This window comes from Dama dama, chromosome 4, assembly GCF_033118175.1.
Source record: "Dama dama isolate Ldn47 chromosome 4, ASM3311817v1, whole genome shotgun sequence".
Lineage (NCBI taxonomy): Eukaryota > Metazoa > Chordata > Mammalia > Artiodactyla > Cervidae > Dama > Dama dama.
The window spans coordinates 65,971,314-66,115,492 of NC_083684.1; the positions used below are offsets into that span (position 1 = coordinate 65,971,314).

Consider the following 144,179-nt stretch of genomic DNA (forward strand, 5'->3'; position numbering starts at 1 on the left):
TCTTTTATTTTCCCATTTCTCAAAGAAATGCCTTTAATTTCACAAGATCTAATGTCATACCTCCGTTATTCTCTGGTAAAGAGCTGAGACCAGAAATATCCATTTGTGTGTGCACAGTAAACACATACACACAATCCATGTCTTTGGTAAAACCACAGTTGAAAATATGTCTATTTTATTACACGATGTCCCATACATAAAACCCTCCAAGATGTATTTCTCTTTGAATTCAGAGAAAGGGAGGGGAGGTGATCTTTGCTAATTAACTTTATTTTTACAGTTTCCTCATTTTTATTTTTTAATTATTTTAATTGGAGGATAATTACTTTATAACATTGTGATGGTTTTTGCCATACATCTAGATGAATTCGACATGTGTCCCCCCAGCCTGAGCCCCCTTCCACCTCTCTTCTCACCCGATCTCTCTGGGTTGTTCCAGAGCACTGGCTTTGGGTGCCCTGCTTCGTGCATCGAACTTGCACTGATCATTCTATTTTAATATGGTCGTATACATGTTTCAATGCTATTTTCTCAATTCATCCCACCCTCGCCTTCTCCCACCAAGTCCAAAAGTCTGCTCTTTACATCTGTGTCCCCCTTTGTTGCCTTGCATGTAGGATCGTTGGTACCATCTTTCCAAGTTCCATATATATGCATTAATATACAGTATTTGTCTTTCTCTTCTGACTTATTTCACTCTGTATAATAGGCACTACGTTCATCTACCTCATTAGAACTGATAAACAAGGTGACATTTTTGCTATGCATGGCAGAAAATAGTCTAAGATGATTTACTACTTACCAAAGAAAATTTCAAATGTACGAGATGAAGGGAAGAAAGCACTCAGGCAAGGAATGAATCTGAAAAAAATTAGAAAAAAAAGAATTGTGAATTATTTTTAATTTAAAAATCTGGTGTCAAAGTTTAAAAAAACAGAGAATAATCGTATTTACAAAAGGGTGATTAAGACTCGAATACTGGAAACTAAAAACGCTTAATTCTGAAGTTAAAAATGATTACAGACACTGAATGAATTAAGACCTATTCCAAGCTACAAAAAGCACTATACATAAAGAACGGAGAAAATGTGAATCCATTTAAAAAAAAAAAAAGTGTTCCTTTAAAAAATGCTACCCACCCGGGCAGGTTGGGGCTGCGAGGCGACGGCTCGGGATCCGGAGCCGGGAGGCGAGGACGTAGAGGAAGACTCGGGGGCTGAGCCAGGAGAGAGCGGCCGGCCGCTAGGGGCGGCGGGGCCCGGGGCCCGGGCGCGCCGGGCCGGCGGACGGGCGCAGCAGGCCGGCACGGCCCGGCGGCTTGGCCGGGGGCGCCCGCTGAGACCCCGGCCCCTCACGGAGAGTCACCAGATTGACTGAGGAGCACTTCCGGCTTCACTCACCCTGGTCTGGGAATCCTTCATCTCTGAGATTAGAACCAAAAACACCCTCCTCGGTGGTCACATCTGAAGGTTATGAAGATACTGAGAAGCATAAAGGAAAGAGCCATCACCTAGAATCCCACCACCCAGAGGCCAACTTTGGGAAGTTTTCATTTTGTAACAATAGCTAACATAGTAAAAAGCTTTCCTTGATTTTTCTTTGAAATTCTAGTATATAAATTATATCCATTGAGAGTGTAGACATTCTAATATCCTTAATACAAGTGGTTTTAAACACATGCTCAGATCTAAATTAGTATTTATAACTTGGCTTAAACTTATAATTGCTATAAAATAAGTTAATATCTAACTTTTTAGTAGGTGCCACTGGATTTAGTCTTCTTCCTTCCTCCTTCCTCTTGACCTTGAAACTCAGATGAAATATCATAGACAGCCTGATTTCCTCCTTCATGTTGGAGGAAACTGGAAGGAAACTATCTTTGAGATAGTCTGCCCCAAGGATACAAAATTAGAGCTTTCCTCTGGGTTTGCATCCTCCCTCTTCTGTTTCCAACACCCACAATATTCAGAGTTCTTCGTGCTTAAGAGAAAAACTAGGAAGACCCCTTCATGATCCAAACAGTTCTTCTAAGAGGCTTGTTCTTCTCTCAGGTGTTGCATTTCATTACAGATGGTGCACTTGTTATGAACATGCTAGGTAAGAAAGAGAAGCAAAAGAACATTTGAACACATTCTTCCCATCTTCTTCCCTCTGTGCCCTTCTCTGATCCCTTCCGCACTCCTTCCAAGCTTTTTGTTGGCTTGTCATGTTTCCAAATATTAGTAAGATGAGGTCTTGTTCACCTGTCAGAAGTCTTGCCCATGGTTGGGATGATTTTTTACATTATTTTAAGTATGAGAGCTAGAAACATTCATTCATGGCACTGCATGCCTAGCACTGCATTTTTTCCCCCTTAATAATCGGTTTACGGAAGTTTGAGATCTGGTGGCTTCTGCTATTGAGTTGGTAAGTAGGTAAGTAGGATGGAATAGAATCATTTTGAACTGCAAAATTTTAGATCATTATATTCTGTTTCATTTCAAGATGTTAAGGAAGGAAGAGGTTGTTGAAAGAGGTCTGTTGATATAGACAGTGCAACCCTACCATTCCTTTTTTTTTTTTTTTCTGTTTAACAAAACTGAAGGTGAGGGCCATTCTTTAATTCATCACTTGATCACTGTTTGTGGGATGCCCTAAGTTTGCCTCTCTCGGAGCTGCTGCTGGGTGTGGGGATTGAGGAAGTGAAATGATTTGCTCAGTGACACAGATGGAGTTTCGGCAGCACCAGAATTTCAAAACAGTCCTCCATTTCTTTGAGGTGTTACTTTATAACAAATTTCCAGTCTTGATTTTTTTTTTTTAAATTGGTGTTTCCTGTAATGGAGTAAGATGATAGTCCATAGATGTTTATATAAGATTTATGAGTTTTAGAAGAATTGACTATATGTATGTTGTCAAAGTTAGAAAATTTGACTTATTATCTAATAGCCATTTGGTTGATAGGTTCAACTCTTAATTTCTCAAAGTTGTTATATATGTATAACTAAAATTCTTATATATGTATAACTGAATCACTTAGCTGTATGTCAGAAATTAACACAACATTGTAAATCAACTACACCTCAATAAAATAAATTATAAAATTAAAAAAAAATAAATAAATAAAAAATGCTACTCAATAGTGATACAGTGGATAAGAATCTGCCTGACAATGCAGGGGACATGGGTTCTATCTCTGGTTCAGGAAGATCCCACAAGTACAAACAACTAAGCCTGTGCACAACTACTGAGCCTGTGCTTTAGAACCTGGGAGCCACAACTCCTGAGCCCACCGCACAGAACCGAAGACAGCACAGCCAAAAAAAATTAATTAAAAAAAAAAAAAGCTACCACAGAGTGACAGAGTCAGTCATTTCTTGCTCCAGGTCTATTCTTCCTCGACATCTATAGGAAAAGAGAAGGAAAAGCTAGGAAAAGAGAAGAGGGTCACTCAGAAGTCAGTGAATCAAGCCACTGCCCCAGGCTCAACGGTTTGCAAATGAAAGCCATCTTCTGCCACAAGTATTAAAAAAAGACACAAGCCTTGTAGACAGGAGTTTTGAAATTCTCATCCTCCTCTGTAGAACTAAAATCGTCTGTATCCAAACAACTGGCCACCCCTGGATCGAGCTTACCCCTCTGTTCACCTATCTCTCTTATTTCATCTGGGTCTCTGGGTCTCTTTTTCTCCCCCTCTGCCCTCCTGTTCCTGTCCTACTTCCTCCCTCACACGTGTCCTGTCCCAGGCTGCTGCAATTCGTTCCCCCTCTCTCCAACCTTCCTGAGTCTTTCAAAAATCCATACCTGTGTCTGCCTCCTCCCCCATTTCAGCTCCCTCTTTGCGCTCCAGATTACTCCCCTTCTCAAACCGGGTGAAAACACAACTCGGGACTCTAACCCAAGAGGCCTGGACTCAAACCCAGCCAAAACCCAGTTAAGGACTCTCCACCTCTGACGTCCCTCATCACCCGTCGCCTCCCTGCTCCCATCACTGATACAGGGCAGCTCTCCCTATGCTGTTCTCCAATCCCTGGAGATCTGGCTTTCTAATTTATTAATACTTCTCTATTTTACCCACTTGGCTATTTTCAAGGCTTAACCTCTTTGAGTTGACTATCCCTTTGCAATCCCTCAGCCATTCTCAGAGTTCGCGTTGGTTCTCCCTGACGCTTTTCTCCTCAGCTTCAGTTATTTCTCTCAGTCGTCCTGACTCTGCTTCTCCTGATCCTCCCGCCTCCTGTCTTTACTGAGTGGGCGACAGAAGGACACGCCCCCGGAGCGGAAGAGCACCTTTTCTGACCCAGTTGAATTGGACATGGAACAGCACTGGCTGTCACAGGGCTGGCCCAGGTCACCTACCTACGCGGGGTGAGGGGACGGGCTGACAGGAAAGGGGGGCCCTGCGGGGCACAAGGAGCGGCCTAGGAGACGCGAGGACAGAGGGGCTGGGAGGGAAGGGGTCTCAGGAGCGGGGCGGGCTCTCCCGAATCCCGGGACCGGGGAGAGGGCGCGGCCTCTCCGGGAGCGGCGGCGACGGGTCTGCCTCCAGCGGTCGGGAAGGCGACGCGGCGGAGCGCGACTCTAACTCGCGAGAGAGGGCTGTACTTGGTGAGGCCAGAGGTAAAAAAGGGTTTTAAGCAGGAAAATGTCGCCAGAGGCGGTGGCTACGCGGACCGAGGACCGAAACCGCCCCAGAAACTCTCAAAACCCAAACGAAAAGATAACTGGGCCGCAATGGCAGCGGCAGCGTTTATTCGGGGCCGAGCACCGGGCGCCAGGCTTTTCAGGTCGCTGACAATTGTCACACCCTGAGGACGAGTGAGCCGGAGGGGTAGTACCCTAGAAGGAACCTTAGGCGCCGCTCGGGGACCTCGGCTCCGCGCTCTCCAACTTCCGGGTCCGTGGGAAAGGGCTTTTGGTATTAGAGCCGCGGCTTCCGACGAGGGGCGGGGCGAGCATCGCCGTGCCCGCTGCTCGTGGGAGGGGCGGGGCGCGGACGGGGGCGGGGCCTGTTACCTTGACAGGATTAAGTTACATCTGTAACACTGCTCAGGTAAAAGCTTCAAGTTATGTCGGAACCAAGATCCTTCCTCTTAAGACTAAAAGGGTTTATTCGCAATAAAAAGCTCTTTTTCACAGCATGTTGTGCTCAGATCCTGCTAGTGAGGCTGAAGCAATTCAGGGATCTGGGAACTTGGGCAGTTTAAGAAACAAGAATGGGACTAGTCTCTACATTACAAATAACAAAACTCTCCCTGGGTAGAAATGGGCTATTCCCTACTGACACCCGACAAAACAGCAAAGTCAGCATAGTGCTGAGTTTAACAATCTCAGGGTCAGTACCTGGGTGTCTGAGATGGAGGACTTAAGGGATGTGATCATTTGGGTCACTAACCACAGCCTTTAAAAGAGCAAGACACTTTAAATGACTATAGAGTGCGTTACTATTTCTTTTATCCAACGTGTTTTAATTATTTCCCTATCTAAACCCAACTCTCTAAACAGTGACATAAAGGGGGTTGTACAAGCAACTCTTAAAATGACAAATATCATTGTGTAAATTTAAGCTACAGAGAAAAATTAACTGATATGTACACTGTGAAATGATTAGCACAAGTTTACCTAGCATCCATAATTTTGTATCGATAACCTAAAAGGAGAAAGCAAAATAGGAGAAAAAAAACATTTCTTTTTCTTTTGATGAGAAGTGCATTATTCTTTACAATGCTCTATCCTATACTTTGGAGGAAGTGCTTAGTCACTCAGCTGTGTCGGATTCTTTGTGACGCCATGGACCCCATGGACCCCATGGACTATTTGTGACTCCATGGACCCCATGGACTGCCAGGCTCCTCTGTCCGTGGGACTCTCCAGGCCAGAATACTTGAGTGGGTTGCCATGCCCTCCTCCAGGGGATCTTCCCAACCCAGGGATCGAACCCAGGTCTTGTGCATTGCAGGCGAATTCTGTACTGTCTGAGCCACCAGGGAAGCCTGACTGTTAAGTATCTTTCCCAAAAACTTGTTTAGCAAATTACACTAAACTAAATAATATCCATAATGTAATTTCAAATTGATTATATGTTCAGTATGAACAGAATTAGAATTGTTCACTTTCTATTTGCAAGTTGTAATATATTTTAGGTCTTTAGTTTCTAAAGCGATGACAAATCTAGACAGCATATTAAAAAGGAGAGACATTACTTTGCCCACAAAGGTCTGTATAGTAAAGCGATGGTTTTTCCAGTAGTCAGTCATGTATGGATATGAGAGCTGGACCATAAAGAAGGCTGAATGGTAAAGAACTGATGCTTTTGAACTGTGGTGTTGGAGAAGACTCTGGAGAGTCCCTTGGACTGCAAGATCAAACCAGTCAATCCTAAAGGAGATCAACCCTGAATATTCACTGGAAGGGTTGATGTTGAAGCTGAAGCTCCAATACTTTGGTCACCTGATGTGAAGAGCTGACTCATTAGAAGAGACCCTGATGCTGGGAAAGATTGAAAGTGGGAGAAGAAGGGGACGACAGAGAATGAGTTGGTTGACTGGCATCATCAACTCAATGGACATGAGTTTGAGCAAGCTCTGGGAGATGGTGAAGGACAGGGAAGCCTGGCATGCTGCCGTCCATGTGGTGGAAAAGAGTCGGACATGACTGTCCAATTGAACGACAACAACGTTCTCTCAAATGTGGGTATCAAAAAGCCTGAAAAAATACAGTCTTCGGAAGATTTGGGATTTATGGATGAACTCCATACCCCCATCAAACCATGGGATCTAATAATTTTCAGAACATTCAAAAACTGCAGATTATATGCTATTTTCAAAAACACATGTCAAAACATATCTATCTTAGCAATATCTTCTTAGATTCACTTCTAGTAGCCAACTCCCACACTTAGGTTTGTTTCAGAGCAGGCTGTTTGATACGAAATCTCATAGGCATTCTTTTTCTTATAGCTGAGTCAAAATCCTCAGCATGATCAGAAGCTCCCATCACTAGGACTTGGCACCTGGGATCCGTATCCAGTCCATCCCAAAGACTCATAAACCGGGCTTTCATCATGGCTAGGCTCCATGGTCAGAAACTGAACATTCTCATGATCAGATTGCTCAAGTCCTAATACCTGAACTCAACGTAAAGGTTTTCCCACACTCATTGCATTTGGGAGGTGTAGCTCCAATATGTTCCCCAACTTGTGATCTTTGGGTAAAAGCCTTGCCACATACTTTACATCTGTGTGCTTTCTCTTCACGATAAATATTCTGCCATCTAGTGATAAATGAACAATAACATGAAGACTCAGCATATTCACTGCAATTTAACTCATGAAGTATTTGGTAAGTCTATTGCACAACCTAAAAGTTTCAAAATTCAGTACATTAGTACTGCTTGGTGCAGTACAAACAACTGGATTACTGGTGCAAGGGGGACCAATGAGAAAACGTTGCTCACATTCCTGGCACTGGTGATGAACTTTTTTAGAATAAGTAGATTTTCAACGGCCTGACCACATTCAATATCATTTGTTCTCAGTCCAGTGTGAATATTCTCATGAAGCATAAGACATGAACCACTGCCAAAAGCACTGAAACCTCAATTATATTTTCAAGGGCTCTCCCCTCTGTACATCATCTGATGGCAAGTTAGGCTTGAAAGTACACTGAAGAATTTACCACATTCATTACATTTCTAACGATACTTTTCATTGGAAAAGACCCTGATGCTGGGAAAGATGGAAGGCAGGCGGAAAAGAGGATGAGATGGTTGGATGTCATCACGGACTCAATGGACAGGAGTTTGAGCAGGTCCTGGTGATGGTGAAGGGCAGGAATCCTGCCTCCTTCAGTCCATAGGGTTGCTCAGAGTCCGAGAGGACTGAGTGACTTAACGACAGCCCACTCCAGTATTCTTGCCTGGGTAATCCCCCGGACACAGAAGCCTGGCAGGCTACATTCCATGGGGTCTCAAAGAGTTGGAAATGTCTGAGCATAGAGACCATTTTATGTTTTTCTCTGATTCTAGAGCTCATACATGTAACCAGCATCACTAAAAATAATCTAAAATGAAGAGTCTCTGTAGTCAATTTATGACCCTGGTCATATAAACCAGAAAAGGACAGTAATACAACTCCCTAACACTCGAGAAAGAACTCCAGCTCCACCACCAGTTGCAAAGATGAAAGTCTAAGCTAGTTCCTGAACAAGTGTTTTGGTATATTTACAAAATTATTCAGTGCCAGTTCTCAATTATAATGACTTTCTCTCTAGTAACAAATTACTATATGTTTCGTGCACGATATATGTTACCTCAGGATTTTCCACTGAAAGGAAATTGGACCACGAGCCTCTCACGGTAACAACAGAGTTTTCTGAGGGAGGAAAGGTTGGTGGATTAGGAAGGTTCCAAGTGACCCGAGACCACAGATATGGAGTATAGGAGACCCTATGGGCGTAGCTTAACAAGACTAAAAAGCAAAAAACAGTACCTTAAACTAATGAGCAATCAATGGTGCAACACAAGCCGGGGAGACCACACCTACCAAGTCTCGGCTTCAGTAATTTCTGTAAACTCACGTCCTTCGAGTGGAGATACCAGATATTCCCAAGCTGTAGGTTCCAGAGGAAAGGGACAATGAGGGGCGGAGGAGCCTAGGACACCCGCCTGCGTCGGGAGGTGTGAGGAGCGGGGCCGAGCGGGGCCGAGCGGGGCCGAGCGGGGCAGAGCGTACTTGAGGGTCTCTCACGTCTTGTGTTCCGCCATTGACGCTCATTACTTTAAGTAAATGTAATAGTTTTAATAAAACCCTAAAATTCTTTGGGATAATCACAATGGAAAGAAAAAAGCTGTAGGCATAACATTTGCAGTCATGCATGTCCGACGACAGAGGATGAAATCGTTGGATGGCATCACCCACACAATGAGTTTGAGTAAACTCTGGGAGTTGGTGATGGACAGGGAGTCCTAGCGTGCTGCAGTCCATGGGGTCCCAAAGAGTCAAACATGACTGAGCGACTGAACCAAACTGTACTTGGAGTCCTGCTGATGAAGCTGAAGTGATTCAGAGGCCTGGGAACTGAAACCTGGTGTGGTGGCCAGGTTGGGGTTGGGTGGCGGTTGATGTGGGGTGCTCCTGGGGTGGGGCTGGATGTGGGGTGCTAGCTGAACCCAGGAATATTCCTGCAATTAGAATTTAAGCAGTTTAAGTAAACAAGAACTGGCTTTGTGTAGTGATGACAAGCTAGAATATGAAACACACAACTCTTAGAAAGGGCTACTTCATACTAACACTTCTAAGGAGAAAAATGTCTTGACATTCCACTTCTTCAAGGATCAAGCTTATTAGTCACTGCAGTGGCCCAGTGGTACACCTTGACGGGAATGCAGGATTGAGAAAAGCAGGCACCAAACTGTGCTTTGGACATTCTAGCCTTTGTGTTTCTGGACCGGCCTCTTGGGTCCATCCACCTCTTCAGCAAGTCCAGATAAGTTTGGGGGAGTCTCTCCTGGTTTTTAGATCTCCCAGTTATTGGTTGATGACCCCAGTTTTGTTTGGAAGTGTATTATACATAGCGCCCAGTTAAAAGACACCGAGTAGAACCTCCCTGGTGGTGCAGTGGTAAATAATCTACCTGCCAATGCACAGGACCGGGTTTGATCCCTGGTGTGGGAGGATGCCACGCGCCTCGAAGCAACTAAGCCCGAGCAACACAAGTACTGAGCCTGTGCCCCAAAGCCTGTGCTCTGCAACAGCAGCAGCCCCAGCACTGAGAAGCCTGCACGCAAGTAACCAGGAAGTCTCCTCTGCTTGCTGAAACCACAGAAATCACACATTCAGCAAAAAGAGGCTCAACAGAGTCAAAGAAACAAAAAGACATTGACTCCTCTGGACTGACAAAAAGAAGCACCAAAACGCCAGTTTCCAACCATACCCCAGCCAAGTTTCTCTGGAGAATTCATAGCCCAATTGCTGCAAAAAGACAAAGAAGCCAGAACAATGAAGACTTAGCAGAGACAAAAATAAATTTTAAAGATTAAATTTTAATAAGAAATGCATTCTTCTAAAAAAAAAAAAAAACAGAAATGCATTCTTCTTTATGTAATATTTAATCCAATACTTCAATGCAATGGAATGTCAAATTGCTATATGATCACTTGACGGTGTTTAGGCAATTTACTTCTTGTTGAAAAATTGTAATATATTTTCTCTCATGTCTTTGTTGTCTCTTTCTGAAAGATCTCTCAGTTGACGACAACAAAGCACATTGTAAAATATAAAGTCTTAAGAAGACACAAGAATTTATTTTCATCAAAATTATCAACTTGGCACTATTTATAAATATTTCTATGTTTATTATTGACTGAACTCAAGTCCTAAAGAAAATGTCTTTCTTTACACTTACAGGGCACCTACTATGTTCCCTGTCATTGTCTACGTGCATTTTAATATTACAAGTCTCAAAATAACCCACAGACTTATGTATTAGTGTAAGGCAGGAAAGAAATGTAAATTAAACCTTAGATATGGGTCATAACATGTGGATAGAAAAAGTAACGCTAAGGAAAAACTATTGAAAAAAACACAAAAGAAATAGGAAGGCAGGATTTAAGACATTGGCACTGAAACATATGTATTACCATATGTAAAAAATCCAGTGTGATTTTGATATATGAGCGAGTGCTCTGGGACAATCTGGAGGGATACAGTGTCGAAAGAGGTGGATTCTGGAGGGAAGGGATATATGTATGCTTATTTATGTTGATGTACAGCAAAGACCATCACAATATTGTAAGAAAAGAAAAAAACAAAAACAAAAACAAATTAACTGCTGGTGAGTTAGGCCTGAACACACAATCAGAGCTTTCCCAAACCTAGCATATCTGTGTAGTTTTCCTAAGTTTGAATTTTCTGAGGGTCAAAAAGTTGATATATTTTACTGCACTCTTTACATTGCTAAGTTTTCACTGCAGTATGGATTCTCAGATGATCTGCAACGTCATTCCTTGTGACTGAAGGGTTTACCACAAAAATAACATGCATGTGCTTTCTCTCCTGTATGAATTGCCTAATGGGTGGTTAATGATGAACATGCACTAGAAACTCTGCCACATTCATTTCACTTGTATGTTTTCTATACAGTATGAATTCTCTGAATTATAAGGCCTGAACACTAACTAAAGGCTTTGTCACACTCACGACTTTTGCACTATAATGTTTCTCACAACTGTCACATTCTAATGTTTCTCTCTAGTATGAATTCACCGATGGTTTCTAAGTTCGTCATTTCAAGTAAAGCATCAGCCATATACATCACATTTATATGGTTTCTGTCCTGTCTGACCTGCCTGATGATGAGTTATGGATGACTGTCCCTAAATGGTTTGTCACAATTTTTATATTTCTAAGGTTCTCTCCTCTATGAATTATCTGATGAACTGCAAAGTTTGCATTCACACTGAAAGCCCTGCCACATATACCTCATTTATATGGTTTCTCTCCAGTATGAACTCTCTGATGAATAGCAAGCTTACCACTACAAACAAATGCCTTGACACATACATCATATTTATATGTTTTCTCTCCAGTATGAATTCTCTGATGAAGTCCAAGTTTTGTATAGTCTGATTAAAGGCCTTGCCACACACATCACATTTACACAGTTTCTCCGCAGTATGAATTTTCCGATGAACTGCAAGGCTTGAAGTTTCACTAAAGCGTTTGTGACATACATCACATTTTTATGGTTTTACTCCAGTATGAACTCTCTAATGAACACTCACGTTTGCAGCTTGACTAAAGGCTCTGCCACATATATCACATTTATATGATTTCTCTCCTGTATGGAACCTCCGATGAACTGCAACCTTTATCGCATCATTAAAGGCCTTGCCACATACGTCACATTTATATTGTTTTTCTCCAGTATGTACTCTCAAATGAACAGCAAGGTATGAACTTACTCTGAACGTTTTGCCACACGTATCACATTTGTATGGTTTCACTCCAGGAAGAAGTCGCCAATGAACAGTAAGGTTTGCAGTATGACTAAACGCCTTGTCACATACATTGCATTTGTATGGCTTCTCTCCAGTATGAATTCTCTGATGAGGTGCAAGTCTTGTAGTTTGATTAAAGGCCTTGCCACATACATCATATTTATAAGGTTTCTCTCCAGTATGAATTCTCCAATGAACTGTAAGGCTTGAAGTTTCACTACATTTATATGGTTTCCGTCCAGTATGAACTCCCTGATGAACAGCAAGGCCTGAACTTACACTGAAAGCCTTGCCACATATACCACAATTATATGGCTTCTCTTCACTATGAACTCTCTGATGAACAGCAGGGTGTCCACTACGACTAAATGCCTTGCCACACACATCACATTTTTAAGATTTCTGTCTAGTATGAATTCTCTGATGAACTGCAAGGTTTGAAGTTTGACTAAAGGCCTTGCCACATGCATCACATTTATATGGTGTCTCTCCAGTATGAACTCTCTGATGAAAAGCAAGGCTTGAACGTCCCCTGAAAGCCTTGCTGCATATACCACAATTATATGGTTTCTCTCCAGTATGAACTCTCTGATGAACAGCAAGCTGTCCAGTACGACTAAATGCCTTGCCACACACATCACATTTATATGGCTTCTCTCCAGTATGAATTCTCTGATGAACTGCAAGGTTTGAGGTTTGACTAAAGGCCTTGCCACATATATCACATTTATATGGTTTCTCTCCAGTATGAACTCTCTGATGAGAAGCAAGGCTTGAACGTACCCTGAAAGCCTTGCCGCATATACCACAATTATATGGTTTCTCTCCAGTATGAACTCTCCGATGAACAGCAAGGTGTCCACTACGAGTAAATGCCTTGTCACACACATCACATTTATATGGCTTCTCTCCAGTATGAATTCTCCGATGACCTGCAAGGCCTGAGGTTTCACTAAAGCATTTGCCACATTCATCACATTTATATGGTTTCTCGCCAGTATGAATTCTCTGATGAACTGCACGTCTTGCATTTTTACGAAAGGCCTTCCCACATACACCACATTTATATGGTTTCACTCCAGTATGAAGTCTCTGATGAACAGTAAGATCTGCAGTATGACTAAACGACTTGTCACATACATTGCATTTGTATGGCTTCTCTCCAGTATGAATCCTCTGATGAAGTATAAGTCTTCTAGGTTGACCAAAGGCTTTGCCACATACATCACTTGTATATGGTTTCTCGCCACTATGAATTCTCCGATGAGGTCCAAGATTTGCATCTTGATTAAAGGCCTTGCCACATACATCACATTTATATGGCTTCTCTCCAGTATGAATTCTCTGATGAACTACAAGGCTTGCAGTTTGACTAAAGGTCTTGCCACATACATCACATTTATACGGTTTATTTTCAGTATGAAGTCTCTGATGAACTGCATGGCTTGCATTTTGACTAAAGGCCTTTCCAGAAACATCACATTTATATGGTTGCTCTCCGATATGAGTTCTCTGATGATTTTCAAGGTGTGTACTTTGTTGAAAGCACTGACCACACACATCACATTTATATGGTTTCTCTGCAGTATGAATATTCTGATGAACTGCAAGGTTTCCAGTTTGAACAAAAGCCTTGCCACATACATCACAGTTGTGTGGTTCCTCTCCAGTATGAATAGTCCAATGAATTGCAAGTTTTCTAGTTTGATTAAAAGCCTTTCCACACACGTTGCATTTATATGGTTTTCCTCCAGTATGGATTCTTTGATGTCCAGAGTTCTGAGTCCTGAAGAAAGGTTATGTCACACTCAGTACATTTGTAAGGTCTTTTCTTTTGTGTTTCATGGTCTGGTAACAGTTCTGAAGGATGCATAACAGCATCCTCATGTTTATGAGAAAAGCCTTTGCAGACATTACCAGTTCTCTCAGGTGATAAACCTGTGGCACTGACGTTTGTCACAACTTGACTACATTTAAATATTATCCCTTCAGATTGTACCATGTGCAATTCAACCTGAAAGCTTGCTCTGTGCCTTTCAAAAGGTCTATTTCCTGCATCACTTCTACTAGGATGATCTCTTCCATCAGTGAGGTTTTTGTTATGGGATGTAGACATTCCTTTGTCATTTCTTTCATCATCTGTCCACAGACAATCAAACTCATGTATATTTTCCTGGATCTTCCTGAGGCGAAAACCTTTGACTTCAAGGCTTTCAGTTCTTCCAAATATCACTCTTTGAAAAATTTCCCCTTTACCACTGTTTGCTTTTGCGTGTAATTTCTTGACCATATGTATATGAGACATATCTACAAGACATAAAGAATCGCAGGTATTCTATTATTCACAATACTGAAATAAATTATTTCCTGTTGAGTACATGATATTATACCAATAGTCCTATCAATCCGGAACAGAATTATGAATCTTCACAATGATCTTAAAACTATAGAACACTAAAGAAATAGAACTCTTTAAAAAGGAGTGATCATATGCAATTCAAATTAATTTTAGGGTAGTGTCGTTTCAAACACAATCAGAAAACATTCATTTTAAGCAAACTCATGTCAGTTTGAAAAGAAAACGTCTTTTCCCACCATGACCTCAAGGCTCATCCTACTTTGTACTAAACACACTGCTGTCTCATAATTGAGGAGAAACTAATGTTATACTGTGTACACTTTATGAATACTTATACATGTTTAAATGGTGAGGAACATACAGGACTATAGAGGTGACTCAGTGGTAAAGAAACTGCCTGCCAATGCAGAAGACGCGGCACAGGGGGATACAGTCCCTGGGTCGGAAAGATCCCCTGGAGCAGGAAATCACAACCCAGTGCACACTCTTGCCTGAAAAAACTTCCATGGATAGGAAAGCTTGGTGGGCCACAGTCCATGAGATCACAAAGAGTCAGACAGGACTGAGCAACTGAGCAAACAACCATCAAAGAGGCAATACACTGGAATGGTAAACAATGCAAAAGAAGCATTCTAATGAATAATGTAAAAAATAAATGGCAGTTAGAAACTGTTCAACAAATACTGCATTGAGAAAATATAGAATTCTGTAAACTATATATATATATATATATATTTTTTTTTTTTTTTCTTTTTGCTAGACCATGTGACTTACAAAATCTTGGTTCCCTGACCATGGATTAAATCCAGGCTCGCTGCAGTGAAACTACTGAATCCTATCCACTGGACTGTCAGGGAATTTTCTAAAATAATTTAAAAAATAAAAAAATAAATACTTTTTAAAATACCTGTTAAAAATCTATCAGTAGATAGACATAAAATATATCAGTAGATAGACATATAGTCGTTTTATGACATTAATGAGTGGATCATGTTAGTTATATAGTGTACTACAAAAAGACTCATTTTTAAAAAACAAAAAATATGAGAAACAGTCTCTACTTGTACAATAATCATTATACATCAACTCCCTATCTACACAGTAACCTAAAATCACCCAGTTCATTAGCTCAAGATATAGGTAAAGGAACAAGCTTCGGGGCTTCCCTTGTGGCTTAGAGGTAAAGAATCCATCACCGAGAATAAGTTGATGAACAACAGATACTGAGCCTGTATGGCAGAACTGTTCACGCCCGTGTGCCCAGGGCCCGTGCTTCACAACTAAAGAAACCACCACAATGAGAAACCGTGTTCCCCGCAACTACAGAGTAGCCCTCAGTCGTCTCCAGCAGACAGAAGTCCGCACAGCACAAAAGACCCAGGACAGGCCAAAAACAAAGACCTCGCCTTCATCTCTGTGGGCGCTACAGCTTCACTGGGGGATGCTGTACATTTCACATGACGAAGAACAGAGCCGTCAGTTAGGGAGAAGAAAAACCTCCTGTGAGATTCACAAACATTAAACATCTGTTTTCTCACAGAACTCTCCCCCTTGGAGAGTTTCCCAAACCCCATGAGTGGTGAGGCTTCCTCTCCACTGTGACAGCTGACCTGTGATCACAGTGTTGATACTTTCCCACTCATCTGGATTTTTGCTATTAGCACCTCATTCTCCACAATCCAGGGGTCTTCCTCCTCGTAACACAAGTATGGAGATAATGTTCAGATCAGAAACAGAAATTCCTACTCACAAGTAATGCCACATACTGTGGCTTCATCTAGAATCCAACCTCTCTTTCTTTTAATAAATGTATCTATTATTTTTAATAGATATTAATTTAATATTTTAATTTTTAATGTATTCATATCTGTTGGCTCAGGGGAGTGTTCATTCCTGTTTGGTCTTTTCTCCAAGTTCAGTAAGTAGGGGCTACGCTCCAGATACAGTGCTCGTGTTCCTCACTTGCTGCGGCTTCTCCTGGGTGCACGGGCTTCAGTGGTTGTCCCATGTAGGCTCAGTAGTTGCAGCTTCCAGGCTCTAGAGTGCTGGCTTGTAGTTGAGGCACACAGGCGTAGCTGCTCTGTGACATGTGGCATCTTCCCAGAGCAAGGATCAAACCTGTGTCTCCTGCATTGGCAGGTGTAGAATCCAGCTCTTTTGTCAGCCAAGGGGTGAGGACATTATAAACCGACAGAAAAATACTTCTCTAATGAATTTACTATCTGTATCCTTCTGAATGCACAGGGAACAGTATAACATACAGTACAAAATGCAGCAGGTATCTAGTTCCTCTCTAAGAACTACTGAACCAAGAACACATGGCTAGAAAACAGGCAACTTGATATTTCAAAGTTTGAAATCACCTTCATAAATGCTCTAGTTCTGAAAAAACTCCTTCTGTATCACACATTGGCAGGTCACCAGAAGGAAAGACAAGTTTAAACTCCTGACACCAATCACAAAGCTTTACATGTGTCAGTCAACAGGGTTTTGAGCTTAGTCAGGAAAAACAGGCGCTCTCAAAAGGTACAGAGGGAACATGCAGAGGTACCCCAGGGCAGATCCCCACTTCAGGGGGAAGTGATCCTCACCCACAGACAGCAGGTTCCTGAGAGTCTCCACCATCACATCCTTGTACAAGGTCCTCTGGGCAGGGTCCGGGCATTCCCATTCCTCGGGAGTGAAATCTATGAACACATCCTTGAAGGTCAACTGTGCCTGAAATGAAAACACATTTCACCAATGGGCCGTATGGAAGGTTCTTAGTTTCATACAAAATGAGAAGAGGTGAGAGGGGTAAAGCTCACTTCAGTTGAAGTAATATTCTGATAGATCCATTAAAAGCTGCTTGAAGCAAACTGTTGGTCTCTAATTGAATTTCTAATTTACTTTTTTTAAGATTATGATATCCTGCAATCAACATGAATTTGTCACGTATGTGGAGAATACATGAAAAATACACAAAACCAACACTGGGTTGTGTATGCAGAAGTGTTACATTCAACACACGGAGTGACATAGTGTCACTATGTAGTTGAGTTACAGCAAGACTGGTGTCTTCAGAGACCACAAAGTCCACAGTGACTTTAAAAGTACACACACATTGTGATGATGATGACATCATCACATTGATGACAGGTGTTTCAGCACCTGTCCTACACACTAAGCATTACTCTAAAGACTTCACATGGATGAACTTGTCATCAACATAACAGCACATTAGAGAAAGATCTGAGTCCACCTTACTGGGGAGTAAATCCTGTCACTCTAAGAAATCGCTCAGATCAAACAGTTAAGAAATGAGGCAACAAAAAATAAAAAAAAAAAAAAAAAAGAAATGAGGCAACAGCACCTGAGCTCAGGTGGTTGGGAGAAACAAATGAACCTAAAGAAATCAACGATTTAACTACCAGAAAACGAAAGAGCATCCACAGAGAGTTCCTTGAGAATACCGGAACAGAAAAGGAAAGAGCATCCACAGAGAGTTCCTTGAGAATACCGTAAAGAAGTTCAAGGAAGCTGAATTACAATAGAAGAGCATAAATTGTGATGATACAGGGTCACACCCTCTCCCATCGCAACCCACACAATGTCAGTAATCTTGCTACAATTTACATCATTCATGTGACGATGCAAAAAAATACATGATATACACTTAAGATACAACTGAAACTGCTACAGAGCATACACCATTATTTATGAGATGATGTTTTTGTAATAAAACCATGGAGCTACATATCTATGCACTCATGCATGCACCTGGAAACACACAATTGATTAAAACAATAAGAGTTTTCTTTGTTTCTCTCATTCTATCAAAATTTATTCAGCGTCAGCTTTGCACATCAAACTTGAAATACAGCAGTGAACATGACGAAGCTTACTATCTAGCAGCCAGTCAGCCAATTTCATCCACAATTTTCACGTTACTATTGAAATAAGTGCTCTGACAGAGGCCCGGTGCTAAGACAAGATTAAACAGAAAGTCTTAACCTACATTGAGAAATCAGACAAGGAATCTGTGAGGAAGAAACACTTAGGATTGGCAAGGTGGGAACTGGAAGAGTGTTGCAAGCAGAGAGAACAGCCTGAGTGCTGGTCTGAGGCAGGAAGATATTTACTGAGCTGCAAGTCAGCCAGTGTGACTGGGACACAGGGAATGTAGATGGGGTGATGCCAGGTAGAAGCTAATTTATGCAAGACCTATGAACTGAGGACTTTTTTTTTTTTTTTTGGATTGAGGACTTTAATCCAAAAGCTACTGGAAGTCTCTGAATAATCTGCAAGAGGAAAGTTAGAAGCTTAGATTTGTTTTTCAGAGCTCAATCTGCTGTGTGTGGAAGTTGTCTTTACCTGCATACTCATGCTAGACTCTTTGCAACCCCGCTGACGGCAGCCCACCAGCTCCTCTATCCATGGAACTCTCCAGGCAAGAATACTGGAGTGGGTTCCCATTCACTTCTTTCATGTTACTTCTTCATTCAGTAACTTTGTCAACATTCTATTTCTTTTTTTAAAGCTTATTTATTTTGCTTATGTTGGGTCTTCGTTGCTGTGAGTGGGCTTTCTCTAGTTGCAGCTGCAGTGCCCACGCTTCTCACTACAGTGGCTTCTCTTGTTTTGAAGCACAGGCTCTAGAGAGTGCGAGCTTCTGTACTTATTCCTCGCGGGCTCTAGAGCACAGGCTCAGTAGCTGTGGCCCATGGGCTTAGTTGCTCTGAGGCATCTTCCCGGACCTGGAATTGAACCCGTGCACCCTACATTGGCAGGCACATTCTTAGCCACTGTACCACCAGGGAAGTCCTCAACATTATCTTATTCTAGTTCAAAAAAACTTAAAACTAATACAAGCAGTAAATAACATACAGAAGATTTCTTCCAATCTTTATAAAATACCTGTATTTAAAAATATATGGGCCTCCCTACGGTAAGTGGTAAAGAATCTACTGGGCAATACAAGAGATGTGGGTTATTGCCTGCTCTGAGATCCCACATGCTGAGGGCCAACTATGCCGTGAGTCTCAATTCCTGAGACAGAGCTCTGGAGCCCAGGAGATGAAACTACTGAAGCCGGCGCGCTCTAGAGCCTGGGCTGCAAGACAAGAGAAGCCACCACAATGAGAGGCGTGCGCACTGCAACCAGAAAGTGGCCACCACTCGCCGGAACCAGGGAAAAGACACTGAAGCAATGAAGATACAGTACAGGAATAAGTATATTTTAAAATAATAATGGGATTTTTATCCTTAATTTTAGGTATGTACTTGGTAACAGGGTCATTATTTTAATCCATTAAGAAAATACTGACTCAAGATCAGTAAAGTTGGAAAATTCCCTCATGGTCCAGTGGTTAAGATCCCTCATTTCCACCTCAGGGTTTCAGGTTCGATGCCTACTTAGTGAACTAAGACCCTGGAAGCTGCAGCATGTGGTCAAAAAAAAAAAGAAAAAAAAATGAGTAAGCCTATTTTACAGTTTAAGTTCGATGGTGTAACGAAACACTCCCTAGCCCTGACATCTCTTTCTGAACACTCCATTCCATCCCCAAACACAAGTTTTCAAGGAGGTACTCATTTAGTTTTAAAAGTACTATAAAAAGTCAGAACTGATTTCTACTCACTGGCCTCTTTGGCAGATTTTACCATGTACTGTACATGTTAATACCTGAGGTCCACGTACCGCTTCTTTACCCTGGTTGACAAAGAGCAGACAGCGCATCCAGATGGACCCTAAACAGTCCCTGCTGCCCAACAGCACTGAGACCCCATCTCCAACTCATGGGTGAGAAGCCCTGGCCAGGACGGTGCCCAGGGGAGCCTCCTCACAAGGGCCAGGTCACCAGGTCATGGGGAGACGGGATCTAAGTGGAGAAATCAGGCCCTGAGGGAAGGCCCCGGGTGAGTGTGCGTGTACAGGTCAGACAGGAGAGTGTGGAGTCAAGTCACGTTGGGGAGTCCAGAGAAGGGCATTTCAGGAAACCAGCGTGAGAATCCACTGAGAATATGACCTTACCTGAGAAAGAGCCATGCCTGACTCCGGTTGTGTCCTCTTCTGGGCTTCTTCGTCCACGAGTCTTCACAGTTTTTTCATGAAAGTAGAAAACATGCTGTTTAATGCTTAGGGTCAACACACCCCCTCCTCAGCCACAACCACACACACAGGGACGCCCTCACCATGAGGAACAGACAGTCCCCTGTGCCCACTGTCTCAGGAGGGAATCAGCATGGGCAACTCCCGCACAGAGACCAACACGGGACTTTCCCACACTTTCTCTTGGATCACACTCCCTTCCTGGTGAGGCCTCATGCACACAGCAGCATGGGGCACCTCCACTGACCCCATGATGCCCATCAGGTCACACAGTAGGCCCTGGTCCAGCCCCACTCAGAGCTGAGCACCCTCCCCTCTCCCAGGGCCTGATCTCAGTCTCAGAAGTGGAGGCTAAGAGCCCTGGTGCTCAATGCAAGATCACGATCGGAATCATTTGCTACTCTTTGCACATTCCTGGGGCGAGGCCCCACACGAGATCCTGAAGAACGTGTCTGATGGGGGAGAACTGACTAACCAAAGGAGTATGTGTATACTTACCATACACCCTGTGACCATGCAACACATGTGTACACTGTGAAATATTTATCACAAACCACTAACCAACACATCCATCACTGCCAGATTCCCATGTTCTGTGTGTGGTGAAAACACTGAGGACGTACTCTCCTGACAAATTCCCAGCAAGCAGGAACAGAGTAGGTTTAACTACGGTCAGTATGCTGCGCATACCTCCCCAGGACGCGCTCACATCACAACTCAAAGTCTGTAGCTTATGACCAACATCTCCCTATCTTCCTGACCTTCCATCCTACCCTCTGGTGCTAGTGAGTTTCATTTTTTTTTACATTCCATATAATAGAAGGACATATAATATCAGTCTTTCCCTGTCTGTCTTAATTCACTTACCATAATATTCTCTACATTCTTCCAAGTTGTCCCAAGTGAGACAAATCTCCAGAATTGTTTACAAGAAAGTCGCTATTGTACAAACAAATCTTTATCCCAAGCTACAATAATAATTAAATGTAAAGAAAGCAGAAAGCCAAAAGTAAAACCATCACAAAGAACATGTTTAAAGTTGCTTGAAAAGGCATCATGTAGAAAGAGTCAGTCAGTTCTTGCCCCATTCCTTCTCTCACATACCTCTACTCCTCACCAGGATCAGGGAAGGGCATGATCCACACCTGAGAGAAACAAGTCACTACCCCAGTCCTCACCTCAACAGGCTCTACACATGCATGCTCTTTTAATACAAATAATTACGAAATACACATGCCTCACAGACAGAAGCTTTGATATTCTCATTCTTATCTGTCGAATTTAAAGAAGCAAGATCTGCATTAGATTTCACAGCCAAAAATCAATGCATGACGACTTAGTAATTCTTACCCAACTGCTTCAGCACTCTCTGGATCTAGTCCCCACCACCACCTGCACACTAGCTGTTTCCACTTCATTTGGTTGATCTGTTTCCCTACTTCTTTCTACATCTCCCTTTCTCTGCTCTCATCTCTGCTCTCCTGCTGTGCCTGTCCTCCTCTCTACTTCTTCCCTGCCTCCCATCCCTCCTCTCTCTGCCATCTGTACGCCTTCAAGTTGCTTTCTCTCCAACCTCCCTGGTTAGGCTCAATCTCCCTGCATTTCTGCCTTTCTTCCTCCATCTCTGCCCTCGCTTCCTCCCATCTCTCTGGCACTCCCAAGTGGCTATGCTTCCTTTCAGCTCGCTTTTTTTCTCAGCTCCTCCAATCACTAGGAGTCCCCTTCCTCTCGCAGCAGGATATTCTTGCTCTGGGCCCAACTCTCGTATCGCCTTCGCGGGCTATCTATGCGAAGTGCGTCTGCACTGTTGCCTTCTTTGGGACCCTGATTTACAGCCCCTCTCCCTTGAAGGCTACAGAAGGGGGCGGCAGAGGATGAGATGGTGAGATACCATCCCTGGACTCAACAGACATGGATTTGAGAAAACTCTGGGAGATACAGGGCTCGCAAAGTGTCGGAATGAACAACCACACCTCCCTATGTTGCTCACCTTTAACTCTCCGGAGATCCTGCTTTTCTCTGAATTTCTCTCCTTTCCCCACTCGCTCCCTACAAGGCTCATTCTCTTCCATGAAGCTGTCTCTTCCAAGTTCTTCACAATCCTCTTCACTGCCATCGCTTGTCCCACGTGCTTTTCTCAGCAGTCGCTGTCTGCTTCTCCTGATCCCGCCTTCCGCCCACTATTTACAGGGTAGACAATAAGAAAGACCATCCCGCAAAAGCCAAATTCCAGCGTCTGGTATTTGGCGCCGAAGAACCATGGGTGTCACGTGGTTGGCTCAGGTCACCTCTCGCGACCACGGATCAGGGGAAGGTCTGAGGAGACGTGAGGACAGAGGGGCTGGGAGGGAATTGGTGTCTCAGGAGCGGGGTGGGATCTCCAGAATCCCAAGATCGGGGAGAGAACGCGGCCTCTCCGGGAACGGGGCGGCCGGCGAGGCCTCCAGGGCCCGAGAAGGAGAGGCTGAAGAACGTGGAGCGAATACACCACCTCGCTTAATAGAATTGTATGTGGTGCAGAAAGGGTAGAGGGGTCAGTGAGGTCAATAAACGGTTTTAAACCGGAAAAAGGTGCGAAACGCAGCGTTCCAGTGTTTCAAAAGCACGAACCGGCTTCAGTGCGGACTTGAAAGCAAAAGGCAGGCGCCCCTTCGCCGCTTACGGAGACGTCTGAATTTGCTGGGGGTGGTGGGGCGGGAGCGGGGATTTAGAGTCAGTAGCGACTCTCAGACCCGGGGTACAAAGAAAAGGAGACTGCGAGAGGCAGGTCTGACTCCGAAGAAACAAACTCACGCTGCGCTGGAACCTCCACTCGCCGCTCTCGGCTTCCACGTGAGTCACGGTGCGCGCACGCGCAGACATATAGATGAACGGCTGGAGGCGGGGCCAGGCCGTCAGGGGAGAGAAGCCGGACCAGGATAAAGCCTTGGAAAAGTGTGGCGGAAACTCACTGCGCGACGAGCGGGAAGTATAGGCGCGTCGGGAGGGTCCGGGCGGAGCGTCGGGAGGGTCCGGGCGGAGCGTCGGGGCGGAGCGTACTGGCGCGGCGGGGCGGGGCGACTCGGCGCGGGGGGAGGCCCGGGGAGAGGTGGGGTGGGGCGGGGCGGGGCTGAGCGTCCCAGCGCGGTGGGGCGAGGCCACTCAGCGCGGAGGTAGGGGCGGGGCGGGGTGGGTCGACTCCGCGCGGTGGGACGGGCGGTGCGGAGCGTCGCCACGCGGGAAGGCGGAGCGTCGCGGCCCCAGGGGGGCGGAGCGTCGCGGCGCGGGGGGCGGGGGGCGGGGCGTCGCGGCGCTGTGGGCGGAGGAAACAGTTCAGTACTGTAATCGCTGCTAAAGGGGACTGAAGCCAGTAAATTAAAAAACAGCTGCTCCTTGGAAGGAAAGTTATGATAGAACTACATGGTGTATTGAAAAGCTAAGGAATCACGTTGCCAACAAAGGTCCCTATAGGCAAACTGTGGTTTTTCAAGTAGTCAGCTCAGGATGTGATTAAAGAAGTGATGTCAGTTCGTCCATAAAGAAGGCTGAGCATAGGAAAATCGATGCTTTTGGATTGTGGTGCTGGAGATCAGTCTTGAGAGTCCCTTGGAGAGCGAGGAGATCAAACCAGTAAATCCGAAAGGAGACCAACCATGAATATTCATTGGAAGGACTGATGCTGAAACTGAGGCTCCAATACTTTGGCCACATGATGCAAATATCGGACTCATTGGTAAAGAACTCGAGGCTGGGAAAGATTGAAGGCAGGAGGAGAATGGAATGATAGAGGACGAGACGGTTAGATGGCATCACCAACTCAATGGACATGAGTTTGAGCAAACTCCAGGAGATGGTGAAAGACAGGGAAGCCTGGCATGCTGCAGCCCACGAGGCTGCAATGAGTCAGTCATGACTGAGCGACTAAACAACAGTAACAACACATCACTGATAGGGCATAGACTGGGAATTCGTGGAGGGTGTGTCTGGTTTTTTCCCGGGGAAACAGGGGGCCTAGTGGGGGGTCTTAAGTTAGTGATAATGGGGAAGGGTGGCTCTTGGCAGTAAGCCTTTTCCTGGAAGTGAAGTGGGAGAATTTTTTAATCTTTGCTCTTTTCCATAATTACAGGATCTGAAGTAAGCTTCAACTCTGTCATCATAAGCTATAATACCAAGAAAAGTCACAGAAGATAAATACAGATGTAATAGTTAAAAATGGAACCTTAGGAATATTAACCCAATAATAATAAAAATAACAAGGAAAGCCTGAGAACCTCGATGTATGTACCTTAGAACGTCGGTGAGAAGCCCTGCGTGTTCCTTTGGGCTGTGTTGTGTCTGGTCCTGTCACATCTTAGAGACATGAGTACATGTTGAAAGACGTTCCTCTGAATTAACAAGTCAGAGGTCTGGGTTGAACCAGAACCCAGAGGTTATATTGATGCCAAAATCTTGGCTCTCTGTGCACAAATGCCAAACCGAAATATTTGAAATACAAACACAGAGTTATGGAGGATGAAGAGTGGCTTTATATATGTGCGAGGCTAAAAGGGAACACTTTAGGCCCCCTCCCTGGTGAGTAGGGAGATGTTATATTGTCCACTAGGGATATATGCTAAGGATCAAGGCAGTAACAGTCTTGTATTCTTGTTTCCTCTGCAAAGTTCTAAAAGGATGAGGTTGTGACAAGATCCACTTTTGTGCAGGACCTTAGGTGGTCTCCTCATCAGTGCAGCGGTAAAGAATCCATCTGCCATTACATGAGACTTGGGTTCCATTCCTGGGTCGGGAAGGTCCCCTGGAAGATGAAATGGCAACCTATTTTGTGTCCATTGGGTCACAAAAGATTTGGACACGATTGTCCCGGGGTGAGCATCCTTCTTTGATTACCAACTGTTCTACCCTTTGGTCATGGCGGTCATGGAGTTGCAGTCCTGTCTATAAGAAATGGGACCCAAAAAGGCCTCTGTGCCTGGGAGCCCCACAGAGCCCTGCCCTGCAGCCTCAATACTAGGAAAAATATTTTCCATTTTGCCATTTCTTTGGTGATCACCGGAAAAAAAGTCTTTGCACAGCATCCTGGATATTATGTGTATGGTTAGACAGTAATGAAATATCACACTGATGTAACTAAATTATCCCCTCATCTCCTCTTTTACCAGCTGTGCTCTGGTGAAGAAATAGCTGGTGAGAATAAGCCTTTCTTCATTAACAAAGTGCAAAAGCAGGCAGTTGTTTTCTGTGCGCTGAGAAAGAAAGCTGCATGTGAATTGTCCACATTCCACATGCAGACAGTACATGCGGATGTGGACAGATGTGGTGTTACCTTAAAATGGTTTGGCCCAGACACCTGGGGTAAAGTCTTCATGAAATTCCAAGAGTAGATATACTGAGGATTTAGCACATATGAAGTAGTAAACACAAACTGAACTGAATTACCCAAGAAATACTCAACATTGTTGGGAAAACAAAATGAAACACCAAAGTGATTGGGCCCAGAAATTATCATACTGAGAGGGTAGCGAGCAGGAAGGTCAGGGGTCTCCAAATGGAGGATATAGGCTGCAAGTGTCAATGTTTTTTATCTTTCTCTTAATCGGCAGGAGGAGGAAACAAACTACATGTGTCAGATATTTTCCCCTTCTCTATTCAAAAGTTTAAATTTGTATGGGTTTGTCTTAAATTCTGTGTTACTATGACGACACCTGGTTCCACCTGAACTTAACTTTTCTCAAACCTTGAGCAAACCAATGCATTTTTCTTATGGAAATATTTTTATTAAGCTATGTTAACGAACTATGTATTTACCCGAGACTCTTTCTTCAAATCGGTTCTCTTAAGAGACTCAGAACCGATAATGGCTCAACAAACCAGTATGTTTTCCTCATACAATTGTTGTCCTAATCTTTGTTAATGAAACTATTTGTTTCCTTAGGAACCTGCCTTTCTTCAAGATTCATGTCAATCGTTTTATGGCCCGGGACAACTCGCCTTGTGCCAATGTTATCTCAAAATGCATGATGTGGGTGAGGGGCCTGATGCCAATCTCTGAGTTTTGAGACATTTCCTTTCTCCAATTAACAGCCTGCTAGTAGCTATATAACATTCACCTAAAGACTAGCAGTGGGGCACTCTTTCTGTCCCCTTCTGATGTCTATGTCAGAAACTTTCTCTATCTCTTTTATACTTCAATAAAACTTTATTACACAAAAGCTCAGAGCAATCAAACCTCATCATTGGCCCCAGATTGAATTCCTCTCTTCTGGACGCCAAGAATCCTGGAGCATTTCACGGCTCAGCAATAGCCTTTCAATACTAAGTGAATAAGCCAGAGAAAGACAAACATTAGACATCACTTATATTTGGAATATGAAAAAAGATACCAATGAACTCATTTACAAAACAGCAACATCTGATTGTGTAGTACAGGGAGCTCTGCTCAATGTTTTGTGGCAGCCTGGATGGGACAGGAGTTTGGGGGAGAATGGATACATGCATATGTGTGGCTGAGTCCCTCGATTGTCATTTATCCTGACCCCTTAAAAGATCTGAATCTGTGCTCGCTTCGGCAGCACATATACTAAAATTGGAATGATACAGAGAAGATTAGCATGGCCTCTGTGCCAGGATGACACGCAAATTCATGAAGCGTTCCATATTTTTCACAGATGTACGGAACAGACTTTTGGACTCTGTGGGAGAAGGCAAGGGTGGGATGTTTTGAGAGAACAGCATCGAAACATGTATATTATTTAGGGTGAAACAGATCACCAGCCCAGGCTGGATGCATGAGACAAGTGCTCGGGCCTGGTGCAGTGGGAAGACCCAGAGGAATAGGGTGGAGAGGGAGCTGGGAGGGGGGATCGGGATGGGGAATACATGTAAATCCATGGCTGATTCATGTCAATGTATGAAAAAAACCACTACAATATTGTGAAGTAATTATTGTGAAGAATAAATAAAGTAATTTATTGTGAAATAAAATAAAATTTTTAAAAAATTAAAAAAAAAACTTCTGAATCCTCTTGGGACCCAGCAGTACCCTACACCCATACCCACCTCACCCCCCAGCATAAATCCACCTCACCCCACCTTGTCTTTGCTCTTTTATTAAAATTTGAAAGGAGTAGAGTAGGTTCATAATGTCATGTTAGTATCAGGCATAGAGCGAATTGAATGAGTTATATTTAAAAATTATTAGAGAGGAAAAAAGTCTCCTTTAATGAGAACTACATTCTTCTTTGTAAAAAGTGTTTCTGTTTCATGCTTGTGATGACATAGCTTCAAATACTTGAGAAAAACTTGTATAATAATACATATAATTATTATATATTATATAATAATTTATAAAATATATATTTTATATATTACTATATAGAATAATTATATATAATTATTTATATAATAACTATATAATGATATATAGTTGTCAATATTTCCTGAATGTACCAGTGCCAGTGAAGTTGCTCAGTCATATCTGACTTTTTAGGACCCCATGGACTGTAGCCTACCAGGTTCCTCCATCTATGGAAGTTTCCAGGCAAGAGTACTAGAGTCGGTTGCCATTTCCTTCTCCAGGGGATCTTTCTGACTCAGGAATCGAACCCAGGCCTCCCACATTGCTGGCAAACGCTTTACTGTCTGAGCTACCAGGGAAGGGCAATGTAATGGAACGTCAAATTACTTTATTTGAGGGTAATTAGGCAATTTACTTAAAAAAAAAATTGTTATCTATTTTTCTCTTTTCTTTGTTGTCTGTTTGGAAGCACTGTCACAAGTGAACAACAAAGCAGAGTATACAATATAATGTTTTCAGAGGACATTAGAATTTATTTTCACCAAAATTATCAACTATGCACTACTTGTAAATATTTCTGTGTATTAACTGTAAATATTTCTGTGTATTATCTCAAGACCTAAAGAAATTGTCTGTCTTCATAGTTATAGAGTACCTACTATGTCCCATCATTCTTATGTATCTGCATTTTCATGTTCTAAAAGTCTCAAAACAACCCACTGATGTGGATTTGTCAGAGTAAGGCAGGGAAAAAATGTAAACCAAACATTAGTAATGTAAATGTAAACCAAACATTAAATCTGTGTCACAATAGGCGGTCAGAAAAAATTAGGCTAAGGAAAAACTATTGATAAAACAAATAGGGTGGTGTGATTTGAAACAATAGCATTGAAGCATATATTGCCATATGTAAAACAGATAGCTGGTGGAAGTTTGATGTATGAAGCAGGTAACCCAGAGCCAGTGCTCTGTGAAGACCTGGACAGATAGGGTCGGGAGGGAGATGGGTTCGGTAAGGAGGTGACATATGTATGCCTATGGCCAATTCATGTTGATGGAAAGCAAAAACCATCACAGTATTGTAAAAAAAAAAAAAAATTTTTTTAATACATCTAAGAATAAACAATGGAGCATATTACTTAATTCTATAATGTGACATGAAGACTTTAATGTCCTCTGGATTTCTATTTATTACCTAATAAATATTGCCAAACATTAATGTTCCTAATGTTCTTAGGCTAGTGTAAAAATGTCATAGGCAATAGACAGTAAATAGCAATTTATTTGTCTAGTAAAATAGATTAATAGTAATTTATACCATCTTCAACACCATATAGAACAATGGAAAATATGTGTAGAACATGAAAAGGAATGTAATAAATTCAAAGCACGAGTGAACATTCAGTGTTTTGTTAAACAGTCTCACAGTGTTCTTCTGATGTTTGACTACTGATGTCTTTAGACTTTACCTGGTGCCATCTTGTTCCAGTGGGTGACTGCAAAGTACCAAGAACCAAAACGCTGGGGAGTGAATATATGAAATTTCTAGTTTATTAACCAAAAATGTTCCCATCATATAGTGTGCCTTCTAAATTATTTCCAGGGCTTCCCTGGTGGCTCAGCAGTAAGGAATTTGCCTGCCAATGCAGTAGACAAGGGACTGATAATTCCTGGTCTAGGAAATTCCATATGCTGTAGAGCTCCTGACAGCATGAGTCATAATTATTCAGCCAACAATAAATAAGCAAAAAAAAAATTTTTTTCAGAATGCTCCAAGCTTCAAAAGACACTTCACTTTTACCTTTATTTCGAAAGTTTTTTATTTTCTAATTTTTGCATATTTATGATTCCTATTTTCACTTCAGGTAAATCAGGCACATACTTTTAGTTTTATTTGGGCACAAAAGATAACATTGGGAAATATCATATAGTGCACATATAAACGGAGGGTAGGTTTTACAGGGCCAGAATCTATAATTGCTCTGCTATGGACAAAGTGTGGAGAGAATAACTCAAGTGAGTATTGTTAGTATATAATCCCAAAATTGTATATTTGATTTCACCATGCAAAGAAACTCTTGAAGATACTTTCAACCTTGAGAGTCTTTGGGGCATTGCTAGTTTCTGTTACGAAGGACTGAGGTGGATTAAAACTGTGTTGTTGGAAGAAACATGATCATTCCAAGTTATGGAAACAATGACACAAACTTTATTAGCGCACAAGATTTATGATACATTCTGAGTAACACAGAGGCACACTGTAAATGGCAGCAGGTAATGATGAAGCAGATACACCCACATCCTCTTTCTGGTTTTTCTGATTGACATTTCTCAAGAAAACTGCTCTCTTCAATGTCCAAGAATAAGTTTCCATTAATCATTTACATACAACAGCAATTGCCAGTTAAGGGAGAAAAGGACCACCATTTCCCTGGTACTATTCTCCCACACAGTCAGTCCCAGTAACCTGTCAACCCCCCTGCCATGAAAACCCCAAGCCCCTCAATGTCCAGCCTGCTCTGGGCATGGTCAGATGATAGAGCATTCAGTCCTTTAACCACGGTGAGCTGTGTACAGAAGGGCGCCCTGAACATAAAGAGCATGCTGAGTCATGTCACGGTTTTACATGGTTCTCTGTCCCTCGCTGATCCTAATTCACACACCACTGATTATATCTCAGTGTCCCTGTTTTACCAGGACAGATATAAATGAACCACACCTAATGAAGTCAGCCCCTTCATCTTACTGATTTCTTTGCAGAGACCATCATGAAAGTCTCTAAGAAAGCTATAAGAATTTAAAACTTTCAGGAAATAAAGAACAATAATGTGACGTTCCCAAGAAAATTCAAGTGATTAAACACACACTGAAGATAACGGGCCATTTCCACACATGTGATTAAGTTTCAACATATTTAATTACTCTGCAGTAATAGCGTAGGTTAGTGCTGGAGAACTGAAGATTTATTTATTCCTCAAATGAATTATCTCTTCCGTGATCTGCTGTAAGAACGGTCACAAAAGATGGCCAAATTCATTACAATTGTAAGAATTCTCTCCAATATGAATTTGGGGAGGGGGAGAATCTTGAGGAAATATTGTTTTCTTAAACATGTTTCCAAATTCCTTATAGTGTACAGTTTCTGACACACATGAATCACTTCATTATGCCCATGGTGTGAATATTTCATGGAGCAGACTACACAACATTCATTATCTGTCCAAGTCTGCTCTCCATATATATCCTCTCACGTTCCACAGTTTTGATCTTTGAGTTAAAGCTTCAGTGTGCACATTACTTTTGTGTGGTTTCTTGGAAAGACATATATTCTGAAGTCTAGTGTACTCTGAACCCTCCAGAAACCCTTGCCCGTCCATTTCCAAGACTCCCCTTCACTATGGAGTCCTGTCTAACACTTCAACTCAAGGTGAAAATTTTCCCTCTCCCATTGCATTTGAGCATTGCTCCAGAATGTTCCCGAACGTGGATGTTTGGTAAAATCCTTCCCATACATATCACATTTCTGTGGTTTAACTCCAGGATATGTATTCTTACACACCTAAAGAGTGAGCAGTAACTGTGAAAACATCCATAAAGCATAAAGTAAAGTATAACACTGCCAAAGTATAAAGTATTTTGTGAATCCTGAGTTTAAGGCAGTACCTAAAGGTCTTGCCATATTCTGCACACTGGTAAGGTGCTCTCTAGTACGGATCATCTGACGACTAGTGCAATGTGAGCCCCAAGTAAAGGTTTTACACACTCATGTCATTTGTAAGCTTTCTCTCCAGAATGACTTCTTTACTGAATCCTGACAGGATTGTTGCCTAAAAGCCCTGACACACTCATTACACTGACATAATTTCTATCCAGTGTGAATATTCTCAAGAAGCCTAAGGTGTAAACACCTGACAAAAGCCTGGACATACTGACTACATTCGGATGGTCTCTCCAGTCCATCACCTGATGTCTTTTGAGGCCTGAATGCCACCTGAAGGATTTGCCACACTCTGACATTTGTGTCTCTGCATTATGAATTCTCTGCTGATGGGAAAGACGAGACCTGTTATTGAAGCCCAGGCCACACACAGTCTATTTACATGATTTCCTCCAATCTTAATGTTAAGATTGGAGAGAGAGACTGTGCTCTAAATGTATGGATTCTCACCAGTATGAATTTTCTCATGTTTTGTAAATAACTGAATACCTTCCAAAAGACTCAACACACGCACTATGTGGGTAAGATTTCCATTCAGAATTCGTTCTGTGATGGTTAGTTACATCTGACGACAGAACCAAAGCTTTGCCCACCTACCACATTCATGTGGTTTCCTCTAGTTTGACTTTTCTGAGGGTCAAAAAGTTGATATACTTTATGACTGAAGGGTTTGTCATATAAATTCCACTTATGTGGTTTCCCTCCTGTATGAGCTGCCCAACGGTCAGTTGAGGCTGAACATGCACTAGAAGCTTTACCAGATTTCTTTCATTGGTATGGTTTCTACAGTACGAATTCTTTGATTAATTATAAGGCCTGAACTCTGACTAAAGGCTTTGCTACACTCATTACATCTGCACTAAAATGTTTCTCGTGATTGTTGTCTTTGTAACATTTTTCTCCACTATGAATTATCTGATTTCTTAGATGGTCATTTCGAGCACTGCCCACATACATTTCTATGCTGTCTATCCTGTATGAACTGCATGATGGTGAGGCTAGCTGTGCAGTAAAACGTTTGTCAGAATGGTTACGTTTGTAAGGTTTCTCTCCAGTATGAATTCTCCAACAAACTGCAAGGTTTGCATTTAAAGGCCTTGCCACTGAGATCACATTTACATGGTTTCCCTCCTGTATGAATTCTCTGATGAAACGCAAGGTTTGCAATCTGACTAAAGGCCTTGCCAGATAGCTCATTATCTATATGGTTTCTCTCCAATATGTTTCCATGAACTGCAAAGACCTGGAACTGAAGACTTTGCCACATAAATTACCTTTCTACACTTTTCCTCCTGTATGAACTACCTGATGCCAATCTAAGGATGACTGTGCATTAAAATGTTTGTCCCAATTGTCATATTTGTAAGGTTTCTCTCCAGTATGAATTCTCTGATGAATTACAAGGATTGAATTTCGACTAAAGGCCTTTCCACACATATCACATTTATATGGTTTCTCTCCAGTATGAACTCTCCGATGAACTACAAGCCTTGCATTTACACTAAAGGCCTTGCCACACATCACATTTATATGGCTTATCTCCGGTATGAACTCGCTGATGTTGTTGAAGCTGTGTATGCTGTTTAAAGCAGTGGCCACAGACATAAGATTTATATGGTTTCTCTCCAGTATGATTTCTCCGATGAACTACAAGGGTCAATTTATCACTAAAAGCCTTACAACATATGTTACATTTATATGCTTTTCTTCCTGTACGGACTCTTTGATGTCTAGTGAGTTCTGAGTCCTGAAGAAAAGTCATCTTACACTCATTACAACTGTAAGTTTTTTTCTTGTGTGTTTTCTGGTCTGGTCCCAGTTCTGAGGGATGCATAACAGCAATCTTACGTTTATGAGAACTGCCTTTACGGACACTACGAGTTCTCAGAGGTGGCAAACCTGAGGCGCTACTGTTGATATTCGCCACGACCTGACTACATTCAGAACCTGTCCCTTCAGATTCCAGCATCTGCAACTGATCTTGAAAGCTTGATCCATGCCTTTCAACAGGCTTATTTCCTGCATCACTTCTACTATCATGATCTTGTCTATCGGTGAGATTTTTGTTATGGGATATAGAGGTCCCTCTGTCATTTGTTTCATCATCTGTCCACAGACACTCAAAATCATGCATATTTTCCTGTATCTTTCTGAAGAAAAAATCTTCAATTTCATGGCTTTCAGCTCTTCCAAACACCACTCTTTGAAAAATTTCTTCTTTACCACTGTTTCCTTTTGCCTGTAATTTCTTGATCATGCATATTTGAGACACATCTACAAATATAAAAACCATATGCAGTCTATCAATTAAAATTCATAAATAAATTGTTTCATGCTGAATACATGGTATTATACCAAACGGCATATTCATGCTGAACAGAATTATGCATTTTCCCAATCATAATCTTAAAAATATTTCAAATGCAAATCAAATAGAACTCTTTAAATATGAAAGAGCAATCACATGTAATCCAAATTAATTTCAGGGTAGCCTAGCTTCAAAGATACAGTCAGAACATATTCATTTCTTCAAAACTCATGTCAGTTCTCAAAGAAAAGTGTATTCTTGCACCATGACTTCTGAACTCATTCTACTTGGTAGTAAACACACTGCTATCTCATAATTGAGGAGCAAATATAGCATATTGTACACACTTTATGCATACTTATACATAAGTAAATGGTAAAGAACAGACAGGGTTACGTAGGTGACATGGTAGTAAAGGATTAGCCTGCCAATGCAGGAGACGTAGGATAGGGAGCTTCACCCTAGGTGGGGAAGATCCCTTGGAGGAGGAAATGCCACCCACGGAACTATTCTTGCCTGAAAAAAATTCCATGTAAGCAGAGAGAACAGCCTGAGTGCCAGCTCTGAGGCAGGAAGATATTTACTGAAGAGAAAACCAGCCAGTGTGACTGCAACGGAGGGAAAGAAGATGGGGTGATGCCAGGTAGAGGCTGATTTCTGCAAGGCCTATAAACTGAGGATGTTATTTCAAAAGCAACTGGACATCACTTAAGAATCTGTAGGAGGAAAGTTAGAGATTTAGGGTTGTTTTTCAGCACTCACTCTGCTATGTGAGGAGGTTGTTGTTCAGTTGGCTCCGTCATGTCAGACTCTTTGGGACCCCATGGACTGTAGCCTGCCAGGCTCCTCTGTCCATGGGATTCTCCAGGCAAGAAAACTGGAGTGGGTGGCCATTCCCTTCTCCTATTCATGTGTATTTTGGCATCTTTGGGACATTAAAAATGAATCAAATGTATTTCAGTAAGTTTGTTAATATGCGATTTCCTTTTCACAGCTTCTTTGATTTGTTTATGCTGGGCCTTCGTTGCTGTGACCAGCTCTCTCTACTTGTGGCTGCACTGCATGGAGGTGAGTCTGCAGTGCCCAGGCTTCTCATTGCAGTGGCGTTTCTTTGTCTCCGAAGTCAAGCTCAAGCACTGAGTGACTTGTGAAGGGTGGGGCCAGGCAGGCCCCAGCTGGGCAGGGTCGGGCTGAGCATATACCTACCTGCTTCTTCCTCCCCTTGGTTCCAGAGGTGTCTTGTCAGGGTTAAGGAGTACTTGGTCTCTCAAGTCTTGTGTTGCACCACTGATTGCTCATTAGTTTAAGTAACTGTAAACACTTTTAATAAAACTTTAAAATTCTGTGGGATAATCACAATGGAAAGAAACTTTCGGCATAACATTTGGAGTCCTGCATGTCCGATGACAGAGGATGAGATGGTTGGATGGCATCACCGACACAATGAGTTTGCGTAAATTCTGGGAGTTGGTGATGGACAGGGAGGCCTGGCGTGCTGCAGTCCATGGGGTCACAAAGAGTCGGACATGACTGAGAGACAGAACCAAACTGTACTTGGAGTCCTGCTGATGAGGCTGAAGCAATTCAGAGGCCTGGGAACTGAAACCTGGTGTGGTGGCCAGGTTGGGGTTGGGTAGGGGTTGATGTGGGCTGCTGCTGGGGTGGGGCTGGATGTGGGGTGCTAGCTGAACCCAGGAATATTCCTGCAATTAGAATTAATCTAAGCAGTTTAAGTAAACAAGAACTGACTTTGTGTAGTGATGATAAGCTACAATGTGAAACACACAACTCTTAGAAAGGGCTACTTCATACTAACACTTCTAAGGAGAAAAATGTCTTGACGTTCCACTTCTTCAAGGATCAAGCTTATTAGTCACTGCAGTGGCCCAGCGAAAGTGCACCCTGAGGGGAATGCAGGATTGAGAAAAGCAGGCACCATACTGTGCTTTGGACATTCTGGCCTTGGGATTTCAGGAAGGGTCTCTTGGGTCCATCCACCTCTTCAGCAAGTCCAGATAAGTTTGGGGGACTCTCTCCTGGTTTTCAGGTCTCCCAGTTATTGGTTGATGACCCCAGTTTTGTTTGGCAGTGTATTAACATGCATAGCGCCCAGTTTAAAGACACCGAGTAGAACCTCCCTGGTGGTGCACTGCTACATAATCTACCTGCCAATGCACAGGACCGGGTTTGATCCCTGGTGTGGGAGGATGCCACGTGGCTCGCAGCAACTAAGCCGAGCAACACAAGTACTGAGCCTGTGCCCCAAAGCCTGTGCTCTGCAACCGCAGCAGCCCCAGCACTGAGAAGCCTGCACACAAGTAACCAGAAAGGCGCTTCTGCTGCTGCAGCTAGAGAAAGCCCACGTGCAGCAAAGAGGCTCAGCTCAGCCCATAGAACAGACAGACACTGAGTCCTCTGGACCGACCAAAAGAACCTTCAAAACGCCAGTCTCCAACCATACCCCAGCCAAGGTTACGTGGAGAATTCACAGCCCGATTGCTGCAAAAGAGAAAGCCGCCAACACAATGAAGACTCAGCAGAGCCAAAAATAAATTTTAAAGTTTATTAAAGAGAGAAAAAAACTTTTAATGAGAAATGCATTCTTCTTTATAAAAGTTTCTGTTCCATGCTTATGATAACCAAGCTTTAAAAACTTATATGAGAAAAATTTGTTTCCATCGTAATATATAATACTTACACCAATACTTCAATGTAATGGAATGACAAATTACTATATGATCACTTCACAGTGATTAGGCAATTTACTTCTTGTTGAAAAATTGTAATATATTTTCTCTCATGTTTTTGTTGTCTGTTTCTGAAAGATCTGTCACTTGTGGACAACAAAGCACATTGTCAAAAGTCTTAAGAAGACACTAGAATTTATTTCCACCAAAATTATCAATGTGGCACTATTCATAAATATTTCTATGTGTATTATCTGACTGAACTCAAGTCCTGAAGGAACTGTTTTTCTTTACATTTACAGGGCACCTACTATGTTTCCTGTCATTGTCTACGTGCATTTTAATGTAAAAAGTTCTCAAAATAACCCACAGACTTATGTATTTGTTAGTGTAAGGCAGGAAAGAAATGTAAATTAAACGTTAAATCTGGGTCATAACATGTATATACAAAAAGTAACGCTAAGGAAAAACTATTGAAAAAAACAAAAGAAATAGGAAGGCAGAATTTAAGAGATTAGCACTGAAACATATATATTACCTTATGCAAAAGAGCCAGTGGGAGTTTAATGCATGAGGAAGTGCTCTGGGACAATCTGGAGGGATACCATGGCGATAGGGGTGGGTTCAGGGGGGAGGGGACATATGTATGCCTATGGCCTATTCAAGATGTACAGCAAAAACCATCACAATATTGTAAAGCAAATAAATAAATAACTGCTGGTGCGTTAGGTCTGAACACAGCATCAACGCTTTCCCAAACCTAGCACATCTGTGTAGTTTTCCTACCTTTGAATTTTCTGAGGGTCAAAAAGTTGGTATATTTTACTGCATTCTCTACATGTGTAACTTTTCACTGCAGTATGGATTCTCAGGTGATCTGCAACATCTCTCCTTGTGACTGAAGGGTTTGCCACAGAAATAACATTTATGTACTTTCTTTCCTGAATGAACTGCCTAATGGGCAGTTCATGCTGAACATGCACTAGAAATTCTGTCACATTCATTTCACTTGTATGTTTTCTATACAGTTTGAATTCTCTGAATTATAAGGCCTGAACACTGACTAAAGGCTTTGTCACACTCACAACTTTTGCGCTAAAATGTTTCTCACAACTATCACATTTCTAATGTTTCTCTCTAGTGTGAATTCTCTGATAGGTTCTAAGTTCGTCATTTCAAGTAAAGCACCAGCCATATACATCATATTTATATGGTTTCTCTCCTGTCTGACCTGCCTGATGATGAGTTATGGATGACGACTGTGTCTAAATGGTTTGTCACAATTTTTATATTTCTAAGGTTCTCTCCAGTATGAATTCTCTGATGAACTGCAAGGTTTGTAGTTTTACTAAAGGCCTTGCCACACACATCATATTTATATGGTTTCTCTCCCATGTAAGCTCTCTGATGGACTTCAAGTTGTGAGTTTTGAGTAAAGTTTTGGCCACATACATCACATTTATATGGTTTCTCTCCAGTATGAATTTTCTCATGAATTGTAAGGTTTGCAGTTTGACTGAAAGTCTTGTCACAGACATCACATTTACATGGTTTCTTTCCAGTATGAAGTCTCTGATGAACTGCATGGCTTGTAGTTTGACTAAAGGCCTTTCCAGAAACATCACATTTATATGGTTTCACTTTGGTATGAGTTCTCTGATGATTTTCAAGGTGTGTCCTTTGCTGAAAGCACTGACCACACACATCACATTTATATGGTTTCTCTGCAGTATGAATATTCTGATGAAATGCAAGGTTTCCAATTTGAATAAAAGTCTTGCCACATACATCACATTTATGTGGTTTCTCTCCAGTATGAATTCTCCAATGAATTGCAAGTTGTCTAGTTTGATTAAAAGCCTTGCCACACACGTCACATTTGTATGCTTTTCCTCCTGTATGGATTCTTTGATGTCCAGTGAGTTCTGAGTCTTGAAGAAAGGTTATGTCACACTCATTACATTTGTAAGGTCTTTTCTTTTGTGTTTCATGGTCTGGTAACAGTTCTGAAGGATGCATAACACCATTCTCATGTTTATGAGAAAAGCATTTGCAGACATTACCAGTTCTCTCAGGTGATAAACCTGAGGCGCTGACATTTGTCACAACTTGACTACATTCAAAAATTATCCCTTCAAATTGCACCATCTGCAATTTATCCTGAAAGCTTGATCCATGCCTTTCAAAAGGTCTATTTCCTGCATCACTTCTACTAGGATGATCTCTTCCATCAGTGAGGTTTTTGTTATGGGTTGGAGACATTCTTTTGTCATTTCTTTCATCATCTGTCCACAGACATCAAACTCATGTATATTTTCCAGGATCTTCCTGAGGCAAAAATCTTTGATGTCAAGGTTTTCAGCTTTTCCAAACATCACTCTTTGAAAAATTTCCCCTTTACCACTGTTTGCTTTTGCCTGTAATTTCTTGATCATATGTATATGAGATGTATCTACGAGACATAAACAACTGCAGGTATTCTATTAGTTACAATGCATAAATAAATTATTTTCTGTTGAGCACATGATGTTATACCAAAAGTCATAACCATCCTGAACAGAATTACGAATCTTCGCAATGATGATCTTAAAACTATAGAACACTAAAGGAATAGAACTCTTTAAAAAGGAGTGATCATATGCAATTCAAATTAATTTTAGGGTAGTGTAGTTTCAAACACAATCAGAAAACATTCATTTAATGCAAAGTCATGTCAGTTTGCAAAGAAAATGTATTCACCCACCATGACCTCAAAGCTCATCCTACTTTGTACTAAACACACTGCTGTCTCATAATTGAGGAAAAAATAATGGTATATTGTACACACTTTATGCATCCTTATACGTGTGTAAATCGTAAAGAACATACAGGACTAGAGAGGTGACTCAGTGGTAAAGAAACTGCCTGCCAATGCAGAAGGCACGGCAAGGGGGATACAATCCCCGGGTCGGAAAGATCCCCTGGAGCAGGAAATCACAACCCACTGCACTGTTCTTGCCTGAAAAAGCTTCCATGGATAGGAAAGCTTGGTGGGCTACAGTCCATGAGATCACAAAGAGTCAGACAGGACTGAGCAACTGAGCAAACAAGCATCAAAGAGGCAATACACTGGAATGGTAAACAATGCCAAAGAAGCATTCTAATGAATAATGTAAAAAATAAATGGCAGTTAGAAACTGTTCAACAAATACTGCATTGAGAAAACAAAGACTTCCATAAACTATATGTGTGTGTGTGTGTGTGTGTGTGTGTGTGTGTGTGTATTTGCTGGACCATCTGGCTTATGAGATGTTGGTTCCCTGACCATGGATTAAATCCAGGCTCACAGCAGTGAAACTACTGAATCCTATACTGGACTTTAGGAAATTCCCTAAAATAATTTTAAAAATTAAAAAATAAACACTTTTCTAAATATCTCTTAGAAATCTATCAGTAGATAGACATATAGGCATTTTATGACATGAACAAGTGGTTCCTGTGAGTTATATTGTGTAATACAAGAAGACCGTCATTTTTAAAAAACAAAAAATATGAGAAACATTCTCTACTTACACAATAATCATACAATACACCAACTCCCTATCTACACAGTAACCTAAACTCACCCAGTTCATTGGTTCCAAGATATATGCAAAGGAACAAGCTTCCCTTATGGCTCAGAGGTAAAGAATCCATCTGCAAGTGCAGGGCACACAGGTTTGATCTCTGATCAGGGAAATTCCCACATGCCTGAGAACAATTACGCCTGTAGGCTACAAGTGGTGATTCTGTGCTCTAGAGCTGGGGAGTCACAACTACTGAGCAAACACACAGAGACCACGCATTGCAACAAGAGAATCCACTAGAATTAGAAGTTCATGCACTGTAACTAGAGTGTAGCCCTTGCTCGCTGCAAGTAGAGAAAATCCCCTGAAGCAACAAAGACCCGGTGCAGATAAAAACAAATAAATTGTAAATAAATTTTTAACGTACTGTTATGAAGATAAAGGAATGTGATTGGAAAACTTTGTGAACTAGAGTCAGAGACAATTCTCTTGGGAACGAAATGTAAAATAACAACATACACGATGTAATGTAGACAAAGAGACATGTCACAATAAGCATGACAGGAAGTTAATATATCTTTGAAGCAAAAGTAACCTTGAGGCAAACTCCCTGTGGTCCAGTAGTTAGGACCATGTGCTTCCACTGTAGGGGGCACAGATTCCATCCATGAATGGGGAACTAAGAACCAGACTGCCATGTGGCCCAGCAAAAAAAAAAAAAGTAATTTCTGATTTTTTCTATAAAACACACAACAGTCTGTGCCACCTAACAGCACGAATTACCACAGGAGGGGGACAAAGGGAAGTAAATCCCTCTGAAACACCTCATCACATGCTACGCAAAGTCAAGCAACAAAAATGACAGGAGTCAAAGGACAGATTGTTGCAGAACATATAAAGACCTTGCCTTTTGGGACCTCTGTTCTTGGAGTCCACTTTCCATGAAACCTCTCTCTTTTCTTAAAAACATCACTTCGTTCATTTAGAAACAGCCATCTGGAAGGCAGAAGTACTTTCCACTGTCCTTAATAAAATGTAATTTTGAGGTAGGAGTTGGATGGGCTGCAGGTTGGACATCTACAATCAGCTACCCTCCTCTTTGCATGCCCTGAGATAAGAGATAGGTGGGCTCAGGTTGAGGGATTTACAGTCAACAAAAACAGGGTAAACAGCCAGTTTGTCTCTTAATTCAAGGGACTAATCATTGCAAGGACAAAGAAAGGAAAAACCCTGTCTGATAAAGGAGACAGTACACAAGTGCAGAAAGGCTCCTTGGAGGTAAAAGTCAGAGGAGCATTCCAGGAAAAATGCTTTATGCTCCTCTGAGAAGCCTTTAATTCAAGATCCAGGGTGTGCCTGTGTAGCCAAGGGGAAGGTCCTGAGACAAACTAACCAGGGGGGGACAAAGCAAGGTGACTGGCCCACATTTCTCATCCCTTACTAAAAACACACGTCTTACTGTCCTTAGGCAACCATGAGCTGTCCGTTATACTAGCATTTTGTAGACTGGTGAACATAAATACCAGTGCTCATGTTTAAGAATATCTGCTTTCTTATAGAGAACATCTCAGGGTGGCACCAAGTGTATTCATTAAAAGTCCAAATTCTCTTCAGTTTGCTGTAAGAGGAAATGAGTTTTCAGTAATCTGTGTCTCAGAATCTTATTTTATTTGGAAATGACCTAGATATTCAATGAAATTTCCTCACTTAGCTTAGCACAACCCTAGAAATTCAGGTTATTCAAATCTGGAGAGACTATTTTAGACAGAAATTTCTAAAGTATAATCATTCCTAACAGAGTTTATCTAAAAGCTCCAACTGCATTTGCATTCTTTCGTTAAAAGTTTCTTCACTCAGGTTACTTTAAGTGTTGACAAACTTACTTAACATTAAACCTAGGTACAATAAAAGTATTAGACAATGTTGAAGACTCAAGAAATGTCTTAATTAGGTTAGCAAACAAACCTTAATACTAGATATTTAATGTTGAATATTTCCCAGGTCACATGAACCTGAAATTCATTTAGGTTAATTTCTCTTGCAATAGTTTGATTTTCAAGTGCTTTTTTTTTCTTTTAACAAACAATTGAATTAGAGCTCATTTACAAATTAATCTGAGCAATATTATCCAAAAACAAACACACACACTGAGACAAACATAAGTGCAAATTGACAGACATGAGAGCTCTCATACTTTCCTGCTTGAGATTTAAAATGTCTCTTTCACACTTTTCATCCCACCACCCACCCCTCCCCCTGTGGTTCAGAATTCTAATTTGGCCAAGATTGAAATCTCTGGAAAAATGGGTTACATGTTTCAAGGACATGGCAAAGGTTGCATGCTATGCAAGGTCGCTTCAGTCCTGTCAAACTCCCTGCAACCCCATGAAGTCTAGTCCACTAGGCTCCTCTGTCCATGATGGGACTCTCCAGGCAAGAATACTGGAGTGGGTTCCATTCACTTCTCCAGGGGATCTTCCCTACCCAGGGATCAAATCCACATCTCCTGTGTCTCCCCCAGGGGCTGGCAGGTTCTTTACCACTAGAGTAATCTGGGAAGCCCTGGCAAAGGTTAACTTGAAGTTTTTTGGGGGGCAGGCCTTTTTAACAAGCTTGCTGCTTTTAATTCCACATGTAAAAAGAACCGGTTTTGCACTTTCAAAGAAAAAAAAATTCATCTTAACCAGTTTTCTCCAGAGTCTTAAACAATATCATGGCCATCCTGTATCAAACAAGTTATCTTTCCTTTCTACAGTCATACCTTTATGGCTAAAATACAAATCGAACAGTGCTCAAATTAACTGTGATAACAGGGCCAAAAGGACTGATAAAACTCTTGGAACGTCCCTCCAGGGAGATGGGGGTCTTTGATCAGAAGACTCTAAATGGGTAAACAAACTTGCTAGAGTTGGGGAACCTGGGCTTCCCCTCCCTCTTGAGAGACAGGGGCTGTTAGAAGGGGACCAGCTGATGGAGAGGGAGAAGGAGGGGTTGGCAGGGGTGAAAGGCCACAACAGGACAGAGAATGGAGAGAGAAAGGGCAGTGGGGGACACTATTGGAGCTGTGGGCCGGCTAAAGAGAGTCAACTTAACAAGTGAAGATTTGATCAGCCAAAATATAATGTGACATTGTAATATGGATAATCATCCTCACAAATCGCGTAATTCTTCCAGTTGGAACTTCCCTTTAGACAGTTTTAAGTTACCTTTATTTACCTCACGGTAGGCAGGAGGATCCAGGAGCCAACTTGGATGGCGCTAATTCTGGGGCTAGGTTGGCAAGGGCCCCTGCAAAGGCTGAACAATCTCAAGATTTGTGCCCTATCTTATCTATGCTGCTGCAAGCCTTGCACTCACAGGAGACAGTCAGGACATTCACACTCAAGGCAGTTTCCAGGCAGGTTAGAAGCCAGGTCAGAGGAACGCACTGCTTTGTCTTGAAGCCTAAGCAAGACTATTTATTTAATTTCCCTAACACCCAGGTGGCTCCATGGTAAGAATCTGCTTAGTAATGCGGGAGACATGGGTTCGATTCTTGTTCTGGGAAGATCTCACATGTCACGGAGAATAAGTTGATGAATTACAGATAGTGAGCTTGTATGGCAGAACTGCTCACACCCGTGTGCCCACGGCCTATGCTTCACAACTAAAGAAACCACCACAAAGAGAAACCGTGCTCCCCGCAACTACAGAGTAGCCCTCACTCGTCTCCAGCAGACAGAAGTCCGCACAGCACAAAAGACCCAGGACAGGCCAAAAACAAAGACCTCGCCTTCATCTCTGTGGGCGCTACAGCTCCACTGGAGGGTGCTGTACATTTCACATGACGAAGAGCAGAGCCGTCAGTTAGGGAGAAGAAAACCCTCTTGTGAGATTCACAAACATTAAACATCTGTTTTCTCACAGAACTCTCCCCCTTGGAGAGTTTCCCAAACCCCATGGATGGTGCGGCTTCCTCTCTGTCCTTGTGACAGGTGACCTGTGATCACACTGTTGATACTTTCCCACTCATCTGGATTTTCGCTATTAGCACCTCATTGTCCACAATCCAGGGGTCTTCCTCCTTGTGCCACAAGAGTGGAGATAACGTTCAGATCAGAAACAGAACTTCCTACTCACAAGTAATGCCACATATTGTTGATTTTTCCAGAGTCCAACCTCTCCTTTTTTAATAAACGTATCTGTTATTTTTAATACATTGGTGAATTCATTTCCGTCGTCTCGGGGGAGTGTTCGTTGCAGCTTGGTTTCTCTCCAAGTTCAGCAAGTAGGCTATGTTCCAGTTGCAGTGCTTGTGCTCCTCACTTGCTGTGGCTTCTCCTGGGAGCATGGGCTTCAGTGGTCGTCCCATGTGGGCTCAGCAGTTGCAGCTTCCAGGCTCTAGAGTGCTGGCTCGTAGTTGAGGCATACAGGCGTAGACGCTCTGTGACATGTGGGATCTTCTCAGACCAATGATCGAACCCCGGTCTCCTGCACTGGCAGGTGTAGAATCCAGCTCTTTTTTCAGCCAAGGAGTGAGGACATTATAAACCGACAGAAAAATACTTCTCAAAAGAATTTACTATTTGCCTAGTAGATAGGCAGGGCTACAAAACAGGCAACTGGATATTTCAAAGTTTGAAATCAGCTTTATAAATACTCAAGTTCTGAAAAAACTCCTTGTGTATCACACATTGGCAGGTCACCAGAAGGAAAGACAAGTTTAAACTCCTGATGCCAATCACGAAGCTTTACACGTGTGAGTCACCAAGGTTTTGAGCTTAGTCAAGAAAAACAGGCGCTCAAAAGGTACAGAAGGAACATGCAGAGGTACCCCAGGGCAGATCCCCACTTCAGGGGGAAGTGATCCTCACCCACAGACAGCAGGTTCCTGAGGGTCTCCACCATCACGTCCTTGTACAAGGATCTCTGGGCAGGGTCCAGGCATTCCCACTCCTCGGGAGTGAAGTTTATGAACACATCCTTGAAGGTCAGCAGTGCCTGAAATGAAAACACATTTCACCAATGGGCCCTGAGGAGTGTTCTTTGTTTTACACAAAATGAGAAGAGGTGAGAGGGGTAAAGCTCAATTCAGTTGAAGTAATATTCTGATAGACCCATCACAAGCTGCTTTAAGCAAACTGTTGGTCTCTAATGTAATTTCTAATTTCCTCTTTTTTCTAAGATTGTGATCTCCTGCAATCAACATGAATTTGTCATGTATGTGGACAATACATGAAAAATACACAAAACCAACACTGGGTTGTGTATGCAGAAGTGTTACATTCAACACACGGAGTGACACAGTCTCACTATCTAGATGAGTTACAGCAAGACTGGTCTCTTCACAGACGACAAAGTCCACAGTCACTTTTTTTTTTTTTTTTCTCACAGTCACTTTAAAAGAACACAGACATTGTGATGATGACAACAGGTGTGTCAGCACATCCTGCTCACTAAGCGTTAAAGACGTCACACGGATGAACTTGTCATCAACACACAGCACGTTAGAGAAAGATCTGTGTCCAGCTTACTGGGGAGAAAACTCTGTCACTCTAAGAAATCACTCAGATCAAACAGTTAAGAAATGAGGCAACAGCACCTGAGCTGAGGTGGTTGGGAGAGACAACTGAACCTAAAGAATCAACCAGTTAACAACCAGAGAAGGCAAGAGCATCCACAGAGCCTTCCCTGAGAATACCTGAAACAAGTTCAAGGAAGCTGAAATACAATAGAACAGCATAATTGGGCACGATACAGGGTCACATCCTCTCCCATCACAACCCACACAATGTCAATAATCTTACTACAATTTACATCATTCATGTGATGATGCACAAAAAACTTAACGCCATGAAATACACTTAAGATAACAACTGAAACTGCTACAAAGCATACACCATTATTTATGAGATGATGTTTTTGTAATAAAACCATGGAGCTACATATCCATGCACTCATGCATGCATGTGTAAACACACAATCGCTTGAAACAAGAGGAGTTATCTTTTTTTCTTTCACTCTATCAAAATTCATTCAGCGTCAGTTTTGCACCTCAAACTTGAATACAGTAGTGAACATGACGGAGGTTACAATCTAGCAGCCAGCCAGCCAATTTCATCCACAACTTTAACATTACTATCGAAGTAAGTGCTCTGACACAGGCCCGGTGCGAAAACAAGATTAAACAGAAAGTCTTAACCTACACTGAGAAATCAGGCAAGGTTTCTGTGAGGAAGAAACACTTAGGATTGGCAAGGTGGGAAATGGAAGAGTGTCTCAAGGACAAACGACAGCCTGAGTGCTGGTCTGAGGCAGGAAGATATTTACTGAACAGAAAATCTGACTGCGACATGGAATATAGATGGGGTGATGCCAGGTAGAGGCTTATTTATGCAAGATCTATGGATTTAGGACTTTAATGCAAAAGATACTGGAAGTCTCTGAAGAATCTGCAAGAGGAAAGTTAAGACGCTTAGATTTGTTTTCCAGAGCTCAATCTGCTGTGTGTGGAAGTTGTTGTTTACCTGTTTACTCATACTAGACTCTTTTCAAACCTGCTGATGGCAGCCCACCAACTCCTCTATCCATGGAATTCTCCAGGCAAGAATCCTGGAGTGGGTTCTCATTCTCTTCTTTCATGCTAGTTCTTCATTCATTAACTTTGTCAACATTCTATTTCATTTTTAAAGTTATTTATTTTGGTTATGATGGGTCTTCATTGTTGTGAGTGGGCTTTCTCTACTTGCAGCTGCAGTGCTGGGGCTCCTCACTGCAGTGGCTTCTCTTGTTTTGGAGCACAGGCTCTAGAGAGTGCGGGCTTCCGTAGTTATGGCTCCTGGGCTCTAGGGCACAGGCTCAGTAGTTGTGGCCCATGGGCTTAGTTGCTCTGAGGCATCTTCCCGGACCCGGGATGGAACCCATGCACCCTACATTGGCAGGCACATTCTCAGCTGCCGGAACCTGCTGGCAAACGAACAGGTCGAGGACAGAATCACCAGAGCACCTGAGAAACAAAAGACTCGGAAAGATGGGGTTGAGAGGGACGGAGTCAGCTTGTGACTGATTCCGACAACTTTATTGAGGGGTAACATACATATATATGCTAACAGGACTCACTAAATTTAGATCAGAGACATGCATACGTGCAGAACTACAGACATTAGTTTTCGCTCAGGAATTTTATCTCAACTCTTAAGACTAGCAGAGCATGGCACTGGCGTCTTAGTGTGAATTACAATCAGTTAAAGATTACCTAGACATAGACCAGACACAGGAGCCTGACAATCTCATCAGAGTCAGGAGAATGGGTAAAAGGTCGCTGCAGCAATTTCCTTGAGGGAGGTAAGAAAGGCCAACCTGCACTTTAATAAATCAGGGGTGGCGGGACAGAGAGGGACCTCTTGATCTCTCTCAGGGCCAAGAAGGAGCCTGAGCAGTCAGGCCGGCTTCCCGCATCTCCCCCTTTTCTTTTGACTAACGGCCATTATATCTCCCTCAAAGGAAATGGCCGCGTTTGCAAATGGGAAAACATCAGCAATCTTCTATTTATCATCTCAGATATACATTGACAAATGCAAGGGCCAACACACAGCAATAATAATATGCATATAATAATAAAAATTATAGATTTCCACCAACCACCATGAAACCAGGCAGATATCTGACTCCAAATGCTGGAGTCAGAAAAATCCATAGCGGCTACTTGTTGTTTCATATGTTCTAAAGCATCAGAAACATTTGAGGAATAATCAGGAATATATACACAACACTCCATTTTTATTAAGGCACATGTTCCCCCTTGAGAGGCTGTTAGAATATCCAGAGCCATACGATTTTGTAGAATGGCTTTTCTCATCTGTTTTTGTTCTTCATTAAGAGCCTCTAAAGCTCTTCTAGTATCTGTCAAAGCTTGTTTTGTAAAATTGTTCAAAGCTTTTACTCTGAGCATAATATCAGTGGCTCCTAAAGAGGGCACAAAAATTGAGGCTAAATAATCATACCAATGAAAAACAGAGTGTGACCACCGGGCTTTAACATAAGGCAAATTAACAGGATGACTAATTTTTTGCTTATGAATTCTCCCAGGGGCAAACACAAACCCTAGGGTACATCTCCCCACCCATCCTACAGGGAGCCAGGGCCAAAGGTTGTATCCACAAATCCATCGAGTGTTATTTGGGGCTACCCATCTTATACCAGGGCTATTTTCCCAATCTGTCCCTGGCCAAATAACAGACTTGTTGACAATAAACGTTACATCCATTACAGTCTTACATTTGTGGGTAGGCAATAGTCCCATATGTTTCATGTGATATCCTGGAAATTCTCGGCTTCCAAATGTTGGTACATGAGTCTTTTGCTCCCAGCAAATGTCAGCAGGGGTCAGTAGCTGTCCTTTTTCAGGGGTCATCCAGAAATATTCATCCCAAACTTGGTAATAATCACCCTCAAATCGATTAAAATCATTAGGAGAAGAAACGGATCTATTTTCGTAATATAAGTACGCATTAACAATTTCCTGATAACTTTGTGTTACATTAAAATAAAAAGAAGAAGCGTGTAAAGGATCAGAGCATCGAGAATCTATATCAAAATTGACTGTAATTAAGCTTCGATGCTTCTTCTGATATTCTTTTAAAAAATCACATAAAGCCGAAGTTTCATTTTTTGGAAAGGGAATCACCCACCAAGGCAATCCTTCGGTAACCGATAATGGCATGCTTGTGCAGACCCAACAGGCTGTTTCATTGTAAAAATCAGCATAAGAATGAGCCCAGGACACAAAAGCATTGGCTTCAGCCTGAGGGAAGGCTTGATTCATTACCGCACATGCCAAAGCGAGAGCAATGTAAGCCAGCGCGTATCGAGGTTGAGTAGTGTCGGCAGCCATCCTTCGTGCTTGTAAGATGAACTCATGCATCTGCTGTGCCGTTGGTAATGTATTTCTCTGCTGTAAAGTCAGCCGACCTAATTGCTGGTTCAGTGATCTCCTCCGTCTGGCGTACCAGCCTTTCCGGGAGCCAGCGCGGTGCTTCGGCATCCTGTGGAAAAACACATACATGATCCCTCCCCCAAATTAACACGGGATCTGGGCCATGCCAGTTATTATCTAGCGGGTCCTTCTACAAGACCGTCAGCCTTTTGCTGGAAATCTGAGGGTCCCAAAATCTCTGCCCAGCTGAATGTCCTTCTTTATCTAAAATTAAAAAATTTAAAATATATAAAGCGTGATTAAGGTAATTTCTGGGTAGAAGGGGGTAGAGCTCTCTCCTCTGTATTTTTTGAAGCTGTAGTTTCAAAGTTTGATTGGCACGTTCCACGATGTCTTGACCCTGTGGATTATAAGGAATGCCTGTTTTTAGGGTGATAGAAAAAGAGGAACAAAAATTTTTGAAGGCAGAGGAAACATAGCCGGGGCCATTATCAGTTTTTATAATCTTTGGCATGTCTAAAATGGAAAAAGCATAAAGACAATGCGAGATAGAATGTTCCGCGGCTTTACCAGTCTATAAGGATGCCACAATATATCTTGAAAAGGTGTCATTAGATACATGAACGTACTTTAAATGACCAAAGGAAGGGACATGAGTGACATCTATTTGCCAAAGATGATTCGGTAGAAGCCCGCGAGGATTAATGCCAAGGTGTGGAACTGGGAGAAACTTAGGGCAAACAGAACAAGATTTAACAATCTGTCGTGCAGTTTCTCGAGGGATTTGAAATTGCAAACGAAGAGTATTACTATTTTGGTGATGTAGCGCATGTGATTGTTGTGTTGCTTCCACCTGTGAAAGAAAAACTCTAGTGTGAGAATCAGCTATTGGATTTCTCATAGATAAAGGTCCAGGAAGTCCAGTGTGGGCACGTAAATGTCCAAAGAAGCAGGGTAAGGTGCGCTGTTGCAGCAGAGCCTGAATTGAACATAACAAATGTTGAATGTTAGAATTTACAGTAGAAATAAAGGGAACAGTTTCTATATATTGCAAAGCATGAGCAATGTATTTGCTATCAGTAAACAAATTAAAAGTCTGTGAGGGATATCGTGAGCATACTTTATGAACGGCTGAAAGCTCTACTTCTTGAGCCGATGTATAGTTTGTCTGTCAGGAAAAAGGGGTATCATTAACCACAAAGGCAGCGGTTCTGTTGGAGGATCTGTCAGTAAAGATCGTAAGGGCATCTTGAATAGGAACATTAGAAACATTCTTTGGAAAAATAAATGAATGCTGGCTGGCAAAATGCAAAAGTTTATCAGAAGGTAAACGATTAATAATTTGACCTGTAAAGGAGGAAAAGGCCAAAGCCCACGAGTCATTAAACTGGAAAAGCCATTCCTGTTGTTCTTTGGTATAGGGCACATAAATGTAAGCAGGATCGGCTCCCAACATTTCTCTGGAAAGACGCCTTCCTTTCGCAACGAGGAGGCTAATGAAATCAAAAAAAGGAGTAAGAACTTTTGAAGGCGATACAGGTAAATGGATCCACTGTAAGGGAGCATTTTGATATAACACTGTCGTCGGGGTATGTTTAGAGGGAAACACATATAGTCCCCACGGTTGAGAAAAATCACAGTAAGTAACAAAATGCTGAGAGAGGACCCGTTCAACCAAGGCCAGAGCAGCTCGCCCCTCATCGTTTAGTATTCTAGGGGAAGAAGGGTCAGTGGATCCTTTTAAAATATCAAACAGAGGCTTCAGTTCTCCAGTAGCCAATTTTAGATAGGGACAGATCCAACTTATGTCCCCTAATAATTTCTGAAAGTCATTTAAAGTCTTCAGATTATCTTTTTGAATCTGAAGTTTCTGCGCTCGAAAGGTTTTTCTCTCTAGCCTAAACCCCAAATAAGAAAATGGCGGGGATCGTTGTATTTTTTCAGAAGCAATTTGCAATCTAAATTTAGTTAATTGAAGCAATAGCAGGTCATACGCTTGCAAAAGAATATCCTCTATACAATGAGCAAGTAAAATGTCGTCCATATAATGAACCAAATAAACTTCAGGATAAGCCTTTCGAATGGGGCCAATCGCCTGATCAACAAATTTTTGACAAAGTGTGGGGCTGTTAGCCATACCCTGCGGAAGAACTTTCCAATGATATCTTCGTGCGGGCTGTTTAAAATTTGTGGAGGGGATGCTAAAAGCAAAGCGATGACAGTCATTAGGGTGCAGAGGTATCGTGTAAAAACAATCTTTTAAATCTATAATTATTTTATAGGTTGCACGTGGTATCCCAGCAGGTGAGGGCAAACCGGGCTGGAGTGGTCCCATAACCACCATGGTCTCATTAACTTTTCAAAGATCTTGAAGCAATCTCCATCTGCCAGATTTCTTTTTAATAACAAATATGGGGGAATTCCAAGGTGAATTAGAAGGCTCAATGTGTCCTAAATGCAATTGCTCCTGTACCAACTCCTCGGCTGCAGCAATCTTTTCTTTGGTCAGGGCCCACTGATCAACCCCGACAGGCTCGTCAGTTTTCCAACTGATTGGGTCTGCATGGATTACAGGAGAATCAGTAGCCCCCATTAAAAACACCCCAGTCCAGATCTGAACGGTTTTGAGTCGGGCAATATGGGTTGAGTAATTCCTTGATTATCTTTTCCTAGCCCCTGTTGAGGGAGTAGTCCTTGGTTTAACATCATGTTAGAAACAGTTTTATTTGGGGCAAACATATAAACTCCCATTTGTTGCATAACATCTCTTCCCCATAAATTGACCAGGAGATGAGGGAGAATAAAGGGCTGAAAATCTCCTTCATGTCCCTCAGAGTCCCTCCAATGCAGGATGCGGCTACTCTGTTGTGGACTTTGAGACTGTCCTATTCCCCTCAAGGTGGAATAAGCTTTTTGTTTGAGCCAATGTTGGGGCCAATGCTCCTCAGCTATAACTGATACATCTGCACCAGTATCTAAAATTCTTGAAAATTTTTTATTCTCAATAAAAAGGTCTAATTTAGGCCGTTCAGCAGAAATAGACTGTGCCCAATATATATCAGATGAACCAAAACCATCAGTTTTGCGCTCTCCTTTAGAGGCAACTTTCCCCTCCATGTGAAGAGGCAACAGAACTAACTGGGCTATTCGTTGATTTGTGGGAATACTGATTATATTTAAAGGTGCATGGGCCATAATTTTGAGTTCTCCCGTATAATCTGCATCAATTACTCCAGGGGATACCGATAAGCCTTTCATAGTCCAACTACTTCTGCCAATAATTAAGCCTACAGTTCCTTTTGGTAAAGGCCCGAAAACTCCAGTGGGAATGGCTTGCATCCCCATATCAGGTGTTAGTACTGTGTAGGCGGCGGCACACAAGTCCAATCTTGCGCTGCCTGGGGTAGCTCGGAGGAGGCTCTTAATATCGGGCCAGTTGGGTTGGGCTGAAGTTCGTTCTGAAGCGCCCCATAACACTGTTTCGGGGCCTGGGGCTGGCCCCTCACCTAGTTTCCCAACTGCGGCGGAAGAGGTTTGCCATCCACATCTGTCTTAGATCTGCAGTCTCTAGCCCAGTGTTTTCCTTTCTTACATCTAGGGCATACATTAGGATTTTTGGTGCTATCTACGTTGTTTTTCTTAGGGCACTGTGCCATGCGGTGTCCCAATTGTCCGCATGAGAAACAACTGCCAGGAGGCCCTCCCTTCTTTACACTACCCTTGTTCTTAGTTTGTTGATATAAAACTTCCTTGATAGTTTTTCCCTGGATAGCAGCAGCCATAGACAATCCCTGAAGATAGGAAGGGCCGATGTCAGAACAAATTTTTACATAATCCGCCAAACCTCCCTTTTTCCTATAAGGTCTTAAAGCAGCCTGGCAAGCAGTATTAGCATTCTCATATGCCATCTGTTTAGTTACAACAGTGCCAGATGAAGAAGCCTATAATTTTTGACACTGCCTCGAGAAGTCGAGCGACAAAGTCCTGATAAGGCTCGTCAGGCCCCTGTCGAATTTTTGATAAGTCCTCAGCCTTTCTATTCGAGGCAGGGAGCCTTTTCCATGCTTTTAAGGCTGCCTCATTAATTTGTGGATAAGCTTGTTCAGGGTAGGTCAGTTGTCCATTAAGGTCTCGAAATTCTCCTTCTCCCATTAGCATGTCAAAAGTAACCTGCAGCCCATTACAGCGGTTACGATCTTCAATGATGCCACAGACCTCGCCGTATTCTGAGCGCCACAAGAGATAATCATCCCCTCAGAGACAGGCTACGGCAACACCCTTCCAATCATTAGGAGGCAGGTATTAAGATGAAAGACTTTCAATTACGGCTAGAGTAAAAGGCGCAGTAGGCCCATACTGGGCGCAAGCCTGTTTTAGCTCTTTCAGCTGTTTAAAAGGCAGGGCCTCATGATACCTGCGATGATTAGCATCTTGAAAGACAGGGAAAATCATAGAATATCCCTCAAGATTTTCACCCCGTTCTCGGGCTGTTTTCACAGCCATTTGTAGTGTGAAAGGATTGGCTTTTTTAGGCTAGATGGGACGTATACAGGTGCTGTTGGAATCAAAGGCGCTTCTGCGAGAGGAGGGGGAAGGAGCGGGATGGGTGGCGTGAGCGGCGGCAGCGGGTCAGGATCTAAACCGGCTACAACAGATGGCGTTTTGGAATGCAACGGCTTAGTTGTACTCATGGGCAATAAGTCTAGTTGTTTCATTCTCTGAGATACGGATGTTAGCATCTCTTTAAGTTCAGAAAAAGGGGAGCCTTGGTCTTTATTCTTTTGTTGAGTTACTATAAAGGCATCCCATCCTTCTTTGTTATGCTCAAAAGCCTGTTCTTCTAAATTGTCCTCCTCATCAGGAGAAAGTTCCGAATCTGAGTCTTGTTCGAGAGCAGTAGTCTCATTATCATTTTTTCTGGAACCTGGAACCATTGGGGAGTCATATATGTGCTCCGCTACCCACTGGGGGGCACCTGAACACTTGGGTGTTATAAGTTTCAAGCCTGTTTCAAGTTTCCTACTCTCGTGTTCTGGGTTTAAACAATCCCTTATTAGAGTCCATAGAGAATAAGCATCAAGAGGAACTTTGTCCGGTCCACGGAGGGTATAGACAGTTTGAATTTGTTCTCCCACCTTTGCCCAAGTTTCAAGGCTAACAGTTCCTTCCTCCGGGAACCAGGGACAAGTTTCCTCCACAAAGGCAAGAAATCTTTCTAGTTTCTGTTTAGACACAGAAATTCCTCTAGCTTTCAACATAGTTTTTAACATAGAAACAAAGAACTGCATACTGTTACCTTGCCCCATAATTTTTACTCTCAACTATACCCTCTCCACCCACAGTTTTCCAACGATACCTGAATAGGTGAGGTTTTTTCCCGGGATCACTTTCAGTATTTCGGGTGGCTGTGCGCTGGGACCTGCTCACGTTCCTGTTCGGGCGCCACCTGCCGGAACCTGCCGGAACCTGCCAGCAAACGAACAGGTCGAGGACAGAATCACCAGAGCACCTGAGAAACAAAAGACTCGGAAAGATGGGGTTGAGAGGGACGGAGTCAGCTTGTGACTGATTCCGACAACTTTATTGAGGGGTGACATACATATATATGCTAACAGGACTCACTAAATTTAGATCAGAGACATGCATACGTGCAGAACTACAGACATTAGTTTTCGCTCAGGAATTTTATCTCAACTCTTAAGACTAGCAGAGCATGGCACTGGCGTCTTAGTGTGAATTACAATCAGTTAAAGATTACCTAGACATAGACCAGACACAGGAGCCTGACAATCTCATCAGAGTCAGGAGAATGGGTAAAAGGTCGCTGCAGCAATTTCCTTGAGGGAGGTAAGAAAGGCCAACCTGCACTTTAATAAATCAGGGGTGGCGGGACAGAGAGGGACCTCTTGATCTCTCTCAGGGCCAAGAAGGAGCCTGAGCAGTCAGGCCGGCTTCCCGCACTCAGCCACTGTATCACCAGGGGAGTCCTCATCATTATCTTATTCTATTTCAAAAAAAAAATAAAACTAATACAAGCAGAAAATAACATACAGAACATTTCTTCCCATCTTTATAAAATACATGTATTTAAAAATATGTGAGCCTCTCTACGGGTAAGTGGTAAAGAATCCACGGGGCAATGCAAGAGATGTGGGTTGTTGCCTGGTCTGATATTCCACACGCTGAGGGGCAATTAAGTCCGTGAGTATCAATTCCTGAGCCAGAGCTCTAGAACCCAGGAGGTGAAACTACTGAAGCCAGCGCGCTCTAGACCCCATGCTGCAAGACAAGAGAAGCCACTGCAATGAGAAGCGTGCGCACTGCAACTAGAATGTGGCCACCACTGGTCAGAACGAGGCAAAAGACACTGAAGCAATGAAGATACAGTACAGGAAATAAATATATTTTAAACATAATAATGTGATTTTTATCCTTAATTTTAGGTATGTACTTATTAACAAAATCCAAAATTTATTATTTTATTCCATTAAGAAAATATTGAATCAAGATCAGTAAACTTGGACAATTGCCTCATGGTCCAGTGGTTAACATTCCTCACTTCCACTGCAGGGTTTCAGGTTTGATCCCTATTGAGCGAACTAAGACCCTGGAAGCTGCATCGTGTGGTCAAAAAAGAAAGAAAAAAAATTAGTAAGCTTGATTTTATAGTTTAAATTAGATGGTGTAACGAAACACCCCCTAGCCCTGACATCTCTTTCTGAACTCTCCATTCCATCCCCAAACACTTAAGTTTTCAGAGAGCTGCTCATTTAGTTTTAAATGTACTATAAAAAGTCAGAACTGATTTCCACTCACTGGCCTCTTTTGCAGATTTAACCGTGTACTGTACATGTTAATACCTGAGGTCCACATACAGGTTACCCTGGTTGACAGAGAGCAGACAGCACATCCAGATGGCCCCTAAACAGTCCCTGCTGCCCAACAGCACTGAGACCACGTCTCCAACTCATGGGTGAGAAGCCCTGTCCAAGACAGTGTCCAGGGGAGCCTGCTCACAAGGGCCAGGTCACCAGGTCATGGGGAGACGGGATCTAAGTGGAGATACAGGCCCTGAGGGAAGGCCCCGGATGAGTGTGCACGTACAGGAGTCAGACAGGACACACCAGAGTCAGACACAATTGGCGAGTCCAGAGAAGGGCATTTCAGGAAGGACAGACTGAGAATCCACTGAGAATATGACCTTACCTGAGAAACAGCCAGGCCCGACTCCTGTTCTTTCCTCTTCTGCGCTTCTTCGTCCATGAGTCTTCACAGTTCTATCATGAAAGTTGAAAACATGCTGTTTAAAGCTTAGAGTCAACACATCCCTTTCCTGAGCCCCAACCACACACCCAGGGAAGCCCTCACCAGGAGGAACACAGTCCTCTGTGCCCACTGTCTCAGGAGGGACTCAGGACAATCAACTCCCACACACAGTCCAACACGGGACTTTCCCACACTTTCCTTGGATCACACTCCTCTCCTGGCGAGGCCTCATGCACACAGCAGCAGGGGGCACCTCCACTCACCCCAAGATCCCCTTCAGGTCACACAGCAGGTCGGGTTCAGCCCCACTCAGAACAGAGTGCCCTCCCTGCCCCCAGGGCCTGATCTCAGTCTCAAAAGTGGCGGCTAAGAGCCCTGGTGCTCAGTGCAGGAACCAGACGGAATCATGTGCGGCTCTGTGTACATTCCTGGGGCGAGGCCCCACACGAGATCCTGAGGAGCGGGTCTGATGGGGGAGAACCGACAAACCAAAGGAGTATGTGTATAGATACCATACACCCTGTGACCATGTGACACATGTGAACACTGTGAAATATTTATCACAAACCACTAATGGACACATCCATCACCAAATTCCCATGTTCTGTGTGTGGTGACAACACTGACGACCTACTCTCCTGACAAATTCCCAGCATGCAGTAACAGAACAGGATTAACTATGGTCAGCATGCTGCGCATACCTCCCCAGGACGCGCTCATTTAACAACTCAAAGCCAGTAGCTTTTGACCAACATCTCCCCATCTTCCCGACCTTACAGCCCCAGATGAACACCATGCTACCCTCTGGTACTAGTGAGTTTCATTTTTTTTACATTCCATATAATAGAAAGACATATAATATCAGTCTTTCCCTGTCTGCTTAACTCACTTACCATAATATTCTCTTCATTCATCCAAGTTGTCCCAAGTGAGACAAATCTCCATTAATTCTTTACAAGAAAGTCGCTATTGAACCAACAAATCTTTATCCCAAGCTACAAAACTAATAAATTCAAAGAAAGCAGAAAACCAAAAGTAAAACCATCACAAAGAACATGGTTAAAGTTCCTTGAAAAGGCATCATGTAGTAAGAGTCAGTCAGTTCTTGCCCCATTTCTTCTCTCACATAACCTCTACTCCTCACCAGGAACAGGGAAGGGGGTGACCCACACCTGAGAGAATCAAGTCCCTGCCCCAGTCCCCACCTCAACAGGCTCTTCAGATGCATGCTCTTTTAATATAAATAATTACAAAATACACATGCCTCACAGACAGAAGTTTTGCAATTCTCATTCTTATTTGTAGAATTTAAAGTAGCAAGATCTCCATTAGATTTTAAAGCCCAAAATCAATGTATGATGACTTAATAATTCTTACCCAACTGCTTCAGCACTCTTCTGGATCTAGTCCCCACCATCACCTGCACACTAGCTGTTTCCACTTCATTTGGTTGATCTGTTTCCCTACTTCTTTCTACATCTCCCTTTCTCTGCTATCATCTCTGCTCCCCTGCTGTGTCCTTCCTCCTCTCTACTTCTTCCCTGCCTCCCATCCCTCCTCTCTCTGCCATCTGTTCGCCTTCAAGTTGCTTTCGCTCCAACCTCCCAGGTGAGCCTCAATCTCCCTGTATTTCTGCCTTTCTTCCTCCATCTCTGCCCTCCCTTCCTCCCAACTCTCTGGCACTGCCAAGTGGCTATGCTTCCTTTCAGCTCGCTTTTTTTTTTTCTCAGCTCCTCCAATCACTAGGAGTCCCCTTTCTCTCCCAGCAGGATATTCTTGCTCTGGGCCCAACTCTTGTGTTGCCTTCCCGGGCTGTCTCTGTGAACTGCTGCTCCACTGTCGCCCTCTTTGGGACCCCTGATTTACAGCCCCTCTCCCTTGAAGGCTACAGAAGGGGGCGGCAGAGGACGAGATGGGGAAATACCATCCCTGGACTCAACGGACATGGATTTGAGAAAACTGTGGGAGATACAGAGTTCGTAAAGTGTCGGAATGAACAACCACACCTCCCTATGTTGCTCACCGTTAACTCTCCGGAGATCCTGCTTTTCTCTGAATTTCTCTCCTTTCCCCACCCGCTCCCTACAAGCCTCATTCTCTTTAATGAAGTTGTGTCTTCTAAGTACTTCACAATCCTCTTCACTGCCATCGCTTGTCCCACATGCTTTTCTCAATTTTCCATTTCTCTAGGAGTCGCTGTCTCTGCTTCTCCTGATCCCGCCTTCCGCCCACTATTTGCACGGTAGGAGACTGAATAAGAAAGGCCGTCCCGCAAGAGCCAAATTCCGGCGGCTGGTATGTGGGGCCGAAGAACCATGGGTGTGACGTGGCTGGCTCAGGTCACCTCCCGCCACCAGGGATCAGGGGAAAAGTCACTCTGAACGGCAGAAGGACCGGCCTGCGGAGACTTAAGGACAAAGGGTTGGGAGGGACTGGGGTCTAAGGAGCGGGGCGGGCTCTCCAGAACCCCAGGACCGGGGAGAGAACGCGGCGTCTGTGGGAGCGGGCCGGCCGGCGAGGCCTCCAGGGCCCGAGAAGGAGAGGCTGAAGAACGTGGAGCGAATAAACCACCTCGCCTAATAGAATTGTATGTGGTACAGAAAAGGTAGAGGAATCAGTGAGGTCAGTGAAAGGTTTTAAGTCGGAAAAAGGTGCGAAACGCAACGTTTCAGCGTTCCAAAAGCTGGAACCGGCTTCAGTGCGGACTTCAAAGCAAAAGGCAGGCGCCCCTTCGCCGCTTACGGAGACGTCTGAATTTACTGGGGGTGGTGGGGCAGGAGCGGGGATTTAGAGTCAGTAGCGACCTTCAGACCCGGGGTACAAAGAAAAGGAGACTGCGAGAGGCAGGTCCGACTCCAAAGTCAGAAACTCACGCTAAGCTGGGAGTTCCACTCGCCGCTCTCGGCTTCCACGTGAGTCACGGTGCGCGCACGCGCAGACATATAGCTGAACGGCTGGAGGCGGGGGCAGGCCGTCAGAGGGTGGGTGGTGGAGAGAAGCCCGACCAGCAGAGGGCCTTTGAAAGGTGAGGCGGAACCTCGCTGCGCGCCTGGCGGGTCTTCTCGGCGCGGCGAGAGGGGCGGGGCGGAGCGGAGCGACGTTCTGCGGCGGGGCGGGGCGACTCGGCGCGGGGGGAGGGGCGGGGCGGAGCGGCGCGGCGAGAGGGGCGGGGCGGAGCGGCGCAGCGGGCAGAGGAAGCACTTCAATACTGTCAGTTCAGTTCAGTTCATTTCAGTCACTCAGTCGTGTCCGACTCTTTACGACCCCATTAATCGCAGCACTCCAGGCCTCCCTGTCCATCACCAATTCCCGGAGTTTACGGGACTGCAGCCCGGAAATAAAAAAACAACTGCTCCTTGGAAGGAAAGTTATGATAGAACTACATGGTGTATTAAGAAGCAAAGGAATCACGTTGCCAACAAAGCTCCCTATAGGCAAACTATGGATTTTCCAGTAGTCAGCTCGGGATGTGATTAAAGAAGTGATGTCAGTTCGTCCATAAAGAAGGCTGAGCATAGGAAAATCGATGCTTTTGGATTGTGGTGCTGGAGATCAGTCTTGAGAGTCCCTTAGAGAGCGAGGAGATCAAACCAGTCAATCCGAAAAGAGACCAACCGTGAATATTCATTGGAAGGACTGATGCTGAAACTGAGGCTCCAATACTTTGGCCACATGATGCAAATATCGGACTCATTGGTAAAGAACTCGAGGCTGGGAAAGATTGAAGGCAGGAGGAGAATGGAATGATAGAGGACGAGACGGTTAGATGGCATCACCAACTCAATGGACATGAGTTTGAGCAAACTCCAGGAGATGGTGAAAGACAGGGAAGCCTGGCATGCTGCAGCCCACGAGGCTGCAATGAGTCAGTCATGGCTGAGCTACTAAATAACAGTAACAACAACACATCACTGATAGGGCATAGACTGGGAATTTGTGGAGTGTGTGTCTGGTTTTTTCCCGGGGAAACAGGGGGCCTAGTGGGGTCTTAAGTCAGTGATAATGGGGAGGGGTGGCTCTTGGCAATAAGCCTTTTCCTGGAAGTGAAGTGGGAGAATTCTTTCATCTTTGCTCTTGTCCATAATTACAGGATCTGAAGTAAGCTTCAACTCTGTCATCATAAGCGATAATTCCAAGAAAAGTCAAAGAAGATAAATACAGATGTAATAGTTAAAAATGGAACCTTAAGAATATAACCCAATAATAATAAAAACAACAAGGAAAGCCTGAGAACCTCGATGTATGTACCTTAGAACGTCGGTGAGGAGCCCTGCGTGTTCCTTTGGGCTGTGTTGTGTCTGGTCCTGTCACATCTTAGAGACATGAGTACATGTTGAAAGATGTTCCTCTGAATCAACAAGTCAGAGGTCTGGGTTGAACCAGAACCCAGAGGTTATATTGATGCCAAAATCTTGGCTCTCCGTGCACAAATGCCAAACTGAAATGTTTGAAATACAAACACAGAGACAGAGTTATGGAGGATGAAGAGTGGCTTTATATATGTGCGAGGCTAAAAGGGAACACTTTAGGCCCCCTCCCTGGTGCATAGGGAGATGTTATATTGTCCACTAGGGATATATGCTAAGGATCAAGGCAGTAACAGTCTTGTATTCTTGTTTCCTCTGCAAAGTTCTAAAAGGATGGGGTTGGTGACAAGATTAAGTTTTGTGCACGGTCTTAGGTGGTCTCCTCATCAGTGCAGTGGTAAAGAATCCACCTGCCAGTACAGGAGACGTGGGTTCCATTCCTGGGTCGGGAAGGTCCCCTGGAAGATGAAATGCCAACCTATTTTGTGTCCATTGGGTCACAAAAGAGTTGGACATGATTGTCACAGCGTGAGCATCCTTCTTTGCTTAGCAACTGTTCTGCCCTTTGGAACTCACAGAAGGTCATGGAGGTTGCAGTCCTGTCTATAGGAAACGGGACCCAAAAAGGCCTCTGTGCCTGGGAGACGCACAGGGCCCAGCTCTGCAGCCTCAACACTAGTAAAAATATTTTCCATTTTGCCATTTGTCTGGTGGTCACAGAAAAAAAAGTCTTTGCACAGTATCCTGGATATTATGTGTATCATTAGACAGTAATGAAATATACTGATGTAACTAAATTATCCCCTCATCTCCTCTTTTACGATCTGTGCTCTGGTGAAGAAATAGCTGGTGAGAATAAGCCTTTCTTCATTAATAAAGTGAAAAAGCAGTCAGTTGTTTTCTGTGCCCTGAGAAAGAAAGCTGCATGTGAATTGTCCACGTTCCGCATGCAGACAGTACACACGGATGTGGACAGATGTGGTGTTACCTTAAAACAGTTTGGCCAAGAACCCTGGGGGAAAGTCTTCACAAAATTCCAAGAGTAGATATACTGAGGATTTAGCACATATGAAGTAGTAAACACAAAGTGAATTGAATTATCCGAGAAATACTCAACATTGTTGGGAAAACAAAATTAAATACCAAAGTGATTGGGCCTGGAAATTATACTGAGAGGATAACAGGCTGGAAGGTCAGGGGTCTCCAAATGCAGGATATAGGCTGCAAGTGTCAACGTTTTTTCTCTTAATATCCTCTGAACTTCTATTTATTACCTAATAAATGTTGCCAAACATTAATATTCCTAATGTTCTTATGCTAGTATAAAACTGTCATAAGGAATAGACAGTAAATAGCAATTTATCTGTCTAGTAAAATAGATTAATAGTAATTTATACATCTTCAACACCATATAGAACAATGGAAAATATGTGTACAGCACGAAAAGGAATGTAATAAATTCAAAGCACGAGTGAACATTCAGTGTTTTGTTAAACAGTCTCACAGTGTTCTGATGTTTGACTACTGATGTCTTTAGACTTTACCTGGTGCCATCTTGTTCCAGTGGGTGACTGCAAAGTAACAAGAACCAAAATGCTGGGGAGTGAATATATGAAATTTCTAGTTTAGTGAACAAAAAAAGTTCCCATCATATAGTGTGCCTTCTAAATAATTTCCAGGGCTTCCCCGGTGGCTCAGCAGTAAGGAATTTGCCTGCCAATGCAGTAGACGAGGGACTGATAATTCCTGGTCTGGGAAATTCCATATGCTGTAGAGCTCCTGAACCCATGAGCCACAATTATTCAGCCAACAATAAATAAGCACACAAAAAAATTTTTTTTCAGAATGTTCCAAGCTCCAAAAGACACGTCACTTTTACCCTTATTTCCAAAGTTTTTTATTTCCTAATTTTTGCATATTTATGATTCCTATTTTCACTTCAGGTAAATCAGGCACATACTTTTAGTTTTATTTGGGCACAAAAGATAACATTGGGAAATATCATATAGTGCACATATAAACGGGGGGTAGGTTTTACAGGGCCAGAATCTATAATTGCTCCGCTATGGACAAAGTGTGGAGAGAATAACTCAAGTGAGTATTGTTAGTATATAATCCCAAAATTGTCTATTTGATTTCACCATGCAAAGAAACTGTTAGAGATTCTTTCAACCTTGAGAGTCTTTGGGGCATTGCTGGTTTCTGCTACGAAGCACTGAGGTGGATTAAAGCTGTGTTGTTGGAAGAAACATGATCCATTCTGAGTTATGGAAACAATGATACAAACTTTATTAGCGCACAAGACTTATGATACATTCTGAGTAACACAGAGGCACACTGTAAATGGCAGCAGGTAATGATGAAGCAGATACACCCACATCCTCTTTCTGGTTCTTCTGATTGACATTTCTCAAGAAAACTGCTCTCTTCAATGTCCAAGAATAAGTTTCCATTAATCATTTACACACAACAGCAATTGCTAGTTAAGGGAGAAAAGGACCACCATTTCCCTGGTACTATTCTCCCACACAGTCAGTCCCAGTAACCTGTCAACCCCCCTCCCATGAAAACCCCAAGGCCCTCAATGTCCAGCCTGCTCTTGGCATGGTCAGATGGTAGAGCATTCAGCCCTTTAACCACGGTGAGCTGTGTACAGAAGGGCGCCCTGAACATAAAGAGCATGCTGAGTCATGTCACGGTTTTACATGGTTCTCTGTCCCTCGCTGATCCTAATTCACACACCACTGATTATATCTCAGTGTCCCTGTTTTACCAGGACAGATATAAATGAACCACACCTAATGAAGTCAGCCCCTTCATCTTACTGATTTCTTTGCAGAGACCATCATGAAAGTCTCTAAGAAAGCTATCAGAATTTAAAACTTTCAGGAAATAAAGAACAATAATGTGACGTTCCCAAGAAAATTCAAGTGATTAAACACACACTGAAGATAACAGGCCATTTCCACACATGTGATTAAGTTTTAAGATATTTAATTATTCTGCAGTAATAGCATAGATTAGTAGTGGAGAACTGAAGATTTATTTATTCCTCAAATGAATTATCTCTTCTGTGATCTGCTGTAAGAACTGTCACAAAAGATGGCCAAATTCATTACAATTGTAAGGATTCTCTCCAATATGAATTTGGGGAGGGGGGGAATCTTGAGGAAATATTGTTTTCTTAAACATGTTTCCAAATTCCTTATAGTGTACAGTTTCTGACACACATGAATCACTTCATTATGCCCACGGTGTGAATATTTCATGGAGCAGACTACACAACATTCATTATCTGTCCAACTTTGCTCTCCATATATATCCTCTCACGTTCCACAGTTTTGATCTTTGAGTTAAAGCTTCAGTGTGCACATTACTTTTGTGTGGTTTCTTGGAAAGACATATATTCTGAAGTCTAGTGTACTCTGAACCCTCCAGAAACCCTTGCCCGTCCATTTCCAAGACTCCCCTTCACTATGGAGTCCTGTCTAACACTTCAACTCAAGGTGAAAATTTTCCCTCTCCCATTGCATTTGAGCATTGCTCCAGAATGTTCCCGAACTTGGATGTTTGGTAAAATCCTTCCCACACATATTACATTTGTGTGGTTTAACTCCAGGATATGTATTCTTACACACCTAAAGAGTGAGCAGTAACTGTGAAAACATCCATAAAGCATGAAGTATAAAACTGCCAAAGTATAAAGTATTTTGTGAATCCTGAGTTTAAGGCAGTACCTAAAGGTCTTGCCATATTCTGCACACTGGTAAGGTGCTCTCTAGTATGGATCATCTGACGACTAGTGCAATATGAGCCCAAGTGAAGATTTTACACACTCATGTCATTTGTAAGCTTTCTCTCCAGAATGACTTCTTTACTGAATCCTGACAGGATTGCTGCCTAAAAGCCCTGACACACTCATTACATTGACATAATTTCGATCCAGTGTGAATAATTCTCAAGAAGCCTAAGGTGTAAACACCTGAGAAAAGCCTGGACATACTGACTACATTCGGATGGTCTTTCCAGTCCATCACCTGATGTCTTTTGAGGTCTGAATGCCACCTGAAGGATTTGCCACACTCTGACATTTGTGTCTCTGCATTATGAATTCTCTGATGGGAAAGATGAGACCTGTTATTGAAGCCCAGGCCACACACAGTCTATTTACATGATTTCCTCCAATCTTAATGTTAAGATTGGAGAGAGAGACTGTGCTCTAAATGTATGGATTCTCACCAGTATGAATTTTCTCATGTTTTGTAAATAACTGAATACCTTCCAAAAGACTCAACACACGCACTATGTGGGTAAGATTTCCATTCAGAATTCGTTCTGTGATGGTTAGTTACATCTGACGACAGAACCAAAGCTTTGCCCACCTACCACATTCATGTGGTTTCCTCTAGTTTGACTTTTCTGAGGGTCAAAAAGTTGATATACTTTATGACTGAAGGGTTTGTCATATAAATTCCACTTATGTGGTTTCCCTCCTGTATGAGCTGCCCAACGGTCAGTTGAGGCTGAACATGCACTAGAAGCTTTACCAGATTTCTTTCATTGGTATGGTTTCTACAGTATGAATTCTTTGATTAATTATAAGGCCTGAACTCTGACTAAAGGCTTTGCTACACTCATTACATCTGCACTGAAATGTTTCTCATCATTGCTGTCTTTGTAACGTTTTTCTCCACTATGAATTATCTGATTTCTTAGATGGTCATTTTGAGCACTGCCCACATACATCACATTTCTATGCTGTCTATCCTGTATGAACTGCATGATGGTGAGGCTAGCTGTGCAGTAAAACGTTTGTCAGAATGGTTACGTTTGTAAGGTTTCTCTCCAGTATGAATTCTCCAACAAACTGCAAGGTTTGCATTTAAAGGCCTTGCCACTGAGATCACATTTACATGGTTTCTCTCCAGTATGAATTCTCTGATGAAATGCAAGGTTTGCAATCTGACTAAAGGCCTTGCCAGATAGCTCATTATTTATATGGTTTCTCTCCAATATGTTTCCATGAACTGCAAAGACCTGGAACTGAAGACTTTGCCACATAAATTACCTTTCTACACTTTTCCTCGTGTATGAACTACCTGATGCCAATCTAAGGATGACTGTGCATTAAAATGTTTGTCCCAATTGTCATATTTGTAAGGTTTCTCTCCAGTATGAATTCTCTGATGAATTACAAGGATTGAATTTCGACTAAAGGCCTTTCCACACATATCACATTTATATGGTTTCTCTCCAGTATGAACTCTCCGATGAACTACAAGCCTTGCATTTACACTAAAGGCCTTGCCACACATCACATTTATACGGTTTATCTCCAGTATGAACTTGCTGATGATGTTGAAGCTGTGTATGCTGTTTGAAGCAGTGGCCACAGACATAAGATTTATATGGTTTCTCTCCAGTATGATTTCTCTGATGAACTACAAGGGTCAATTTATCACTAAAAGCCTTACAACACATGTTACATTTATATGCTTTTCTTCCTGTACGGACTCTTTGAGGTCTAGTGAGTTCTGAGTCCTGAAGAAAAGTCATCTTACACTCATTACAACTGTAAGTTTTTTTCTTGTGTGTTTTCTGGTCTGGTCCCAGTTCTGAGGGATGCATAACAGCACTCTCACGTTTATGAGAACTGCCTTTACGGACACTACGAGTTCTCAGAGGTGGCAAACCTGAGGCGCTACTGTTGATATTCGCCGCGACCTGACTACATTCAGAACCTGTCCCTTCAGATTCCAGCATCTGCAACTGATCTTGAAAGCTTGATCCATGCCTTTCAACAGGCTTATTTCCTGCATCACTTCTACTATCATGATCTTGTCTATCGGTGAGATTTTTGTTATGGGATATAGAGGTCCCTCTGTCATTTGTTTCATCATCTGTCCACAGACACTCAAAATCATGCATATTTTCCTGTATCTTTCTGAAGAAAAAATCTTCAATTTCATGGCTTTCAGCTCTTCCAAACACCACTCTTTGAAAAATTTCTTCTTTACCACTGTTTCCTTTTGCCTGTAATTTCTTGATCATGCATATTTGAGACACATCTACAAATATAAAAACCATATGCAGTCTATCAATTAAAATTCATAAATAAATTGTTTCATGCTGAATACATGGTATTATACCAAACGGCATATTCATGCTGAACAGAATTATGCATTTTCCCAATCATAATCTTAAAAATATTTCAAATGCAAATCAAATAGAACTCTTTAAATATGAAAGAGCAATCACATGTAATCCAAATTAATTTCAGGGTAGCCTAGCTTCAAAGATACAGTCAGAACATATTCATTTCTTCAAAACTCATGTCAGTTCTCAAAGAAAAGTGTATTCTTGCACCATGACTTCTGAACTCATTCTACTTGGTAGTAAACACACTGCTGTCTCATAATTGAGGAGCAAATATAGCATATTGTACACACTTTATGCATACTTATACATAAGTAAATGGTAAAGAACAGACAGGGTTACGTAGGTGACTTGGTAGTAAAGGAATAGCCTGCCAATGCAGGAGATGTAGGATAGGGAGCTTCAAACCCTAGCTGGGGAAGATCCCTTGGAGGAGGAAATGCCACCCACGGAACTATTCTTGCCTGAAAAAAATTCCATGTAAGCAGAGAGAACAGCCTGAGTGCCAGCTCTGAGGCAGGAAGATATTTACTGAAGAGAAAACCAGCCAGTGTGACTGCAACATAGGGAAAGAAGATGGGGTGATGCCAGGTAGAGGCTGATTTCTGCAAGGCCTATAAACTGAGGATGTTATTTCAAAAGCACCTGGACATCACTTAAGAATCTGTAGGAGGAAAATTAGAGATTTAGGGTTGTTTTTCAGCACTCACTCTGCTATGTGAGGAGGTTGTTGTTGAGTTGACTCCGTCATGTCAGACTCTTTGGAACCCCATGGACTGTAGCCTGCCAGGCTCTTCTGTCCCTGGGATTCTCCAGGCAAGAAAACTGGAGTGGGTGGCCATTCCCTTCTCCTATTCATGTGTATTTTGGCATCTTTGGGACATTAAAAATGAATCAAATGTATTTCAGTAAGTTTGTTAATATGCGATTTCCTTTTCACAGCATCTTTGGTTTATGCTGGGCCTTCGTTGCTGTGACCAGCTCTCTCTACTTGTGGCTGCACTGCATGGAGGTGAGTCTGCAGTGCCCAGGCTTCTCATTGCAGTGGCGTTTCTTTGTCTCCGAAGTCAAGCTCAAGCACTGAGTGACTTGTGAAGGGCGGGGCCAGGCTGAGCAAACACCTACCTGCTTCTTCCTCCCTTTGGTTCCAGAGGTGTCTTGTCAGGGTTAAGTAGTACTTGGTCTCTCACGTCATGTGTTGCATCATTGATTGCTCATTAATTTAAGTTACTGTAAACACTTTTAATAAAACTTTAAAATTCTGTGGGATAATCACAATGGAAAGAATCTTTCGGCATAACGTTTGGAGTCCTGCATGTCCGACGACAGAGGATGAAATCGTTGGATGGCATCACGGACACAATGAGTTTGAGTAAACTCTGGGAGTAGGTGATGGACAGGGAGTCCTAGCGTGCTGCAGTCCATGGGGTCACAAAGAGTCGGACATGACTGAGCAACTGAACCAAACTGTACTTGGAGTCCTGCTGATGAGGCTGAAGTGATTCAGAGGCCTGGGAACTGAAACCTGGTGTGGTGGCCAGGTTGAGGTTGGGTGTGGGTTGATGTGGGCTGCTGCTGGGGTGGGGCTGGATGTGGGGTGCTAGCTGAACCCAGGAATATTCCTGCAATTAGAATTAATCTAAGCAGTTTAAGTAAACAAGAACTGACTTTGTGTAGTGATGATAAGCTAGAATATGAAACACACAACTCTTAGAAAGGGCTACTTCATACTAACACTTCTAAGGAGAAACATGTCTTGACGTTCCCCTTCGTCAAGTACCAAGCTTATTAGTCACTGCAGTGGCCCAGCGAAAGTGCACCCTGAGGGGAATGCAGGATTGAGAAAAGCAGGCACCATGCTGTGCTTTGGACAGTCTGGCCTTGGGAGTTCAGGAAGGGTCTCTTGGGTCCATCCACGTCTTCAGCAAGGCCAGATAAGTTTGGGGGAGTCTCTCCTGGTTTTCAGGTCTCCCAGTTATTGGTTGATGACCCCAGTTTTGTTTGGCAGTGTATTAACATGCATAGCGCCCAGTTAAAAGACACCGAGTAGAACCTCCCTGGTGGTGCAGTGCTAAATAATCTACCTGCCAATGCACAGGACCCGGGTTTGATCCCTAGTGTGGGAGGATGCCACGTGCCTCGCAGCAACTAAGCCCGAGCAACACAAGTACTGAGCCTGTGCCCCAAAGCCTGTGCTCTGCAACCGCAGCAGCCCCAGCACTGAGAAGCCTGCACACAAGTAACCAGGAAGTCGCTTCTGCTGCTGCAGCTAGAGAAAGCCCACGTGCAGCAAAGAGAGGCTCAGCTCAGCCCATAGAACAGACAGACACTGAGTCCTCTGGACCGACCAAAAGAACCTTCAAAACGCCAGTCTCCAATCATACCCCAGCCAAGGTTACGTGGAGAATTCACAGCCCGATTGCTGCAAAAAGGCAAAGAAGCCAGCACAATGAAGACTCAGCAGAGCCAAAGACAAATTTTAAAGTTTATTAAAGAGAGAAAAAAACTTTTAATGAGAAATGCATTCTTCTTCATAAAAGTTTCTGTTCCATGCTTATGATGACAAAGCTTCAAAAACTTATATGAGAAAAACTTGTTTACATCATAATATGTAATACTTAAGCCAATACTTGAATGTCATGGAATGTCAAATTGCTATATGATCACTTGACAGTGATTAGGCAATTTACTTCTTGTTGAAAAATTGTAATATATTTTCTCTCATGTCTTTGTTGTCCACAACAAACAGATCTTTCAGAAACAGACAACAAAGCACACTGTCAAATATAAAGTCTTAACAAGACACTAGAATTTATTTCCCCCCAAATTATCAACTTGGCACTATTTATAAATATTTCTGTGTATTATCTGACTGAACTCAAGTCCTAAAGGAACTGTCTTTCTTTACATTTACAAGGCACCTACTATGTTCCCTGTCATTGTCTACATGCATTTTAATGTTACAAGTCTCAAAAGAACCCACAGAGTTATGTATTAGGGTAAGGCAGGAAAGAAATGTAATTAAACCTTAGAAATGGGTCATAACATGTGGGTAGAAAAAGTAATACTAAACTATTGAAAAAAAACAAAAGAAATAGGAAGGCAGGATTTAAGAGATTAGCACTGAAACATATATATTACCATATGTAAAAGAGCCAGTGAGAGTTTGATACATGAGCCAGTGCTCTGGGACAGTCTGGAGGGATACGGTGTAGAGAGAGGTGGGTTCAGGAGGGAAGGGACATATGTACGCCTATTCATGTTGATGTACTGCAAAGAACATCACAATATTGTAAAAAAAAAAAAAAAAAAAAAAAACTTAACTGCTGGTGAGGTAGGCCTGAACACAGCATCAAAGCTTTCGCAAACCTAGCACATCTGTGTAGTTTGCCTAACTTTGAATTCTCTGAGGGTCAAAAAGTTGATGTATTTTACTGCATTCTCTACATGTGTAACTTTTCACTGCAGTATGGATTCTCAGATGATCTGCAATGTCATTCCTTGTGATTGAAGAGTTTGCCACGTAAATAACATGTATGAGGTTTCTCTCCTGTATGAACTGCCTAATGGGCAGTTCATGCTGAACATGCACTAGAAACTCTGCCACATTCATTTCACTTGTATTTTTCTATACAGTATGAACTCTCTGAATTAAAGGCCTGAACGCTGACTAAAGGCGTTGTCACATTCACGACTTTTGCACTATAATGTTTCTCACAACTGTCACATTTCTAATGTTTCTCTCTAGTATGAATTCTCCGATGGTTTCTAAGTTCGTCATTTCAAGTAAAGCACCAGCCATATATATATTTATATGGTTTCTGTCCTGTCTGAACTGCCTGATGATGAGTTATGGATGACTGTCCCTAAATGGTTTGTCACAATTTTTATATTTCTAAGGTTCTCTCCTCTATGAATTATCTGATGAACTGCAAAGTTTGCATTCACACTGAAAGCCCTGCCACATATACCTCATTTATATGGTTTCCCTCCAGTATGAACTCTCTGATGAATAGCAAGGTTATCAGTACAAACAAATGCCTTACCACATACATCACATTTATATGGTATCTCTCCAGTATGAACTCTCTGATGAATACCAAGGTTACCAGTACAAACAAATGCCTTGACACATACATCATATTTATATGTTTTCTCTCCAGTATGAATTCTCTGATGAAGTCCAAGTTTTGTAGTCTGATTAAAGGCCTTGGCACACACGTCACATTTATATAGTTTCTCTCCAGTATGAAGTTTTCAATGAACTGCAAGGCATGAAGTTTCACCTAAGCGTTTGTGACATACATCACATTTATATGGTTTTACTCCAGTATGAACTCTCTGATGAACACTAAGGTTTGCAGCTTGACTAAAGGCTCTGACAAATGTATCACATTTATATGATTTCTCTCTTGTATGGAACCTCCGATGAAGTGCAACCTTTCTCGCTTCATTAAAGGCCTTGCCACATACATCACATTTATATTGTTTCTCTCTAGTATGTACTCTCAAATGAACAGCAAGGTGTGAAGTTACTCTGAAAGTTTTGCCATACATATGACATTTATATGGTTTCACTCCAGTATGAACTCTGATGAGCAGTAAGGTTTCCAGTATGACTAAACAGCTCGTAATATACATTGCATTTGTATGGCTTCTCTCCAGTATGAATTCTCTGATGAAGTGCAAGCCTCGTAGTTTGATTAAAAGCCTTGCCACATACATCACATTTATAAGGTTTCTCTCCAGTATGAATTCTCCAATGAACTGCAAGGCTTGAAGTTTCACTACATTTATATGGTTTCCCTCCAGTATGAACTCCCTGATGAACAGCAAGGCTTGAACTTACACTGAAAGCCTTTCCACATATAGCACAATTATATGGTTTCTCTTAACTATGAACTATCCAATGAACAGCAAGCTGTCCAGTACGACTAAATGCCTTGCCACACACATCACATTTTTAAGATTTCTGTCCAGTATGAATTCTCTGATGAACTGCAAGGTTTGAGGTTTGAATAAAGGCCTTGCCACATACATCACATTTATATGGTTTCTCTCCAGTATGAATTCTCTGGTGAACTGCAAGGTTTGAGGTTTGTCTAAAGGCCTTGCCACATACATCACATTTATATGGTTTCTCTCCAGTATGAACTCCCTGATGAACAGTAAGGCTTGAACGTCCCCTGAAAGCCTTGCCGCATATACCACAATTATATGGTTTCTCTCCAGTATGAACTCTCCGATGAACAGCAAGGTGTCCAGTACGAGTAAACGCCTTGTCACACACATCACATTTGTATGGCTTCTCTCCAGTATGAATTCTCTGATGAACTGCAAGGCTTGTAGTTTGAATAAAGGCCTTGCCACATATATCACATTTATATGGCTTCTCTCCAGTATGAATTTTCCGATGAAGTCCAAGATTTGCAGTCTGATTAAAGGCCTTACCACATATATCACATGTATATGGTTTCTCACCAGTATGAATTCTCTGATGAACTGCAAGGCTTGAAGTTTGACTAAAGGCCTTGCCACATATATCACATTTATATGGTTTCTCGCCAGTATGAATTCTCTGATGAACTGCAAGGTGTGCAGTTTGAATGAAAGCCTTGCCACATACATCACATTTATATGGTTTCTTTCCAGTATGAAGTCTCTGATGAACTGCAAGGTTTCCAATTTGAATAAAAGCCTTGCCACATACATCACATTTATATGGTTTCTTTCCAGTATGAAGTCTCTGATGAACTGCAAGGTTTCCAATTTGAATAAAAGCCTTGCCACATACATCACATTTGTGTGGTTTCTCCCCAGTATGAATTCTCCAATGAATTGCAAGTTGTCTAGTTTGATTAAAAGCCTTGCCACACACATTGCATTTATATGGTTTTCCTCCGGTATGGATTCTTTGATGTCGAGTGAGTTCTGAGTCCTCAAGAAAGGTTATGTCACACTCAGTACATTTGTAAGGTCTTTTCTTTTGTGTTTCATGGTCTGGTAACAGTTCTGAAGGATGCATAAGAGCATCCTCATGTTTATGAGAAAAGCCTTTGCAGACATTACCAGTTCTCTGAGGTGGTAAACCTGTGGCCCTGACATTTGTCACAACTTGACTACATTCAAAAATTATCCCTTCAGATTGTACCATCTGCAATTCATCCTGAAAGCTTGCTCTGTGCCTTTCAAAAGGTCTATTTCCTGCATCACTTCTACTAGGATGATCTCTTCCATCAGTGAGGTTTTTGTTATGGGATGTAGACATTCCTTTGTCAGTTCTTTCATCATGTGTCCAGAGAGAATCAAAGTCATCTATATTTTCCAGGATCTTCCTGGGGCAAAAATCTTTGATTTCAAGGCATTCAGTTTTTCCAAACATCACTCTTTGAAAAATTTCCCCTTTACCACTGTTTGCTTTTACCTGTAATTTCTTGATCATATGTATATGAGACATATCTACAAGACATAAAGAACCACAGGTATTCTATTAGTGACAATGCATAAATCAATTCTTTCCTGTTGAGCACATGATATTATACCAAAAGTCATATCCATCCTGAACAGAATTACGAATCTTTGCAATGATCTTAAAACTATACAAAACTAAAGGAATAGAACTCTTTAAAAAAGAGTGATCATATGCAATTCAAATTAATTTTAGGGTAGTGTCGTTTCAAACACAATCAGAAAACATTCATTTTAAGCAAACTCATGTCAGTTTGAAAAGAAAACGTATTTTCCCACCATGACATCAAGGCTCATCCTACCTTGTACTAAACACACTGCTGTCTCATAATTGAGGAGAAACTAATGTTATACTGTACACACTTTATGAATACTTATATATGTTTAAATGCTAAAGAACATACAGGACTAGAGAGGTGACTCAGTGGTAAAGAAAATGCCTGCCAATGCAGAAGACATGGCAAGGGGGATACAATCCCTGGGTCAGAAAGATCCCCTGGAGCAGGAAATCACAACCCAGTGCACTATTCTTGCCTGAAAAAAATTCCATGGATAGGAAAGCTTGGAGGGCTACAGTCCATGAGATCACAAAGAGTCAGACAGGACTGAGCAACTGAGCAAACAAGCATCAAACAGGCAATACACTCGAACGGTAAACAATGCAAAAGAAGCATTCTAATGAATAACGTAAAAAATAAATGGCAGTTAGTAACTGTTCAACAAATACTGCGTTGAGAAAATAAAGAATTCCGTAAACTATATATATATATATATATATTTTTTTTTTTTTTTTTTTTGCTGGACTATGTGACTTACAAAATCTTGGTTCCCTGATCATAGATTAGATCCAGGCTTGCTGCAGTGAAACTACTGAATCCTATCCACTGGACTGTCAGGGAATTCCCTAAAATAATTTAAAAAATAAAAAAATAAATACTTTTTAAAACACCTGTTAGAAATCTATCAGTAGATAGACATAAAATATATCAGTAGATAGACATATAGTCATTTTATGACATTAATGAGTGGCTCATGTCAGTTATATTGTGTAATACAAAAAGACTGTCATTTTTAAAAAACAAAAAATATGAGAAACATTCTCTACTTGTACGGTAATCACACAATACATCAACTCCCTATCTACACAGTAACCTAAACTCACCCAGTTCATTGGCTCAAGATATATGTAAACGAACAAGCTTTGGGGCTTCCCTTGTGGCTCAGAGGTAAAGAATCCGTCACCGAGAATAAGTTGATGAACTACAGATAGTGAGCTTGTATGGCAAAACTGCTCACGCCCGTGTGCCCAGGGCCCGTGCTTCACAACTAAAGAAACCACCACAATGAGAAACTGTGCTCCCCGCAACTACAGAGTAGCCCTCACTCGTCTCCAGCAGACAGAAGTCCACACAGCACAAAAGACCCAGGACAGGCCAAAAACAAAGACCTCGCCTTCATCTCTGTGGGCGCTACAGCTCCACTGGAGGGTGCTGTACATTTCACATGTTGAAGAACAGAGCCATCAGTTAGGGAGAAGAAAAACCTCCTGTGAGATTCACAAACATTAAACATCTGTTTTCTCACAGAACTCTCCCCCTTGGAGAGTTTCCCAAACCCCATGAATGGTGCGGCTTCCTCTCTGTCCTTGTGACAGTTGACCTGTGATCACACTGTTGATACTTTCCCACTCATCTGGATTTTCACTATTAGCACCTCATTCTCCACAATCCAGGGGTCTTCCTCTTTGTATGGAGATAATGTTCAAATCAAAAACAGAAATTCCTACTCACATAATGCCACATACTGTGGCTTCTTCTAGAATCCAACCTTTCTTTTAATAAATGTATCTACTATTTTTAATAGATATTAATTTAATATTTTAATTTTCAATGTATTCATTTCTTTTGGCTCAGGGGAGTGTTCATTGCTGTTTGGTCTTTTCTCCAAGTTCAGTAAGTAGGGGCTACGCTCCAGATACAGTGCTCGTGTTCCTCACTTGCTGCGGCTTCTCCTGAGTGCACGGGCTTCAGTGGTTGTCCCATGTGGGCTCAGTAGTTGCAGCTTCCAGGCTCTAGAGTGCTGGCTTGTAGTTGAGGCACACAGGCGTAGCTGCTCTGTGACATGTGGCATCTTCCCAGAGCAAGGATCAAACCTGTGTCTCCTGCATTGGCAGATGTAGAATCCAGCTCTTTTGTCAGCCAAGGGGTGAGGACATTATAAACCAACAGGAAAATACTTTTCTAATGAATTTACTATCTGCCTCCTTTTGAATGCACAGGGAACAGTATAACATACAGTACAAAATGCAGCAGGTATCTAGTTCCTCTCTAAGAACTACTGAACCAAGAACACAGGGCTAGAAAACAGGCAACTGGATATTTCAAAGTTTGAAATCACCTTTATAAATGCTCAAGTTCTGAAAAAACTCCTTATGTAACACACATTGGCAGGTCACCAGAAGGAAAGACAAGTTTAAACTCCTGATGCCAATCACGAAGCTTTACATGTGTGAGTCAACAATGTTTTGAGCTTAGTCAAGAAAAACAGGGGATCTCAAAAGGTACAGAGGGAACATGGAGAGGTACCCCAGGGCAGATCCCCACTTCAGGGGGAAGTGATCCTCACCCACAGACAGCAGGTTCCTGAGGGTCTCCACCATCACGTCCTTGTACAGGGTTCTCTGGGCAGGGTCCAGGCATTCCCATTCCTCGGGAGTGAAATCTATGAACACATCCTTGAAGGTCAACTGTGCCTGAAATGAAAACGCATTTCACCAACGGGCCCTGAGGAGGATTCTAGATTTCACACAAAATGAGAAGAGGTGAGAGGCGTAAAGCTCAATTCAGTTGAAGTAAAATTCTGATAGATCCATTAAAAGCTGCTTGAAGCAAACTGTTGATGACGACATCATCACACTAACAACAGGTGTTCCAGCACGTCCTACACACTAAGCATTACTCTAAAGACGTCACACGGATGAACTTGTCATCAACACACAGCACGTTAGAGAAAGATCTGAGTCCACCTTACTGGGGAGAAAACTCTGTCACTCTAAGAAATCGCTCAGATCGAACAGTTAAGAAATGAGGCAACAGCACCTGAGTCCAGGTGGTTGGGAGTGACAACTGAACCTAAAGAATCAACCAGTTAACTACCAGAGAAGGAAAGAACATCCACAGAGAGTTCCCTGAGAATACCCAAAACAAGTTCAAGGAAGCTGAAATTCACTATAAGAGCATAAATGGTCACATTACAGGGTCATACCCTCTCCCATCGCAACCCACACAATATCTATTGCTACAATTTACATCATTCATGTGATGATGCAGAAAAAACTTAACACCATGAAATACACTTAAGATACAATTGAAACTGCTACAAAGCACACACCATTTATGAGATGATGGTTTTGTAATAAAACCATCGAGGTACATATTCATGCATTCATGCATGCATGTGTAAACACACAATTGCTTGAAACAAGAGGAGTTGTCTTCATTTTTTTTCTTGGACACAATTTTTTTTCATGGACACAATTGATTGAAACAAGACAGAGACACAGATGTACAGAACATACTTTTAGACTGTGTGGGAGAAGGGGAGGGTGGGATGTTCAGAGAGAACAGCATTGAAACAAGTATACTATCAAGGGTGAAACAGATCACCAGCCCAGGTTGGATGCATGAGACAAGTGCTCAGGGCTGGTGCACTGGGAAGACCCAGAGGGATGGGATGGATATAGAGGTGGGAGGGGGATCAGGATGGAGAACAGATGTAAATCCATGGCTGATTCATGTCAATGTATGTAAAAAACCACTACAATATTGTAAAGTAATTAGCCTCCAACTAATAAAAATACATGGGAAAAAAAGAAAAAAAAAAGAAACAAGAAGAGTTCTTTACTTTTTTTCTTTCATTCTATCAAAATTTATTCAGTGTCAGCTTTGCACCCCAAACTTGAAATACAGCAGTGAACATGATGGACCTTACACTCCAGCAGCCAGCCAGGCAATTCCACCCACAATTATAAAGTTACTATCGAAATAAGTGCTCTGACACAGTCCCGGTACTAAGACAAGATTAAACACGTCTTAATGTACATTGAGAAATCAGACAAGGTCTCTGTGAGGAAGAAACACTTAGGATGGGCAAGGTGGGAAATGGAAGAGTGTTGCAAGCACAGAGAGCAGCTTCAGTGACAACTCTGAGGCTGGAAGATATTTACTGAACAGAAAGTCAGCCAGTGTGACTGGGACACAGGGAATGTAGATGGGGTAATGCCAGGTAGAGGCTTATTTATGCAAGATCTATGGATTTAGGACTTTATTCCAAAAGGTACTGGAAGTCTCTGAAGAATCTGCAAGAGGAAAGTTAGACGCTTAGATTTGTTTTTCAGAGCTCAATCTGCTGTGTGTGGAAGTTGTGTTTACCTGCTTACTCATGCCAGACTCTTTGCAACCCCACTGACGGCAGCCTGCCAGCTCCTCTATCCATGGAATTCACCAGGCAAGAATACTGCAGTGGGTTCTCATTCTCTTCTTTCATTTTACTTCTTCATTAACTTTGTCAACATTCTATTTCTTTTGCAAAACTTATTTTGCTTATGTTTGGTCTTCATTGTTGTGAGTGGGCTTTCTCTACTTTCAGCTGCAGTGCCGGGGCTTCTCACTGCAGTGGCTTCTCTTGTTTTGGAGCACAGGCTCTAGAGAGTGCAGGCTTCTGTAGTTATGGCTCCCGGGCTCTAGAGCACAGGCTCAGTAGTTGTAGCCCATGGGCTTAGTTGCTCTGAGGCATCATCCCGGACCTGGGATGGAACCCGTGCACCCTATGTTGGCAAGCACATTCTGAGCCACTGTACCACCATGGAAGTCCTTGACATTATCTTATTCTGGTTCAAAAAAACTAAAAAGTAATACAAGCAGAAAATAACATACCGAAGGTTTCTTCCAATCTTTATAAAATACCTGTCTTTAAAAATATCTGGGCCTCCCAATGGGTAAGTGGTGAAGAATCCACTGGGCAATGCAAGAGATGTGGGTTGTTCCTGGTCTGAGATCCCACACACTGAGGGGCAACTAAGACTTGAGTCTCAATTCCTGAGCCAGAGCCGGAGAGCCCAGGAGGTGAAACTACTAAAGCCAGCACACTCAAGACCCTATGCTGCAAGACAAGAGAAACCACTGCAATGAGAAGTATGCGCACCGCAACCAGAGAGTGGCCACCACTGGCCAGAACCAGGGAAAAGACACTGAAGCAATGAAGATGAAGTACAGGAAATAAATATATTTTAAAATAATAATGTGATTTTTATCATTAATTTTAGGTATGTACTTACTAACAAAATCCAAAATTTATTATTTTATCCCAATAAGAAAATACTGAATCAATGACAGGGTAACAGGCAGGAAGGCCAGGGGTCTCCAAATAGAGGAAACAGGCTGCAAGTGTCAGGCATTTTTATCTCTCTTAAGCTGCAGGAGGAAACAAACTAGTGATATATTTTTCCCTTCTCTATACAAATTTAAAAGGAGGTTTCTCTTAAAATATTGTGTTGCCATAATGACTCCTGGTTTCACCTGAAGCTAACTATTCTCAAACCTTGAGTTAACCAATGCATTTTTCTTAGGGAAATGTTTGTCTTAAGCTATGTTAATGTACTATGCATTTACCCCAGATTATGCCTTCAAGTCCCTTTCGCCTAGTGGCTCAGAACCTATTTGACAAACCAATATGTTATACTCACATATTGTTCCCCTAATCTATGTAAACAAAGCTATTTGTATGGTAACCTGCCCTTCTACAAGATTCAAGTCAATCGCTTTATGGCATGGGGATGAATCATCTGGTGCCAAGATTATTCCAAACTGCATCTTATGTATGAGGGGCCTGGTGCCATTTTGAGTTTTAAGACATTCCTTTCTTTCATTAACAGACTGCTAGTGACTATATAACATCCAACTGAAGACTAGGAGGCGGGTACTCTTTCTGCCCCCTTCTGATGCCTATGTCAGAAGCTTTCTCTATCTCCTTTATACTTTAATAAAACTTTATTACATGAAAGCTCTGAGCGATCAAGCCTAGTCTCTGGCCCCGGATTGAATACTTCTCCTCCAGAGGCCAAGAATCCTGGCATCTTTTCGTTCAGCAACAACCTTTCATCAAGATCAGTAAAGTTGGAGAACTCCCTCATGGTCCTGTGGTTAAGATCCCTCACTTCCACTGCAGGGTTTCAGGTTTGATCCTTACACAGTGAACTAAGACCCTGAAAGCTGCATCATGTGGTCAAAAAAGAAAGAAAAAAAAAATTTGTAAACCTGATTTTACAGTTTAAATTAGACAGTATAACGAAACACTCCCTAGCCCTGACAACTCTTTTGAACGTTCCATTCCCAAACACTTAAGTTTTCAAGGAGGTGCTCATTTAGTTTCAAATGTTCTATAAAAAGTCAGAACTGATTTCCCCTCATTGGCCTCTTTTCCAGATTTTACCGTGTACTGTACATGTTAATACCTGAGGTCCACATACAGCTTCTTTACCCTGGTTGACAGAGAGCAGACAGTGCATTCAGATGGGCCCTAAACAGTCCCTACTGCTCAACAGCACCGAGACCCATGGGTGAGAAGCCCTGCCCAGGACGGTGCCCAGGGGAGCCTCCTCACAAGGGCCAGGTCACCGGGTCATGGGGAGACGGGATCTAAGTAGAGACGACAGGCCCTGAGGGAACGCCCCGGGTGAGTGTGTGTGTACAGGAGTCAGATAGGATACTCCAGAGTCAGACACAATTGACGAGTCCAGAGAAGGGCATTTCAGGAAGGCAGTGTGAGAATCCACTGAAAATATGACCTTACCTGAGAGAGAGCCATGCCTGACTCCTGTTCTTTCCTCTTCTGCGCTTCTTCGTCCATGTGTCTTCACAGTTTCATCATAAAAGTGGAAAACATGTTGTTTAATGCTTAGGGTCAACACACTCCCTTCCTCAGCCTGAACCACACATGCAGGGAAGCCCTCACCATGAGGAAGAGACAGTCCCCTGTGCCCACTGTCTCAGGAGGGACTCAGGACAGTCAATTCCAGCACAGAGACCCCACACAGGAGCTTTCCGACACTTTCCCTCAGATCACACTCCTCTCCTGGTGCGGCCTCATGTACGCAGCAGCAGGGGGTACCTCTGCTGACCCAACGATCTCCTTCAGGTCACAGAGCAGGCCCTGGTCCATCCCCACTCAGAGCAGACTGGCCTCCTCATCCCTGGGGCTGATCTCAGTCTCAGAAGTGGAGGCTAAGAACCTTGGTGCTCAACACAGGATTCAGATCAGATTTGCTGCACTGTGAACATACTTGGGACTAGGACCCACACAAGTATCTGAGGATGTCTGATAGGGCAGGGGGTACCATACATGGTTTTGCAAAATGCTTCATGGATCTCATGGGAAACATGGGTTGAACACCACTAAATATGGCAAACCCAGTCCACCTACTACTTTCTTCTTTTCCAGACTTACTGACATAGAACTAATGAAATGGATATGTGTACACTTACCATGCATGATGTGACCGTTTGATAGATGGATACACTGTGGAATATTTATCACAATCCAGTCATCAACACAACCATCAACTCCCAGTTTCCATGTTTTGTACAGTGACAACACTTAAGATTTAGTCTACTGGCAAATTTAAAGTATGTAGTAACACAGAAGAATTTACTACAGTTAGAATGCTGCACATAGCTCCCCAGAACTTACTCATTTTACAACTCAAAGGTTCATACCTTAACATCTCCCCATCTTCCCCAACTCCCAGATCTAGAAAACCACCATCCTATTGGCTGTTACTGACTTTCACTCTAGTAGATTCTACATGTAAGTGAGACCATACAATAGCTGTCTTTCTCTGCCTTAGTTCACTTAGCATAATGTTCTCTACATTTATCCAGGTTATCCTAAGTGGCAAAAATCTTCATTTTTTTTATGGCTCAATAATATGTCATCTACTACTCCTTCACTGACTATTCTAAAGACTTTGACTGTGTGGATCTCAACACACTGTGGGAATTTATAAGAGATGGGAGTACCAGACCACCTTACCTGTCTGCTGAGAAACCTGTATACAGATCAAGAAGCAACAGAACTAGAAATGGAACAACTGGCTGGTTTAAAATTAGGAAAGGAGTATGTTGTCACTCGGCTTATTTAACTTATATGCAGAGTGCATCACAAGAAATGCTGGGCCGGATGAATCAAAAGCTAGAGTCAAGACTTCTGAGAGAAATATCAACAACCTCAGATATGCAGATGATACCATCCTAATGTATTTTTAAGGCTAATACACTCTGAAGTCTTGAGAAAGCCCTTGCCGACACAGTTCCATGACTTCTCTTCAATATGGACTCTTATTGCATATACTTCAATTCAAGGTGAAACTCTTTCCACTCCAATTGCGTCTATAAGGCATTGCTCTAGTATCGTCCCCAAGCTGTGCTATTTCACAAAACTCCTTCCTACAAACATATTTGTGTGGCTTGTCTCCAGGATATATATTCCTACATACCTAGAGAGTGAGTAGTAATTGTAAAAACTGCCATAGTCATTGCATTTCTAAGTATAAAGTATTTGATGAATCCTAAGTTTAAGGCAGCACCTAAAAGTCTTGCCACATTGCATACACTTGTAAGGATCTCCCACGTATGGATCATCTGATGACTGGTGAGATATGAGCCCTAAGTAAAGGTTTTACACACTCTATCACTTTTGTAAGCTGTTCCTTCAGAATGACTTCTTTACTGAATCTTAAAATTCAGCCTGTTGTCTGAAAGCCTTGACACACTCATTACATCAACATAGCTTCTGGGTATTATAGTATCAATTTTTTCATGAAGCCTAAATGGAAACACCTGACAAAAGCCTCACCACAACGATTACATTTGTAAGGTCTCTTGCATATGGATCACCTGATGTCTTTTTAGAACTGAATGCTACCTGATGCATGTGCCACACTCATTCCATTTGCTTTCTCTCCATTATGAATTCCCTGATGATATGACTAATGAGACTTGGACTGAAGCACTGGTCACATATATTACATTTACATCCTTTCTCTCATATACAGGTTACCTTATGGTCCCCTTAAGATTTACTGCACTCTAAATGTATGGCTTCTTCTCAGTATGATTTTCTTTCACGATCTGTAAGGTTTGAATGCCTTCTAAAACATTTGCCAGAATCACTAAAGCACTGGCCACTCTCAGGCAGGAGAGCAAGTTTGAACTGAGTCACACCACTATGCTTGTAACACACGCATACACCATTCAGAGGGCTCATCCAGAGGTCGAAACTTCCCTCCTCTCACAACTCTCCTAGATCTCCGACAGCCTCCTCTCCACTTTCCACATTTTGTCACCACTCTTCTGTGCTCTGTTAAGCAACACTGCTAAACAGCAGAGACCACTGGGCCTGGGCAACACACAGAAACACACAAGCTGCAAATGCAAGGGCACTGGGCACTCAGTATGGAGACCAAGAAACTGGCCCTCCTGGGAAAACATACCAGGAACTGGGGATATCACAAAGTTTTAACGGTCCTTGAGATTTGGCTTGATTGAGCTCATTGAAGAAGTCACAGAGAAAGGCCCCAATCTCACTGCCACCTGTTGTCCCCGACTGAGCTAACTGGAAGATACACCAGCCCTTTAAGGAAGGGGGGCCTCCTTCATAGACCCTTGGATTTCAAAGCTTCTGGCCACTCTAACCTGAGTAAAATCAGTATCCCCCACTCTGAGTAGATAAACTGCTGAAAGCAAAGCCTTTTACGACTACAGCCTTCATTATGAAATCTCCCATTAACTGGATTACCAATCCTCACAGGCTTCCATTCTTATTATCTTACTATCCAATCAGCCCACATGTTGCACATCTAGACCTGAGCCTATTAATAACCCTGTCTGTACATCCCACACAGCTCTGTACAGCACTCGTGTCACTGGCTTCACAATTCTAGGACAACCTCCCTTCTCCAATTAATTTTAATTAATGAAGACAACCCACTCCTACTCAACTCTATCAAAGGTCTTTTAGCTAGAAGCATTTTCAACCAATTTTTTTATCTCTGAGAATATTCTACCACTAACATTCCCACAAATGACCAGGGCTCATTACTTGAACCTAACTGCTCCTTGTCCACCTGCCCCACATAATCATCTTAGGTTTAGTGTAGCACTGACAGTCAACCTTAGTACACAAAATCTAAAACTATCTCTCAAATGTCTTCAGATTCTCTGCTCTCTTAAGATATTTTCCCACTATTATACACCACTTTCCACTGCACTTGTCAGCAATCCATAATTCAGCATTATCCACACTGGGTCTCATTGACTGGAAAACTACCAACCAAAACTCACTTCTTTAATTCAAATAAAACACTAGTATCAGGCCAAAGAGGCTTCCCACATGGCTCAGTGGTAAAGAATCCTGCTGCCAATGGAGATGCAAGAGATGGGGATTTTATCCCTGAGGCAGAAGATCCCCAGGATCAGGAAATGGCAACACACTCCAGTATTCTTGTCTGGGAAATCCCATGGACAGAGGAACCTGGCGGGCTACACTCCATGGGGTCTCAAAGAGTTGGAAATGTCTGAGCATAGAGACCATTTTATATTTTTCTTTGATTCTAGAGCTCATACCAATAACCAGCATCACTGAAATTTATCTCCTAAAATGGAGAGTCTCTGTAGTCAATTTATTACCCTGGTCATATAAACCAGGAAAGGACAGTAAAACGCCTCCCTAACACTCGAGAGGAGAAGGAAATGGCAACCCACTCCAGTGTTCTTGCCTGGGGAATCCCAGGCACGGGGGAGCATGGTGGGCTGCCGTCTACGGGGTCACACAGGGTCGGACACGACTGAAGTGACTTAGCAGCAGGAGCAACACTCGAGGAAGAATTCCAGCTCCACCACCAGTTGCAAAGATGAAATTCTAAGCTACTTCCTGAACAAGTGTTTTGCTATATTTACAAAATTATTAAGTGCCATGTCTCAATTATAATGACTTTCCCCCCCTACAAATTACTATATATTTCGTGCAAGATATATGTTACCTCAGGATTTTACTCTGTAAGGAAATTAGACCACGGGCCTCTCAAGGTAACAACTGAATTCACTTGGGGAGGAACAGCTGGGGGATTAGGAAGGTCCAAAGTGACCCTAGAACACACATATGGAGTAGAGGGGATCCTATGCACGGAGCTTAAAAAGACTAAAAAGCAAAACGCAGTACCTCACTATTCCCGGGGCGACCGCACCTACCAAGTCTCGGCCTCAGGAATTAATGTAAACTCACGTCCTTCGAGGGGACACACCAGAGATTCCTAAGCGGTAGGTTCCAGGAGAAAGGGACAACGAGGGTCGGAGGAGCCTTGGACACCCGCCTGCGTCTGTACGTGTGGGGTCGAGAGGGGTCGAGCGGGGCCGAGCCGAGCGGGGCCGAGCGGGGTCGAGCGGGGCCGAGCCGAGCGGGGCCGAGCGGGGCCGAGCGGGGGCCGAGCGGGGCTGAGAGGGGCCGAGCGGGGGCCGAGCGGGGGCCGAGCGGGGGCCGAGCGGGGCCGAGCGGGGCCGAGCGGGGCCGAGCGGGGCCGAGCGGGGCCGAGCGGGGCCGAGCGGGGCCGAGCGGGGCCGAGCGTACACCGACCAGCCTGTTCCTCCCTTTGGTTCCAGAGGTATCTTGTCAGGGTTAAGGAGTACTTGAGGGTCTCTCACGTCTTATGTTGCACCATTGATTGCTCATTACTTAAACTAACTGTAACAGTTTTAATAAAACCTTAAAATTCTGTGGGATAATCACAACGGAAAGAAAGGGTTTGGCTTAACATTTGGAGTACTGCATGTCCGACGACAGAGGATAAGATGGTTGGATGGCATCACCGACACAATGAGTTTGAGTAAATTCTGGGAGTTGATGGACAGGGAGGCCTGGCGTGCTGCAGTCCATGGGGTCACAAAGAATCGGACATGACTGAGCAACTGAACCAAACTGTACTTGGAATTCTGTTGATGAAGCTGAAGTGATTCAGAGCCCTGGGAACTGAAATCTGGTGTGGTGGCCAGGTTGGGGTTGATGTGGGGTGCTGCTGGGGTGGGGCTGGATGTGGGGTGCTAGCTGCACCCAGGAATATTCCTGCAATTAGAATTAATCTAAGCAGTTTAAGTAAACAAGAACTGGCTTTCTGTAGGGATGACAAGCTAGAATTTGAAACACACAACTCTTAGAAAGGGCTACTTCATACTAACACTTCTAAGGAGAAAAATGTCCCGACATTACACTTCTTCAAGTACCAAGCTTATTAGTCACTGCAGTGGCCCAGCGAAAGTGCACCCTGAGGGGAATGCAGGATTGAGAAAAGCAGGCACCATACTGTGCTTTGGACATTCTAGCCTTGGGATTTCAGGAAGGGTTTCTTGGGACCATCCACCTCTTCAGCAAGGCCAGATAAATTGGGGGAGTCTCTCCTGGTTTTCAGATCTCCCAGTTATTGGTTGATGACCCCAATTTTGTTTGGCAGTGTATTAACATACACTGAGTTAAAAAGACAGTCCATGGGGTCACAAAGAATCGGACATAACCGAGCGACTGAACCAAACTGTACTTGGAGTCCTCCTATTAAGACACCAAGTAGAATTTCCCTGGTTGTCCAGTGGTAAATAATCTACCTGCCAACGCATAGGACCTGGGTTTGATCCCTGGTCTGTGAGGATACCACGTGCCTCAGAGCAACTAAGCCCGTGCAACACAAGTACTGAGCCTGTGCTCTGCAACAGCAGCAGCCCCAGCAATGAGAAGCCTGCACACAAGTAACTAGAAAGTCACTTCTTGCTGCAGCTAGAGAAAGCACACAGGCAGGGAAAAAAAAAAAGAGGCTAAGCACAGCCAAACAAACAAAAAGACATTGAGTCCTCTGGACTGAGCAAAAGGAGCATCAAAATGCCAGTCTCCAACCATACCCCAGCCAAGTTTCTGTGGAGAATTCACAGCCCGATTGCTGCAAAAAGAGAAAGAAGCCAGCACAATGACGACTTAGCAGAGACAAAAATAAATTTTAAACATTATTAAAGAGAGAAAAAAACTTTTAATGAGAAATGTATTCTTCTTTATAAAAGTTTCTGTTCCATGCTTATGACGACAAAACTTCAAATACTTATATAAACAGAACTTGTTTACATCATAATAACTACTACTTAAGTCAATACTTCAATGTAATGGAATGACATTACTATATGATCACTAGATGGTAATTAGGCAATTTACTTCTTGTTGAAAAATTGTAATATATTTTCTCTCATTTTTTTGTTGTCTGCTTTGGAAAGATCTGTCAGTTGTGGACAACAAAGCACATTGTAAAATATAAAGTCTTTAAGAAGACACTAGAATTTATTTTCATCAAAATTATCAACGTGGCACTATTTATAAATATTTCTTTGTGTATTACCTGACAGAACTCAAGTCCTAAAGAAACTGTCTTTCTTTATATTTACAGAACACCTACTATGTTCCCTGTCATTGTCTACGTGCATTTTAACATTACAAAAGTCTCAAAATAACCAACTGACTCATGTATTTGTTAGTGTAAGGCAGGAAAGAAATGTAAATTAAACATTAAATCTCAGTCATAACAAGTGGATAGAAAAAGCAACGCTAAGGAAAACCTACTGAAAAAAACAAAACAAACAGGATGGCAGGATTTAACAGATTAGCACTGAAACATATATTACCTTATGTAAGAGGCAGAGGGAGTCTGATGTACGAGCTTGTGCTCTGGGACAATCTGGAGGGATACGGTGGTGAGAGAGGTGGGTTCAGGAGGGAGGGGACATTTGTACGTGTATGGCCTATTAGTGTTGATGTACAGCAAAAACCATCACAGTATTGTTAAAAAAAAAAAAAAATTAACTGATGGTGACTTAGGCCTGAACACACAATCAAAGCTTTCCCACACCTAACACATTTGTGTAGTTTTCCTCCAGGTTGAATTTTCTGAGGGTCAAGAACTTGATATATTTTACTGCATTCTCTACATGTTTAAGTTTTCACTGCAGTATGAATTCTCAGATGATCTGCAACATCATTTCTTGTGACTGAAGGGTTTGCCACATAAATAACATTTATGTGGTTTCTCTCCTGTGTGAACTGCCTAATGGGGAGTTCACGCTAAACATGCACTAGAAACTCTGCCACATTCATTTCACTGGTATGTTTTCTATACAGCATGAATTCTCTGAATTATAAGCCCTGAACAGACTAAATGCTTTGTCACTCACATTTGCACTAAAATGTTTCTCACAACTGTCACATTTCTAATGTTTCTCTCTAGTGTGAGTTCTCTGATGGTTTCTAAGTTCGTCATTTCAAGTAAAGCACTGGCCATATACATTATATTTATATGGTTTCTCTCCTATTTGAACTGCCTGGTGATGAGTTATGGATGACTGATCCTAAATGGTTTGTCACAATTTTTATACTTCTAAAGTTAAGTATGAATTCTCTGATGAACTGCAAGGAGTGCATTCACACTGAAAGCCCTGCCACATACACCTCATTTATATGGTTACTCTCCAGTATGAACTCTCTGATGAATACCAAGGTTTCAAGTACAAACAAATGCCTTCCCACATACAACACATTTATATGGTTTCTCTCCAGTATTAACTCTCTGGTGAACACCAAGGCTTGAACTTACACTGAAGGCCTTGGCACATATACCACAATACATGGTTTCTCTTCAGTATGAACTCTCCGATGAACAGCAAGGTTTCCAGTACGACTAAACGCCTCGCCACACACATCACATTTATACGGTTTCTCACCAGTATGAATTCTCTGATGAACAGCAAGGTTTCCAGTACGGCTAAACGCCTTGCCACACACATCACATTTATATGGTTTCTCTCCAGTATGAACTCTTCGATGAACAGCAACGTTTGAAATTACTCTGAAAGCCTTGCCACATATATCACATTTATATGGCTTCTCTCCAGTATGAATTCTCTGATGAACTGCAAGGTTTGAAGTTTGACTAAAGGTCTTCCCACATACATCACACTTATTTGGTTTCTCTCCAGTATGAATTCTCCGATGAACAGTCAGGTTTGCAGTATGATTAAATGCCTTGTTACATATATTGCATTTGTATGGCTTCTCTCCAGTATGAACTCTCTGATGAAGTGTAAGTCTTGTAGTATGATTAAAGGCCTTGCCACATACATCACATTTATATGGTTTCTCTCCAGTATGAATTCTCTGATGAACTGCAAGGCCTGTAGATTGACTAAAGGCCTTGCCACATATATCACATTTATATGGTTTCTCTCCTGTATGAACTCTCTGATGAACAGTAAGGCTTGAAGTTCCACTGAACGCCTTGCCACATATACCACAATTATATGGTTTCTCTCCAGTATGAACTCTCTGATGAACAGCAAGGTGTCCACTACGACTAAACGCCTTGCCACAGACATCACATTTGTATGGTTTCTCTCCAGTGTGAATTCGCCGATGAACTGCAAGGCCTGAATTTGCAGCAAAGGCCTTGCCACATACATGGCATTTATATGGTTTCTCTCCAGTATGAATTCTCCGATGAACTGCAAGGCTTGAAGTTTCACCAAAGCCTTTGCCACATACATCACACTTATATGGTTTCTCCCCTGTATGAGTTCTCTGATGAATTTCAAGTTGTGAGTTTTGAATAAAGCATAGGCCACATACATCACATGTATATGGTTTCTCTCCAGTATGAATTCTCCGATGAACTGCAAGGTTTGCAGTTTGACTAAAGCCTCTGCCACATATATCACATTTATATGGTTTCTCTCCCGTATGGAATCTTTGATGAACTGCAAGCTTTGCAGCTTCATTAAAGGCCTTGCCACATACATCACATTTATATGGTTTCTCTCCAGTATGAAGTCTCTGATGAACAGTAAGATTTGCAGTATGCCTAAATGCCTTGTCACATACATTGCATTTGTATGGCTTCTCTCCAGTATGAATTCTCTGATGAACTGCAAGGTTTGAGGTTTGAATAAAGGCCTTGCCACATACATCACATTTATATGGTTTCTCTCCAGTATGAAGTCGCTGATGAACAGTAAGATTTGCAGTATGACTAAATGCCTTGTCACATACATTGCATTTGTATGGCTTCTCTCCAGTATGAATTCTCTGATGAACTGCAAGGTTTGAAGTTTGACTAAAGGCCTTGCCACATAAATCACATTTATATGGTTTCTTTCTCATATGATATCTCCAATGAATTGCAAGTTTTGTAGTTTCATTAAAAGCCTTGCCACACACATTGCATTTATATGGTTTTCTTCCTGTATGGATTATTTGGTGTCTAGTGAGTTCTGAATCCTCAAGAAAGGTTATGTCACACTCAGTACATTTGTAAGGTCTTTTCTTTTGTGTTTCATCGTCTGGTAACAGTTCTGAAAGATGCATGACAGCATTCTCAGGTTTATGAGAAAACCCTTCACACACATTACGAGTTCTCTGAGGTGATAAACCTGAGGCGCTGACATTGGTCACAACTTGACTACATTCAACAATTATCCCTTCAGGTTGTACAATCTGCAATTCATCCTGAAAGCTTGCTCTGTGCCTTTCAAAAGGTCTATTTCCTGCATCACTTCTACTAGGATGATCTCTTCCATCAGTGAGGTTTTTGTAATGGGATGTAGACATTCCTTTGTCATTTCTTTCATCATCTGTCCACAGACAATCAAAATAATGTATATTTTCCTGGATCTTCCTGAGGTGAAAATCTTTGATGTCAAGGCTTTCAGCTCTTTCAAACATCACTCTTTGAAAAATTTCCCCTTTACCACTGCTTGCTTTTTCCTGTAATTTCTTGATCATATGCATATGAGACATATCTACAAGACATAAAGAACCACAGGTATTCTATTAGTTACAATTCATAAATAATTTCTTGTTGAACACTTGATATTATACCAAAAGTCATATCCATCCTGAACAGAATTACGAATCTTCGCAATGATAATCTTAAAACTATAGAACACTAAAGGAATAGAACTCTTTAAAAAAGAGTGATCATATGTAATTCAAATTAATTTTAGGGTAGTGTAGGTTCAAACACAATCAGAAAACATTCATTTTATGCAAACTCATGTCAGTTTGCAAAGAAAACATATTTTCCCACCATGACCTCAAAGCTCATCCTACTTTGTACTAAGCGCACTGCTCTCTCATAATTGAGGAGAAACTAATGGTATACTGTACACACTTTATGCATACTTATACATGTTTAAATGGTGAAGAACATACAGGACTAGAGAGGTGACTCAGTGGTAAAGGAACTGCCTGCCAATGCAGAAGACGCGGCACAGGGGGATACAATCCCTGGGTCGGAAAGATCCCCTGGAGCAGGAAATCACAACCCAGTGCACTATTCTTGCCTGAAAAAAATTCCATGGATAGGAAAGCTTGGAGGGCTACAGTCCATGAGATCACAAACAGTCAGACAGGACTGAGCAACTGAGCAAACAAGCATCCATCAGGCAATACATTGGAATGGTAAACAATGCCAAAGAAGCATTCTAATGAATAATGTAAAAAATAAATGGCAGTCAGAAACTGTTCAACAAATATTGCATTGAGAAAATAGAGAATTCTGTAAACAATATATATATATCCACACATTGCAACAAGAGAATCCACTAGAATGAGAAGTTCATGCACTGTAAGTAGAGTGTAGCTCTTGCTTGCTGCAAGCAGAGAAAAGCCCCTGAAGCAACAAAGACCTGGTGCAGATAAAAACAAATAAATTGTAAATAAATTTTTAATGTACTGTTATGAAGATAAAGGAATATGATTGGAAAACTTTGTGAACTAGAGTCAGAGACAACTCTCTTGGGAACGAAATGTAAAGTAACAACATATACGATGTACTGTAGACAAAAGAGATATGTCACAATAAGAATGACAGGAAGTAAATATATCTTTGAAGCAAAAGTAACTCTTGAGGCAAACTCCCTGTGGTCCAGTAGTTAGGACCATGTGCTTCCACTGTAGGGGGCACAGAATCCTTCCATGAATGGGGAACTAAGAACCAGACTGCCATGTGGCACAGCAAAAAAAAAAAAAAAGTAACTTCTGATTATTTCTATAAAACACGCAACAGTCTATGCCACCTAACAGCACGAATTACCACAGGAGGGGAACAAGGGGAAATAAATCCCTCTGAAACACCTCATCACATGCTACCCAAAGTCAAGCAACAAAAATGACAGGAGTCAAAGGACAGATTGTTGCAGAACATACAAAGACTTTTTGGGACCTCTTTTCTTGGAGTCCACTTTCCATGAAACCTCTCTCTTTTTTTAAAAACATCACTTTGTTCATTTAGAAACAGCCATCTGTAAGTCAGAAGTACTTTCCATTTTACTTAATAAAATGTAATTTTGAGGAAGGAGTTGGATGAGCTGCAGGTTGGACTTCTACAATCAGCTACCCTCCTCTTTGCATGCCCTGAGATAAGAGATAGGTGGGCTCAGGTTGAGGAATTTACAGCCAACAGGGTAACAGCCAGTTTGTCTCTTAATTCAAGGGACTGATCATGGCAAGGACAAAGAAAGGAAAAAACCCTGTCTGATCAAGGAGACAGTACACAAGTGCAGAAAGGCTCCTTGGAGTTAAAAGTCAGAGGAGCATTCCAGGCCATAATGAGGTTTGCTCCTCTGAGAAGCCTTTACTTCAAGATCCACGGTGTGCCTGTGCAGCCAAGGAGAGGGTCCTGAGACAAACTAACCAGGGGGGACAAAGCAAGGTGCTTGGCCCACATTTCTCATACCTTTCTTACTAAAAACACACGTCTTACTTTCCTTAAGCAACCATGAGGTGTCCATTATACTAGCATTTTGTATACTGATGAACATAAATACCAGTGACAATCTCTAAGAATATTTGCTTTCTTATAGAGAACATCCCAGGGTGGCACTAAACGTATTCTAAGAGTCCAAAATCTCTTTAGTGTGTCTGTAGGAGGAAATGAGTTTTCAGTAATGTGTGATTCAGAATCTTATTTTCTTTGGAAATGACCTAGATATTCAACGAACTTTCATCACGTAGTTTATCACAACCCTAGAAATTCAGGTTATTCAGATCTGACTATTTTACAAAGACAATTCTGAAGTATAATCATTCCTAACAGAGTTTATCTGACAGCTCCAACTGCATTTGCATTCTTTCCTTAAAAGTTTCTTCACTCAAGTTAGTTTAACTGTTGACAAACTTACTTAACATTAAACCTAGGTACAATAAAAGTATTAGACAATGTTGAAGACTCAAGATGTCTTAATTAGATTAGCAAACAAACATTAATACTAGATATTTAATACTGAATATTGTCCAGTTCAGGTGAACCTGAAATTCATTTAGGTTAATTTTTCTTGCAATTGTTTGATTTGTAAGTGCTTACTCTTTTTTTTTTTTTTTTTACAAACAATTGAATTAGAGTTCATTTACAAATTAGCCTCAGCAATATTATCCAAAAACAAAGACACACACTGAGACAAACATAAGTGCAGATCAACACACATGAGAGCTCTCATGCTTTCCTGCTTGAGATTTAAAATGTCTCTTTCACCCTTTTCTTCCCACCTCCCGCCGTGTGGTTTAAAATTCTAATTTGCCGAAGTCAAATCTCTGGAAAAATGGGTTACGTATTTCAAGGACATGGCAAAGGTTGCATACTATGCAAGTCACTTCAGTCCTGTCCAGCTCCCTGCAACACCATGGACTCTAGCCCACCAGGCTCCTCTGTCCATGATGGGACTCTCCAGGCAAGAATACTGGAGTGGGTTGTCATTCACTTCTCCAGGGTATCTTCCCTACTCAGGGAACAAATCCACATCTCCTGTGTCTCCCCCAGGGGCTGGGAGGTTCTTTACCACTACAGTCATCTGGAAAGCCCTGGCAAAGGTTAACTTGAAGCTTTTTATTTGGCAGGTCTTTTTAACAAGCTTGCTGTTTTTAATTCCACATGTAAAAAGAACCGATTTTGCACTTTCAAAGAAAAAACAAATTCATCTTAACCAGTTTTCTCCAGAGTCTAAACAATATCATGGCCATCCTGTATCAAACAAGTTATCTTTCCTTTCTATAGTCATACCTTTATGGCTAAAATACAAATCGAACACTGCTCAAATTGACTGTGATAACAGGGCCAGAAGGACTGATAAAAATCTTTGACATCCCTCGAGGGAGATGGGGGTCTTTGGTCAGAAGAATCTAAAGGGGTAAAGAAATTTGCTACAGTAGGGAAACCTGGGCTCCCTGCCCCTCTGAGAAACAGGGGCCGTTAGAAGGGGACTAGCTTATGGAGAGGGAGAAGGAGGGGTTGGGAGGGGTGAAAGGCCACAACAGGACAGAGAATGGAGAGAGAAAGGGCAATGGGGGACACTATTGGAGCTGTGGGCCGGCTAAAGAGAGTCGACTTAAAAAGTGAAGATTTGATCAGCCAAAATATAATGTGACATTGTAATGTGGATAATCATCCTCACAAATCACGTAATTCTTTTTCCAGATGGAACATCTCTTTCGACAGTTTTAAGTTACCTTTATTTACCTCACGGTAGGCAGAGAGGAGGATCCAGGAGCCAACTTGGATGGTGCTAAGCCTGGGGCTTGGTTGGCAAGGGCCCCTGCAAAGGCTGAACAATCTCAAGATTTGTGCCCTATCTTATCTATGCTGCTGCAAGCCTTGCACTCACAGGAGACAGTCAGGACATTCACACTCAAGGCAGTTTCCAGGCAGGTTAGAAGCAAGGTCAGAGGAATGCACTGCTTTGTCTTGAAACCTAAACAAGACTATTTAGTTAATTTCCTTAACACCCTGGTGGCTCCATGGTAAGAATCTGCTTAGTACTGCGGGAGACACGGCTTCGATTCTTGTTCTGGGAAGACCTCACATGTCACGGAGAATAAGTTGATGAACTACAGATAGTGAGCTTGTATGGCAAAACTGCTCACACCCGTGTGCCCAGGGCCCGTGCTTCACAACTAAAGAAACCACCACAATGTGAAACTGTGCTCCCCGCAACTACAGAGTAGCCCTCACTCGTCTCCAGCAGACAGAAGTCCGCACAGCACAAAAGACCCAGGACAGGCCAAAAACAAAGACCTCGCCTTCATCTCTGTGGGCGCTACAGCTCCACTGGAGGGTGCTGTACATTTCGCAAGTTGAAGAACAGAGCCGTCAGTTAGGGAGAAGAAAAACCTCCTGTGAGATTCACAAACATTAAACATCTGTTTTCTCACAGAACTCTCCCCCTTGGAGAGTTTCCCAAACCCCATGAATGGTGCGGCTTCCTCTCTGTCCTTGTGACAGTTGACCTGTGATCACACTGTTGATACTTTCCCACTCATCTGGATTTTCGCTATTAGCACCTCATTGTCCACAATCCAGGGGTCTTCCTCCTTGTGCCACAAGAGTGGAGATAACGTTCAGATCAGAAACAGAACTTCCTACTCACAAGTAATGCCACATACTATGGCTTCTTCCAGAGTACAACCTCTCCTTTTTTTAATAAATGTATCTGTTATTGTTAATACATTGGTGAATTCATTTCTGTTGCCTTGGGGGAGTGTTTGTTGCTGCTTGGTCGTCTCTCCAAGTTCAGCAAGTAGGGGCTATGTTCCAGTTGCAGTGCTTGTGCTCCTCACTTGCTGTGGCTTCTCCTGGGTGCACAGGCTTCAGTGGTTGTCCTACGTGGGCTCAGTAGTTGCAGCTTCCAGGCTCTAGAGTGCTGGCTCGTAGTTGAGGCACACAGGGGTAGCTGCTCTGTGACATGTGGGATCTTCTCAGACCAATGATCGTACCCCGGTCTCCTGCATTGGCAGGTGTAGAATCCAGCTCTTTTGTCAGCCAAGGAGTGAGGACATTATAAACCAACAGAAAAATACTTCTCAAAAGAATTTACTATCTGCCACCTTCTGAATGCACAGGGAACCATATAATATACAGTATAATATGCAGCAAGTATCTAGTTCCTATCTAAGAACTACTGAACCAAGAACACAGGGCTAGAAAACAGGCAACTGGATATTTCAAAGTTTGAAATCACCTTTATAAATGCTCAAGTTCTGAAAAAACTCCTTGTGTATCACACATTGGAGGTCACCAGAAGGAAAGACAAGTTTAAACTCCTGATGCCAATCACGAAGCTTTACATGTGTGAGTCAACAATGTTTTGAGCTTAGTCAAGAAAAACAGGGGATCTCAAAAGGTACAGAGGGAACATGGAGAGGTACCCCAGGGCAGATCCCCACTTCAGGGGGAAGTGATCCTCACCTACAGACAGCAGGTTCCTGAGAGTCTCCACCATCACATCCTTGTACAAGGTCCTCTGGGCAGGGTCCAGGCATTCCCATTCCTCGGGAGTGAAATCTATGAACACATCCTTGAAGGTCAACTGAAATGAAATGAAAACACATTTCACCAACAGGCCCTGAGGAGGATTCTAGATTTCACACAAAATGAGAAGAGGTGAGAGGCGTAAAGCTCAATTCAGTTGAAGTAATATTCTGATAGATTCATTACAAGCTGCTTCAAGCAAACTGTTGATCTCTAATCTAATTTATAATTTCCTCTTTTTTCCTAAGATTATGATCTCCTGCAATCAACATGAATTTGTCACATATGTGGACAATACATGAAAAATATACAAATTAAAACCAACACTGGGTTGTGTATGCAGAAGTGTTCCATTCAACACACGGAGTGACATAGTGTCACTATCTAGATGAGCTACAGCAAGACTGGTGTCTTCAGAGACGATAAAGTCCACAGTGACTTTAAAAGAACACACATTTGTGATGATGAAGACATCATCACACTGATGACAGGTGTTTCGGCATGTCCTACTCACTAAGCATTACTCTCAAGACGTCATACGGATGAACTTGTCCCCAACATAACAGCACGTTAGAGAAAGATTCGAGTCCACCTTACTGGGGAGTACATTTTGTCACTCTTAAGAAATCCTTCATATCAAATAGTAAAGAAATGAGGCAACAGCACCTGAGCTGAGGTGGTTGGGAGTGACAACTGAACCTAAAGAATCAACCAGTTAACTACCAGAGAAGGAAAGAGCATCCACAGAGAGTTCCCTGAGAATACCTGAAACAAGTTCAAGGAAGCTGAAATACAACAGAACAGCATAAATGGTCACATTACAGGGTCATACCTTCTCCCATCGCAACCCACACAATGTCACTAATCCTACTACAATTTACATCATTCATGTGATGATGCAGAAAAAACTTAACGCCATGAAATACACTTAAGATAACAACTGAAACTGCTAGAAAGCATACACCATTATTTATGAGATGATGTTTCTATAATAAAACCCCGGAGTTACATATCTATGCATTCATGTGTAAACACACAACTGCTTGGAACAAGAGGAGTTGTCTCTATTTTTTTTCTTTCATTCTATCAAAATTCATTCAGCGTCAGCTGTGCGCCTCAAACTTGAAATACAGCAATGAACATGATGTAGCTTACACTCTAGTAGCCAGACAGCCAATGTCATCCACAATTTTAATGTACTATTGAAACAAGTACTCTGACAGAGGCCCGGTGCTAAGACAAGATTAAACAGAAAGTCTTAACCTACACTGAGAAATCAGACAAAGTCTCTGTGAGGAAGAAACACTTAGGACTGGCCAGGTAGGAAATGGAAGAGTGCTGCAAGCAGAGGGAAGAGCCTGAGTGCCAGCTCTGAGGCAGGAAGATATTTAGTGAACAGAAAGTCAGCCAGTCTGACTGGGACACAGGGAATGTAGATGGGGTAATGCCAGGTAGAGGCTAATTTATGCAAGATCTATGGATTGAGGACTTTATTCCAAAAGCTACTGGAAGTCAATGAAGAATCTGCAAGAAGAAAGTTAGACGCTTAGATTTGTTTTTCAGAGCTCAATCTGCTGTGTGTGGAAATTGTGTTTACCTGCTTACTCATGCTAGACTCTTTGCAACCCTGCTGATGGCAGCCTACCAGCTCCTCTATCCATGGAATTCTCCAGACAAGAATACTGGAGTGGGTTCCCATTCTCTTCTTTCATTTTACTTCTTCATTCAGTACCTTTGTCAACCTTATTTCTTTTTCAAAGGTTATTTATTTTGCTTATGTTGAGTCTTTCTTGCTGTGAGTGGGCTTTCTCTAGTTGCAGCTGCAGGACACAGGCATTGCAGTGGCTTATCTTGTTTTGGAGCACAGGCTCTAGAGAGTGCAGGCTTCTGTAGTTATGGCTCCGGGCTCTAGAGCACAGGCTCAGTAGCTGTGGCCCATGGGCTTAATTGCTCTGAGGCATCTTCCCGGATCTGGGATGGAACCCGTGCACCCTACATTGGCAAGCACATTCTGAGCCACTGTACCAAAAGGGAAGTCCTCAGCATTATCTAATTCTAGTTGAAAAAAAACCAAAAAGTAATACAAGCAGAAAATAACATACAGAAGGTTTCTTCCAGTCTTTATAAAATACCTGTATTTAAAAATATGTGGCCCTCCCGATGGGTAAGTGGTGAAGAATCCACTGGGCAATGCAAGAGATGTGGATTGCTGCCTGGCCTGAGATCCCACATACTGAGGGGCAACTAAGTCCGTGAGTCTCAATTCCTGAGCCAGAGCTCTAGAGCCCAGGAGGTGAAACTACTGAAGCCAGCATGCTCGAGACCCCGTGCTGCAAGACAAGAGAAGCCACTGCAATGAGAAGCGTTGTGCACCGCAACCAGAGAGTGGCCACCACTGGCCAGAACCAGGGAAAAGACACTGAAGCAATGAAGATACAGTACAGGAAATAAATATATTTTAAAAATCATAATGTGATTTTTATCCTTAATTTTAGGTATGTACTTATTGAGAAAATCCAAAATTTATTATTTTATTCTATTAAGAAAATACTGAATCAAGATTAGTAAAGTTGGAAAATTCCCTCATGGTCCAGTGGTTAAAGATCCCTCACTTCCACTGCAGGGTTTCAGGTTTGATCTCTACCGAGCAAACTAAGACCCTGGAAGCTGCATCGTATGGTCAAAAAAGAAAGAAAAAAAAGTTAGTAAGCCTGACTTTACAGTTTAAATTAGATGGTGTAACGAAACACCCCCTAGCCCTGACATCTCTTTCTGAACGCTCCATTCCATTCTCAAACACTTAAGTTTTCAAGGAGGTGCTCATTTAGTTTTAAATGTACTATAAAAACTCAGAACTGATTTCCACTCATTGCCCTTCTCTGGCAGATTTTACCATGTACTGTACATGTTAATACCTGAGGTCCACGTACAGCTTCTTTACCCTGGTTGACAGAGAGCAGACAGCGCATCCAGGTGGGTCCTAAACAGCCCCTGCTGCCCAACAGCACCGAGACCCCGTCTCCAACCCGTGGGTGAGAAGCCCTGCCCAGGACGGTGCCCAGGGGAGCCTCCTCACAAGGGCCAGGTCACCGGGTCATGGGGAGACAGGATCTAAGTGGAGACGACAGGCCCTGAGGGAAGGCCCCTCCACAGTCAGACACGATTGGCGAGTCCAGAGAAGGGCATTTCAGGAAGGCAGTGTGAGAACCCACTGAGAATATGACCTTACCTGAGAAAGAGCCATGCCTGACTCCTGTTCTTTCCTCTTCTGCGCTTCTTCGTCCATGTGTCTTCACAGTTCTATCATGAAAGTTGAAAACATGCTGTTTAATGCTTAGGGTTCCTGAGCCCCAATCACACACACAGGGAAGCTCTCACCATGTGGAACAGACAGTCCTCAGTGCCCACTGTCTCAGGAGGGACTCAGGATGGTCAACTCCCGCACAGAGACCAACAAAGGACTTTTCCACACTTTCTCTCGGATCATACTCCCCTCCTGGTGAGGCCTCATGCACACAGCAGCAGGGGGCACCTCCACTGACCCCATGATCCCCTTCAGGTCACACAGCATGCCCTGGTCCAGTCCCACTCTGAGCAGAGCGCCCTCCCCTTCCCCAGGGCCTGATCTCAGTCTCAGAAGTGGAGGCTAAGAGCCCTGGTGCTCAATGCAGGATCCAGATCGCAATCATCTGCGACCTGTGCACATTCCTGGGGCGAGGCCCCACACAAGATGCTGAGGAGCGTGTCTGATGGGGGAGGGGTACAAAACATGCCCGGGCAAAATGCCTCACGATCTCATGTGAAGCCTGGGTTGAGCACGAGTGAAGGATTAAGGTCAGGCCACCTCCCACTTTCTTCTTTTCCAGCTTTACTGAGACTAACGAGAAGGGTTATGTGTACATATTCCATACACCATGTGATCACGTGACACGTGTACACTGTGAAATACTTATCACAATCCACAAACCAACACATCCATCACCTCCAAATTCCCATGTTCTGTGTGTGGTGACAATACTGACAATGTACTCTCCTGACAAATTCCCAGCATGCAGTAACAAAATAGGATTAATTACGTTCAGCGAGCTGCACACACTTCCCCAGGATGCATTCATTTTACAACTCAAACTCTGTACCTCTCAACCAACATCTCCCCAACCTCCCCACCTCCCAGCCCCAGATAACCACCATCCCACAGTCTGCTACTAGTGACTTTCACTTTTTTACATTCTACATATTAAGTGAGCACATACAATATCAGTCTTAGCCTGTCTGTCCTAATTCACTTAGCATAATATTCACTACATTCATCCAAGTTGTCCCAATTGGCAAAAATCTCCATCTTTATGGGAAGGGATAAGAAACCCTTTCTCAGCGATCAATGCAAAGAAACAGAGGAAAACGACAGAATGGGAAAGACTAGAGATCTCTTCAAGAAAATTAGAGATGCCAAGGGAACATTTCATGCAAAGATGGGCACAATAAAGGACAGAAATGGCAGGGACCTAACAGAAGCAGAAGATATTAAGAAGAGGTGGCAAGAATACACAAAAGAACTGTACAAAAAAGATCTTCATGACCCAGATAATCACCATGGTGTGATCACTCACCTAGAGCCAGACATCCTGGAATGTGAAGTCAAGTGGGCCTCAGGAAGCATCACTACCATCTAGTGGAAGCATCCACTAGAACAAAGCTAGTGGATGTGATGGAATTCCAGTTAAGCTATTTCAAATCGTGAAAGATGATGCTGTGGAAGTGCTGCACTCAATATGCAAATCTGGAAAACTCAGCACTGGCCAGACGGGAAAAAGTCAATTTTCATTCCAGTCTCAAAGAAAGGCAATGCCAAAGAATGCTCAAACTACAGCACAATTGCACTCAGCTCACAAGCTCGCAAAGCAATACTAAAAGTTCTCCAAGCCAGCCTTCAACAGTATGTGATCTGTGAACTTCCTGATGTTCAAGTTGGATTTAGAAAAGGCAGAGGAACCAGAGATCAAATTGCCAACATCCACTGGATCACTGAAAAAGCAAGAGAGTTCCACAAAAATATCTACTTCTGCTTTATTGACTATGCCAAAGCCTTTGACTGTGTGGATCACAACAAACTGTGGAAAAATCTTAAAGAGATGGGAATACCAGACCACCTGATCTGCCTCCTAAGAAATCTGTATGCCGGTCAAGAGGCAACAGTTAAAACTTGACATGGAATAACAGACCGGTTCCAAATTGGGATAGGAGTTCACCAAGGGTGCTGACTATCACCCTGCTTATTTAACTATATGCAGGGTACATCATGCGAAATGCTGGGCTGGATGAAGCACAAGCTGGAATCAAGATTGCCAGGAGAAATATCAATAACCTCAGAAATGCATATGACACCACCCTTATGGCAGAAAGTGAAGAACTAAAGAGCCTCTTGATGAAAGTGAGAGCGTGAAAAAGTTGGCTTAAAACTCAACATTCAGAAAACTAAGATCATGGCATCTGGTCCCATGACTTCATGGGAAATAGCTGGGGAAACAGTGGAAACAGTGACAGACTTTATTTTGGGGGGCTCCAAGTTCACTGCAGATGATGACTGCAGCAATGAAATTAAAAGACACTTGCTCCTTGGAAGAAAAGCTGTATCTATGACCAACCTAGACAGCATATTAAAAAGCAGAGACATTACTTTACCAACAAAGGTCCGTCTAGTCAAAGCTATGGTTTTTCCAGTAGTCACATATGGATGTGAGAGTTGGAGTATAAAGAAAGCTGAGTGCCAAATAATTGATGCTTTTGAACTGTGGTGTTGGAGAAGACTCTTCAGAGTCCCTTGGACAGCAAGGAGATCCAACCAGTCAATACTAAAGGAAATCAGTCCTGACTATTCACTGGAAGTATTGATGCTGAAGCAGAAACTTCAATACTTTGGCCACACGATGCAAAGAACCGAGTCACTGGCAAAAACCCTGATGCTCGGAAAGACTGAAGGTGGGAGAAGGGAGAGGATGAGATGCTTGGATGGCATCACCAATGCGATGGACATGAGTTTGAGTAAGTTTCGGGAGTTGGTGATGGACAGGGAAGCCTGGCGTGCTGCAGTCCATGAGCTGGCAAAGAGTCAGACATGGCTAAGCAACTGAACTGAATATGTCATACACACAAATATGTGTGTATATTTGCCTGGCTTACCAATGAGGACTTCCCTGGGAGCTCAGAAGGTAATGAATCTGCCAGCAATGCAGAAGAGCCAGATTTGATCCCTTGGTTGGAAAGATCCCCTGGAGGAGGGAATGGCAACCCAGTCCAGTATTCTTGCCTAGAGAATTCCACGGACAGAGGAGCCTGGCAGAGTACAGTCCCTGGGGTCACAGAGAGTCTGACATGACTGAGTGACTAACACACTTACATGTTTTCAACCTGGATCCTGGGGTTTTTAAATAGAAATAGTTATGAAACCAGAGGGGAATTTCAAGAAAGGCTTTATTCGGACTCTTGCTGCAGTAAGGACAGACAGAAAAAGAAGTGTGTGCCCCTGCTCCTCCCAAAAAGGGGGGTGAGCTGATCCCTTTGGTTAAGGCTGGAAGGAAGCCGAGGTGATCTGCCCCGCCTCGGGCCCCCTGGTGGTGCTGTGAGCAGGGATCACATGAAGTGACCTGCTTTTGCTTCTGGAGCCTCAGAAATAACACTTGGTTTGTGGCCCTTTTACTTTTGTTCAGAATTGCTGTCCGCTCATGAATGTGGCTATAGTTTCTTTGTTCAATTACACTTTCTTTGTAGTCTGTTGCCTGAAAAGACGTTCGTCCAGGTGCAAGAACTGCAGTAAAAGGTCCCAGGACCCAGGCTGTCTCATACACACATCATGGTTTCATTATCCACTCAGCCAAGAATAGACACTCAGGTTGTTTCTACAACAGATGGCTGTTGTGAATCATACAGTATGGGTTACGGGCGCGCAGGTTACTCCTTCAAAATACTGATTTTTGCACAGGACTTCCCTGGTGGTCCAGTGGTTAAGAACCTGCCTAGCTCTGTGGGGGATGTGGGTTCAATCGCTGGTCAGGGAACCAAGATCCCACAGGCAGCGGAGCAACTAAGCCCGAGCACCACACTAGAAAGTTGGTGCACCGAAACCAAGGATCCTACAGGACACAGGCGAAGCCAAATACATAAACATTTTTTTAAATTTTGCTTTTCTTAGATATATAATTAGAAGTGAGATTGCGTGATCCTATGCATGTTCTATTTTTAATCTTTGGGTAACTCCATACTGTTTTCCATGTACCATTTACATTCCCATCAACCATTTTTAACCATTAACTGTATTGTGCATGTACATGGAAGACGCCCAAGATCTGTAAAGACGATGAGAGAACAGCAGAGGAATCCAATGCGTTGGCAGCAACAAATAGCAGCTGCATCATCTCCAGAATAAGCCTCTGTAATACAGGTTGCTGTGGAGCTGATAACCCTCAGATTCTAAGAACAATCCTTCACTGCATCATGCCATCAAAGCTGAGGCCCAACCATTACCCTCTGAGGCTGAAAGAAACTTCCAAACCTGCATCTGGGCCAACACACTCCCCAGAGACCCAGTAATAATCCACCCATCCTGCTATGCAATCCCCAGAAGGTTCCAAGCCTTAACAACTCCTGTGTTAATGATGGAATAATACACACGAAGACACCCAAACACCAGCCAGACTCAAGACATCTTATCAGTCACAGTGACCCCAGCAGTCCCAAACTGTCATCACCAAAATCTAATAATACAAGACAGATGTGTATGCTGATGCACACACCCCAATGCAACTTCAACATCTTCCAAGGAACACGTCAACTTCTCTTTTTCTACCTTCCATTTGAAATCTTCCTCATTAGCAACTCAAACTAACAGAAAAACTATAGGTAATCCACAAAGTGATCTCCGGAATTTTAACAACAGTTAACCTATGGGTCTGATTCTCGCCCTCCCTAAAGACCCCAGAGAATCCACTGTGTGGAGGGCATGCTGTGGGACACCTCCTGGATCCCGCCCCCCTTCTCTGCGACCATTGTGCCCATCCTCCTGCACCCAGACCTCCCCGTGGGCTCAGCTCAGGCCTTGCTTCTAACACACTGCAGGGTAACAGTCCTCTTCCCAATTCCACTTCCTTCCTTCCTTCAAAGGTGTGAACACGTGTTTCCCAACAAAACCCAGTCATGCAAACCTCAGTCACAGTATCTGTGTCCCAGAGAAACTGAGCTAAGACACTATGGCACGCCCACCATTCCACGCAGCCCACAATTGGCCATGAGCCCACATCCAGGTCCTCCAGGTAGAATTGAGACCACCTTTGTCAACAGTTCCACACACCCCGTGATCCCACAACTATGAACATCTCTCTCTCTCACACACACACAGACACATATACACACACAGCCCCATTCATTGGGTTCATCCAGAGGCCTGTTCTTGCTCCCACAACCCTCCTGGAGACTCGGACAAGCTCCCCCTCACTTTCCCCCATTTTTCTACCTCTTCGTGCATGCTTGAACAACAGAACTAAACAGCAGAGACCAAGGGCATGAGCATCACAACAGAGTTGCACACAAGCTGCAAATCCAAGGACACTCAGCACTCAGTACAGAGACCAAGGAGCTGGCTCTCCTGGGAAAACCTGCCAGCAACTTGGGACATCAGAACATTTTATAGGCCCTTGAGATTTAGTTGGATTGAGCTCAGTGAAGAATTAACAAAGATAGAGAGACCCCAGTCTCACTGACCCCTGTTCTCCCCAATGAGAGCTAACTGGAAGATATCCTAGATCTTTAAGGAGAGGGGGACTCCTTCATAGCCCCTTGGATTCCAAACCTTCTGGCCACTCTAACCACAGTAAACTCAGCATCCCCTGCTCTGAGCAGATAAACTGCTGGAAGGCAAAGCTGCTGTCCAAGTTGGCAACTGGTCCCTGGGTGGACAGAGCTTAGAAGATCTGGGGGCTGCAGCTGAGCAGTGATACTACAGACTAAAACATGGGGACACCTCAGACACTAGTTCTATCAGGTGCATTAGGACTCCCCACATCTTTTTGCTTTTCAGTAATTAAGTGTCCACATGGGGTAAGGATCAATTAGAGTTGAAATGTCCAGAACAGATACGGGAACCATCATCACCTACCCTGTCCCCTCTGTCTCCCCTGAGAATTCTTCAGCCCAACCCACATTCCCAGTCCTCACCCCCAGAGTGAGATGCTGCGAGCATCCAGGGAGGAAGAGGAACACGGTGCATCCTTCAATGAAGGGAAAAGAGGAAAGACTCCAAACAGTCAAAGGACAAGGGCATCTCTGATGAAGGTGATTAATACAGAGGTAGTAAACCTGGTTAAGGTGACAGAGAATATCAGAAGGAGGTGGGCAGACCTCACTGGCCTAGACCTGAAGGAACAGAAAGAGCAAGGGCCATGGTGATTAATGACCAAAGACAGGCGTAGAAACTAAGATCTGAGACAGAGAAGGTTTTGATGTCTATGAACAAGGACTAAGTGAATGTGAGCAGGACAGACTGACCATGAGAACGGGGTCTGCTCCCAGGATGAGGCTGCAGACATTGGCAGTGACCTGAGGAGGAAGGATGCTGCCCTGAGGACACAGGGAAGCCAGCGGAGGTGGTAGGCCTCCCTGCAGATTGACACTTGTTCATAGAAGCCATCTGCTGATAATCTATCTCACTCTAAGCATATGTTCCTGCCTCCATCCTACTGTTGTCCTTTTTCATTTTGCAAAACTGGGACTCATTTCAAATTCTAATAACAACTGCACTCTCCCTCCAAGAAGAACTGCTGCACACAGGCACACACCCAATTTGGCCAATCATTTCAGAGGTCACTGTTGCTCAGATCCTGGACCTGAAGAAACATCATCAGATCACCTCATTGCTCACTACTTACCAGCTCACATAAAAGAGAAGAAAACAGAATATCAGACTAACTGCTTAAATTAGGTCGAGACTCTTAAAAGATCCCTGACATTCTTACTAAGTACTCATCAAAACAGTCTGTATCTATTTACTAGTTACCAAAAAAAATGCTTCAAAAATATATCAAGAAGAAACAGCAAATGGACCTCAAATAAACATGAAACAAACCTAAAGTGAATCAGCTTGTTAAAAATTTTTCCCTGAAAAATTCTGGTGTCAAGTGAAAAAAAAAAAAACATTTGAAAATACAGCATACTTTGAAAACAATGACATGAATTAATTACAGGAGGGCCACAAATCTTATATCAGAAGGGAATAATTCTTTGCAAGATAACAGGTATTGAATGATCTAATCTTTATCCCAAGCTACAAAAAGAATTAAATGTAAAGAAAGGAGAAAGTAAAAAGGAAAACGATCACAAAGAACATATTTACTGAATTCCTGGAAAAGGCACCACGTAGTAAGACAGTCAGTCAGTTCTGCACATGGATGTTATCTTTTAATATATATAATTACAAAATGCACAAGCCTTACAGACAAAAGTTTTGCAATTCTCATCTGTATAATTTAAAGAAACAAGTTTTACATTTATTAGATCCTAAAGCCAAAAATCAACGTGGTGGTTTTGTCACTAAGTCGTGTCAGACTCTTGAGATCCCATGGACTGTAGCCGGCCAGGCTCTTCTGTCCATGGGATTCTCCAGGCAAGAATACTGGAGTGGGTTGCCATTTCTTCTCCAGAAGATCTTCCCCACCCGGAAATTGAACTCGGGTCTCCTGCATTGCAGGCAGATTCTTTACCGACTGAGCTATGACGGAAGTCAAAAATCGATGTATCACGATTTCATAATCCTCATCCAACCAATTCAGCGCGCTCCTGAATCTAGTCCCCTGCCCCAACTGCACACTAGTTGTTTCCACTTCATTTAGTTTATCTGTTTCCCTACTTCTTTCTCCGTCTCCCTTCTTCTTCCCCTCTGCTCTCCGGCTGTGCATGTCCTCCTCTCTACTTCTTCCCTGGCTCCCATCTGGCCTCTCTCTGCCATCTGTTCCCTGTAAAATGCTTCTAATCCAACCTCCTTGATGATCCTAAATCTCCATGAATTTCTGCCTTTCTTCCTCCATCTCTGCTCTCCCTTCCTCCCAACTTTCTGGCACCCCCAAGTGGCTATGCTTCCTTTCACCTTGCTTGCTCTCTCAGCTCCTCCAATTACTGCATGTGAGTGAAAGTCGCTCAGTCCTGTCTGACTCTTTGCGACCCCATGGCTGTAGTCCATGGGATTCTCCAGGTCAGAATACTGGAGTGGGTAGCTGTTCCCTTCTCCAGGGGATCTTCCCAACCCAGGGATCGAACTCAAGGTTCCCGCATTGCGAGCGGATTCTTTACTAGCTGAGCTCCGAGGGAAGCCCAGTCTCTAGGAGTCCCCTTTCTCTCCCAGCAGGATATTTCTCTGTAAGCCAAGGTCCCAACTCTTGCATCCCCTTTGCGGGCTCTCTGTGTGAACCGCCTCTCCATTGTCGCCCTCTTTGGGACCCCTGATTTACAGCCCCTCTACTTGAAGGTATAGAGGGGTCGGCAGAGGATCAAATGGTTGGTTAGATAGCATCCCTGGGCTCAATGAACATGAATCTGAGCAAACTGTGAGAGATACAGGGGTCGCAAAGACTCGGACTGAACACCACTTTCCTATTTTGCTCACCTTTAACTCTCCGGAGATCCTGCTTTTCCCTAAACTTCTGTCCTTGCCTACCCGAAACCTTCAAGACCTACTCTCTTTCGTGTTGCCGTCTCTTCGCAAGTTCCTCAGCAATTCTCTTCCTTGTCAACGGTTCTACCTCAGGCTTTTTTCAGTTTTCTATTTCTCTCGAAGTCGGTGTCTTGGCTTCTCGTGACACCACCCCCACCCCACCCACTATTTACGGGAATGGCGGCTGAATAAGAAGCCCTCCTCCTGCAAAAGCCAAATTCCAGCTGGTGGAATTTGGGATGGAAGAACCAGGGGGGTCAAGGGGCAGGCCCAGGTCACCCACCCCGATACAGGGTCAGGGGAAAGGTCACTATGAAGGCAACGCCCTAGGAGATATGGGGGCTGGGAGGGAGGGGGTCTCAGGAGCGGGGCGCGCTCCCCAGAATCCCAGGACCTGGAAGAGGACGTGGCCTCCAGGGGCCGAGAAGGCGAGGCTGAGGACCGCGGAGCGTAAATACCCACCTCGCGGAAGAGAATTTTATGCGGTGCAGGAAGTGCAGAGGCGACAGTAAATGGTTTTAAGACGGAAGCAGGTGCGAAACGCAGCGTTTCAGAGTTCCAAAAGCAGGAACCGGCTTCAGTGCGGACTTTAAACCAAAAGGGAGGCGCCCCTTCGCCGCTCCCGGACACCTCTGAATTTGCTGGGGTTGGTGGGGCGGGCGCGGGGATATATAGTCAGTAGAGATCCTCAAACAAGGGGTACCGAGGGAAGCAGAGTGAGAGCGGCACGCGTGACTAAGAGAGAAACTTACGCCGCTGCACCGCTGGCTCTGCGCTTCCGGATGTGGGAAGCTGCGCGGGTCTGCAGTGAAACGGCGGGGGCGGCCTGGGGAAGCGGCCTAAGCGGAGACCGCTTTTTCTCTTTGATTCTACTGAAAATAATCTCCTAAAATGAAAAGTTCTTGTAGTCAATTTACTACCATGGTCATATAAAACAGAAAAGGACAGTAATACGCCTCCCTAACACTCGAGAAAGAACTTCAGATCGAGCACCAGTCCCAAAGCTGAAATTCTAAATTAGTTCCTGAACACGTGATTTGATACTTTTAAAATTATCAAGTGCCATGTCATAATTAAAATGACTTTTTCCTTATAAATTACTACGTATTTCGTGCACTATATCTGTTACCTCAGGATTTTACATCGAAGGGAAATCAGACCCTGGGCCTCTCACAGCAACGACTGAATTTGTTTGGGCTGGAGGAAGGGGTCGGGGAATAGGGAGGTGCGAAGTGCCTGAAGACCACGCATAGGGAGGAGAGGGGACCCCACACGCGCAGCTTAACAACAAAAAAAAAGTACCTCACTATTCCCGCAGATTAACAACAAAAACAAAAAAAAAGTACCTCACTATTCCCGCAGCTTAACAACAAAAACAAAAAAAAAGTACGTCACGTTTCCAATGGTCGGCCGCACCTACCAAGTCGAGGCCTCGGGAATTGGCTGTAGAATCGCTTGCCTCGAAGCGGAGACGCTCAATTCCTCAGCCTTCCGTATCAGAACAGGAGGGGCGGGTCGTAGGGCGCACGCCTGCGCCTGGGCGTGTGAGGGGCGGGGCGTAGGCCACACGCCAGCTCCTGGGCGTGTGAGGGGCGGGGCCGAGCGGGGTCGAGCGGGAACCCGCGGAGCGGAGCCGAGCCGGGCCGAGCGGGGCCGAGCGGGGCCGAGCGGGGCCGAGCGGACACCAGCTGTGTTCTTCATTTTGGTTCCCAGGTATCTTGTCACCGTTTAGAAGTACTTGAGGGTCTTTTCCTTCTTGTGTTGCATCATTGATTCCTCATAACTCTAACAGTTTTAAAGTAAAAACTTAAAATTCTGTGGGATAATTGCGTTTGAAAGTAAAGTTTCCTCTTAACAGGATTCCTGCCGATGAGGCTGAAGCAGTTCAGCCTGGGAACTGAAATCGGGAGTGGTGACCGGGCTGGCGGTTGGTAGGGGTGGGTGGGGGTTGATGTGCGGTGGTGGCTGGACCCAGAAATATTCCTGCAATTAGAATTAATTTAAGCAGTTTAAGTAAACAAGAACTGGCTTTGTGTAGGAATGACAAGCTGGAATGTGAAACACACAGCTCTTAGTAATACCCCATGGTAACTCCTGTAAGGAGAAAACTATCTTGACATTCCACTTCTTCAAAGATTAAGCTTATTAGTCACTGCAGGGACAATGCACCCTGAGGGGAATGCAGGCTGAAGAACAACAGGTACCGTTCTGAGCTTCAGACATAGTAGCCTTGGTAAATCAGCAACAGCCTCTTGGGCCCATCCTCCTCCTCAGGAAGTCCAGGTAAGTTTAGGGGAGTCTCTCCTGGTTTTCACATCTCCCAGTTATGGGGTAATGACCCCAAATTTTATTTGGCAGGGTATTAACGGTTAAAAGACACAGGAGGATCCTGGTTGAAAGATACTGGAGTTTGCTCAGTTGAAAGCCACTCACTGACACTTCCCTGGTGGTCCAGTGATAAAGAATCCACCTGCCAATGCATGGGACCTGGGTTTGATCCCTGGTCTGGGAGGATACCACGTGCCTTGGAGCAACTAAGCCCGAGCAACACAAGTACTGAGCGGGTGCTCTAAGGCTTGTGCTCTGCAACAAGAGTAGCTACAGCAGTGAGAAGCCAGCGCAGCAATTAGTGGTTCCTGCTTGCTGCAACTAGAGAAAGCCCACGTGCAGCAAAAAAGGCTCAGCACAGCCGAAAGAAAAAAAAGACATTGAGTGATCTGGACCGACCAAAACTAGGAGATTCAGAATGCCAGTCTCCAACCAAACACCAGCCACGTTTCTGTATTTTATGTACAGAATTTATAGCTCCTGCTCGCCACAAGGAGAGAAAAGCCTGGGGCACAGTGAAGACTCAGCACAGCCAAAAATAAATTTTAAAAGGTATTAAAGAAGAGAGAAAAAATTTCCTGTAATGAGAACTGCATTCTTCTTTATAGAAACTGTTTCTGTTCCATGCTTATAATGACATAGCTTCAAATACTTTTGAGAAAAACTTGTTTACATCATAATATATAATACATAAGTGAATATTTCCTCAGCGTAATGGAATGTCAAAAATTACTAGATGATCATTTGACGGTAATTAGGCAGTTTTAATTTTTATTTAAAAATTATATATTCTTTCCTTTGCTGTTTCCAAAAGCTCTGTCAGATGTGGACAACAAAGCAGACTAGAAAATAACATCTTGAGAAGACATTCCAACTTATTTTCACCAAAATTATCACCAACTTTGCACTATTTATAAATATTTCTATGTGTATTAACTGACTGAACTCAAGTCCTAAAGGAACTTTCTTCATGTCTATAGGGCAGCTACTGTGTTCCCTGTCATTGTCTTATGTGCATTTTCACATTACAAAAGTCTCAAAATAACCCACTGACTTATGTATTTGTTAGTGTAAGGTGAGAAGAAATGTAAATTAAACTTTAAATCTCAGTCACAACATGTGGACAGAAAAAATAATGCTAAGGAAAAACTTGAAAAAACAAAAGAAATAGCGTAGCATGGTTTGAGAGAATCACATTGAAACATATATATTACCATATGTAAAATAGATAGCCAGTGGGAGTCTGATATATGACTGCGCATCCAGAGCCACTGCTCTGTGACAACTTGGAGGGATAGGGTGGGGGAGGAGGGGAGGGACACATGAATGCCTATGGCCGATTCATGCTGAAGTATGGCAAAACCCATCACAATATTAAAAAAAAAACTCAAGAGAAAGGAAATTCTACTACAGCTGACAATGAACTATGGAACATATTTATTAATTCTATAATGTTACATCAACATTTTAATATCCTTTGGGAAACTGGACTTCTATTTAGTATTTATTAATCTTAAATATTTCTAAACATTACTGTTCATTAGGCTGGTGTAAAAATGTCTTAAGCAATAATAAATAGTAATTTTTCTGTTTAGTAAAACAGATAAATAGTAATTTACTACCATCTTCAACAACCATATAGAACAATGGAACACATCTGTATGGCAGGAAAAGGAATGTAACAAATTCATAGCATGAGTAAACATTCAGTGTTTTGTTAAACAGTCTCACTGGTTTTTCCAGTGTTTGACTACTGATACCTTTAGACTTTAAAACCAACTGCTTCCTCCGCTGCCTATCTGGGTAGGCTGAGAAATTCCCATCAGGTTGGAAGTCTATAGTGCTCCGACTAGAAAGCTTCATCAATTAACAAACATTCTCATAACATATCATCTGTCCCAGTATCCAGACCAAACTTTGGGTTTGGTTCCATCTTGTGCTTTTGGTGACTTCAAAGTAATGAGAACAAAAATGTTGGGGATTGAATGTATGAAATTTCCAGTTTATCAAACAAACAAAAAATGCCACCATGTAGTGTGCATTCCCAATTATTTCTGGGACTTCCCTGGTGATTCAGTGATAAGGACTCAGCCTGCCAATGCAGGAGAGGAGGGGTCAATGCCTGGTCCAGGAAATTCCCACATGCTGTGGAGCCACTAAGCCCCTGAGCCACAACTGTTCACCCAGTAATAAATAAATAATCAAGAAGAAATTACTTTGGAATTCTCCAAGGTCAAAAAGAGATACCACATTTAACCTTAGTTCTGAAGTTTATTTCCTAATATTTTATATATTTATTTTCCTGTTTTCACTTCATGTAAATCAGGTGCATACTATTGGTTTTATTTGGGAACAAAAGAGGACATTGGGAAATATCATATGGGAACAGCCACAAACAGGGGAGGAGGTTTTAGGGGGCCAGAGTCTATAAAAGCTCCACTATGGACAGAGTATGGAGAGAAAAACTCAAGTGCAAATTATTAATATATAATCCCCAAATTAACTATTCTTTGATTTCACCATGCTAAGAAACTCTAATAGATTCTTTCAACCTTGAGAACCTTTGGGGCCTTGCTAGGTTCTGTTATGATGAACTGAAATGGGATAAAACTGTGTTGTTTGAAGAAAAATGATTGTTGTGAATAAAGAAATATTGGTTATATGAATGCAGGTAACTCCTTAAAAATACTGATTTTTCACAGGACATTCCTGGTGGTCACAGGAATTCCAGGTTAAGAATCTGCCTTGTCACGAAGGGGACTCAATCCTTGTTGAATCCTTGGTTGGGGATATAAGATCCCACACGCAGCAGAGCAACCAAGTCCAGGTACCGCAAAGGCAGAGCCGGCATCCTCCAGAGCCCCCAGGGCCTCGGTGAGAGGTCCTGCTTGATGCAAAACAGATCTCGTGATCCACAACTAAGACCCATTGGAGTTAAATAAATAAGTATTTTAAAAAATATACTGATTCTGCTTCCTTTGGGTATATAATCAGAAGTGAGACTGTGAGATCCTATGCATGTTCTCTTTTTAATATTTGAGGAACCTCCGTACTGTTTTCCATGTACTATTTACATTCCCGCCAACCATTCACAAGAATTCCTGTTTATCTGCACTATGCAAGTATGTGGCACATGCATGTGATTTGGAAAGACATGGAGAGAACCCCCTGCACTGGCAGCAAGAAATAGCAGGTGCATCATCTCCAGAATAAGCCTTTGTACCACAGATTGCTATGGAGCTGATGGTCCTCGGAGTCTGCGAATAATCCGTCCCTGTGTCTGTGAGCTAAGTTGCTTCAGTCATGTCTGACTCTGCGATCCTATGGACTGTAGTCCACCAGACTCCTCTGCCCACGGAGTAGGTTGCCAAGCCCTCCACCAGACTCAGGGATCAAACCCGCGTCTCTTATGTCTCCAGCATTGGCAGGTGATTCTTTATCACTAGCACCACCTGGGGAGCCCGATCCTTCCTTACATCCTGAGATTTCACGGCCCCTCCCTAATGAAATTCCTCTCCCATCAAAGTTTAGCACCATTTTCCTTCTAGGTTGAAAGATCCTTATGAAATTTCATCTGGTTCAACACACTCTCCACACATCCAGTAATAATCCATCCATCGTGCTATGCAATCCCCAGAAAGATTCCAAGGTTTATGATGGAATAATTCAGGAATATGCCCAAGCACCAGCCAGACTCGACATCTCTTTTTAGTCACAGTGACCCTAGCCAGTGAAAAAAGTGTTATCTCCAAAGTCTAATAATAAAAGACAGATGCGTATGCTGATGCATATCCCCCAATGAGCCTTCAACATCTTCCAAAGAAACACTGCAAGGTCTGTTTTTTTCCTTCCAAATGCATTGGAAACCTTCATTAGCGACTCAAAATAACAGAAAATAATAAAGGTAACTGACAAAATCATCTCCGGGATTTTACCAGGTTATTTTACAGGTTACATAATGATTCTTGTCCTTCCAAAAGACCCCACAAAATCTACTCCATGGAGTCCATGCTGTGGGGAACCTTCTGGATCCCACCTCCAGGGGCAATGCACCCATCCTCCTGCACCCAGACCTCCCTGTGTGCTCAGCTCAGGCCTTCATTCTAACACACTCCAGGATAACAGCCCTCTTCCCAATTCCACTTCCTTCCTTCCTCCACAAGTGTGATCATGACTTACCCAATCACTCCAGGCACGCACACCTCAGTCACAACATCTGTGTCCCAGGGAAACTGAGCTAAGGCACTATGGCATGCCCAGCCTTCCAGGCAATCCACATTAGCCATGAGCCCACATCCAGGTCCTCCAGTCTGAACTTGTTGGGACCAGCCTAACAACAAACCAACCGGAGTGAGTGGGGCCACAGAAGAATAAAGAAAAATAAGGCTCAGAAATAAGGTGGGAATCAGGGGGCTGATGCCATGCGCATGCGAAAGCCAAGACCCTGATCCTTGCATGCTTTTTACTGCCAATATCTACTTCCTTGTATGTGCTCTAAAGACATCTGTTTTTTACAATCTCAGATCGGGGACAATGATATACAATGCACAGTCTCAATGTTCTGGTTAATGTTCAAACCTTCAGGCCTTTCATGATTGTGTTTAACCCTTCAGCTAGTGACCACCTTTGTCAGCAACTCCTTCAAGGCTCTGGTCATGAGAACAGGCACTAATGGTTTTCCATCAGGCACATCAGTACTCCAACATCTTGTTTTCAAGATGTTTTTCCACGATGTACTTTTTACTGCTCCCAGCCCTTTGCCTGGGGGTGATAAGAAAGTCATTCTTATTCTTCAAAGAAGCCCTGTTAATTATAGTACAGGCCTGTGCATAGCATTTTCCCTACATATCCCCCTTTTTTATTTTTAGAAGCTTATTTTTGATGATTATTGTTGATCACAGAAGCCAAAGCGATAGTCACTAACTGCTGTTGTTGTCCATTGACTTTCTTGGTGATTTGCTGTCAGACTATGTAGAAACAGGAAAAAAGACATATAAAAATTAACATAAAACCAGCCATTGATCCTCCAATAGTTTCCAAGTGAGGAATGGGATTTAATTGAGAAATTCCATCTGCTGCTACTTCCAGCAGATTAGATCCTTGCAAAAGGTGTAGTTTCTGAGAGAAAGTTTCCATAATCTCTTGTTGTAAATTATTAATATCCAGAGATAGATTACCTTGATTTAAGAGGTGTTGTTTAACTTTGTCTGTTGGGAGCTGGCGAGAGAAACCCCGCCTGTGACAAGGTCTGGGTTCAAGGAGCTGGCACGCAAAGGTGTCCGGACCTCCGGGACCGCTCCACACGCAAAGGCGTCCGGACCTCTGGGGGTTTCTCAGGACCGCCCCACCATCCACTCTCAGGCCTTCGTCCTTTCATCTTCTGATGCTTGGCGTTCTTCTATGTTCCCTAAAAACTAGTCTGACTCTTACCTAAAATCCCTCCTTGAAACCTTTGCATGGCAGCAACACAGTCCCTGGGGGCACATGGGTCCCAATAAACAGGCCAGAGGTAAGGAAAATATTACACAGAATATTCTGCCTCTTCTGGCTCTGCTGGAATTATGATTGCCAATTTAGAATCTGGAATGCTCATGATTGCACAAAAACCCTTCTAGCACAAAACCAAGTCTGCTAGCAACAGGCCTATCTATCCCATAAGCAAGGATAGATAAAGAGTTCATTATGAGATTGAGAAGATTTCTTGGGGTGTGATCAGGAGGGAATTCTTGAGACCTCTGACCCTTGGATTACTTACCAGAGCTAAGTATGGGGCTGAGCTTCCCAAGATAAGGTTTGTAGATGGCTTTTCACAGTTGACTAGCTGCTGCACCTAGTACAATCTTATCATTCCCCACCTCCTTAAAACCTCTATAAAGGATGATTGGTTTTAGGGTATATAAGCACTGACGTAAAAGAATAAAGTGGTCTTGATTCTGCACTCCACCAAGACTCGACTCGCTTCCTTTTCTTCACCGATGCCGTTCATCGGAAGGGAACCCCTGGACTCTACCAGGGCTGGACCCTGGTATTTGTCCCCATGAAATGATGATTCATTATATTTATGAGGAGTGACACAAAAAGAAGTAATATTCCAATCACACTTAAGACGAATCTGATTTTGAAGACTATTCACTTGATCACCTAGTCGTATAACAACCTGTTGTAAATCAGCCGTTTGTGCAGCTAATTTTCCATCTATTTGTCTTTGGGTGGACCAAAGAACGTCAGTCTTTATGCCATTCTTACACAAAGTGCACAGTCTGTACACTCTGATGTAATGCCGCTCCCGCTACAGCTGCTGTAGTAGCTATAGCAGTAATTCCTAAAATGGCAGCAATTAACAGTCCAATAAACTGTTTAGTGCATTTTAACACTTTCTTAAGGATCTCTTCTACAATATAGACTGTGGGGCTATCCTGCCATGGTCTATTCATTTTTACAGGAAGCCATACTCCAGATCTGGTCTTTACACTATACAGAGAATAGTCATTCTGAAACTGGAGGGAAGAATTGATACAAGTGTAAAAAACAATTTTGATAGGTAAGTAACCCAGAAGAGGCATTATAAAAAGTAGGTCCTATCAAAAATATGAAAGGTAAGCAAACACATGCTTTAATCCAATGGGTTGAATTTTTATCAAAATGTAAGGAATACCTGATACTGTCAAATTAAATTGCCCCTTCCATGCTGTTATTGGTTGGAAGGCAGCTGATATTTTCCACAATTCTGAATGTAAAGGCATATAAGGTAATTGAGGTAAGGGAGGAGAGAAACTCCCTCCATGCCAATATACAGAGCTATTAACAATGTTATTCATGGAGTCTAAAGTTATTTAACAATATAGTCTATATATTGTTAAACAATATATTTTTAACAATATTCCAAGTTGGAACTGTTAAACAATATATTTAACAATATAGTCTAATATTATTTAACAATATAGGCAAATCCAAATTATTATTTTTATCCAAAGGATCTCCTTTGGGACTCTAATTAATAATTTCTCCATCAGAAGTACTGGCCATAATATGTCCAGTTTTAGCTTTACATAATTTCCATTGTACCCAATGTTCTATTGCAGATTTTATAGAAATAATATAGTTAAGTAGATGGAGTGGAATATAGTAGCATTTTCTCCTGTGATAGTAAATGAAAATGCTTCTAATAAGAAAAAATGAGTTTTGTTCCCTTGAGGTTCTTAAACTATAGATCGCCAACTTTGTAATCCTCTTTTAAGACAATGAGTTTCCACTCTCATGCATATAGGGGTAAGATCTGTTCCCACAGTTTAATTAACACTAACATTTGAATGTTGTTGGCCCTCTTCTTCCGGTTTTAAAGGAAGGCTCAGATCAAAAGGTCCCGGTAACCAAGAAGAGTCATTATGAAAACTGGAACAGAAGAATCCTCCCACATAATTGGTCTTAATAGGGGAGGATTGGGTACATATGCCCAATAAGTATGATTGGCACCTACGGTGGTAGTTACCACAGATAACATAGCCAAAAACAAGATAGCCGAGGTCAAAGGCTGTCCCTGTTCTTGGACCAATTTTTCCCATTCGATGGTCAGTTTCTTCAATTGACCCCAAGTGGGCGGTTTGGCTTTGTTGGTCCTTGGAGCTGGTTCGGGGCGGTTGCTGATCGTCAGTCTTGTTATCCACATCACTGGCGGCTCTCCAGGAGGATCAATGTCGAACCATGTCCTCTTCTTTCTTTGACATGCCTTCCTGGTATCCAATGGTGTTGTCCATCATCTGAAATGAAAAGATCATAACCTCGTCCTTTCTGAAGCACTGTTAATTATAGTACAGGCCTGTGCATAGCATATTACCTACAAGAACTGAGACCGCCCTTGTCAACAGTTTCACACAACTCATGATCTCACAACTGCTGCAGGGAAAAGCCAATTCTGATTCCAAGTTGGAACTGTTTCTTTGCCTTGCTTTTCACTGCTTCTGTTATTATACTAATCCATAATGGCTGGTCTCAGAGGAGGCCTCTGTTGAGCTCACAGGGAGATAATATGACCTGCCCACTTGTAATCGGCTGCAGGGGGGAAGAGATGAACACTGAAGGCTGGCTGTCCCTGAGAAGTATTGCAAGACGGATGGCCCTTTACTGATGGCCCTTTTTACTTTACTTCCTCATTGCTACTCCCTTTCTATTCTCCCTTCGACTCTTTCCTCACTGCTACTTTCTCTCGTTTTATAAAGGAACCTGGTTACTTTCAGAAATTAGTCAGCCATCTTCTTGGTTAGTTGACTTTCAAAATAAAGTTGGATTGTTTGCCTCAACAAGTCCTCTCTCTGAAGCACTGGCCTGTCTTACAGACACCAGAGTGAGCTTAAGGTCGATCACATCGCTATGCTTGGAACACATGCATACACCATTCATGGGGCTCATCCAGACGCCCAAACTTGCTCCCTCCCACAAGTCTCCTGCAGACCCCAACAGGTTCGGCTTTACTTTTCCCCATTTTTTTTTTTACCACTTTTCCATGCACGATTGAGCAACAGTGCTACAAGCTGCAAATGCAAAGGCACTGGGCACTCAGTATGGAAAGCAAGAAGCTGGCCCTCCCAGGAAAACCTGCCAGGAACTGAGGACACCACAAAGTATTAAAGGCCCCAGAGATTTGGTCTGACTGAACTCAGTGAAGAAGTCACAAAGAGAGAGAGGCTCCAATGTCACTGCCCAGTGTCCTCCCCCACTCAGAGCTAAATGGAAGATACCCCCAGCTCTTTAAGACATGTTGCACACCAAGGCCTGAGCCTATTAATAAGCCTGTCTCTACATCCCACACAGCTGTGTACGGCACTCATTACTGTCTTCCCAATTCCAGGACAGCCTCCTTTCTTTGATTAATTTTAATCAATGAAGACAACACATTCCTACTCAACTCTATTAAAGGTCTATTAGCTGAAAGCATTTTCAACTGATTTCTTATCTCTGGCCATATTCCACCTAAAACAGTCCCACAAATAACTGGGCCTCATTAGTTGAAGCTAACTGCTCCCCACCCACCTCCAGCCCCCACCCCCACCCTACATAATCATCTCAGGCTTGAGTCTAGCACAGGCAATCAACCTCAATGCCTCAATGCACAAAATCTAAAATTAGCCCTCAAATGTCTTCAAATCCTCCAGTCTCTTAGGATATTTTCCCACTATTATACATCACTTTCCACCGCACTTGTGAGCAATCCAAAAGTCAGCATTATCCCTGTTGGGTTTCATTGACTGGAAAGCATCTAACCAAAACCCACTTTTTAAATTCAAATAAAATTGTATACACTAGTATCAGACCAAAGGGGCTTCCCAGGTGGCTCAGTGGTAAAGAATCCGCCTGCCAATGAAGGAGTTGCAAGAGATGGGGGTTTGATCCCTGAGTCAGAAGATCCCCAGGATTAGGAAATGGCAACCCACTCCACTGTTCTTGCCTGGGAAATGCCATGGACAGAAAGGCCTGGCCAGCTACACTCCACTCAAAGAGTCGGACACGACTGAGCACAGTGACCATTTTATAGTTCTCTTTCATTCTAGTGCTCACACCAGTAACTAGCTGTAAGGCAAGTGCAGAGAAAAAGAGAGCAAGCCAGGCGGTCAGGCAAGAAAAGGAAATTTACTAGAGGGAAAAGAGAGGGTGACTGGCTCTTAAGGAGAACCAGAGTTCTCCCTTTCTGACAGAGTCCTTCTTATACCCCACCAGTGAAAAATTCTCTGAAGGGATGGTCACCGAGCCAGAGGTCTGGAATCTGGTGGTCTCGCAGCTTTGAGAAGATAGGCGCCAGTGAGATAACAGGATGCCATTTGGGCAGTTTGGTCAGTCTCACAGATGACTGCACTGTGATTTTATTTTTCATTTGCAAGGTCAACATAACGAGCCATCTTATCAATGAAACCCCATGTGGGCCCTATCACTAGCATCACTGAAAATAATCTCCTAAAACAAAGACTCGTTGTAGTCAATTTACTACCCTGGTCATGGAAACCAGAAAAGGAAAGTAATACACCTACCTAACACTGGAGAAAAAACTCCATCTTCACCAGCAGTCCCAAAGCTGATATTCTAAACTAGTTCCTGAACACGTGCTTTGGTATATTTATAAATTGAGTGCCATGTCTTAATTAAAATGACTTTTCCCCTATAAATCACTACGCATTTCGTGCACTATATGGGTTACTGTTACCAAGACCAAGCTCGCTCTGCTTGACAAAGGATAGGCCCATGAATCCGAGCGACAAGTGTTGAGGCAAGGAAGGTACTTTAATGGGGGAGTCAGCAGGTGGAGAAGAGGGCAGGCTAGCGCCTCAAAATAAGCATCTTATTGGAATCTGGATCCAGGTTCTTTGATAGATCAGAGAGAAACAAGCAATGAAGAACTAAAGTCAAAAGGCACAAGAGAGACGGAAATGAAGTACGAAAGTAAAGGGAAAGTGTCTTCAGTCTCCTAAAGCATCTCCAAGGCAATGTCCAGCCTTCACTAGGGGTGTGTTAATCTGTTCTGCTCACAGATGGGCAGGGACAAACGATCTCTCCAGGAGTTGAACAACTGGCCCTTTGGTTTACAGTGAAGAAGAGGGGCAGGATCCTCCAGGCAAGCCATTGAGTATGATTACAATAATAAAAGCAAGTCCAAGTAACAGTTCCCAACAAGGAACGGGTGGGGGAACAGAAAGGTCCTAAATGTTCCGAGACCACGGATGGGGAGGAGGGGAGCCCCCCAGGCGCAGCCTAACAAGAAAAAAAGAACCCAAAACACTGCCTCACGTTTCCCAGGTCGACCGCACCGCCAAGTCTTGGCTTCGGAATTTGCTGTGAACTCGCTTGCGTAGTAGGGAGACGGAAGACCCCTCCGCCAGAGGTATCCGAGGAATGCCACAGCGAGGGGCGGGGCGTGTGACGCGCCTGCGTCGGGGCGCGTGAGGGGCGGGGCCGAGCCGGGCCCAGAGGACCCCTGCCACTCACTGGCACTTCCTTGGTGGTCCAGTAATGAAGAATCCACCTGCCAATGCACGGGACACAGGTTTGATCCCCGGTGTGGGAGGATACCACTTGCCTTGGAGCAACTAAGCCTGTGCAACACACGTACTGAGCCTGTGCTCTAAAGCTTGCGTTCTGCAACAAGAGTAGCTACAGCAGTGAGAAGCCTGCACACAGCATCTAGAGAGTAGCTCTTGCTGGCTGCAACTAGACAAAGTCCACGTGCAGCAAAAGCAGCTCAGCACAGTGGGGAACAAAAAGACTTTGAGTGCTCTGGACTGACCAAAACAAGGGGATGCAGAACGCCAGTCTCCAACCAAACCCTAGCCAGGTTTATGTATTATGTGTACAGAATTCATACCCTTGCTTGCCACGGGGAGAGAAAAGCCAGCGCAACAATGAAGACCCAGCCCAGCCAAAAATAAATGTAAAAAATCATTAACAGAGAAGAAAAGTTCCTTTAATGAGAACTGCAGTCTTCTTTATAAAAGTGTTTCTGTTCCATGCTTCAGATGACGTAGCTTCAAATATTTTTGAGAAAAATTTGTTTACATCATAATATATAATACTTAAATCAATACTTCAATTTAATGGATGTCAAATTACTCTATGATCATTTGATGGTAATTAGACCGTTTACTTTTTGGTTAACAATAGTAATATATTTTCTCTCATTTCTTTGTTGTCTGTTTCTGAAAGCTGTCAGTTGTGGAAAACAAAGCAGTTTGTAAAATATGACGTCTTGAGAAGACATTAGGATTTACTTTCACCAAAATTATCAAGTTTACACTATTTATAAATATTTCTATGTGTATAAACTGACTGAACTCAAGTCCTACTAAAGGAGCTGTCTTTCTTCATATTTATAGGGCATCTACTATGTCCCATGTGTTAGGGTCCACAAGGGGCTCATAGAGTTATTGTTGAAAAATGGCCCATTGTGGTAACCTGACAAACAAGGGATGAAGTCACAGTGGCCACATTGCCCTGGTGGCATCCTGTTTTGCCCTGCTGGGCCAGTTTCTCAAGACTACGTGACCACCTGACCGTGAGACTCCTCAGACTATGTAATCACAAGACCCCAGCTGCAGGCTAAAGATAGATAAAACTAATGTCCTCTCTCTGAAGGGCACAGCTTCCCGTCAATAGGGTATAAGAAGGGTTGGCTGTAAAGGGAGAACACTGGCTTCTCTCTAAAGCCAGCCACTTTCTTTCTTCCTATAACAAATCTTTCTCTGCCTGGCTCACTTTTTCTCTACTCTTGCCTTACACCTTGTCATTGTCTTATGTGCATTTTCATGTTACAAAAGTCTCAAAATAACCCATAACTATATATTTGTTAGTGTAAGGCATGGAAGAAATGTAAATTAAACATTAAATCTGCATCACAACATGTGGATAGAAAAAATAACACAAAGCAAAAACTGGGCTTCCCTGATAGCTCAGTTGGTAAAGAATCCACCAGTAATGTAGAAGACAGCAGTTCGATTCCTGGGTTGGGAAGGTCCGCAGGGGAAGGGATAGGCTACCCACTCCAGTATTCTTGGGCTTCCCAGGTGGCTCAGCTGTTAAAGAATCCGCCTGCAATGCGGGAGACCTGGGTTTGATCCCTGGGTTGGGAAGATCCCCTGGAGAAATGATAGGCTACCCACTCCAGTATTCTGGCCTGGAGCATTTCATGGACTGTATAGTCCATGGGGTTGCAAAGAGTCTGACATGACTGAGCGACGTTCACTTTCACGGAAAAACTATTGAAAAAAAAAAACAAAAGAAATAGGGTGGAATGATTGGCAAGAATAGCTTTGAAACATATATATTACCCTATGTAACACAGATAGCCAGTGAGAGTTTGATGAATGACACAGGGCACCCAGAGCCACTGCTCTGTGAAGACCTGGAGGGATGGGGTGGGGAGGGAGGTGGGTTCAGGAGGGAGGGGACACATGTATGCCTATGGCTGATTCATGCTGATGTACGGTAAAAACCATCACAATATTGTAAACAAAAAAAACTAAAGAAATTCTACTACAGCTGACAATGAACCATGGAGCCATATTAATTAATTCTATAAAGTGACATCAATACTTTAATATCCTCTAGAAAATGGACTTCTTAGTATTTATTACCTACTAAATAAGTCTAAACATTAATATTCATTAGGCCAGTGTAAAAATATCTTAGGCAATAGATCATAATTAGTAATTTTTTTATTTAGTAAAAGATAGATAGTAAGCTACTACCATCTTCAAAAACCATATGAACAATGGAACATATGTGTACCATAAAGGAATATTATAAATTCATGGTATGTATAAACGTTCAGTGTTTATTCTTAAACAGTCTCACTGTGGTTTTTCTTTTTTTTTTTTTTTCTTCATTTATTTTTATTAGTTGGAGGCTAATTACTTTACAATATTGTAGTGGTTTTTGTCACATATTGACATGAATCAGCCATGGATTTACATGTATTCCCCATCCCGATCCCCCGTACCACCTCCCTCTCTATCTGATCCCTGTGGGTCTTCCCAGTGCACCAGGCCCGAGCACTTGTCTCATGCACCCAACCTCCGCTGGTGATCTGTTTCACCCTAGATAATATACATATTTAGATGCTGTTCTCCCACCCTCGCCTTCTCCCATAGAGTCCAAAAGTCTGTTCTGTACATCTGTGTCTCTTTTTCTGTTTTGCATATAGGGTTATCATTACCATCTTTCTAAATTCCATATATATGTGTTAGTATGCTGTACTGTTTATCTTTCTGGCTTACTTCACTCTGTATAATGGGCTCCAGTTTCATCCATCTCATTAGAACTGATTCAAATGAATTCTTTTTAATGGCTGAGTAATATTCCATGGTGTATATGTACCACAGCTTCCTTATCCATTTGCCTGCTGATGGGCATCTAGGTTGCTTCCATGTCCTGGCTATTATAAACAGTGCTGCGATGAACATTGGGGTGCACGTGTCTCTTTCAGATCTGGTTTCCTCAGTGTGTATGCCCGGAAGTGGGATTGCTGGGTCATATGGCAGTTCTATTTCCAGCTTTTTAAGAAATCTCCACACTGTTCTCCATAGCGGCTGTACTAGTTTGCATTCCCACCAACAGTGTAAGAGGGTTCCCTTTTCTCCACACCCTCTCCAGCATTTATTGCTTGTAGACCTTTGGATAGCAGCCATCCTGACTGGTGTGTAATGGTGCCTCATTGTGGTTTTTTGATTTGCATTTCTCTGATGAAGAGTGATGTTGAGCATCTTTTCATGTGTTTGTTAGCCATCTGTATGTCTTCTTTGGAGAAATGTCTGTTTAGTTCTTTGGCCCATTTTTTGATTGGGTCATTTATTTTTCTGGAATTGAGCTACAGGAATTGCTTGTATATTTTTGAGATTAATCCTTTGTCTGTTGCTTCTTTTGCTATTATTTTCTCCCAATCTGAGGGCTGTCTTTTCACCTTGCTTATAGTTTCCTTTGTAGTGCAAAAGCTTTTAAGTTTCATTAGGTGCCATTTGTTTATTTTTGCTTTTATTTCCAATATTCTGGGAGGTGGGTCATAGAGGATCCTGCTGTGATTTATGTCAGAGAGTGTTTTGCCTATGTTCTCCTCTAGAAGTTTTAAAGTTTCTGGTCTTACATTTAGATCTTTAATCCATTTTGAGTTTATTTTTGTGTATGGTGTTAGAAAGTGTTCTAGTTCAGTCTTTTACAAGCGGTTGACCAGTTTTCCCAGCATCACTTGTTAAAGAGGTTGTCTTTTTTCCATTGTATATCCTTGCCTCCTTTGTCAAAGATAAGGTGTCCATAGGTTCGTGGATAAAAATATGGAACGCTTCACGAATTTGCGTTTCATCCTTGAGCAGGGGCCATGCTAATCTTCTCTGTATCATTCCAATTTTAGTATATGTGCTGCCGAAGCGAGCGCTCACTGTGGTTTTTCTATGTTTGACTATTTACTGATTCCTTTAGACTTTAAAAACAACTGCTTCCTGTGCTGCCTCTCTGGGCAGGCCGAGAAAAAGACTAAGGCCCCCTTCCTTTGATACCAGCTAGTAGTTCACTAGAACAGGAACCCTCCCCTCCTTGCCATCCAGTAATCATCTTAACATTGAGTCACCATTCCATGTTCGTCAAGCTTTTCTTTCCAACAGTGTGGAAGTCTACCCTGCTCTGACTAGAAAGATTCACAGTTAACAAATGTTTTCAAAACACTTTAGCACATGGCTTCATCTGTCTCAACATCCAAACCAAACTTGGTTCCATCTTCTTCCAGTGGGTGACTGGAAAGTAACAAGAACAAATAAGCTGGGGACTGAATATGTGAAATTTCTAGTTTATCAAACAAAAAAATTGCCATCATAAAATGTGCATTCTAAATTATTTCTGGGGCTTCTCTTGTGGTTGACTGGTAGGGAATCTGCCTCCCAATGCAGAACAAGAGGGACCTATCCCAGGTCCAGGATATTCCCACATGCTGTGGAGCTACTAAACCCAAGAGCCACAACTATTCAGCCAATAATAAAAATAATAATAATTTCAGAGTGCTCCAAGCTCAAAAAGAGGTATCACTTTTAACCTTATTTCTGAAGTTTTTTTCCCTAATTATTGTATGTTTATTATTCCTATTTTCACTTCATATAAATCAGGAACATACTATTAGTTTTATTTGGGCACAAAAGAAGACATCAGGAAATATCATATGGTGCCCCTATAATATGCTACACATCCAAAACAGGGGGAAGGTTTTAGTGGGGCAGAGGCTGTAACAATGCCAAAGAATGTTTAAACTACCACACAACTGCACTCATCACACAGATTAGCAAAGTAATGTTCAAAATTCTCCAAGCTCAGCTTTAACAGTACGTGAACCAAGAACTTTCAGATGTTCAAGCTGGTTTTAAAAAAGGCAGAGGAGCCAGAGATCAAATTGCCAACATCCCTTAGATGATTGAAAAAGCAAGATAATTCCAGAAAAACATCTACTTCTGATTCATTGACTAAAGTCTTTGCTTTGTGGATCACAACAAATTGTGGAAAATTCTTAGAGATGGGAATACCAGATCAACCATATCTGCCTCCTGAAAAACCTGTATATGTGTCAATAAGCAACACTGTATATGTGTCAAGAAGCAACCAGACATGGAACCACAGACTGGTTCAAAAGTGGGAAAGGAAAAAAAAAAGTGGGAAAGGAGTCTGTCAAGGCTATATATTGTCACTCTGCTTGTTTAACATATATGCAGAGTACATCATGCGAAATACTGGACTGGATGAAGCACAAGCTAGAAACAAGATTGCTGAAAGAAATATCAATAACCTCAGATACACAGATACCACCACCCTTATGGCAAAAAGTGAAGAACTAAACAGTCTCTTGATGAATGTGAAAGAGGAGAATGAAAAAGCTGACTTAAAACTCAACATTCAAAAAACAAACATCATGGCATCTGGTCTCATCACTTCATGGGAGATAGATGGGGAAACAATGGAAACAGTGAGAACCTACATTTTCCTGGGCTCGAAAATCACTGCAGATGGTGACTGCAGCCATGAAATTAAGACGCTTGCTCCTTGGAAGAAAAGCTATGACCAATCTAGACAGCATATTAAAAAGCAGACATTACTTTGTCAACAAAGGTCTGTCTAGTTAAAGCTATGGTTTTTCCAGTAGTCATGTATGGATGTGAGAGTTGGACCATGAAGAAAGCTGAGCACTGAAGAAATGATACTTCGAACTGTGATGTTGGAGAAGACTCTTGAGAGCCCCTTGGACTGGAAGGAGATCAAACCAGTCCATCCTAAAGGAAGTCAGTCCTGAATATTCATTGGAAAGATTGATGCTGAAGCTGAAACTCCAATACTTTGGCCACCTCATGAGAAGAGTTGACTCATTGGAAAAGACCCTGATGCAGGGAAAGACTGAAGGCAAGAGAATGGAACAACAGGCGATGAGATAGATGGTTGGATGCCATCACTGACTAGATGAATATGAGTTTGAGCAAGCTTCAAGACTCGGAGATGGACAGGGAAGCCTGGTGTGCTGCAGTCCATACGGTTGCAGATGGAAGGGCATGACTGAGTGACTGAACTGAACTAATGGGCAGAGTTGGAGAGAATAACTGAAGATATTGGTATATAATCCCAAAATTGTCTATTTCTTGATTTCATTATGTAAAGAAGTTCTCACAGTTTGTTTCAAACTGGAGAGCTTTTGGTGCATTGCTAATTTCTGTTATGAAGTACTGAGGAGACACAAAAAACTGCTGGAAGAAACATGATCCATTCAGAGTTATTGAATAATGATAAAAATTTTATTAAAGCATAGGACTTATGATATATTATGAATAAAACATTCAGTTCAGTTCAGTCGCTCAGTCGTATCCGACTCTTTGTGACCCCATGAATCACAGCATGCCAGGCCTCCCTGTCCATCACCAACTCCCGGAGATTACTCAAACTCATGTCCATCGAGTTGGTGATTCCATCCAGCCATCTCATCCTCTGTCATTCCCTTCTCCTCCTGCCCCCAATCCTTCCCAGCATCAGGGTATTTTCCAATGAGTCAACTCTTGGCATGAGGTGGCCAAAGTATTGGAGTTTCAGCTTCAGCATCAGTCCCTCCAATGAACACCCAGGACTGATCTCCATTAGGATGGACTGGTTGGATATTCTTGCAGTCCAAGGGACTCTCAAGAGTCTTCTCCAAGAACACAGTTCAAAAGCATCAATTCTTTGGTGCTCAGCTTTCGTCATAGTCCAACTCTCATATCCATACGTGACCACTGGAAAGACCATAGCCTTGACAAGATGGACCTTTGCTGGCAAAGTAATGTCTCTGCTTTTTAATATGCTTTCTAGATTGGTCATAACTTTTCTTCCAAGGAGTAAGCGTCTTTTAATTTCATGGCTGCAGTCACCATCTGTACCAGGGTCCAGCCTCGGCAGGATCCAGGAGGTACCCTCAGGATGAACGGCGACGGCGAGAGAAGGAGAGAAGACACATGAGACCAGCCTTGATAGGGCCAAGTCTGCGAGGGAGAGAGAGAAGAGAAAGAGAGAGAGAGAGAGTGACCTGATGGGGGGTGCCGCAGAGTCTGGCAGAGTCTGGCAATGCTTTATTTTTTACCGTGGCTTTTATACCCTAAATTAATACATTTCTAAGGGGAAGATAGTTTAACATTACATCAGCTTGTTCTTCACGAAACCAGGGTGTTTTCTGCATACTTCTTTGTTTATGAGGGTCTTGTCCATTATCTTCTGGCCTTGGGGCCTATTAACATTTTATGCAAGTCAGGTGAATGTAAACCTATTTTCTGTTTCTATGGTGACCTTAACTGAAACGTAGCAGTCTCATAGGGCAACAGTACAGAGTAGAAGTATAACCTTGTTAACACAAAAATTAATCCTTCTGCAGAAGTTGTCAGTTGCATTTATCTAAGAAGTTTACCCCACACAGACTGCGGCTTCGGTGAGGCATTTTCTGCCTAGCACTCCTGGCTGACAATTAACAACCATCTCATTGTTACCACACTAGGGCTAAGTTCTTATTTCTCTAGATCTTTAACTATATTAACAATGGTTTCTATAACACAACCTTAGCACATTAAGAGCAAAAACACAGTATGCAAATGTTAACCCAATAACCACCTTTAGAATAATTTTTCTTATGTTTTCTAATAGAGCTTCCTCACCCCTCGAAGGGCTCTATGTCTTTTAGGGCCTTTATATGATCAGGTTCTTTATGTTGTTTTATGATTAGGGTATTATGAGCAGTCATGCATATTAGTACCAATGCATAAATGCATTTGCCAAACAAAGTAAAATACCAGCAAAGGAGTTTAAATTAAAACACTCCTTTCACCCTGGATAATCTCATAAAATACCACCACCCAGAAAACTTACTGATTAAAGTTCTAAATTGATTCTTATTTGGGAAGAGATCGGGGAAGGCCTTAGGCCTGTGTCACAGAAATTAGGGAGTAGTCTATTGAAGCAAGCATCAGAAAGACAGATATCATCTTTAAGGTGAGTGCCGGGGGCAGCTTTTCAGAATCCCTGAAAACCTGATCCGCCTTGCCTGTCAGGTTTACTCCCTCATGACCTTGTCATGGGTGGGATCTCTTGTGCCAGCTCCGGCACATCTGCAGTGATTTTGGAGCCCCCCAGAATAAAGTCAGCCACTGTTTCCACTGTTTCCCCATCTAGTTCCCATGAAGTCATGGGACCGGATGCCATGATCTTAGTTTTCTGAATATTGAGCTTTAAGCCAACTTTTTCACTCTCCTCTTTCACGTTCATCAAGAGGCTTTTTAGTTCCTCTTCACTTTCTGCCATAAGGGTGGTGTCATCTGCACATCTCAGGTTACTGATATTTCTCCCGGCAATCTTATTCCTGCTTGTGCTTCCTCCAGCCCAGTGTTTCTCATGATGTACTCTGCATAAAAGTTAAATAAGCAGGGTGACAATATACAGCCTTGACATACTCCTTTTCCTATTTGGAACCAGTCTGTTGTTCCATGTCTAGTTCTAACTGTTGCTTCCTGACCTGCATATAGGTTTCTCAAGAGGCAGGTCAGGTAGTCTGGTATGCCCATCTCTTTAAGAATTTGCCACAGTTTATTGTGATCCACACAGTCAAAGGCTTTGGCATAGTCAATAAAGCAGAAACAGATGTTTTTCTGGAACTCTCTTGCTTTTTCGATGATCCAGGGGATGTTGGCAATTTGATCTCGGTTCCTCTGCCTTTTCTAAAACCAGCTTGAAAATCTGGAAGTTCACGGTTCACGTATTGCTGAAGCCTGGCTTGGAGAATTTTGAGCATTCCTTTACTAGTGTGTGAGATGAGTGCAATTGTGTGGTAGTTTTAGCATTCTTTGGGATTGCCTTTCTTAGGGATTGGAATGAAAACTGACCTTTTCCAGTCCTGTGGCCGCTGCTGAGTTTTCCAAATTTGCTGGCATATTGAGTGTAGCACTTTCACAGCATCATCTTTCAGGATTTGAAATAGCTCAGCTGGAATTCCATCACCTCCACTAACTTGGTTTGTAGTGTTGCTTCCTAAGACCCACTTGACTTCACATTCCAGGATGTCTGGCTCTAGGTGAGTGATCACACCATTGTGATTATCTGGGTCGTGAAGATCTTTTTTGTACAGTTCTTCTGTGTATTCTTGCCACCTCTTCTCAATATCTTCTGCTTCTGTTAGGCCCATGCCATTTCTGTCCTTTATTGTGCCCATCTTTGCATGAAATATTCCCTTGGTATCTCTAATTTTCTTGAAGAGGTCTCTAGTCTTTCCCATTCTGTCGTTTTCCTCTATTTCTTTGAACTGATCACTGAGGAAGGCTTTCTTATCTCTTCTTGCTATTCTTTGGAACTCTGCATTCAAATGGGAATATCTTTCCTTTTCTCCTTTGCTTTTCGCTTCTCTTCTATTTGTAAGTTCTCCTCAGACAGCCATTTTGCTTTTTTGCATTTTTTTTTCCATGGGGATTGTCTTAATCCCTGTCTCCTGTACAATGTCACGAACCTCCATAGTTCATCATAGTCCATAGTTCATCAGGCACTCTATCAGATCTAGTCTCTTAAATCTATTTCTCACTTCCACTATATAATCATAAGGGATTTGATTTAGGTCATACCTGAATGGTCTAGTGATTTTCCCTACTTTCTTCAATTTAAGTCTGAATTTGGCAATAAGGAGTTCATGATCTGAGCCACAGTCAGCTCCTGGTCTTGTTTTTGCTAACTGTATATAGCTTCTCAATCTTTGGCTGCAAAGAATATAATCAATCTGATTTTGGTGTGGACCATCTGGTGATGTCCATGTGTAGAGTCTTCTCTTATGTTGTTGGAAGAGGGTGTTTGCTATGACCAGTGCGTTCTCTTGGCAAAACTCTATTAGCCCTTGCCCTGCATCATTCTGTACTCTAAGCCCAAATTTAAGAGATAAAGAAACTCAAATCTATTATCAAATGCAGTTCACCATCTGCAGAAAAGGTGTCATCTTGAGAGACAAAGAAGCTAAATTCAAGTTTTGCAACAGACAGAAAAGTGAAATGCAAAGCTAAATAAGTTTTACTTTTTTAAAAAGGCAAACATAAATAAATTTATTTTACACTTATTTTAATAAATAAATTTATTTTACACTTATTTTAATAAATAAATTTATTTTACACTTATTTTAAACCATGTACAAAACTCTCTCCTCATGGTTCACTTTTCGCAAACCTTATCACTTTCTGTACTCATTACTTTGTTCTTCCACCCTAAAAGCCACCTGTAAGTCAGGCTTACTTCCTTTTCCCTTCACAAAATGCAATTCTGTTCCCCATAGCTTCTTTACCGAAAACACACTTCCTACTTTCCTTAAGCAACCAAGAATTGACTGTTTTTTTTTTTTTGGCAAGTTGGTCCATTTTTAATATTGAGTCAAAAGAAGCTGTTTTTGGCCTCCCAAAATGCCCCTCCATTTTTATTGAGGTTAACATATTTCAGAATTTTAAGTAAATAGTTGCTGTAGCTGGGTTAAAGTTGCCCCAGGTCCATCCTCCAGGAACTGTCGGCATTATCGGCAGTGCCATCCAGTCCTCAAGGGGGATATCAGCCTGGATCTGCTCTGTAATTATTGCAGAGCTCCAATTTGCTTTAGCCATGTCAACAGTTCCCCTCTCTCATGCATATTTACTAGATCATTGCATCCACCTATGCACTCTTCACCGATGAAGACCCGAGGTACCGTTCTGGCTCCTGTGAGCTGTTGCAAGTAATCTTGAATCTCATTGGTGTCGCCGTTGGCTGTGATATTGACAAATTCCAAACACCCTTGTTTGAAGGGCAGTTGGCTGAGGAGCTCCTGAGTCCTTCTGCCGTAGGGGCAGGTGGGCTTGATGAACACAACCACCTTCCCAGACTGGATGTTGCTGTTCACGAATGCTTGAGCCATGCTGCCTCCCCCGGGAGGACACCTCAACTGCCAAGAATTGACTTTTATATTAGCATTTTTAAGATTGGAGAGCATAGATATCAGTGATAATTTCTAAAACCTTTGGTTTTTTAGAGAGAACATTTTAGGATGGCACCAAACAAATTGAGGGCAAAATGAGGACTGTAGCCCGGGAGGCAGCATCTCAGATAGCTCTGAGAGACTGCTTCAAAGCGGCAGTGGGGAAGGTCAGTATAGAAGGTTTTGGTGAACGGGAAGTTTGATAACATGAAGCATTTATTGTACAAAAGGTTTTTTGTTAGTCATGAAGTTATGATATCACCATGAAGGGATTTAGTGCTTCTTTAGACAGGAGGAGATGCAACGATTGAGACCATAAAATCTGTTCCTAAAAACATTAAAAAATAAAAATAAAAAATCCAACTATCTAAAGACCTGTCTCACCAGATTCCCTGGAGCATGGAGTGCCTCACTCCACAGACGTTGAAGGTCAGCAGCTATAGCAGCATGGGGTTCAGTCTCCATAGAGGCAGATGGCAAATGCCTTTGTTGCTCAGTCACTGGCAATGCTCTTGGTAAATGCCACTTTGTAGTTGACAGGTGTTTGCTATGACCAGTGTGTTCTCTTAACAAAATGTTAGCTTTGCTCTGCTTCATTCTGTACTACAAGGCCAAACTTGCCTGTTACTCCAGGTATCTCTTGACTTCCTACTTTGGCATTCCAGTTCCCTATGATGAAAAGGACATCTTTCTTTGGTGTTAGTTCTATGAAGTCTGTAGGTCTTCTTAGAACTGTTCAGCTTCTTTGGCATTAGTGGTTGGATTACTGTGATATTGAATGGTTTGCCTTGGAAATGAACAGAGATCATTCTGTCATTTTTGAGATTGCATCCAAGTACTGCATTTCAGACTCTTTTGTTGACTATGATAGCTACTCCATTTCTTCTAAGGGATTCTTGCCCACAGTAGTAAATATGATGGTCATCTGAATTAAATTCACCCATTCTGGTCCACTTTAGATCACTGATTCCTAGAATGTTGATGTTCACTCTTGCCATCTCCTGTTTGACCACTTCCAATTTACCTTGATTCATGGACCTAACATTCCAGGTTCCTACACAATACTATTCTTTACAGCATTGGACTTTACTTCCACCCCCAGAGACATCCATAACTGGGCGTTGTTTTTGCTTTGGCTCAGCCTCTTCATTCTTTCTGGAGCTATTTCTCTGCTCTCCTCCAGTAGCACAATGGGCATCTACCAACCTGGGGAGTTCATCTTTCAGGGTCATATTTTTTTGCCTTTTCATAGTGTTAATGCTAGCAAAGTAATGCTCAAAATTCTCCATGCTAGGCTTCAACAGTACACGAACCAAGAACTTCCAGACATTCAAGCTGGATTTAGAAAAGGCAGAGGAACCAGAGATCAAATTGCTAACATCCAAAAAGCAAGAGAATGTCAGAAAAACACCTACTTCTGCATCACTGACTACACTAAAGCCTTTTACTGTGTGGATCACAACAAATTTTGGAAAATTCTTAAAGCGATGGGAATACCAGACCACCTTACCTGCTTCCTGAGAAAGCTGTATGCAGGTCAAGAAGCAACAGTTAGAACCAAACATGGAACAATGGACTGGTTCCAAATTGGGAAAGGAGTACAAAGGAGTACGTCAAGGCTATATATTGTCACTCTGCTTATTTAACTTAGCTTCAGAGTTCAGTTCAATTCAATTCAGTCGCTCAGTTGTATACGACTCTTTGCAACCCCATGAATTTTCAGAGTACATCATGCAAAATGCTGGGTTGGATGAAGCACAAGCTGGAATCAAGATTGCTGGGAGAAATATCAATAACCTCAGATATGCAGATGACATCACCCTTATGGCAGAAAGTGAAGAGGAACTGAAGTGGAAGAGGAGAGCAAAAAAGCTGGCTTAAAATTCAACATTCAAAAAACTAAGATCATGGCATTCAGTCCCATCGCTTCATGGCAAATAGATGGGGAAACAATGGAAACAGTGAGAAATTTTAATTTCTTAGGCTCCAAAATCACTGCAGATGGTGACTGCAGTCATGAAATTAAAAGACACTTGCTCCTTGGAAGAAAAACTATGACCAACCTAGAAAGCATATTAAAAAGCACAGATATTACTTTGCCCACAAAGGTCCATCTAGTCAAAGCTATGGTTTATCCAGTAGTCACGTATGGATGTGAGAGTTGGGCCATAAAGAAGGCTGAACGTTGAAGAATGGATGCTTTTGAGTGATGGTGTTGGAGAAGACTCTTGAGAGTCCCTAGGACTGCAATATCAAATCAGTCAATCCTAAAGCAGATCAACCTGAAATATTCATTGGAAGGACTGAAGCTGAAGCTCCAATATTTTGGCCACCTGATGCAAAGAAGTGACTCATTAGAAAAGCCCCTGATGATGGGAAAGATTGAAGGCAGGAGGAGAAGGGGGAGACAGAGGATGAGATGTTTGGATGGCATCACTGACTCAATGGACATGAGTTTGAGCAAACTCCGGGAGATGGTGGAGGACAGGGAAGCCTGGTGTGCTGCAGTCCATGGGGTCACAAAGAGTCTGACACAACTTGAGCAACTGAACAACAACTCAAGAAGAGGAAGAAGAAGAGACAGATAAGGACACTCTCCCCCTCCCCACTTCTCCTTTTATTATAAAACTGTAGCCCACTAATTACTGTGGGCGGCACCCTCTCCCCCTCTGCTTGTAATCCTCACAAGTGTCCTATCTTTATTTTTTTCAGTTAGCACAGGCTGCCATAGAGATATGGTATAGATGTTTAGAGACACAGAGAGGATCTTATTCCTAGTGCAGGAGACAGGGTAGATGGTATGTGAGAAGGAAGAAATTTTACTGTATGAGTGCTGCTCACAGGATTTGACAATCTACATTCTTCTAAATTTGGGGATTTTTCTCCTATGTTCTAAGTCTAACCCTGTTAACACTCAAGTCTGTAAATTTAGCTATTCCACCTGTTATTTATGTATTTTTTAAAAAATAAATACTTATTTATTATTTATTTGGCTGCAATGACTCTTAGTTGTGGAAAGTGGGATCTAGTTTCCCATCCAGGAATGGAACATGGGCCCCCTGCATTGGAAGCATGGAGTCTTAGCTACTGGACCATCAGGGAAGTCCTCAAATATCTCTAAGCTGGTGAGTTTTGCATTGCAATGCCTGTTTTATGACTAAGTTTTCAGATGAAACTATGAGATCTCTATTGGGACATATGTATTGCTCAGGTTAATTTGTGAGTGAGCTCTATTTAACTGCCTTTTTCAAAAGTGCTTACAAATTAAACATTTCTAAATATAAGCTAAATGGATTTTGGATTCATATGACCCAAGAAACATTTAGTATTAAATTAACATCTGGCATTAAAGTTTGTTGTTTGCTTGTTATTTAATAGAGACATGTCATTTAGACACATCACTATTAAGCACAACATTTTTGTGGTACCCAGGTTTACTCAAAGTCAGTAAGTATATTTGTTGTAAAGTTTGTCAGCAAGAAAATTAACTCATGGGCTTTCCTGGAGGCTCAGCAGTAAATAATCCTCCTACCAATGCAGGAGACGAGGGTTTGATCCCTGATCTGGGAAGATCCCACATGCTGTGGAGCAATTAAGCCCCTGTGACCCAACTACTGAGCCTGTGCTCTAAAGCCTAGAAGCCCAGACTACTGAAGCCCGTGCGCCCTAGAGCCCGTGCTCTGCAAAAGAGAAGCCACCGCAGTGAGAAGCCAGGCACCTCAGCAAACAGTAGCCCCTGCTTGCTGCAAATAAAGTCTGAGCAGCAACACAGACCCAGCACAGCCAAAATTGAATAAAGAAATATTTTTTAAGTGTCTTTCACTTCGGGTATACTTCGTACAATTTTTAGTGATCAAGACACTCACTTTACTGGACAAATTTTACAAGTCTATGTTATCAATTAATCAGACTTATGTATAAACAAATTAATCTTAACTTGGCTACATTTGGGACCAATGAGGGTAATTTAGGAAGAAATGAATTATGTTTTAATAGATAATAAATTTTAGTTTGGCTGAGATCAGTATCTACTGTCTAAAACTCATTTTTTAAATAGAACTTTGTTGTCATATTATTGTAAAGCTTAATTGTGTTGTTAGGAAGATATTCTAGGCTTGTGTCTGAAGTTCAGCACTGCGATCTATCTTTGGATGCAGATCAGATGCCCATAATCTATAACCAGGGGATTATATGTTCTAGAAAAAAAAAAAAGAAAAACAACATCACATCATTTAAAGATCTGTGTCCACGCTGGATAAATGCCTCTTATCAGGTATTCTCAGCATCCTGCACAAGGATACTGAAGGGAATCAACTTCCACGATTTTCCCTCCTCCCCTGACCCTTTACTTCCAATTTGCATCTAGACTAGCTCCTGAAAGCTGCCTGTCAATGCCACTGGACACACACTCTGTACTATTCCACTGGGACAGTTTCTCAGCCACTCACACCTGGCTGAGAGACTACTCGGAAGGGATAGCATCTAAAGCTGTAAGCACAAATCCTGACTAAACTGCACAGTGAAATGCGACACAGGACCATGACTTCTGGATAGCTAACTACTGCTCGAGGGATGTGAGCGGCAAAGCCTGTCTCAGCCGCTGCTCCAGCCAAGGCCGCTAGCCCAGAGTCAAGGGCACCCAAGGGTGAGGAGACTGCCCACTATATTCAGGAGCTGCTTCTCTGTACCCCGAGTTACCCAAGGGGCCAAATCTCAGCCCAGACAGCACCTGCAGCGTGTAAGTTACCGACCAACTGCCCCATGGCTCCACCTCTGTGAGAAGCACCTTTCTTCATGTCCATCTTTCTCCATGTCCATCTTTCTCCTCCTTTCTCCTTGTCCATCTAAGTCAGCAGAAGATAGATGGATACATTCTTCTGAGAACTGAACTTTCCAGGACTGAGGTTACCCAGTTAATGGGATCTTTTGATCTCATCCAAAGGGAGACTTGCAGACTTTACTCTCCCACAGGCAGCTAGGGTCCGTGCTGACCCAGTGGCAGCCCGAGCCCAAGAGGGCCACACGGCGGGCAGGGGGCACCGCCGCTGTGCCTGAGGCAGACCCGAGACTACATGGTTGATTAACAGAGGTTATGAAGACACTTAGAGTAAAATCTGTCAGTTATGAAGAAGTGCAGGTAGTACAACAGGGGTGAGAGGAAGATCGGAAAGCATTTCATGAGAGGCTGATAGAAGCTTTTAAAAAACATAGCAGGGGCTTTTCTGGTGGCTCACTGGGAAAGAATCCACGTGCCATGCAGGGCACATGGGCTCCATCCCTGATCCAGGGAGATCCCATGTGTCATGGAGCAGTTAAGCCCGGGAGCTGAAACTACTGAAGCCCAGGCCCTTAGAGCCTGTGCTCTGAAACAAGAGAAGCCACTGCAGTGAGAAGCCCATGCTGAGAAAAGCCCACACAGCAACAGAGACAGAGCATAGACAATATATATATGAGTGTGGATGCCTTCCCCCTCGAGGGACAGGCCCTTTTGGCTATGCATTTCATAGCCTACCCTGCCACAGACATCAGGAGCGAGATTCAAACAGCAACTGCTAGTCCTCAGACCCCTATGAGCGATCTGCTCCAACTGGCTTATTCAGTTTTCATTATAGGGACATGGTTGAAAAGGCTGAACGCTCCCAGAGAAACACACAAAAGGCTGAAATGATGGCTGCAGCTTTGTCCACTCAGAGACCACTGGAGGGGAGGTCAGCCTTTGCAAGCCTAGCTGGTCATGGTGGACCACAAGGCCCACAGGTACCCAGACCAATCCAGGGTGCCCTGTGTGGGCAGAAGGGCACTGGAGGAGAGATGGTGGTGGACTTGCCCGTTTACAGACAGCCAGGGAGCTGGAGGAGGGAATGCCCCCGACACCTGAGATCCCTGGGCCCTCGGCCTTGGATGGTTCCCCAACCCTGAGGGGCCCCAAGGTCACAAGGGGCTCTGCCTAGAGCACCGTGCATGTAACTAGTGCTGAAGCTCGGGGGGTCACTGAAGCGGGGGCCGAGATGGAATCCCTCAGACACCTGCGCAGTCCTTTGCGCCTTAACCCGAAGGCCTGGAAACCTTAACAACCGTAAAAATGCATAATGGGAACATTAGCACCGACACAGGGCCCGCTTCCCAGGAAGCCCCTTCCTGCTGCAACAATGGCCAATTGTTTCCCCATCGATTTCTGTGCCTGTCACCTCTCTTTTAACTCAAAGGACTTACTAGTTAAATTAGGCTGCACTGTTTCCTGAGGGACAAGGAAGTCACCCTTATGACCAAAAGATATTAACAAAACTAAAAAACAGATTATCTCTATAACTGAGATAAAAGACTTACTAGATGCTGAAGTATGCAACACTGAGGTTCTGGGTCTAGCTACAAACAAACAGACTGAGGCCTTACGTGATGCTCTTCCAGATTTGGAACCTGATTTGAGCTACGTAGCCCAGCTAGTAAAGAATCCACCTGCAATGCTATTACTGAAAGATATGTGTTGGGGGTTTGGTTGCTTACAGCTCAAGAGCCAATAAGCAGGCCAGGTTGGTGGAAAAGAAAGTATGCTTTATTTCAGATTCTGGCAACTGGGGATGGGAGGAGGGTGGTGGACATTTGTCCAAAGGCCAACTTCCCCCTGACAAGCAAGGGGTGAGGGCATTTATAGGCAGAGTCTGGGGGTGAGGGGCAACACACAGAAATAGCACAGTCATCTCTAACAGTTGTCTTCAAATTGGTCATCACTGGTCTGACTAGCATCATTCTGGTTGTTTTAGACACAGTTAATCTTTAGTTCCGGGGTGCATTTGTTCCCATTTCTTTGCGATCAGTTCTTGGAATTATGGCAACTCAAGTCCTGGGTACAGTCTGCTCATCATGTAGTTAAACTTCTCCACCTGGGGTTTTGGTATCGATAGGACAGCTCACAGGATATGGCTCAGAACATTATCTACATACAGCCCTTGAGAAAGAACTAAAGGTCCTTGACTATGCTTAATGACTACATTATTTTCATTTAGTCTCCTTAGACTGTTTTCGTTTCAGCATTTCTCAATTCTCTGATTAAACTTATTCTTTGATTAAAGTGTTCCACAGGCAAAAGGCAAGCAGAAGACATGGTGGCAGGGGCAAGGATCTTAGAGTCCTGCTCCATCTCAATCCCCCCTTTTCTTTGATACTCCTCAATCTTGAGGAGGGACCGGTACAGAACAGGAAAGGCAATAAACTTTCATAGTATCTGCACAAACATTTGAAAATTACTAGACATATTACAATGAGTATAATAATAAAAACCCACCTTTGTACTATTTTTTTTCTTAATGATAAATCAGATGCACAGTGTATTTTTTTTTACAATGTATGTTTAAGAGGCCACAAAGAGGTTGCTTTGTTTAGCCTAAAGTTTAAGTTAAATCATGTATAGGCCAGAATGACTTCCCCATACCTCAAAATGTGAATATTTCTTCCCTCATTTTCACCTTTTAAGTTGTTAACTCTTTCCATAGACAGCAATGATAATCAATCATTTTTCTAATATTGCCAGAGTGGTTTATTTGCCTGCTCTGGGTCCATCCACATCCCTTGGTGCTAGACCTCCTTTTTATGTTTCTATTTGCCTAGTTATACACCTTGGGGGAAAACTAATCAGACATCATGAACAGACTCGGAGGTTAATAGGGAAATTCTTTATAGGCTCTACATTTTATCATTCATACCTGATTGTCACACAAACACTGTACATGTGCTGTAAGCAGTACACTTAAAGCCAGCAGTGCTACACATCATGAGCAGTTACACTCTGTGACAACTTTCCTGGACAATTTTTCCATCATGAACACGGGGGTCAAAAGTATGATTCAGTTCAGTTCAGTTCAGTTGAGTCGTTCAGTCATGTCCGACTCGTTGCGACCCCATGAACCGCAGCATGCCAGGCCTCCCTGCCCATCACCAACTCCCAGAGTCCACTCAAACCCATGTCCATTGAGTCAATGATGCCATCCAATCATCTCATCCTCTGTCATCCCCTTCTCCTCCTGCCCTCAATCTTTCCCAGCATCAGGGTCTTTTCCAATGAGTCGGCTCTTCGCATCAGGTGGCCGAAGTATGGGAGTTTCATCAGAAACAAAAAATTACTTTCCATTAGAAGTCTCTGTTACCAAAATCAGATCAATATTACAGAACTTTGCTTTCTTAACAGAGAGAAAAACCAATTTTAGTCTTGCATCAGTTTACTGTTAGTAACAAAATTCATTTACCTAATTAAAGTCAGTCTAATCTTAATCCTGACAACACACACATTTTTTTCCCAAAATTCCTTTTCACAAACCTTTTGTTACATTCTAGATCCAAACAAATTTGTCCTTTATTTCTTCGTCCAGAAACAAACAACTGTAAGACAAAATTATCATTTTTCCTCAACAAAAATATCTTCATTCTTTATAACTTCTCTTTGTTAACAACATATATCCTACTTGCTTTACACACTGAAATGATTTGCTTATCATTTTTACATATCTCAATTTTTTTTCTAAATATTTTATTTATTTGGCTGCGCCTGGCCTTGGTTGCAACATGCGGAATCTTTAGTTGCAGTATATGAACTCTTAGTTGCTGCATGTGGGATCTAGTTCCCTGACCAGGGATTGAACCCATACCCCCTGCATTAGGAGCTCAGAGTCCTAGCCACTGGACCACCAGGGAAATCCCATATCTCAATTTTTAACCCTTGAAAGTTTTAACAAAACCAAGAAAGAAGTGATTGAAATGTTACACCAGCATTTTCTGATTCGCAAACTTAAGAATATATATTAAAGCTTCAAAAAAACACGCATTTTTTTTTCAAAGCAAAATTTTTCTTCAGTGGTACAACAGGTATCCTTAATAAACCCAAACATCTTTAGACTCCCTCTTGGTTTTACAAGAATACAAAAGTAGGTAATCAGTTTATGGATTACAGCCAAATTATACATTCAATGTTAAAGCCTTTTTTCCTTTACATAGTTAACCCAAGGCTGAAGATCGAGGCAAAGTGGACTGTGTTTGTGTCTCAAGGACATGATAAATGTCAACCTCAAACTTTTTCTGAGGCATGTTTTTGTTTTCTCAGGGTCTGAAAAAAGTGTTTTATCAAGTTAGCTTTCTCTAACTGCATATGCAAAAAGAAGCTTTTTTTTTTTTTTTTTCAATTTCAAGACTTTCATCTTAACCTTTTCTGGAGTCTGAAGAATACTGTAGCTGTACACTGTCCAAAAAAAATCATCTTCCTTTTTTAGTCAAAAACTCACAGCTAAAATTTTTCTTAATGAATTGAAGCTGAATTTCCCATGTTACATAAGGCAACAAGAATACTAATCACACAAATGAAATATACACTCACACACCAGATGACAGATCTGTCATAAACCCTTTCTGAGGGTGACCAGTACAGAGTACCAAACAAACACTTTCCCAAGATAAACGGTCCTCAATGATGCTCAGATGTCAGAACCAATTGGCAAAATGCCCAAATGACACTCAGCACTCACAAACGGCCCTCAACGGTAGTCAGATGTCAGAACCAATTGGCAAGAATACCCAAATAGTACTTCGTGCTCACAAATGGTTCTCAATGGCAGACATCAGAACCAACTGGCAAAAATGCCAAAATAACAGTCAGTGCTCACAAATGACCTTTAACATCAGACATATGTCAGAACCAACTGGCAAAATGCCCAAGTGGCACTAGCACTCACAGATGGGAAAGTCGCCTGTGTGCACACCGGTGGATTCACCCGGTCTTGGAGCTCTTCAGCTCGCCCCAAATGTAAGTTTCTATTCCACCAAGAAAAGTGTAAGTTGGCAGCCAGTGCCAAGCAGGAGAGAAACAGGGAGGATCCTCAAAACAAACGGTCTTCTCAGCTGCTTGGAACATTCCTCAAATACCCTACTCAGGGTGAGCTAGCCACGAGCAGCAGGCTAATACATCGTCACAGCCACAGCTCTTCCCTGGAAAACCCAGCAGAGCCAGGTGCCATAAAAGCTCAGGAGCCAGCAGTAGCCAGCCAAAGCTAGTGGTAGCCAGCCCCATGCTGGGTGCCAAAATCTGTTAGGGAAAGGTATGCGTTGGGGGAGATGGGGGGAGTGGTCCAGCTGCTCGCTGCTCGAAAGCCAATAAGCAGGCCAGGCTGGTGGAAAGGAAAATTTGCTTTATATCAGATGTGGGGAGAGGGAGGGGAGAGGGAGGGTGGCGGACATCTGTCCAAAGGCATATTAAAAAGCAGAGACATTACTCTGCCAACAAAGGTCCATCTAGTCAAAGCTATGGTTTTTCCAGTAGTTATGTATGGATGGGAGAGTGGGACTATAAAGAAAGCTGAGTACCGAAGAATTGATGCTTTTGAACTGTGGAGTTGGAGAAGACTCTCGAGAGTCCCTTGGACAGCAAGGAGATCCACCCAGTCCATCCTAAAGGAGATCAGTCCTGGGTGTTCATTGGAAAGACTGATGCTGACGCTGAAACTCCCAATACTTTGGCCACTGATTTGAAGAACTGACTCACTGGAAAAGACCCTGATGCTGGGAAAGATTGAAGGCAGGAGAAGGGGATGACATAGGATGAGATGGTTGGATGGCATCACTGACTCAGTAGACATGAGTTTGAGCAAGCTCTTGGAGTTGGTGATGGACATGGAAGCCTGCCGTGCTGCAGTCCATGGGGTCGCAAATAGTCTGACACGACTGAGCGACTAATTGAAGTGAACTGAACTGAACACCTTCTATACAAGCAAAAACATCCTAGGTGCCTACCTCCTGAATTCTTTCTGAGATGTAAGGAACCAGAGCTCTTTGGAGACCCGCAAATTGCATTTTTGCAATTTCTAAATGCCTCCATCCACAGGAAATGTCAGGTATCTGCTAGTGTTTCTGGACACTTTTCAGGATGGCTGGAGGCACATCTGACTTGGACAGAAAAGTCTCTGAATTGATCAAATCCCTCCTTAAGGAAGTCACTCCCTGATGCTGCTTACCTAATGCCCTTCAGTGATCATGGGTGTGCTTCCAACAAGCCTCTAAAGCACTACAAATCAATAAGCTTACATTCTTCCATGAGATCACAATCAACAGGAAACACCGACACAGCAATCATACAGTAAAAAAGGAGCAGTGCTGGAATATGTCAAGAGACTAATTTAACTCAGGATAAGGCATTGTCAGTGGCTCTGCTACGGATCAGATTGGCTCTGAGAAGAAGGCTTAAATTAACCCCTTTGAAATAGTGTATGGTGGCCCATTCCAGGTGTCTGCTGGGTGGGAGACAGATAAATGCTCTCAAAGACCCAGCAGCTGGCAATGGTGTTAAGAGACTGGGCATGGCACTAAGCTCTGTTCATGAGCTTGCCTCCAGATCTGCCCACCCAGCTGACATAGCCTGACATCCTCTCTAGCCTGGACACTGAGTTCTCCTCAAAACCTGGAGACAACAGGGGCCTGAGCACCAGCTGAGTGCAGGCGCACGGGCCCATACATGGTCTTACTCGGCTCACACTCAGCTGTCAAGCTGACTGGAGGAAAGCCACGGATACATTGCACTCGGGTTAAGGTGATCCCGTTATCATCAGAAAAATGACCCAAGGCCTAAGAGGCCTGCAGAGCAATGGGTGTGTGAACCCTGAGGAGACTTAAGGCTGCTCTTCAAAAAGATAAGTACTGAGGCTAAAATTTCATTGTATAAGAGATCTCATCAAATTTAAATACTTGTGCATAAAGAAAAAGAACAGCATTACTTACTAAAAATTTTAAAGAATATTCTGGTCCAAAGCTGATCAACTCCATTCCACGATCACCCTCTAATCACCCCAGTTCAGGAGGTAACCAAAAGATGGTCACCTCTTTCCTCAGGAGGCTGTGGAGTGGACACTTGCAATGGGGAGTTCTAAAAGGGGTGGGCCTGGCCGTTAGCTGTCCCCCTCCACCAATGGTCAGCGGTCCTTGTGGCTGCAATCTGTGTGACCCTGCCTGGTGTGTACTTGCTCCCTTCGCCAAAGGTGCAGTCACCAAGTCTGCAACAACCAACCACACCCCCCTCCACTCCCCTGCTCTGTATAAAAGCAGCCCAAGTTGGAGCTGGAAGAAGATGGGTCTTTGAGCCACTAGTCTGCCATCTTCACTGTCTACTGGCTTTCTGAATAAAGTGGTTATTCCTTGTCCCAAGCAGAACGAACTTGAACTTGGTGTCACTGTTAACAGGGCCTGGTCCGGCAACAACACACTGACTCATCTACAGAAGAAAATCCTCACTGGATCTGAGGATGTGCATTCCCAGCAGTTTTCATTCCAATTCCAAAGAAAGGCAATGCCAAAGAATGCTAAAACTACCACACAAGTGCACTCATCTCACACGCTAGTAAAGTAATGCTTAAAATTCTCCAAGCCAGGCTTCAGCAATATGTGAACTGTGAACTTCCAGATGTTCAACTGGTTTTAGAAAAGGCAGAGGATACCAGGCAATTTGGTATCAAATTGCCAACATTCCCTGGATCATCCAAAAAGCAAGAGAGTTCCAGAAAAACATCTGTTTCTGCTTTATTGACTATGCCAAAGCCTTTGACTGTGTGGATCACAATAAACTGTGGAAAATTAAGATCTTAAAGAGATGGGCATACCAGACAACCTGACCTGCCTCTTGAGAAACCTATATGCAGGTCAGGAAGCAACAG

The 144,179-nt window shown here is 42.7% G+C and overlaps 5 protein-coding genes, 2 non-coding genes and 1 pseudogene across 7 annotated transcripts; 1 reads left to right on the forward strand and 7 right to left on the reverse strand.

Annotated features, from left to right (window-relative positions):
• Nucleotides 1-4,441: 4,441 nt before the first annotated feature.
• Nucleotides 4,442-20,360, reverse strand: LOC133055178 (zinc finger protein 271-like). Its single transcript, XM_061140612.1, is given in 10 exon segments — nucleotides 4,442-4,583; nucleotides 4,648-4,988; nucleotides 5,323-5,380; nucleotides 5,602-5,629; nucleotides 8,644-8,754; nucleotides 11,911-11,959; nucleotides 11,962-13,762; nucleotides 16,038-16,077; nucleotides 16,927-17,053; nucleotides 20,346-20,360. Coding segments are annotated over 10 exon segments (2,712 nt in total).
• Nucleotides 20,361-26,955: 6,595 nt separating this feature from the next.
• LOC133055273 (U6 spliceosomal RNA) lies at nucleotides 26,956-27,062 on the forward strand. Its single transcript, XR_009692573.1, has one exon. It is a non-coding gene; the product is annotated as a U6 spliceosomal RNA (small nuclear RNA).
• A 16,877-nt stretch (nucleotides 27,063-43,939) lies between these two features.
• On the reverse strand, nucleotides 43,940-48,826 carry LOC133055180 (endogenous retrovirus group PABLB member 1 Env polyprotein-like). The gene is made up of 5 exons (XM_061140613.1): nucleotides 48,761-48,826; nucleotides 47,454-48,382; nucleotides 46,867-46,939; nucleotides 44,812-44,934; nucleotides 43,940-44,017 (listed from the first exon to the last, which is right to left on the reverse strand). The coding sequence occupies exons 1-5, from the start codon at nucleotides 48,824-48,826 to the stop codon at nucleotides 43,940-43,942; spliced, it is 1,269 nt and encodes a 422-aa protein (XP_060996596.1).
• A 3,395-nt stretch (nucleotides 48,827-52,221) lies between these two features.
• On the reverse strand, nucleotides 52,222-53,559 carry LOC133055181 (endogenous retrovirus group K member 7 Gag polyprotein-like; annotated as a pseudogene).
• Nucleotides 53,560-71,560: 18,001 nt separating this feature from the next.
• Nucleotides 71,561-79,929, reverse strand: LOC133055182 (zinc finger protein 665-like). Its single transcript, XM_061140614.1, has 4 exons — nucleotides 79,915-79,929; nucleotides 75,691-75,817; nucleotides 74,791-74,847; nucleotides 71,561-73,056 (listed from the first exon to the last, which is right to left on the reverse strand). Exons 1-4 carry the CDS (start codon nucleotides 79,927-79,929, stop codon nucleotides 71,561-71,563), a joined length of 1,695 nt encoding a protein of 564 aa, XP_060996597.1.
• A 2,492-nt stretch (nucleotides 79,930-82,421) lies between these two features.
• Nucleotides 82,422-98,777, reverse strand: LOC133055183 (zinc finger protein 271-like). Its single transcript, XM_061140615.1, is given in 10 exon segments — nucleotides 82,422-82,518; nucleotides 82,613-82,734; nucleotides 84,403-84,611; nucleotides 86,061-86,098; nucleotides 86,829-86,881; nucleotides 87,731-87,825; nucleotides 87,828-88,743; nucleotides 88,822-89,432; nucleotides 95,429-95,597; nucleotides 98,721-98,777. Coding segments are annotated over 10 exon segments (2,367 nt in total).
• A 25,535-nt stretch (nucleotides 98,778-124,312) lies between these two features.
• On the reverse strand, nucleotides 124,313-124,419 carry LOC133055264 (U6 spliceosomal RNA). Its single transcript, XR_009692564.1, has one exon. It is a non-coding gene; the product is annotated as a U6 spliceosomal RNA (small nuclear RNA).
• A 6,699-nt stretch (nucleotides 124,420-131,118) lies between these two features.
• Nucleotides 131,119-131,439, reverse strand: LOC133054805 (glutaredoxin-1-like). Its single transcript, XM_061140125.1, has one exon. It carries the CDS (start codon nucleotides 131,437-131,439, stop codon nucleotides 131,119-131,121), a length of 321 nt encoding a protein of 106 aa, XP_060996108.1.
• Between the last annotated feature and the right edge of the window lie 12,740 nt (nucleotides 131,440-144,179).

Coding starts and splice junctions, on each gene's coding strand:
- LOC133055180 (XM_061140613.1), bottom strand. CDS start 48,826: ATGGCTGCCGACACTACTCAACCTCGATACGCGCTGGCTTACATTGCT. Junction 46,940..47,453: donor TTGCTGATGTTTTCCCATTT/GCAAACGCGGCC, acceptor TTTGTTTCTCAG/GTGCTCTGGTGATTCTGTCC. Junction 44,935..46,866: donor CTGAGAATGTGCCTGCCAAT/GTAGGGTGCATG, acceptor TTTTCATTTCAG/GCACTGCTGACCTTCAAGGA.
- LOC133054805 (XM_061140125.1), bottom strand. CDS start 131,439: ATGGCTCAAGCATTCGTGAACAGCAACATCCAGTCTGGGAAGGTGGTT.
- LOC133055182 (XM_061140614.1), bottom strand. Junction 74,848..75,690: donor CAGGAACCTGCTGTCTGTGG/GTGAGGATCACT, acceptor TTATGTGAGTAG/GAATTTCTGTTTTTGATTTG. Junction 73,057..74,790: donor AAGAGGAAGACCCCTGGATT/GTGGAGAATGAG, acceptor TATGTCTTGTAG/ATATGTCTCATATACATATG.